Source organism: Physcomitrium patens, chromosome 24 (assembly GCF_059467195.1).
Source record: "Physcomitrium patens ecotype Gransden chromosome 24, ASM5946719v1, whole genome shotgun sequence".
NCBI lineage: Eukaryota > Viridiplantae > Streptophyta > Bryopsida > Funariales > Funariaceae > Physcomitrium > Physcomitrium patens.
The window spans coordinates 7,014,870-7,159,048 of NC_143433.1; the positions used below are offsets into that span (position 1 = coordinate 7,014,870).

General features: G+C 35.2%; 9 protein-coding genes across 33 annotated transcripts; 3 read left to right on the top strand and 6 right to left on the bottom strand.

Annotated features, from left to right (window-relative positions):
• Positions 1–327: 327 nt before the first annotated feature.
• Positions 328–5,037, bottom strand: LOC112276590 (ankyrin repeat protein SKIP35). Of its 3 annotated transcripts, XM_090247056.1 has the most exons (8): positions 4,486–5,037; positions 3,350–4,130; positions 2,839–3,118; positions 2,372–2,542; positions 1,750–2,206; positions 1,460–1,618; positions 1,189–1,344; positions 328–1,038 (listed from the first exon to the last, which is right to left on the bottom strand). In XM_090247056.1, exons 2-8 carry the CDS (start codon positions 3,519–3,521, stop codon positions 535–537), a joined length of 1,899 nt encoding a protein of 632 aa, XP_090103182.1. In that variant the 5' UTR covers positions 3,522–4,130; positions 4,486–5,037; the 3' UTR covers positions 328–534. The 3 variants fall into 3 exon arrangements, with proteins under 3 accessions (XP_090103182.1, XP_024363778.1, XP_024363780.1); XM_024508010.3 differs by having other exon boundaries at positions 3,350–5,036; XM_024508012.3 differs by having other exon boundaries at positions 2,372–2,583; positions 3,350–4,981.
• A 333-nt stretch (positions 5,038–5,370) lies between these two features.
• Positions 5,371–7,298, top strand: LOC112276591 (uncharacterized). The gene is made up of 4 exons (XM_073530920.2): positions 5,371–5,446; positions 6,191–6,246; positions 6,427–6,468; positions 6,757–7,298. The coding sequence occupies exons 1-4, from the start codon at positions 5,431–5,433 to the stop codon at positions 6,838–6,840; spliced, it is 198 nt and encodes a 65-aa protein (XP_073387021.1). The 5' UTR covers positions 5,371–5,430; the 3' UTR covers positions 6,841–7,298.
• Positions 7,299–18,260: 10,962 nt separating this feature from the next.
• Positions 18,261–27,196, top strand: LOC112276456 (protein RRC1). 3 transcript variants are annotated; one of them, XM_024507797.3, is made up of 18 exons: positions 18,261–18,547; positions 19,711–19,803; positions 20,034–20,178; positions 20,393–20,456; positions 20,670–20,739; positions 21,108–21,263; positions 21,598–21,717; positions 21,988–22,153; positions 22,283–22,395; positions 22,557–22,637; positions 22,751–22,972; positions 23,297–23,355; positions 24,212–24,305; positions 24,428–24,565; positions 24,859–25,083; positions 25,285–26,231; positions 26,415–26,635; positions 26,788–27,196. In XM_024507797.3, the coding sequence occupies exons 1-18, from the start codon at positions 18,521–18,523 to the stop codon at positions 27,132–27,134; spliced, it is 3,288 nt and encodes a 1,095-aa protein (XP_024363565.1). In that variant the 5' UTR covers positions 18,261–18,520; the 3' UTR covers positions 27,135–27,196. The 3 variants fall into 3 exon arrangements, with proteins under 3 accessions (XP_024363565.1, XP_024363566.1, XP_024363570.1); XM_024507798.3 differs by having other exon boundaries at positions 21,601–21,717; XM_024507802.3 differs by lacking the exons at positions 18,261–18,547; positions 19,711–19,803; positions 20,034–20,178 and having other exon boundaries at positions 21,593–21,717.
• A 455-nt stretch (positions 27,197–27,651) lies between these two features.
• On the bottom strand, positions 27,652–33,888 carry LOC112276455 (uncharacterized). Of its 11 annotated transcripts, none has more exons than XM_024507795.3 (8): positions 33,087–33,888; positions 32,453–32,823; positions 32,036–32,156; positions 31,727–31,750; positions 31,520–31,570; positions 31,144–31,375; positions 28,788–31,039; positions 27,652–28,658 (listed from the first exon to the last, which is right to left on the bottom strand). In XM_024507795.3, exons 2-8 carry the CDS (start codon positions 32,747–32,749, stop codon positions 27,955–27,957), a joined length of 3,681 nt encoding a protein of 1,226 aa, XP_024363563.1. In that variant the 5' UTR covers positions 32,750–32,823; positions 33,087–33,888; the 3' UTR covers positions 27,652–27,954. The 11 variants fall into 11 exon arrangements, with proteins under 11 accessions (XP_024363563.1, XP_024363562.1, XP_073387088.1 ...); XM_024507794.3 differs by having other exon boundaries at positions 31,727–31,804; XM_073530987.2 differs by having other exon boundaries at positions 31,520–31,804; positions 32,453–32,781.
• A 145-nt stretch (positions 33,889–34,033) lies between these two features.
• Positions 34,034–35,176, bottom strand: LOC112276457 (uncharacterized). Its single transcript, XM_024507803.3, has one exon. It carries the CDS (start codon positions 34,954–34,956, stop codon positions 34,468–34,470), a length of 489 nt encoding a protein of 162 aa, XP_024363571.1. The 5' UTR covers positions 34,957–35,176; the 3' UTR covers positions 34,034–34,467.
• Positions 35,177–36,939: 1,763 nt separating this feature from the next.
• On the bottom strand, positions 36,940–41,879 carry LOC112276458 (DUF21 domain-containing protein At2g14520). Of its 6 annotated transcripts, XM_024507806.3 has the most exons (13): positions 41,739–41,879; positions 41,484–41,582; positions 41,015–41,091; positions 40,574–40,657; positions 40,212–40,325; positions 39,940–40,026; positions 39,679–39,818; positions 39,367–39,454; positions 38,902–38,975; positions 38,546–38,724; positions 37,985–38,274; positions 37,716–37,762; positions 36,940–37,484 (listed from the first exon to the last, which is right to left on the bottom strand). In XM_024507806.3, the coding sequence occupies exons 2-13, from the start codon at positions 41,575–41,577 to the stop codon at positions 37,433–37,435; spliced, it is 1,326 nt and encodes a 441-aa protein (XP_024363574.1). In that variant the 5' UTR covers positions 41,578–41,582; positions 41,739–41,879; the 3' UTR covers positions 36,940–37,432. The 6 variants fall into 6 exon arrangements, with proteins under 6 accessions (XP_024363574.1, XP_073386925.1, XP_024363573.1 ...); XM_073530824.2 differs by having other exon boundaries at positions 36,940–37,502; positions 41,484–41,839; XM_024507805.3 differs by having other exon boundaries at positions 36,940–37,477; positions 41,484–41,838.
• A 13,878-nt stretch (positions 41,880–55,757) lies between these two features.
• On the bottom strand, positions 55,758–60,642 carry LOC112276459 (putative E3 ubiquitin-protein ligase XBOS34). Of its 6 annotated transcripts, none has more exons than XM_090247113.1 (10): positions 60,102–60,642; positions 59,462–59,600; positions 59,152–59,266; positions 58,939–59,019; positions 58,759–58,847; positions 58,462–58,553; positions 58,203–58,281; positions 57,346–57,448; positions 56,881–56,966; positions 55,758–56,799 (listed from the first exon to the last, which is right to left on the bottom strand). In XM_090247113.1, the coding sequence occupies exons 2-10, from the start codon at positions 59,561–59,563 to the stop codon at positions 56,083–56,085; spliced, it is 1,464 nt and encodes a 487-aa protein (XP_090103239.1). In that variant the 5' UTR covers positions 59,564–59,600; positions 60,102–60,642; the 3' UTR covers positions 55,758–56,082. The 6 variants fall into 6 exon arrangements, with proteins under 6 accessions (XP_090103239.1, XP_090103240.1, XP_024363578.1 ...); XM_090247114.1 differs by having other exon boundaries at positions 59,462–59,617; positions 60,102–60,510; XM_024507810.3 differs by having other exon boundaries at positions 58,462–58,634; positions 60,102–60,244.
• A 52,270-nt stretch (positions 60,643–112,912) lies between these two features.
• Positions 112,913–116,243, top strand: LOC112276781 (phytoene synthase 2, chloroplastic). Its single transcript, XM_024508474.3, has 6 exons — positions 112,913–113,648; positions 113,819–113,869; positions 114,210–114,382; positions 114,588–114,823; positions 115,088–115,280; positions 115,774–116,243. Exons 1-6 carry the CDS (start codon positions 113,180–113,182, stop codon positions 115,948–115,950), a joined length of 1,299 nt encoding a protein of 432 aa, XP_024364242.1. The 5' UTR covers positions 112,913–113,179; the 3' UTR covers positions 115,951–116,243.
• Positions 116,244–123,393: 7,150 nt separating this feature from the next.
• LOC112277019 (uncharacterized) lies at positions 123,394–124,876 on the bottom strand. Its single transcript, XM_024508959.3, has one exon. The coding sequence runs from the start codon at positions 124,859–124,861 to the stop codon at positions 123,674–123,676; it is 1,188 nt and encodes a 395-aa protein (XP_024364727.2). The 5' UTR covers positions 124,862–124,876; the 3' UTR covers positions 123,394–123,673.
• Positions 124,877–144,179: the final 19,303 nt, after the last annotated feature.

The following is a 144,179-nucleotide window of genomic DNA, read 5'->3' on the forward strand; positions in this document are numbered from 1 at the left end:
ACGCGCTATCCTTTCCAATGCACGGCAGTTTGACGAACACGTGCAAGACACCAGAGTTAAATCAATTTGAAGCAAATGAAATAAACTCCAATAGAATGCGAGGTGGGTACTCTCCTCATTTTCATCGCTCCAGCTTATTCCATTTCAGCTTTGGTCGTTTAAGGAAACTCAAGCTGCAAGAATATCTTGTGATATAGAATATTCCTTCGCCCAATTGAACATTTCAAAAATCATCATATCTAGTATCTTTACAACGCAACGATGGAACAAAATCAAAGCTTGATCCAGTTAGCAATGAATACAAGGACCATAACCAACATCAGCCTCTAGAGAATAGTAAACTTTACTTGATGAAGATTCCTGAGCCGTGGTGTTTCCTATATTTTCCATGACAATTACAGCTTAAACAACTGCGAGGAGAGTCCAAAGAACAAGTGATGACGATAATACTCCAAGGATCAAACGTGGTTCTAATTACAATAGAGATACCAGGCACAAATACGATAATTGATAATCTACGCTGATAATTCGTCACTAGCTTTCGGAAGTTAGTAAGAACCCAGGCAATCGAGACTCCAGAATTGAGAGAAGCTCGTGCTTACTTAACTTCAGGAACACCTCCTCTGTTGAGCGTAGATTACCTTGATTGAGCCTTAAAGCTGCTTCAACAAGCTGGCCCCTCAGCCACTGCGAGAGAACCACTCCACTTGCAGCAACACACTCTTTGTAAAGGGGAAGATAAGCCACAGTAACTTGCAGTTGCAACGGAAGCTCCTGCAGATGAAGAGGGGAGGAGCCCCTCTTCAGAGCACGCATGACATTGAGATGGTGAGCTTGACCAAGTAGACGGCCCTTCAGGAATGCCTCTTCCGACCATTCCTCCAGTAAAAAGGTTCGTAGTTCCACAGTGATTGCTTCGTCCTCTGATTTTGCAATGCTGTCAGCTATACTATACGTTGCCTCTGAGTTGTTCAAGAAATCAGCTTGCAACAGAAAAGCTATGCCCTTAAGGGATCCACCAGACCGTTCACCTGCTGCCTGCACTCCGAGCAAATGATGCAATTCAAAGTCTAAACAATATAATTCCTGTTATTCAATACCATTGAGCTCCGCTATGAACTTAACTATTCATCATAGAATTAGAATTATATGCGTGAGAACAGGAGTGAAAGAATCTAGAAACAATACCTTAAGAATCTCGGCGCTAAGAGTCTGCAAGACATGATGAGGAACGTGACTCAGGAGAAAAGCGGCAACTTCCAGGCGGCTGCTTGAGGCTGCAGCAGTGAGAGCTAAACACAATTCCATGTCTTTACAACCCTTTTCTACAAACCAACGGACAACCTGTATCACACCCAACCAATTAAATTAAGGTCGATCATGTTTATTGAAACATAAAATAATGCCAAATTTAAAATAGCACAATACACATTGAGTAAGTTATAACTGCTAAACCAACCTCCATGCAACCCCGCTCAGCAGCTCTCATAAGAGGTCCCAAAAAAGAATCTGCTTTGCCATCCTCAACCAGGCACTCCATAGTACCAATTTTACAGTAATGGGAGGCAAATCCCAATGCCAAGTCCACGTCTAAATCCACAAGATTTCTTTGTGCAATCTGCACATACATACAAGAGACCACTTCTATAACAGCTTCAATACTTGTTCCAATCAAATTTTCGTATCCAAGAGACATATATGTACAACTGAAATCGAAAAAGCTAACCATAAGAGTGTATTGATTGATACCTGAAGCAATATTCGTACAAGCTCTGTGCTTCCAAACCTAGCGGCTTCCAAAAAGCATTGGTTCACATTGTCTGCACCACCCTCAACCAAAAGCCCAAGCAACCCTTGCATAGCACTTGCTGCTATACCAGTGGCCCACCCAGGATCAATGGCACTGGAGAATAAAGTGAGAGGAAAGCAAGCTGCATCAAAAGCTTCTGTATAATCTTTTCTCGTCAGCCGAAAACCTGCCAGTTCCAAGAATCTCTTGAAAGCCATAAGCTGAAGACGTGACTCTACAGCTGAGCTGTGTATAATTTCCATGCCCATGTCACCGGGTGAACCAGGCTGTGCTCCTTTTCCACGTGAATGTGATCCAATACATTTCAAAGCCCATTCAGTGAATCTCTGGACTTTAGCTGCAGCTTCCGCCTTCAAAATTTCATCGCCGTTACATTCCTGCAGTCTCTCTCGTAATCTGTAAAACCAACAAAATTAAGCTTCCCTATTCAGCAGATACACCATGATTTACTTCTCCAACTATGGCACTTAGAGGGGATGTTGAGTCGATGAATTCATTGGACATATTTGTACAGATAAAGCTAGGCTCATTGAAAAGGACATACAGAGCTGAAAAGCATACCTTTGAGCCATCACAGTAACAGTGTCTGCCAGGCTCATAGTCCGCGATCGACAAGCTGATACGCATGAAGCTAAAAAGGAAGTACGGAGCGCCGCCCGTGTGAAGTCATGGGCTCCAGCAATACTCAACCTTTCAATCAAACGTGTTGCGGCCGCCAATTCCTGTGGTGTGCTGGAAATAATCCACAAACGGCTCTGCTTACTGTCCTTCATCTGGACCATGCAATCCCTCAATCCTAGTTTGCATCGCAGATTGTGGTTCGCATTACTTACTACAGTCACGTAAGGCAGTGTTTCAACATATTTACAGTTTAGAAACTAAAAAGAAAACTGTAATGGGGACATAAAAGCAAATATAATCTGGTAGACAAATGCATTTAACTAGCACTGCTCTTGAGGTACGGCTTTGCATCACTAAATAATACAAGAAAGCTGCTACTAGCTCGGCTTACACAATGTGAACCTCACCTTAAAAACCAAATGGAGTCCAAGGCTATACATAAGCCATCGTTGAGCCTTTGAGGATCTGCCAGGGGTATGTAACTCTCAGCTAGAGCCCAGTCATGTGCACTTACTGCCATCTGAAAAGATTTCCCCAACTCAATATGGTCTTTCTTTACGGACAAGGCATCGTCTTCTCCAACACCTATCTGGGAGCGATGCACCTTCGCTGTAGTGTCCATCTCACTAGCTTCTGCTGCACAGCCATCATTCCCTTGGAGACACACAGCTGTGCGGCTGCAAACTTCTACACAGACGAATAAACAAAAGTACGAATTAAATCAGACTATTGAATACATCGTATTCAAGACTCCAAGTCGGAACGAGGCACACGCCCAATAATAACTCTAACCTAATTTATGTGAATACTGCACATGATCAATTCTGAGAGAGGGACGAATGTGTACTACGTATCCCTCAAAATTAACTGGTAGCCTACGAACTGTTCAGTTCACTAGCAACCAGGATGTGCACTTACTGGTACTGCATTCCTGGTTGTGGAGATGATTCACATTTTGCCGACCTCCACAAATTCCCAAATCACATTCGAAAGAATGTTGAACCCCCAGCTCCTCACCCTCTTCTGTAGGGGTCACCTCGACGTCCTCCATCTTGTATTCAGCTTCTGCTGATGCGTCACGGCATTTCATGGTGCATTCACAATTACCCCTCTACAAATATTGAAAATGAACTCATAAATTGTGTTCGTAGTACGATGTCTTTAGCGCGTGATGTAGACGTATCGGTGACAATCCTGTTACGAGTAGCCCTCGGAAGGATCGTGAGCTGATGTAGAAGCTATAATCAAACTCCAGCCACATTTTGGGAACAAATCAAATGCTCCTATTTACATCTTTGCTCTCCTTTCCTCAAACCGGAGTTAGCTCAGGCGGTATTTCACCAAATTAATGAGTGGATTCGGTCTAGAATCATGCGACGTGAATATACTACTGCAGAGGTCTAGCGTTGGCACCTTTAGAGCACTGGCTATTTACACAAGCTCAATGTCATAATGCAACTCCTGAAAGCAGTCAAAGTTCCCAAGGCTGGGTAATAAAAGCAATTTACATTGTAGACCGCAAGTCTCTTATGATATTCAGTCAAGGAACGTTAACTGAGAGTTTGGGCTGCAATGAGATCCACTTTGCTGTTCTCGAGCATGAAACATCTTGGTGATTGCCGAGCTTGTTTGAACATGATAAGTTTGCACCTTCATCAGCATGCATAGTGACTTCCTAGATTGTAAAGTCTTAGGGCGGCTGACAAAGAAGACACCAGTCAATTTACGGAAATAAACCTAAGGGCACACATGCGATCCGCAAAGAAATAACCACAAGTATGATCAGGACAACACTCTGGAACCCGCTTGGACCACTGCACTTTCGTGAATTTCCCTGGTCTAAAATGGACATAAGCTTCCTCTGAAAGAAGTTCTGTACAGAAACTAAGAAGGCGGCAATAGCACAGGAAAGAATTCCCAGCACCGATGTTTACAAATAGAAAAGGCATAATCGATTGAAGTAATGAACAAGATTTGCAGACGGGGTCCAAAGTACTGCACAATCACACCCAAAAGAAGTCACCACTGGATCCAAATTGGCCCAGGGATTGCACCAGAATGAGGAACAGGAATGTCGAGCTCCGAATCACCACGTCCAAATTCATTGCATCGCCATAATGATCACCACAACTAGCACATCCGCGACCCAAGTTAGGAAGCAAGCAACAGGGAGGAAACTCCCAACCCTGGAGAAGACTAATGACAAAGAATCGAATGGCAATTGCTCACGCATCTGTTTTCTTACGACCATTTAGAGAAGATAGGGCTGCTGACTTTGCTGTGCTGGCGACCCGAAATCGTCGAAGTCTATATTTTACGATGGGTCGGCAGGTTTAATGTTAGTGAGTGGTAGCCTGACGAGGGTGTGAGCAGGACAGCCTGGAGATGAATTGATGCGAGTGGGAATCCACGCGGTTCCCCTCTCTATCTATCTCTCTCGCTCGCTCTAAAGCTGATTGTTGACTCTAGTTCCCGTAAATCTTCTCCCACAGACACGTAGCTCTCCTCAGTTACAATCTATCTTGCAGCCCTTACAGATGGCTGCGAACACGAGTTTCACATCCAGGCAACCATTGATCCCTAACCAGTTCACTTTCGAAACGTCTGCAACCAGCACGCACACAATGCGCATCCTTTCGTCACTATACCCCCCCCCCCCCCTCATACCCGTCGGTGTGAAACGCATTCCGAACCAACCCAGATTCGATGTCAAAGTAAAAGTCGATCCTGGGACGGCACAACCGTAATTACAACGCTGTTGCAGGACCCGCCCTAAGAATATACAATATAGGGAGTCACAATCTAGGCCCCTAGGGCACTGACAGGCACCGATACGCGTTTCAATCGATGGCTGGAATTCTGTTTTTCCATCCAAGTGGAGAAGTTCCTTCGCACACATATACCTCACATCTGCTGGCCAGTGGTTTGTTGCGGCTCTAACTCTTTCTGTTCGCGTTTGTTGTTGTGGTTGTGCTTCTACGTTTCAGTGTTCATCAGCCATGTCGGGAAGACAAGGTTAGTCATGCATCAACAGGACTGCTTCAACTCTTCTTTGTATGCTTAATGTGGCGAATATTCATGTTGTTATTGTTGTTGTTGCCGGCGGCGGCGGCTGTGATCGTCAGTTTGCCTTAGAAGAAATTGAAAGCAACCCTTGCCGACTAATAGTGACTGTGGCGATAAAACCCTCGGGAATGTTTATGGGTCGTTTGATTAATCTCCAAATTACTTTGAGGTGAAGATCGCGGATCTTCGTTCTGTTTTTTTGTTTGATTGGAAACTTATCGCTAGACCATGTCACTCACGGTACTTGGCGAAACACATTTTTCTTTTTTCTTTTTTCTTTTTTTTCTTTTTTTTGCGTTTTATCCATGTTCTTGTGGAGGTATGCAGTTAATTTTTCGGCTGTGCAAGAATTTTCTGATTTCGTACCCAAATTTGCGGTTATTTCCTTGGGATGTAAGATCGCAATCGCCGCTTCTGAGTCTTGGTGATTCCGGGTTTGTTTTGGTGGAACATTTGTTTTCTTGTGAAAGAGGACCGATATATAGTATCACGAAATATATTCTTCTGTGTTGGAGATTTTGAGACCAAAGTTCCTGGTCTCTGTGTTTGTGGTTGTCGATGTCGGTGACAATTGCTTGGTCTGAGTGTTGCACCAGCTAATGTTATTAGGGCTCACGGGTACATAACCTCTTTGTTTTGATTCTTAGAGCAGACCGCACTTAGGGCTTTTCTAACTTAGCTTTCTTTGTATAGGTGGAAAGCTGAAGCCCTTGAAAGCTCCTAAGGGCAAGGAGAAAGAGTATGATGAGGTAAAACATTCTGACGATTTTAAATGTCCTTTTGAAATCTGGTCACATGGAAACCAGAGTGTAACGTGCTGAGAGGTGATTATGTAACCTTGTAAATTCGGTGCAGTGTTTAGCATTTGAAGGTGAATTTTTCTATAATTCATCAGCATTTGACATGAAGCTGTTATCTTTTTGGTGCAGACGGACCTTGCAAACCTCCAGAAGAAAAAAGACGAAGAGAAGGTGATTAATTGAGTGCCATCTGAGTATGCTCAGTGTAGGCTTGGGTTTGTAGTTTATTTACCACATGAATGTTCGTCTTGAGAGGAGAGTACAGAGCTTGTCTGGAGGGTTTATGCTGTTACTGTTGTGGTCACATTGATTATGTTTAAAACTGTATAGATGCTTTTCTATGTGAATCAAATGTTCGACGAGTGCAGTCTCCCTCAGAGAAGTTTAAAACTTGATGTTGTTATTCTTTGGTTACTGGTTTTCAGTTTACAATCTTCTTATACAAACGTATTTTTACAGGCCTTGAAGGAATTGAAGGCCAAGGCTGCGGGGAAGGGTGCTTTTGGTGGAGCTGGTTTGAAAAAGAGTGGTGGGAAGAAGTAGATGCGTGAACATGGTGCCTTGTAGTTCATTAAGTGATGCTAAACTGCAGCTGAATGAACTGCAAGGGTGAAGGACATCCTCAGTGCACTAATGAGCTTCTGAGTGTCTGGAAGCTGCAGAGTCATGGCAGGAAATTGCTTAGGGTTATATGATCATATGCGCATATTTGTTCTGAATTTGCAATAGACCATAGTTCTTAACAGAAAAAAAAAAAAAGAAGATAGCTTCCATGAATCGTTGCAGCGAGTTCCGTGTGATTTTGTTCCTCCTAACGTGAGGTGATCAATTGTGGACTGCATGTTGTAATTCATGTGCCTAAACTGCACCTCGTTGCCAAAGGTTACAGTGTGTACCTTGCACATGGATGTGGTGTTTATGGACACAGTGAGTTGCAGATGAACCCTGTCTGGACGTCAGATTACGTAATGAAGCGTCTTACTTAGGAGATGTTTTTTTCATACTCTCAAGAGTCTTTGTCATTTTTAGATTCTAAATCCTTACATGCAAAATATTCTTAAAATAGATGGTATTGAGCTTATGCTGCCAGAAACGGACAGGGTCTTGTTGTATTATGTAATGATAAAGCACAATGTCCATGTCTGAAGGGCTGACTTCTACTGTTCAAATATGGAAAAACAAGATGTGAGCAACTTTAGAAAAGATGGATTCCTAGTACAAATTTGAATTATTTTCAGTAGTAGCATAGTTAGCTCATTTCGGTTCAACACAGCAGAATATTTTACACTAAGCAATGTACCAAATTTCGAAGTAATAGGTGTAAGATGGTACTAAAATGTGTACGTCAAGAATCGTTAAATACTTGGTATTCCGTATTCTTCTCTGAACAAATTTCTTGTCATGGACATAAGTACTTGAGTTTATAAGACATACCTCACCACCTTTATTCCTTGATGACTCACAAGATCAAAAAAACTTAAAATATTTTATTTGTGTATTTATTTCTCTTTTCGAATGGTTACTTGGTTTATGTATTAGTTTCTAAAAATCATTCTCCATTCCAAATTCTAAATATTTATTTATTTCTATTTAAAATAAAAAAAACTTTAAGTTCTGTATATGTGAGTGTATGTATATATGTACATATATATATGTATAGAGAGAGAGAGAGAACTCGGTTTAATTGTGAATATTTGCAAAATATGTGATTATCAAAATAAAAATCATAAAAATGTTTTAAATATAACTGAATAAAACGGAAAATTCTGTTTGTGTGCTTTATTTGTGAAAAGAATTTAATTTAGTAAAATATATATTTTATTTGATTATTTCTGATGATTAATTTTTTGAAGTAAAGATACTTATTGGTAGACAAAAAAATGAATGATTGTTAAAATGACTTACCTAAATTTGGACTTACTGAGATTGTGGCCCTAGAAAAGAAACCAACCTCATATTGTATCTATAGTTTGATTTATATCAGTTCATTGTTTGGAAGTATGTCTATCTGCATATATTTAACTGATTGTATAAAATGACCAACATCTATTTTCTTTTTTTCCTTTTTTTCGTTTTTCTGAGAACTATTTTTTAGAGTTTAATAAATTAAAAAATTATTAAAAATCATTCCTGTTTTAAAATTGACTACATTATAAGTCTTGTTTGTTTGTTTTGTTTTTGTTTTTGTTTTTTTTTTGTGTTCTTTTCTTCTTATTATTAGTTTATTATTACCATTAATAAGAGATTTTTTATTCAGGTTAGTATTATCCAAAAAAATCTACTTGAGTTGATGTAATGCACACATCTTACTTCTTGACTCATTTTTTAACTTCATTTTAACATCTACCAAAATGCACAATATAATATTAAAGCTTCTCATGTTTTTAGAAATTTCCGAAATAAACTTAAACATGATTTAAAAAAAACTAAGTTCAAATTTAAAATACTTAGATCCATAATTCTTATAAAAATTTCATAACTTGTAATATGATGATTTTTTTTTTTTTTTTTTTTTTTTTTTTAATATTTCATGACAATTTTTTTGGGTTCATCTAGCTATTGAAAATATATTATTAATAAATTAATATAAGTTGATATCAAGTTGAAAGTACATTTGAGAAAAAAATCATTATTACAATTTAATACTTATAAATATTGTATATCTATATATTTATTTGGTAATATTTTTTCTAAAAGAAAAGGAATTAATTTAATTTTAATTTTTTTAAAGTAGTATTAAAAATAATATATTTAATATCATGTCAAAATTTTATTTTACATTTAAATTTTTTTTGATTTATTATAAATAATCTGTTGTTTTATTAGAGCTTATCTAAATTTCTCAGCATGCATTCATGACAGGCTGTTTTAAAAAGATTTGGTGCAAGGTAAATTAGTATATCAAATGTTTTCATAAAACAACCAATGAAAAAACCTAATTTATTATTGAAACTACTTTCATCTCAAAGAAATATTTTTTTAGCGATAAAATTTGATCTTATATCCAAATATATATATATATATATATATATATATATATATATATATATATATATATATTTGAGTTTTGAATAACATTTTTCAACATATTAAAAGTTAATATTAAGTTACCTTTATCTTTTTGTTCTTGAACCAATGGACAAATGGAACAAGTGAATCAAGCATGAAAGCAATTTTTTCAATGCACTATTAACTATCACTAAGACTGTTGGACAACTCTTTTGCTATTAGCAAATGTTTTATATAACAATAAAATATATTCTTTTATTCTATACACACATATATATATATATATATATATATATATATATATATTTGTTGTTAATTATTGTTATCATCCACACTTATATATTTTTAATTTTTTTAAAGTTAAAAATCAAATGGTAAAGGATTCCATAAGTAAAAGATAGAACTTTATACAACAATAAAGATATGAGTACAAGAGACTCAACAAACAAATAAACAAAAAAAAAAATAAACTATTGTTGATGTTCTTAAAATAAGTACAACCATCACTAAAAGTAGATGATAAGGTATGATTATTCCATCGTGATATGAAGACTAATTAATTTTGTGAAAATTTAGATTAACAAAGACTTGGTATATTACCATCCAAAAATAGATTAATCTATTTTCATATTGCATGTAACTAATATATTTTATAAATATTTACTATGTATTCTATATATTTTTTTTTATCTCATATGCTTCATATATTCCTCCTTTTTTTCTTCATAATATAATTCATTATACTATATTTTATATTTTATTATATATTTGGTTGCACAATATTCTATTATATTTATAATTTTATTTCTTAATATATAAAGGACATACTCATAAACTTGTGTATTGAATATAAAAATAATTTAAAACTAAAACATTTGTTTGTATTTAAACTATTTAATGACAATAATTTTATAAATAAATAGTTAATCATTAATTTTTTTAAAATTAATACTTATATACTGGGGTTTTAATATATATATATATATATATATATATATATATATTGTCTATAATAAAACAAGATGGTGATCATATTGGATGTTGAATGCTTACGAGTACTTTAAGAGTCTATAGTAAATGTCAAGGACAAGAACTCGATAAAAAAACAATTTAGACAAGTGAGCCTTCACTCAAAGAGAGGTAACAAAATATATATAAACAAGTATATATATTGAAAGAGGAACTGGAATGGCTATTGCCAAAAGACAAGAAAACTAGAGACCCTTGAAACTAGACTAGAAGCAAGAAAGGAGTTGACAAGAGTGAAGAAGCCTTCACTCTTGTCTCTATATATATTCTCTAACTAGGAGATACGTGGCGATGTTCTATAGGACCTCCAATATGTGTTGACTTTGTAGGACACATGCCTTGACTTACAAGGCAAGTTTTTCTACGTGTGGGCCACATAGTTAGCTTGATCTTCAAGCTAACAACATGTGTGGCACATGGCCAACTTGTTGACCACGTTTCTAATCCAAAAAGTCAATTAAAGACACCTATGAAGTCAAAGTAGCGTCTAGGAAGTTTCTAGGAAGCTTTCATATTAAATATTATAGAATTAACTTACTTTTACCTACTTTTACTTACTTCTATCTATTTCTATATGTAATTATTATCTTACATGATTATGGCCGTGACATTACCTCCCCTTCTAGGGACGAGTTCCACAAGGAGTGGTCATCATATGTTGAGAAAAACTATGATGCGATGAATTGTATTCGCCACATACTCTGATTTATGTTCTCTTTGAAGATGATTGATAGGGCCTCTCAACCATCGGTAGTGTCCCATACCAGGGCGGGAAGACCATCCAGTTATTTGATCATTGTTGAGGCCTTCGTAACTTCCTTCGAATAGAATATTTGGAACACCATCAGGAGTTGTTCCTACCTCTAGCAAAATCACCAAACATCGGGAGTCCTTTCCCAAATCGTGATACCAAACGCGTTGTATCTCACCATCTATTCGAGGAAGAACATGTATTTCTTGAAGATCTTTATCTCGATTGCGTCGTCTTGAAGGTTGTGACAATCGTAACGTCTCGTCCGACAGGTCAGCAAATGAAGGCTCTTAAGTTGAATCCGCTGGTTGTTGGTTCTCCATCTCTTGAGCGCCACTACTACAACGAAGCTACAAACAAGAATTGAAAGTAGAATGTTATCTTGTCTAGATGTTGTTTCTTTTATAAAGAAGGTTTTCATCTTGATTTTGATGGATGTCGTCGATGAAAAGCCTCCACCGCCTTTGCTGCATTTGTAAGATTCTTTATTGGCTCTCATGTGCATTCACTATTACCATATCCGTGCCAATGGACAAGATATTCCAATTTATTTCTGCGTCGCCTTGAATCTAAGACTTCTTCTATTTCAAAGTCTTCATTATTGTCCACTTTTATAGGAGGAGGTGGAGCTTGTCGTCTTCTTGGTATGTCCACTGTCTTATATGGTTCAAGAAGAGACACGTGGAATACTGGATGGATCTTCATTGACTCCGGTAGATGTAAACGATATGCAATTGGATTGATTTGTGTAGAAATAGAAAATGGTCCCAGCTTTCGATAGTCCAACTTGTCACAAGGACGAGTGGTCTTGATATTGCGATGAAGTAGCCATACTTTATCACCCAAGACGAATGATGGTTGTTCCTTTCGATAGACATCCGCATTGGCCTTTTGTTGTTCTTAAGCCTCTTTTAACTGCGCCTTCATTGTTGCATGTAGCTCTGATAAATGAATTGCCAAATCTTTCGCAGCAAGATTATCAACTTTTGAAAAGTCAAAAGTATCAAGTCGTGGATGATAACCATAATTAGCAAAGAAAGGTGTTTTTTTTGTAGAAGAGTGTATTATGTTATTGTAAGCAAACTCTGCCAATGGCAAAAGAGTTGTCCAATCATCTTGTTGGTAATTAATGGTACATTTTAAATATTGCTCCAAAACTTCATTAACACGCTCCGTTTGTCTATCAGTTTGAGGATGGAATGCCGAAGATAGTTTTATATCCACTTTAAGAATCTTGAAAAGAGTCTGCCAAAATCTTGATATAAATTGAGTTCCTCTATCTGATATAATATCCTTGGGTAATCCATGATAGCGATAGATATTGTTAAGAAAGAGCTTAGCTGTTCCTTCACCTGTGATAGATTTTGTACATGGTACAAAATGTGCCATCTTGATAAAACGATCCACTATCATGAATATAGAGTCATAAGAACCTGAGATTGGAAGATCCGTGATGAAGTCCATAAAAACAGAAGACCATGGTTGTTCTGGAATGGGTAATGGCTGAAGAAGTCCAAAAGGTCGATGACGAGGAGTTTTCGATCTTGAGCAAACATCACATGATTGTACAAAATCTTTAACTGCCTTCCACATTTGAGGCTACCAAAAATCCCTAGATATCAGCTCCAAAGTCTTATTATATCCAAAATGTCCTTCTGTTGGGAAGTCGTGACGAGCTTGAAGAACACATAAACGTGCTTTTCCTTCTGGAACATATAGGCATCCTTCAAAATAGAGTAGGTTGTTCTTGAATTCAAATTTAGATGGATCATGAGATTTAGAAGAATTGTTCTTGATATCATGAACAAGAGGATCTGAAGACATACTTAACTGGACTTGCTTAAGAAAAGTTAAATCAACAGTCAATGTTGATTTTATTGCTCGAAGATAAAATTATACCGGCTTCATGAGAACCGTTCTTTGTTGCTCAAAAGCTGCATCTCTTTCTTTTGGTGCAAGATAAGAACGTCTAAACAAGGCATCGAATAAACCTTGTTGTTTTCCTAGCCGATAAGTGATGATGAAATCGAATCTTGATAAAGACATGCTCCAACGAGCTTGGCGACGATTTAATACACGTGCTGACATAAAATATTCGAGGTTCTTGTGATCCGTATACACGGTGACTGGACTAGAAGCGCCTTCTAGATAATGATGCCATTCTTGAAAAGAATCCACAATTGCAAGAAGTTCTTTGTCGTGGATCTCATAATTGATTTCTGCTGCTGAGAATTTTCTTGAATGAAAGGCTACTGGATGAAGTTTGTCATCGGTTCCCATTTGTGATAAAATCGCACCCAGAGCAAAGTCCAATGCATCTGTTTCCATAAAGAATGCTTTGGAAAAATCAACACGATACAAGATTGGTGCAGAAACAAACGCTGTCTTTAAAGATTCAAAAGCAACTTCCGCTTCTTCATTCCATTGGAGTTTGTCTTTACAAGTCAAACGTGTAAGTGGAGCTGCAACTCGAGAGAAGTCTTTGATGAAGATCTGATAGTAGTTAGCAAATTTCAAAAAACATTGGACATCTCTTACCGTTTTTGGGATCTTCCAGTCTATAATAGTTTGAACTTTTTTAGGGTCCATCATAAGTTCATCATTTGAAATGATGTAACCTAAGAAATCGACTTGAGTAGTGTGGAATACACACTTTTCTATCTTGGCATAGAGTCCTGCATCTCTTAATTTTTGTAACACATGACGAACATGAAGTTCATGTTTTTTTGAATTCTCAGAATAGATCAAGATGTCGTCTAGATAACATACCACAAAATCGTCCAAAAACTCTCGAAAAATATCATTCATTAGATGTTGAAAAGCTGCTCGTGCATTTGTAAGTCCAAAAGGCATGACGTTGTATTCAAAATGTCCATACCTAGTTCGAAACGCAGTCTTCCATTCATCTCCTTCTTTGATGCGTACTAGATTGTATGCTCCCCGAAGATCTATTTTTGTATAGATCTTAGCTTGATTCAGCTGATCAAGAAGTCCGGATATTAAAGGTAGTGGATACTTGTTTTTGATGGTAATCTTGTTGAGTCCTCGATAAATAACACACATCCGCAATGATCCATCTTTTTTCTTCACAAATAGAATTGGAGCTCCTGCCGGAGATTTAGAATGGTGTATGAAATTTTTAGCTAGATTTTCTTCAATATACTCCTTGAGTTCAGCCAACTCATTTTGTGATAAACTATAGATTGGTCTGAATGGCGGTTGTGCTCCTTCTTGAAGGTCAATTGAACAATCATAGGGACGATGTTCCAGGAGTGTATCCACATTCTTTTTTTCAAATACATCTTGAAATTCTTGATATTGGCTTGGAATGCCACTTGAAGTCTTTTCACCAGTAGAAATGGGTGTAGCATAAATAATGTATGGTGATTCTTTTATAGCAGCATGCAAGAAAGCTTTTGTACCTATAAATACGGGTTTAATTGAACTGGACTTATGACTCTTTACTTGCTTAACTACACTGTTAGTTATACTTTTAGAGAAAGTAAGAGTTTGGGAAATCCAATCTATTTGAGGGTTGTATTTTTCTAACCACGATAAACCTAAAATGACTGGATTAGAGGGAGATCTAATGATATTAAATACTACAAAACTATTATGACCATTGATTATTACTTCTATAGGAAGGGTTTCATGAGTAATATCTCCAGAAGACAATGGACGACCATCTATGACTTCTACATGAATAGGTTTAGTTTTCTTTACTAAAGATATGCTATGTCTTTTAGTAAATTCTTCATCTAAAAAACACACTGAGGCTCCTGAATCTAACAAGGCAGAGACTTTGTAATGTTTAGGTCCTAAAATAACATTTAATGTAAAACAAGGAGAGGGCTCTGAGGAGAGAATAAGACCTTTACTAGAAGTTGTGCAAGGTTCAAGTCGCACGGTCCCTATTGTACCTAGACAAACTCGTTTTTCGACATATTATCTTCTTTTACAGCCATACTCCTCATTTTGTGATTGTGTCGTTTCTTTGGACAATGTTGAGCAGTGTGCTTTGGTTCTCCGCAATATAAACATAATCCTTCTTGACGATGGCAAGTCTTTTCTTGCTCAGTAAGAGGTTTGAAACGTATTGCATCAATTTGCATATCCTCTACTTCCGAATGTATGTGTTGAAGAGGTGTTGGTGTTGTCATTGAATTATAGTAACATTGAGGTCCACTTGTACGGTTCTCAGATCGAAATTCAAAAAGGCGATTGTCGCACTTCACAGCAAAGTCAATTACTTGACTCAATGTTTGAGGATCAGGTAAGTTGAGCATTAATTTTTTTACCTCATATTGTAATCCGTAGAAAAATTGGCTAATAAGTGCAGCATCATCCCACTTGATATCAGTTGCAAGTTGTCAAAATTATGAAGCATATAACGTTACTGATCGATTACCTTGTCGTAAAATACGGATCTTATTGGTTGCAACACGAATTACATCATGTTCTCCATATATGGATCGAAACTTCGCCAAAAAAGCCTCTAGATTATCCAATATTGGATCTCGTCGTTCAAGAAAAGATGAAAACCACGATAGTACCGAACCTGAAAGGAGGGTACCAATGAATCTAACTTGTGATCTTAGAGTTGGATAGCTTTGGGGTTGAAGTTCAATCACAAGTTGCACTTAATTGTTAAATCCTCGAAACTTGGATCTGGTGCCATCAAACTTCTCGAGTAGGGCAATTCTTGGTTCTCTAACATTTGAAGGGCGTTCCACTATAGGAGAAAGGACATGGTTTGGTGCAGATGTTGAAGCAGCTCCAACCATTTCTATATCTTCACTTCTTGCCAATCTTGTTGCTCCTTGTAGTGGTAAATTGAGTTGATGCATTGCAAGCATTAACTCCCTCAATTGCTCTTGCATTTGTGCCATTGCACTCTTCATTTCAAAAAGTTCTGCCATGATAACTCTTAGAAGAGAGAAGATGTCTAATATCGCTCAAGACAAATAGAAGAGAGGACTTGCAGACAAAGAAAATACTAAGGACAATATCAATTTAGAAGAGGGTAATCTGCAACTTCTAATACGCTTATATCTTATCAAGAAAAAGGGGTAATCCACTCTTAATCAAGATTAGACAAAGCTCTGATATTGTAGGTGTATTCTTGTCAATCTGTCAAGGACAAGAACTCCATGAAAAAATAATTCAGACAAGTAAGCGTTTACTCAAAGAGAGGTAACAAAATATATATAAACAAGTATATATATTGAAAGAGGAACTGGAATGGCTATTGCCAAAAGACAAGAAAACTAGAGACCCTTGAAACTAGACTAGAAGCAAGAAAGGAGTTGACAAGAGTGAAGAAGCCTTCACTCTTGTCTCTATATATATTCTCTAACTAGGGGCTACGTGGCGACGTTCTATAGGACCTCCAATATGTGTTGACTTTGTAGGGCACATGCCTTGACTTACAAGGCAAGTTTTTCTACGTGTGGGCCACATAGTTAGCTTGATCTTCAAACTAACTACATGTGTGGCACATGGCCAACTTGTTGACCACGTTTCTAATCCAAAAAGTCAATTAAAGACACCTATGAAGTCAAAGCAGCGTCTAGGAAGTTTCTAAGAAGCTTCCATATTAAATATTATAGAATTAACTTATTTTTACCTACTTTTACTTACTTCTACCTATTTCTATATGTAATTATTAGCTTACATGATTATGGCCGTGACAGTAAATCATATATATTTTTATTTATTTATTGGGAAATAATTGTCAATACTTTTAATATGTAATTATATTACTCATTAAATATAACGAAGGTGAATTAATCATAAATAGGATTATTAATACTAAATGTAAAAACTATAGAAATATATGCACTTTTATTATATTTTAAGATTTTTTTTGTCCTAAAGCTTCAATTTTAATAATAAATAGAGTATATGTATTTGATTTTTTTATTTTATAAAAAATACTAAATATAGACTTCTAATTTTTTATTAATTAAAACTTATAAATACATTTATAGCATTGACTTCTTTTCAATTGATTTTTATAATGTTTTACTTGTAAAAGAGTCAAAATATCAACTTTAAAATATTTCTTATTTATTGTCGATTTGTTTTTTTTTGTTTTTTTGTTTTTTTTTAATGTATCTTATATAATTTTTTAGTACTAAGATTAATTTGAAAACAACAAGTTGTCTAATCTCTAAGTTTTTTTTTAATAATATGTAGACATATATATTTTTTTTCAATGGAATGAACATTCAAACATCTATGTGCAATCTTATTATTTTTACTAGTGTAATCACAATGAAATTGAATTACTTCACTAGTATGTGGCTACAATATTAATTAATAAATATCAAATTAACCAAGATATCTTGTCTTTATAATTTTTGAGTGATTAACTTCTTTTTAATAAATCTATGATCTGTATGCATATTAATTTTTGTATGAAAGTTTACATTAATTCATAGCTATAGTAATATAATAACTTGCATGTCATTTAATATAATATAAAACTTTGATTAGAAAACCCTAAATAATCAAATCATATCATATTATCATAAATAAAGAATTAAATTATAAACATTTTAGATCTTCTTTCAAGTTATAATGAATTTAAGGTGTTAATGTTGGTAGTGATGATGTTGCTATGGAGGGATTCAATTTAGAAACAATATATACTACATCCAAGAAATAAAAACTAATACAAGAATAATTAAATAATAAAATAGAATTAAGCCAAAGTAAGAATAAGCAACATACTTGAATTGTTCCAAGAGTAGATAGATTGTGAAAAGTGTACCTAGCAAAAGAACATGTGTTGGGTGTCTAATAAGTTGACAATTTTGATTGTCATTGGATACCAAATTGTTGAATTTGAGCGCAACTTGGTACTTTGGGAAGTAGTCCAATATATTTCGAGGGCAACTCAATAAAAAGGTTACTTGTAATTAAGTTGCCTACAAATTTTAGAGAAGCCATCTAGCTCAATCAACAGATTTCAACGATGGACAAATGAAATAAAAAGGTTAGGAAATGAGTTGGATATTTGTTTAAGATAATTAATAGTTAAAGGGACTTATTGAGAAGAATGGCATACGAATGACCCTGTGAGGAGAAGGGAAAGGGAAAGGGAAGCGGGGAAGTGGAGGGGGACCGGGATCCCACAACGCCAACGCCAACACAGCACAGCAGGGCACAGTGCTGCTGCTGCACCCACACAACAACAACAACATCACCGAGCTAGCGAACGGGCGAGCTCCCTTCGCTTCGTTTCGCCCGCTTGTTCGTGAAATTGCAGCTCTCGGCTCTGCTGCTGCTGCTGCCTGCGTGCCTTCCTGCGGCGCTGAGGAATGGAGAGGACTCGTCTTGTCGTTAGGCCAACTATCCGTCGTCTTCGTCTCCCCGTATAGTTCTCTTGTGGCCGCAGCCCTCTCTGCTTCCAACGCGCCAGTTGCAGCCATGACTTCTCGCGGTGATGCCGAGAATGTAAGTTGGATGGTTTCGGATGAGTGTACTTGAGTTCCGGAGGAGCTGAGATCGGGAGTCGTGATATTTTTTTCATCGCGATTGGTTGAAATTCTGGTAGTTACTGGCGAATTTGATGTAACATGGCGACCTGCGATCTGCGGATTGTTATTGATTGAGTTTTGAGGGTGGTGGGTGAGTGGAGTTTTGGTGACGAGGTGATAAGGGCTCTTTTAGAAACGTAATAGAGATTTTTGAGCGGAATACTGACGTGCGGAGTTTCTTTTATTATTTGCTTCGTGCTAGGGGAGTTTTGTCCGCGGGTCTAGGGTTTGTGGAAAGTGGATGGCGTTGCTTGTGAAAGATTGCGTCGTGTTTGTTTTAGACAATGCTAAATTCTTCAGTTCGACGGTGGTGAGAGTTTTCCTACGAATTACCGTCCCACTTTAATGTTTGTCTCTGCTTTAGGTCAGTCTATGTGTTGTTTTAGGAGAGGTCCGTTAGCCGTGCATCTGGTCCGGTTTTTCCCTAAAGATAAATTTTTCTTTCTTGTAATCGACTTAGCGTGGATACTTGAAGTTTTATTTTAGTCGCATACCTGGAAATCCAACTGACAGAAATTTTCCCTCTTGATTTACTCATCGACCTAGTTTAGATCTTCCCAGCATATTTCTAGGCAACAGATAAATTCAAGACTCAGGGCTATTAGATTAATCCCTGAGCGAAGAGGATAACTAGCGGATTTTGTCTTCTAGTGTGTAGCCGTCCTCTATATTGAGTGTCACTGTTGCTTCCGTAGTTGTGTTGACTTTTCATCAATTATATTTCTTGTCAAGGTGTGGCACTATTTGGCACATTCCTCTTCCCCATGGACTATGCAGTATGCAATTAAAGTGGGACGGTAATTAAATCTGCTATGTAGGTTCGAGGGCATTGGACTCTCTGATTCAATGTGATCAGGTCATGTTGTAGGTAGCAGTCTTCATATTGCGACAGTGAAGTTTGAATTATAAGAAAATTTCGCTCCTTTTCCACGAGTCGGCACGGATGCTTAAAGTGATGATTGCTGCGGTTCTTGCTTGAATCGCAGCTCAGTCGTAAAGAACAAGTCTAAGGTTTATCTTTTTGCAATTCTGATTCCAATGATAGTGACTAACGGTGGGCACTATGTATTTGCTCTCCAGGGTAAGGCTGCAGATAAGATGGCAGCATTTTCAGTGGTTAGGAAGAAGACGCCATTTCAAAAACACAGAGAAGAGGAAGACGCTAAAAAAAGGGTAAAGATTGATGAACGTGTGGATTGAAATACTCTGCCTTTGATAGATTCCTATGCGTGAGCACCTTCAGAGATTTCGAAACTGTGTATTCTATGACAACACATTAGAATACTACCTGACACAGTAATAGGCATCGACTTTGAACTTCCCGAACAATATAACATCAGAAGCTTTTAAAGGTTTACCACGTCTGATTACTTATCAGTTGTTGAAATGGAGATGTCTTTTAGCGAGCTGATGAAGAAGCTGCACGTCTGTATGAAGAGTTCGTGGAGTCGTTTAAAGCAGATGATGCTCCTGGTGGAAAAGCGTTTGTGCGGGGTGGGACTATCAATCCTGATGCCAAACTACCCAGTTCTGAAGTCGCGTCGCCAAGTAAGTTTTCAAGGTTTCATTGACACCTGTGGCTGCAAACCTTGGTTAGCTATGATCAATTGGGTCATTTATCCCTTGAAATTTACTATTTGGAAATTGTGTGTATATTTTGGTATGCAACCTGTGAAACCAAAAAAGGCGTTTTGAGTGGCTTTCCAATAGAATTTCTGATTTCTGGCGGATGCTTGTTCCCTGGTTGCTATTCTTTCTGCAGTGGCGCTCATCAAGCAAGAATATTCAACGCCGACATCTGCAGCTTCGAAGAAGCCTGGCAGCAGGTCTGTGCTCTTTCATTAGCTTTTGGATTGCAAAACATATCTGCCAAGGTCATGGTCAACGATTTTGCATACTATGTTTATGCCTGACAGCATTATAATTTCTGTATATTCAGTTACTCCCTAATTATTGCATGAAATCCCCCAGTTCTCAATTTTCCAGCAGAGTCCCGAAGTATCCCACTAATAACAATGAACTACCTCCTTTTTATCCAGATATGTTCCCTCTTTTATTCCTCCAGGCTTAGCGGCAATGGTGAATAGAGATAAAGACTCCGAGAAAAGGGTATGTAAATGGTCACTCAAGTGATTTGGTTATTTTTGTTCAAGTGGAGCGACATCAATTTCTGCACATTGATTTCAGCAAGTCCGTAGACAATTAAAGTTGCTGGTGATCTTTTCTCTTATAAGTTACTTTTTGTTGTCGTGAATAATCAAAATTTGAGCAGTATTTTGGATGTGGAAGAAATATATTGGATCTTCATTTGGGTGCATTTTATTCTCTATAGTGTTGCGTACCAGATTCGCAGACTTGTCCGTTTTTACGTGCTCACGTAGGTTTAGGGTTGTCGTTGGACAAGCTTGCTTAGGAGGTATGGTTTGGGCCCATAGCAAGTGTTTTGTGTTTGAATCACTTATTGGTTGTTGGATCAGAGGGATGAAGAGCAGCCCAAAGATAGAGATCGAGGTACATCTCGGAATATTCATCATTTCATGGAAGAGCTGAAACGTGAGCAAGAAGCTCGGGATACGAGGACTGCAGAGCGTGAGAATCGCCGAAATGATAGGAGGTCACAGAGTTCTGGAATAGTAATCTCCTTTCTCATGGATCATTTACTTCTCAACGTGTTAGGTTCAGAAACGATGACAGCAATGATCGAGAAAGTGTTTTCGTTCTTATATTTGAAGTCAAGGTGGTATGTATGGTTGATTATTAAGTTCATACAATCAGCCATCTGATTTGCAACTGCTCCCACTTCCCGCTCTTCAGTTGTGTACCACATTGTTCGATAATTGATGTTAACGTTGACCAGAGTCATGCAGGGCACAAGGTGTTGGAAATTGTTTTCTTCAGAAGCGTGTATCTGAACTAATCTTTTGGATTACTCCATTTTTCTCCTATCGTTTTTTTTTGCAAGGACAGCAGGCTGATCAAATGATTATGGGACTAGATGATGCTGGTGACCTCGATGATAAGTTCGGATCTTTTGATGAGGGCGATCCACAAACTACCAATTTATACGTGGGCAATTTGGCGCCGCAGGTCTTCCTGACGATATCTTTTGGAATAATTTCTCTTAATATCATGCTTACTGGATGTGATTGTCAACTGTGCCTCCATTTTAAAATGTCATCTTGAGCAGTTTTTATTATTAATGTCGTTATCTCACGTTAAAGTGAAGTGTAACAATTGTAGATTTATTGTCGTTATGCTCTCCTCTTGTAGCGTGTTGTTTAGTGGTGGTTGGTACAGGGACTAGTATGTGCCTTCAATGACTATATTACTATTCTGAGGGGAGCTAATGTGGTTCAGGTTGATGAAAACTTTCTTCTGAGAACTTTTGGACGATTTGGGCCTATCGCCAGTGTAAAAATCATGTGGCCAAGGACAGATGAAGAGCGCAGGCGGCAGCGAAATTGTGGTTTTGTTGCTTTCATGAATCGCAATGAAGCGCAAGCAGCCAAAGATGAGATGCAAGGTGCTTTTAACTCTTCCGATCAGTGTAATTTTGAAGCGTAGTACAAACTGTACATAGAATCTGAGTGTTTATTACTGCCACATAGACATGAATGCCTTTGTATTGCTAATGTGAAGAACAATGATGCAGGGATAATTGTGTACGATTATGAGCTGAGGATTGGTTGGGGAAAGTCTGTGTCTCTTCCTGCGCAAGCTCTTCCTGCTCCTCCGCCAGGTCAAATGGCTGTTCGAGCTAAGGAGGTATGGCCAAGTAGGAGTCATCGGTATTGATCTGCTTTATTGTATGTATGAGGTGTTGCAATTTTTAAGTACTTGGCCAAGCATGTGATGCTTTAGATACGAGTAAAATGCTTACCTAGGTACCTTTGTTTGGTTGTAATACATGGCTGATCCTTTTACAGGGTGCAACTGCTTCCACAGTTGCCTGGTCAGGACCGGGTGGCCCATCCATTTCATCCGTCTCAGGCCAGAATGCGGAATTGGCGAGTTTTTTTTATCCTCGTTTGTGTTTTTTATTTTATTTTATTTAGGGAGGACTTCACTTCTATATATATATATTCGTTTCTAACATCGCCTGGTTGGATTCTGCTACCAGGTTGTCACACCAAATGTGCCAGATATTCAAGTGGTACCACCAAAGGATCAACATCTTCGTCATGTCATAGATACAACTGCTATGTACGTTCTTGACGATGGTTGTACATTTGAGCAAGCTATCATGGAGAGGGGCAGAGGTAAACCGCTCTTCAGCTTCTTATTCGACCTAACATCAAGTGAACACACTTACTATTTGTGGCGGCTCTATTCTTTTGCACAGGTATCGTCTCTAGTCAAGCTTTTGCAAGTTATAGTAGTGATTTGGAGAGGCTTGTTTTTATGATGTATCAGCAGACTTCTAGTATCAATTTTTCACAACCACCGATCTAATCATTAAAAAAGAGTATCCATTGTTTAGAAGATCACAGTCCCGAAGGATCTTTTGCCCTCTTAGTAATCTCACAGAAATTACAAGGAGTTTTTTGTTAGCTCTCTCGAGCTGCAGACCGTTACTCTAAATATTCCAAAAGAAGAGAGTGATGATGTACACCTAGTGGGGAGTTCTGGATGAACTGATTGACGAGGTTGTAATGGTGCATTGTAGGGAGATACGCTTCAAAGATGGCGGACAGAGCCTTTCATCATGATAACTGGGAGTGGACGGTAAGTACGGATGTATATGCTCATGTCTGCATTCAAATATTAGTGCTGTTGCTGGTTTTGGTCCGATTAGAATTTTACCTCAATTTGACGCATACGGCTCTCGTTATGTAATGGGACGAGACTTGATCTCCCTTCTCAGATGGAGAGATGTGATCATTACTGGTTGATATTTATCTTACAGTGCGCATATTGATAGCTTGTGAGACATTTTCTACCATTCAGATCATTGCTGTTAGGTTGAGAGGCGAAAAACGTTGAGCTGACATGTATTACCCAGTTTCAAACGTCCGGTCTGTAAGCTGATCTAGATTATGCTCATCACTTCCAAGTTTTAGTCAATTTTAGCTTATCCGCACTTGACGGTGCACCTAAAAATCTGCTTAAATCAGTATAAGTCTATGAGAACAACTATATGTTTGCCCATTGACGTATGTCCCTGTGTCAATGGACAATCAGCTCATTTGTTGTGAACTGACTAGAACATACGTCGGCCTTTCGCTTTTCTTGCTGGATATTTTATTGTTGTCATCAGATGGCATTTATCATCTGGAATATACATGAGGAAACTTTTTTGTTTCACGTGCTCGTTATCACATGCAACTGGTAGAAGCCGAAGGTCCTTACTTCGTCCAGAGGACTTTTGTCCTTGTCATCTGTGTGACAGAAGATTTTAAATGGATTAGAAAGTCTTGTTCTGAAAATCCAAACACTTCAGAGGCTTTTTGCTGTGTTCTGAAGAATTGTTTACGGAACCTGTCACTGCTCTTGATAATTGCTCGTTGCGTTCCCTTTTCAAACCTATCTTGTGGCAAAACAATTGTCTTAAAAATGCGGGTTCTTCGCTTGTTTCCTGCAGATGGATGCCTCCAGCTTTGCCAATCCAGGATTATAATAAAAGTCCTAAGCGTGAGAATACTACGGCTACTACCTTTGCTGCTGGAAGGGGTCGAGTAAGTTGCCTTCGGTTTTTAACGCCTTGGAAACTTCAATTCGAGTCGCAACTAACTTTTGTGTCGTTTTGGGGAGAATTCGTCTCACATTTATCTCAACCTTCATGATTCATTTTTTCCAGAGAATAGATCACGAGCGAGCATTAACTGACAGCCAACGTGATGAATTTGAGGATGTGTTGCGAGCATTGACACTAGAAAGAAGTCAAATCCGAGAAGCGATGGGTTTTGCTCTAGACAATGCAGAAGCTGCCGGAGAGGTACGCTACTGGGTTATAGCTAGGACACTGGTATTTTAGTAATCCAGCAATTTAAGTCTATGTTAATGTCGTATTGCTGATGTAAAGGATTTTCGGCACGTCTATTAGATGCTTTGTATTTGGTGTTGTATGCACGCATTTGTAAATCCTATTACCGAGATAGGGAGTTTTCTGACCTATTTGTTTTTACAAATATTATTTTTTAGGCGAAGTGAATATTTTCTCTTATGCCGTCTAGAAACTTGAACATTAACTAAGCTCGAATTTGTTATTTGCTCGTTTACCTGTGACAGGTGGTGGAGGTATTGACTGAGTCATTGACCTTGAAAGAGACTCCTATTCCAAGCAAAGTGGCCCGTCTCATGCTAGTGTCTGATGTTCTGCACAACAGCAGTGCTCCCGTGAAAAATGCATCTGCATATCGTACATTATTTGAGTCCCGACTTCCAGACATTATGGAGAGTTTCAACGATCTCTATCGGAATATCACTGGAAGAATTACTGCAGAGGCTTTGAAGGTAAAAACTGGTGAAAATGAACAAGAGATTTTATTGGACGATCTCTCTAGCTATTCAAGCAGCTTGATGTACTTGTATCATATACTACCTGATTTAATGCACTTCAACTTATCCATGAAACACGATTCACTTAGGTGGTCAACCTCGTTTCGATTCTTGGTTCTTCTAAATTGAGCGTATCGTATGACTTGGATTCGGCAGGAGCGAGTGTTAAAAGTTCTTCAAGTTTGGGCAGACTGGTTCTTGTTTTCAGATTCTTTTGTTACTGGCTTGCGTGCAACATTCCTACGGCCAGGAAACTCAGGGGTTCCCCCCTTCCACACTCTTTGTGGGGACAACCTACCTTCGAAAGAGAATGGTTCTGGATCAGAAATGCGTGATGCAGGTGGATATTTCCCTGAGGGATCTGGTGGAGTAGCAGATCCAGATGCAGCTCTGGCAATGGGAGAGGGTGCTGCAGCGCGTGAGCTTGCGAGTCTACCTCAGGCTGAACTAGAACGGCGATGTAAACACAATGGTCTCTCCATACGTGGGGGCATAGAGGTTATGGTAGCTCGTTTGCTTAGCCTAGAAGAGGCTGAGAAGCAAAAGAATCGGGAGCAAGAAGAAGAGATTAGAGCAGCTCAAGGCTACTTAAAACCAAATACAGCAACAGCTAAGGAAAGTAGTGACAGTGTAGCAAGAGTGCGAGGCGAGGAGGGTAGGGGAGCATGGACCGATCTTGGAAGCAAATGGCGTGAAGTCAGTCGTTTTGAGAAGTTATCACGAAATGCTCATGACAATGCTGATCAAACTGGAAGTACAGGTAATCAGAACCCAGCTGCACATCCTAGGTCACATTCTGAAACAGATGATGTTAGATCAAAGGATTCAAGCAAGCACTCTGGAGCTACTCCGAGTGTAGCGCCGCCTACAATATCGCTCATCCCCATGACTGGTCAGAAGGTTTTTGGGGAGAAGGCTGAACCTGTGCTTCCAGCATCCAAGTGGACTCGGGAGGATGGATGCAGTGACAATGAGGATAAAGATAGTAAGGGCTTGGGGTTAGGTTACTCCTCTGATGGGAGTGAAGACGTATTTAAGACTGATACGAAAGAGGATAAACTGGAGTATGTTGTTGCAGACAGCAGTATGGACGAAGAAAGACGGTGCGTGACGCATGTTAAAGTTTTGTCTGTCTAAAGTGAATATTTCTAACTAGTGGATTACGCGTGGCAGATATCTTGTTTTATGTTGATCTCTTAGTTTTGTTCATCGCAAATGCCATTAGTTATAGAAGATGTTTCAATGGTCAAGAAGTGTCTCCTGAAACTGATTCCAAGTAAATGCAGGCAAAAGCTGCGTAAGCTGGAAGTGGCAATAATTGAATACCGAGAGTCTCTAGAAGAGCGTGGAATCAAGAATCATGTGGAAATCGAGACAAGGGTTGCACTTCAAAGGAAGAAATTAGAAGCAGATTATGGCCTCTTGGATAATAATGCTCTACCTAGTTGGGAAAGAGATAGTAAAGGACTTGATTCAGGGTTAGATCGTGGTTATTCCGGGGCATCAGGTAAGCATTGATCACTTTAGTTCCCTCGCCAGCTGTTTAGAATATTTTTTTCTTAAAATGCTTCTCCCATTAATCATGATATTTAGCTCTATTGGCAGTTTTTATTGGCTGTACAATGTGACCAATGATCTGAATCCTTGCTATGGTTGCAGATAGAGCATCAGGTGACAGAAAGGATAGGCGAGACAATAGACGGGATGACCGAAGAGATTCCAGAGATTCCAGATCTTCGAAGAAACGAACTAGGACCCACAGCCGTAGCCGTAGCAGAAGTTTGCCGAGGGTTAAAGAAAGAGTGCCTAGAGAACGAGAGCGCGATCGGGACCGTGACCGGGATAGTGACAGTGACAGAGGGCGAGATAGAGAGGAAAGAGACAGAGATAGATATAGCAGTAAGGATAGAGAAGATAGAGATAGAAGGAAGGATAGAGACCGTGACAGAAGTGGTAGGGAAAGGGATCGGGTGAATAGAGAGAGAGAAAAGCGACGTCATGCGTAGATTTTGAGTACGGTGGAACCTGTGTACTATTCAGTTGTGGGAAATATAGCTTCTCTTATGCATGCTGTGCAGTCCTGATGTAATTTAGGTTTGTAACAGTCGTAAAAGGTGGCAGTAGCATATGCAATCAACTTTCAGGTCAGTGTCTGATTTTGACATGTTTATGTTTTTAGTGATTCTCTTGAACATAAAAATCAGTGCAGATTGATGTTAATTGTAGGATACACTACGGCGATTGGATTAGGTGTTGGAAGAATGACTTCCAGGCAGTTTTCGAAGGTTTTGGCTGAATCGATCTTATGAGAATGCCAAATGGATTGCGAAGTTGCAATGGGCTAAGCCGTGCTGGCACAAATTAGAACAAGTGGTTGGGGAGGACTCTCTGAGTTTACTTTGGTGATTGCTTGACGAAGCGGTATTGTTTCTTCAAGCTTTAGTTATTGATTCTAAATATGGGCTAAGTGCTTCTGTTGCAGCAACCTAAATTGTACAAATGGGACATCGTGGCAAATCTTGGTTTACTGCGAAAATCCTCTCTTAAAAATTTGAACGCCTTAAGGCCGTTTACAAGTGGAGGGCTTGAATTGTAGGGCAGTCCAAAATTTCTGAAATGACCTCAAGCAGTAGAGATCTAGATCCTCTCTGGCACAATACGATCACTCAATCCCTCCATTGCTCTGCATGAGAACGGCCTGTAAGCCCTTCTAAACGACTCACATTAGGATTCCTTGCAAAAATTGAGATTTTAACAAACGAATAGCTACCTACACAGACTTAACACAGAAGATGGTGGACAAAAAACTCATCACTAATGACACCTCTAAAATACAACTGCTTGTTTTTGTTCAACTTTGTTCCAGTGAGCCCTTTCTTTCGATATACCCACGTCTTCAAGACCGTCTTTTTCTTTCTGGATTATGCTTACACCTTCTTTCTCCAGATTCAGAGTGGTAGCTCCGAAGCTCTTCATCTGCTCTGCAATTCGCTTCACACTTCCCGAGTCTCTCGGACTGTTGGTCCGCGTCGTCACTCCTATCTTGCGACCACCTGTTTTGATCTTAGGCAATCCAAGCCTTTCCTTCTCTAGAGCATCGATGAGCTCCTCCCACCGAGCTCGTAGCTGCTCAGCTTCCATGCTGTCCATCTGCTTCGGCATCACTCGTGAAAGCACCGACGCCAGACTTGAAACTTGATCCACAATAGAAGACTCTGGATTCGAGGGAGGAGGTATCCCTTCATCGCAGTGCAAGTTAGTCATAAAAGCCAAGTTGTACGTGTTTTCTGAGTGTCCCTTGATCGCCAAGCTATGAGCTTCCTCTTGCTCCGCAGACTGCAACAGGGAGTCTTCAAATAGTTTCATCTCTCGAGCCTCCGCTAACGTCGTGGCGCTCGGAAAATTCTGAAACCCCGAGAACTTAACGTCTCTGCGGTTAACTGTATCCCAGCAACAAGTTTCTGGCGGTTCCACTGGCTCCCTGATGACTTGATCTTCATTAGCACCCTCAGTGTTGTGACTAGCACCACCTGCAACCACTTCAAATCCATCAATAAGGTTCTCATGTTTTTCAATTTGATTAAAATTATAGTCGTCAATTGGTTGAAGACAATTCTCAGAATTAGTAACCATCTTGGTTTGATTCTAAACAAATTTACCTCCATTACCATCTGCCCTATTGTGAAGCTCTTTTTCCATTCCATCGTTATCCTTCGACCCCACCAAACAATCCATCCTCCTGTAAGAGTACCCATCTCCGAAAGCCTTGCGTCCATTTAGCTTACAGAGCCGGTTCTTCTTCTTCATTGCCATTACGAGCTCAACACATTTAATATACGTTTTCTTCGCTGGTTGAGATGAAGGTTTTGATAGCCACACTAACGGTGCTTCCGAGAGCTTCAATTCGTTCACTTTACTACGGGCACCACTCGTTAACGCTTGCAAGTTGATAATTGAAGTGTAGTCTTCGTTTTCTGAATTCTTATGCAGCCTCACGGCAGTGTTCTCTACGAACGTCGCGTACTCAGCTTTGTAATCAGCAACCTCACGCTGACATTGCGCATCCACCGTCTCTTCAGAACCTCCTGTTTCCTCCTCCATCAGCTGCCATGGTTGGCTTCCACTGTCTGAGTTCTCATCATCACCTTCTTCAAGCGCAGCACCTGCACTCATGAGATTTGTCTTCAAGTTTAGGTTTAAGTCGAACAACGTCCTTCTACGCAACCGCTTCCCACAATCCTTTCGTGGACTTCGAGTTCCAAACGTCTTTTTCTTCAACCTCAGTATGCGCGGAACGGGCCCTAACCTCGGTGTCTTCCAAAAGTAAGGTTTTCTTCTCAATCCCGCCTTTAGCAAATGATGCGCTGTTCTAGAGTCCAAGCCGCATATTTCCTTGGGAGAATCTGCATCTCTCATGCCACTCGTAGCATGCCTGTTCTCAATGCGACGATCTGGCAGCCTCTTTCCTCTGTTCTCGCACTCCTGTTTGTCATTCCCATCTGTTGAAGTCCATGCAAGCTCCGCAGGAGAATTGCCTTCACCAGGTTGCGCCGATTTGCTTACTGATATGGAAGTCCCCCCATTCGACAGCCAAGTCTCAGCGTGTACTTCTGCGAACCCCACCTGAGAGTTCAACTTAGGTAGAATTCGAGAATCAATTGCCTCAACGAATTCTTCATTCCCACGTAAACCGGCAGTCCCTTGGAACCGGAACTTCTCCCAATCAAACTGTTTGCTTCCGTTTGGGTGCCCTTGCACATTCATTCCTCCAATCCTCAGATTCACTTTCATATCATCCGAATAAGAGCACTCCTCTAAATGAATTCCTGCAGCTCCTCTACCTCGTACACATTTCATGTAAGCCCTCGAAAAGGATCTGGCTTTGTTACTTGCTCCATCTTCACCATCCTCTCTGAAGTTTTGCACACGTCCTTGCACAGAATCTACAGCTTCATTTGCTCCATGTTGATGAACTCCGCAATGCATTGCGCTTCCTCGTGGACCAGTTGTGCTATTCTCGGACGAATGGCCACCAGAGCCATCTCGAGAATGTGGCTGGTTCTTATCAACATTGAAAGTGGCTGTTGATGATGATGCCCCTGAGTCGCTTCCTCTACTTGAAGATTGCGCAGGGGTGGACGAATTAGCTCCCTTGATTCTACCACCTTCAAGCAATCTATCTTCGATCTTGAACCTAGACTCTGCAGCTTGCTTGCGAGTGGTCCTCGAGGACGAAGAAGCTCCAGACCGAGGTTGGGTTGTGCCCTGACATCTAATACTTCGGCTAATGCTTGAAGTGCGAGAACTCGCGCTCTTGGGATCTCTTTGAGTGCGTCGCATATTGACGTCCAAGGGAGGTGCTTGCGGGCGGTTCAGAACAGCAGGCTTGGTGTTGCTGTGAACGGGGCGCCGGGTTCCACATTGGGCCTGCAGATTCGCCAGCTTCTGACTCAGTAGCAAGATTTCGTGACCGATTTTCTCCTCAAGATGCCGTTGCGTATCGACATCCAGATCAGGGGAATAGTCGGTACTACAAGTGTTGCAGTGAGCTGAGAGATACACAGGGTCTGGTATTTTATGAGAGTAGCTTTCTTCAAGCTTTTCGCTAGAGCTTTGTCTTGGCTGGCCCTCACTAATACAATCTGACACCCAGTTTACTCCCATTGCAGGAGTACCTGGAAAAAATCTCCCTTCGTAAACCCACGGAGCTGGACACATCAACACGTCGTCTCTGTTTATGTATTGAGCTCCATATACATGCCCCTCGTCTTGCTCCATTGTGGGGGCATAGATTGATTCGGATGATAGTCCTTCAAAATCAAGTCCTTCACAACAGGCCGGTGGTTCAACTCTGTTCCGTTGGAGGCTCTTTTGGCTAAGTGTCGGATGCTCTGCGTAGTAATGAACAACCCTGATCCAAAACCACACTCAGGATATTGAACCTGAGAAGGAAATTATCATAGCATATTACAAAATTGTTGCAATGAAAGGAGTTTTGGAGAAATAAAAGATAACCTCGGGAAATCTCTTTGGAAGATGCAGGGAGGGGCGAATCTGGTGGCTCCACATCCGTGGCAACCATTCACAGGTCGATAATTCATTGGAAAAACTGCGGGATAGAGCCAGTTGGAATTGGTTGGACGAGAAATAGGGTCTATTTGTACAAACCCACTCCTAGCCTGTGCGTTACTGGAATCCAGCGCACAGCAACTCTTGTCAAGTAGAGGAAGGTTCGCAATAGAGCCACCTGCAGCAAATATTTCCAATTACTTGATTGAGATGTTCAAACACAAAGTACATGAGTGGACATAGTGCGTTACAAGGTACCATGTAAGAGGCATTTAATTGAAGAGAAGAAAAAGAATAGATGCAACTGGTTATCACAAATTACCTGTTTCGTCTCTACAGACAGCTGCACCAGCTCTATCATGTTTCTGCGTTTCTGCGATCTCCTCCATCAAAACCCTCTCATCAGGGGTTTGAAGAGCTTGGTGAAGAATTCTAACAGTCGGTGTGACAGTCATTTTCTGAGAGGAAGACTGTAATTCTAAATGGGTGCAATTCGTATTATGATTAATTTTCTCGTTTGATGTGCAACCTGATATGGTATTGCTCTGCATAGCTGTGAACATCTGCTGATTAGGTTCAGATTCTGTCCCCATTATCTTTGTTCGCCCTGTTAGTCGTCACTAACCAATACTGTCATTACCGGTCAATACCAACGACTTTGCCCAAATTCATAAATTTATAAATTCAAAAACAAAAAAAAAAGAAAAATAAAATTTATATAAATAGTGGAGAGGAATGAGCTCCATTTAACAAAGAAGACCATGAAAAAAGAGGTATGTCCTAAAGCAGAGTATTAGTCACAGGATCGCGGACTTCAAAAGAGAAGGAAGGTTCATACCGCCACAATTGATGGAAAAAGGCACTTCTGAAGTGGTAGCTGGAGATAGACTGGGGATTAGGCCAGACAATCTAACCATAATGTGTTTCACTCCAGGTCTGGCAGAACACACGTCTCCATCCTGATGAAAAAAGAAGATAATTTTAATTTTAAATACAACAAAATCAGCAATTGCACTGATTAGAAGCCATGTGACATCACAGAAATGATACTCTAATGAATGTCAATGATGAACAGTATCTCTATGAATCCTAAGGCCAAAAAAAGTGGTAAATCACCCCTAAGGCGATAAAACAAACGTTTCACACCAGATGCATTGCAAAGTGAAGTCGGTGCCGACAACAACGGAAATAAAAGCACTAGCAAAACAGGAGAAAGCAGAACTCTTAAACTTGACAGGTTGAAGCTGAGAAGTACTAGGGAGCGCTGGGAATCATGAGAGCAATCACTGTAGCATTGCCCAACGACAACATGCTGAGGAGTCCCAAACGAAGTGGGCGCCCCTACGTGCTCTGGGTTGCTGGCAGGCCTCTTTCGATCGGTGAGGCTCGTTTCCATATTACTTTCAGAAGCTCCTTTGGACAGATAACCTCTTGGGGTGGGGATCGTGAAAACTTCATACCTAGGGCCAGAAGACGCCCTAGAAACATTCAAGGTTCCTACCTGTTTGCTTCCTGATTTTCCCTTCCTCTGTCTTGAACGTCGCATTTTCATTCCGGCCGAAGAGATGGGCCTGTGCCGCTTTCCTATTAATTTGCTGCCATCAGACTCCGTCGTCGACTAATTACCTACGAGATAGCCATTCTACATCTGTGCATTAGCTTACACTTCACCAACACAAGTTACAGTTACTGGTTTCAACTCAAGCCATGGGATCCCTTGAAGGATCCATGATGAATTTCTCAAAATACTCAACTACGTGACACTTCTGATAAAGCCTCACAATCGAATATTTTGACCGCCAAACAGTAAGGAATCCTTGGGATACAATCGCAGCAACCATTACTGCCGAAAATCATCATCATGCAGCGACAAAGAGAAATGAATTTACTTGATCATCTTCGCCATGGTGTCGAGTTGCAGATTGCTAAAGATGGTTGGTGTTTCCATTAATACCACAAAGAGTTCACTCCATTATGAAGAGCTTATTCAGCTCTGAATCCACCAACCTACTGAGAGAGTGACAACATTATAACCTGTTCTATGTACAATGGTTATTGATCCTTGTAAGGTTCACCGTTTGAACTAAGTGATATCCAAAATTTGAGGTGGATGCAACCCCAAGGAAATGATTGAGAAAAGCAGAAGAAGACTCCCCTAATAAAACTGCAAGGGAGTCCAGGAGCAGCATGCGTAACAGAGAGTTGTTTCACAATGAAAGGAGAAAGGGAAGGATACGGACGTGACAGCGGTTAGTTGGTAAAACCGTCCATCCTTGTCCTCCAGGCATGCAGGCATGCAGTACATGAAGCTCAAATCAGTGCCGCGGCTATCAATTTCAGGTTTAAATTGCCATGTGACAATATAATCAAAGGAACATCACGTGATCTCAAGACCTGGTTTCAGTTCCCTACTTATGAACCATGTGAGTTAGCAGAATGTGGGATAGAGCCATCCCTTTCCCTGTACAATCACAAGCAACTCACAAGCTTACAGTTAGCTTCGCATGATACCCGCCCTCCCCAAAAGCAACATCACCTCTACAGTTGATCATGAAGTGCCAGACTAACATTAGTCCTTCAAAACAGAGTCTAGGATCTCCTTCAAAGCATCGTAAACTCCTTGCAATATACTTTGTTGCCAAATTCTATATTTCATAGAAATATGAAACTACTGAATGATTGTCGGCATGTGCAGGTTGGTCGCCCTGACTGCTGATTAAGAAGCAGAAGCAGAAGAAGATGCAATCACTTCAAAAGACGACAATGCTTCTACCAAAGTAAACGCACCTCAAGTAACAGATATCTATTGGCCATATGCTTACAAAGAGATGCGTAATACCAATGAAAAACCAAAGAGATTTCATAAAAAGATTTCAGTGCCGCATGTGTACATTTGCTGCCTAGATTTACATCTACTATCCTAGTCTTTGTTGAGGATATACTTTCTATGTGTTCGATTCCGTTCATTAAAAAGCTCTTATATCTTGGCCCCCGTCAGCAATAACACACGATTGAATTCTTCGCTGAGGCTTGAACCAAGGTACCCTTTTGCTACCATTAACTAACATGCAAAAGAAAGGACAGTTGCGAAAACCAATTTAAGCGTCAGCACTAACTGATCGGCTCTATCTCTAAATCTTGTAAAGCCACGAGGCATTGCATAATCTGGGCTTCACAATTTGAGGACACTCATAAGAGTTCTAGGGTTCTGATCTGAGAATAATGTCCGGCCTTAGGGATCCGAGACCTGGATGCAACACGCACAATAACCTAATCGGCCGTTTCTTTCTTCTTAATCTCTCCAGTGGGGTCCAAAGCCTTCAGGGGATTCTCGCCCTTGACGTACCAGCCAATTCCAAACAACGTAACCCCTGCCAGAATCGCAGTTCCCCAGGCATGCGAGTACATCCTCCCATACAATCTCACCGCGTTGTCCCACTGCGCTCGGAGCGTCACGGCGTCGGGGTTCTCTTTGTCGGGGGGGTTCACTGGTGGCAGCTTGTACGCTTTGACGTCTCGCATCTCAGGCGGCGTGTTGGAGGAGCCGGAGGAAGACGAAAACCATCGGAGCGAGGGCCGAGATGCCGAAGCTGGGGCCAGAGTACTACTACCGGAGCAGGATCCGAGGCCGTAGCAGGAGGTGAAGATTGGAAACAGAGAAGCGGCATGAGGCAAGGGAAACGGGTGGGAGTTGGGCAAGAAGGGAAGAATAGAAGTTCGAGAAGATTCAGAGGAAAACGCCATTACAGACCCCAGCATCGCCACCACCTCGCCATCCCAATAAAACTCATGATATAGAGGGAAGGAAGGGCATTGAAGAGAGCTGAAGTATTATGGCAAGGAACAGCAGAAGCAGAGCGGGCATGGGAGCAGGAATGGCGCCATGCTCCCATTGCACTGCTCTGCACCGTCGCTGCACGCAGCCTCGCCTCGTCACCACTCCTCGTTGCTACGCGTCTCTCAAACCTCCCAACTCAATCGTCGGGCTCGAGACATATCAGCCGTCAGATCTCAAGCTTTAATCCTGACCTTTACTTGGATCCTCGGGAACGCGAGGGGGGGGAGCACGGGGGGAACATGTCGGTAACGACACTTGTTTGTTAACTTGAATGAGCACATTGATTTCACAGGATTGCTGGTAACTACACTTGTTTGTTTCTCCTACTAATTATGGAATTTAATATAGAAAAATCTCACAAGCATAATCTTGACATGTTTCCCATCATGTGTTTTGTTACATTGTGAGAAAAGGTTTGAAACGTTAGTCATACAAATTGCGTAGAGTCATTTATTTTTAGCTTTTGGTATTCTAAAGTAAACAGTAATACAATCAAGTACCACAGTGCGGAGGCCGGTATCCGCAAGGCTCGGCGCCACGTGGCAGACCCACAAGGGCTCCGTCTGGGCCCCACGGCGAGGACGGGCCTGGCCTCACCAAGCCGTTTCCACGGCAGGCTGGCGGTCAAACGCCCAAATCCGCCCGGCCCCTCACTCACCCCGGCCTATAGCAGGCCTTGGTGGGGGAGTTTTTTGAGGGCGGGGGAGCGTGCCTGATGGCGCGAGTGTTGGTGCCACCGGTGGCCATGCTCTTAGCCCTCCAACCTGCCCACCCCCCGCCACCCCCTGTTGGTTCTCATACGCTCCCTCCCTCCGTTCTCAGGCGTTCCCAGGAATTGGATCGGCAGTTAAGATTTAATCTGAGCGGCAGCTGAGATCCGACGGACCATGATGGGGCAGCCGATGGATGGAGTTGGGAGGTTTCAGAGGCACGTAGTGACGAGGCTACACGCAGGCAGAGAGGCAGGCAAACCAGCTTGGTCTGGGTCCTGCGTGGCATCCAGCATGGCGTCCCCTGCTATTTCCTACATCTGCCTGTCGCACTCCCATGCCAAGCCATTCTTTCCCACGTGGCACACCCCATGTGACAGTGTATTTCGACGTGGACCATGCTGTGTGCTTGGCTCGGACTCTTGCCTTTCTTACCTTCTAGGGAATGCTTGAAATTTCTTTAATCCTATATTTTTTGAGGTACTTTTATTATTATTATTATTATTATTATTTTATTTTATTATTATTTTTGTAATTCTTTACAACTTTTGACAGTTTGGCTTTTAATGCCGATTTTACATATTCCTCTAGTATTTGCAAAAGTACAGCAAAAAGCCTAGTTTGAATTAAGTCATGTTCTTCACAACTTGTGCATTCAAAATTTTTATGCATGAATTGAAATGAGAAGAAATCTAACTGATGTTGGTAGGTTTTTAGTCAACACATGCATTGAACCAATCCAATCTCATTTACAAAATACATAAAATGTTAAGCATGTCAATTAAATTTGTTCAAAAAGAGAAATAAGTAACTTCAACAAAGTCCAAAATTTTCACAATTGTTTCATGAAAGCAAAGCAGAATTGTAGTTCTGATTTCCACATACTGAAAGCTTTTGCATTGCAGAAACTAGTTCCGAATCATGAAGCCACCTTGTGAAGCACAGATTAATTATTCATTTAAATTAAGACAATGTTTTAAATATTCACTCATGGTGATGGGGTGTTTTTGGGTCATACAAAACTATGGACCATGGTCATTAAGTGTTGTTTGGCCGTGTAGGATGGCGCTTGATAGGTGTGCCAGTGGCCGTGGGGTAGTGTTTTCCCTGAGAGATTGTGTGTGGATGTGAGATAGTCATTGAATGAGAGAGGCCTCTGAACGTCGTAAACAACGTTTAGTAGATGCAGACACATTTTCGGGGGAGTTAATGAAGAGGGTCTAGATTATGAGATAGAGCTCGTCAAGTTCATAAACACAAAATCTTGTAAAGTAGACACTAAAACGTTATCTTCTCAACCAGTGCCCTTTAATACTCTCAGCAGACAGTCCTGGTGGCTGTATACGGCTCCGAGACTGCTCATTCTCAAGGTATTGGAAGGCGTAGAAGGTTTGTTATATATCATCGATGTCAAAAGGAGTCAACACTGTCTAATTCTGCTAGTCAGCACACCAAATTTGTATATTGTCATGTCCACTTTCATCGTCTAGAGAGATTCTATAGATTGAAATTCGCTGATGTGTCCCTCGCATTTTCTGGTAAACAATCAGCAAACATTCCTAAAAAGTAACTCTCATCCATTACCAGCAGACTGTTTTCAAAAACAGTAGTCCTCTCACAAAGCTTGATTTTGCTTCGTTGAAAGTCGGTTCAGGATGTGATATCAGTTGCAATTGGGAATTTAGGATCATTGTAACAGGGCGTCTTTTCCCTCTGGTGGCAACAGGTTCACCTTAATCCTGAATATTCATAAATTACTAAAACCATTGATAATGATAAGTAACATGCTTTAATGAAACTAAGCAAGAGTAGATTCACTAATAGAATCAATAATTTGCTTGCTTCAAGGCATCGTCACGAAAGACTTTCATAGAACATGGGAGATTGAAATGCAAGATAATCTCTGGACGTTGAACGTGAGGTCCCACATAATATCAATCCTAACACTGCGGTGATGGAGATAAATTTACCTGGCATGAACATCGATATACTCGTCCGTCTCGTCTAGAATTTCTTCCTGCCACAAAGCAGACGAGGCAAACTTGCTGAGGAAGAAAAATATTAATAGAGAAATCCAGGAAGAGGTTTAGGGAGCTGTTCCAGCAATGACTGTTTTTAAAGTCATCGATATGTTATGTCGTCAAAAATTGTGTGCACAATGTGAGCTATCATCGACAATCCTTCCACAATCAACTGCTACAAGAGACTGACTTTGCAGGGTGAAATAGATTGGTCCGACCTGAAGAAGCTCCTCGATGACATCTTCCATGGTGATGAGACCAGTCACCTCTTCATCAGAGGAGAAGCTGTGGATGGCCGCTGTCTTTTCGATGTCCAACACATTGTCGGGTGATCGTTCCCACTTCTTGCTCCGCTGATACTGCAGCTCATCCATACCTTGAAGTGATTTTGCACGAGCAGCGGTTACAACTGTTCCCCCTTGATTCTCTCCATATTTGAACTCGCCACTGTTACTTGTTCTGTACCCTTCAGGCATGTCGAGTGCCAAATATTTGTATGCTGGTAGCGCTGTGTTAAACCAGCGAAAAAAATTCAATTTTTTTTGAGACGAATTACTAAAGTAGTATCTTTGAAATGAGCAGAAATTGTTTACTGCAGGTATTAAAATGAGGACAAACTAAACTGTTCATTCATGAGCAAGACAACCTCTGAAGTGGTTGTAGTTCCAGATTTACTTCTGAATCATATGAATCAGCTTCTACACCCATCCTTGACTATCCAGAGAGTATGATGCTGAGGCGTGGATGTTTGTGATGCAAAGATGATTCTAGCTTCTTACCCTTGGAGTTCTGTTGCTGAGGAGAGCTTGGAGTTTTGACCTTCTTACGATCCAGTTTCAATTCGCATTCATTTTTCAGATACTTCGACTTTTCCTTGTACTTCACAACAACGGCCATGTGGCTGTGACCCTTCTGGAATTCATTCAGGATGTCATACAGAGGCATTTCTTCACCTACCCTGTTCACCAGATTTTACCCTCAATTTGAGAATTTCGATTACCCAACACAAGCTTATTCGTCAACAGCACACAAAGACAACTAATCAACATTTAGTGGAGATTAGGAGTGCCGAGGTTACAAAAGGAACCAATAGTGACCGTAGTTATAAGAGCGGATGCTTTACTCATCAAATTACCGAGGCAATTTTCGAATCGTGCAATTTTTTACGGACGTCTCGTCTTGCGGTCTGATAGCCAGCAGATTCTTTACCTGAGAAGAGACATGAGGACTCTGCTGTCAGCCTCACGTACCTTCAAACTGTAGTTCAGCCCTTCTGCAGTTGAGCGAACAAAATGTATGCTGTCAAAATCTGGGAAATAACTCTACATGTTCTGTGTTTGGTGAAAGCATTTAAAATTCCGGACTAATACGAAAGCCAAAGACCAGATAATGGTAGCATCAAACGTAACCATACACGCTTAAGAACGTTTCAAAAGTCCATTTTTGTGCTACGAAATGATACCATGCTTTACTTACGGTCGGTACATTGGCTTACTAGAATTTGTGAATAGTCAGATAGAACGCCCTTATATTCAACACAATAGAATATAATTTGTGTGTGCCATGGAACATAATTAGAATCTGGAGAAACAAATCATACCAGAACAAGACCAATGATATGATTAGGTTTTCCAGAGTACACAGGTATTCGACTGTGTCCTCTTGCCATAATTAGGTTCATATTTTCTCTGAAACATGGAGAAAAACACCTGTCAGTCTCCAACAGCAATGCGATATACCAGAGAAAGACGCAATGGAGTGTTTTTAATGGAAATCTTGGTGTTTTTCACGCTTTGCGTTCTCAGGTGTGCAGCTATGAGACAACGAATTATCAGGGGACTTCCGGTGTCGTCGTCTGGCCCCAATTAAGCAACAAATACGACATTGAGCCAAGGTACAATCATCAACTCACAGATCAAGCTTTGCATTCACATCCAAAGAAAATACTGAGCTGATTGGTGTCATCGCTTGAACTGCAGTCTTTGCAGACATTTCAAGAGCTCCAGCGATTATTGTTGTCTCGTCATGCGTCAACTCTCCACCTTTACCAGCCTGTCATGATGAAAATCATGCAGTGTCAAATGGCTGGTTAATTTTGTAACATGATGGATACACATACCTACCGACGACAAGGACTGTGCACATGATCAATACTCTCCCAAATTTTGCAGACCTCATTTCCATGAAATGCAACATAAGTTTTGAGCTCAGCACGCCGGAATAGAGCCGTTTCTCCGGGACCTAGAATCTTATCCAAGAGCTGCACCAGTAGCATTAGAGATCCCATAATGCAACATCAGAAAGCGAGCCAAAACCTTGTACCTAAAATATAACTGAATTGTGAATTGACTACAGGTTTAAAGTCTTGTGAAAAATATCCAGTCGCACAATTTTTTTTTATCAATAAATAACTATCTGACGTCCAAGAAATCATACTAGCCATACCTTACTAATGGGATAAGTGATTGGGAAGAAAAGAGCTACAAGCACCCGGACTACAGGTGCCATAGCTGCGCCTATTGCCAGCCCATGTTGCGAACATACTGCCTGAGGAATTATCTGTAACATAAAGTCATCAAAGATGTCCCTTGAAAACCACGAGGCATGAATTAACCGGGTGTATTATGCTAACATTATAGCTGGTGTATACCAAGCTCTCCTCACACCACCATCGCATATACATGCACTCACTCGTACTCGAAGAGAAGTCGAAAAGCATGATAAAAAACCGCCTTCTCGCACCTTACATGAAAAGTAAAAATATTAATAGGTGTATTTGCAGGGAAAAGATTGCGTGTCAGCTTTACCTCTCCGAACATCAAGATCAAAGTCACGGAAATGAGAATCGCACCCCACGCTGAAACCAAGGAGTCCAGAAAAATGGGTAGTGCCTACACACAACAATGCCAAGGACATATGAGATTTGCATGATATCTTATACGAACAGATGGAGCGAGCTTTGCTCAGATCTTCAGACTCGAACACATCAATTCCGGAATTTGAGTTGCAAGGTTTTGGATTATTAAAGGTCACGCATCTAATTATATGCTAAACAACAAAATTCAACAAGAAAGCTGCCCTTGGACCAGTACATCACAATTAGATACATAGGAATATGCTTCAGAAGGCTCGTCACTCTGAAGTTTGAGTGAAGATCAAAATATAAACCTCTTGATGTAAATCTGCCATGACATCTCGAAGGTTAGTATGAATGGTCAAAACAATGTGTGCTCAAAAGAAATTTTAACCTCCATTGCCATTGCGTTGCCTACAAGTAGAGTGCAGAGCAGCAAGTGCTGGTTCTTCACCACAGGGAGTATCTTTTCTGCACACAAGAAAGTCAAAAAATCCTATATAGAATAGCACGTTATCTGTCTGCTATCTATGCAATTAACCTTGACCTTATGGGGTTTTGGGTAAGCACTCACGATTATCAATTCCCAGACTTTAGTATCTGCCGAGTTGTTTCTCATTTTGCCAACTCATATATACTACAACGACGATGCTCCGTGTTCATGAACGTAAAGTATAGTCTAGGGTTGGGACTCATGAATGATGCAAATTAAAATTCCATCAGAATCTCTGAGACCCCGAGAAAATTCGACCAATTCATTCATACTTGTATTTTTTTTCTTTCTTCCAAAAAGACGACAGATCAATCCACCAAAACCTGGAAATTTTTTCAGAACTTGGAACTACTTAAGAGCGACCTCAAACCTGCATGAATCTTGTCTGTAGGACTCCCAGACTTGATGAGCACTTCGAGGTCCATAATGCCCAAGGACATGAGTCCCAATGTGAGGCCCGACATCAATCCTGCGAAGATGACCAACAAGAAGCACACAATTATGTACCCCCAGAAGCCTGTCCCGCAGCACGAAACCTCCTGCACCATATTATGACGCTATCAGCAAACATTACAACGTCGAAAAGACTTCATCGTCATCGGCTAACAAAACAAAAGAGTCGGACATGATAAACAGAGACTGCGCGCTCCCTTCTCCCTCCCCTTTTCCCCTCATGGCGCCTCATGCCCTGACCCCGTTGTTGGTTTGTTTCCATGCTCGTCTCCCTCCTCCCACGCTCTTACCCGCTTCATGCTCTCTCTGTGTGTGTATACGAGATGAATTTATGTAGTTGTCACTGAAAGTGTGACTCAAATGAAGCATTTGAGCCACAGAATATTTTTCAAATACAAATATAATATAAATAGAAAGAAATAAAATACACATTAGAGCTTTCAGCTATAAAGTAAAAGTAAAGTAGTAAAGTAGGATATAAAGTAAAGTAGTAAAGTAGGATAGATAAACTCATGCCATTGTCACTAACAATATGCAAAAAAAGTAATTAATTTTGTTCAAAGAACTACTTGTGAAAATATAAAAAAACCATTAAATTACATTATCCATGTTGGATGTTGTGTGTTGCATGTTAATAAAGGTCAAACATGAATCTGGCAAAATTCCATCGCCCCTTACAATTCATGCCTCATCTTACTAGTGTTTGATTGTTCAATTTTTTTTATTATGCCTATCGCCCTTCCTCTCTCACAGCTCATGCTTTGCATTCAATCATGAATTCACCTTTAATTGCATTGAATTACAAAAAAAAAAAAAAAAAAATGAGCCCTATGAACTCCATGTGTCATTGGTTGCTATGATAATATAATGTTGTTATAACTCCATTGCAAGATGAATCCGTATCATTGTCATGGAACTAGGTCAATGTGATTCAACAATAAGGTTACATCAATATAGGATGCAAAGTCTGTAGCAACAAAGATGATATAGCAAGAAATATTGATTCTCTATCTTCATTATAAATCGATCGAAGATGCAATACACAATTTGCTTGAGCTTGAAAAATAATCCTTTTTGAATAAATTAGAATAAAATTGTATTCTTATTATGTAATATGCCTATCGCATCTCCTTTCTCACAACTTGCGGCTTGCATTCAATCACACTTTCACCTTCAATTGCATTCACTTGCAAGGAAAAAAAATAAGCCCTGTGAACTCTATGTGTTGTTGATTGCTATGATAATATAATGTTATTGATAATAATTAATGTTCTTAATACAATATTCTTCATTACAATATTATTGACAATAACATAGACAAAGTTTTACCTCATTTAAAGCATTGTTAAAAGTGTGATGAAATGAATTGGTAATAGACAATTCAATCTACCATGTTTATATCAGAATTTGATTTGAACCAGAATGGTTGCAAAATGAAATTTTCCATGACTTGAGATAGTATTTCTAGCCCTGTCACATGAGGAAATGCATGATTAATAGTTGCAACAAACAACCTCCACACTCATGTCAAATATCCACCTGACTCCAAATGTTGTTTATTAGCACTTTTTTTTTTTTTTTTTTTTTTTTTTTTTTTTACCTTGCATCCAAATATAACATCAAAAATAAGTAATCATCTAGCATAATTAACCAATTTCTAACTCCATTGAGCTAGAAATAATGCAACACACAATAGCCTAAGCATTGGGCCATGCCTTATTGCCATTTATTTTCTCATTGACAAAGCCACAGATCAAGGTTAAACATGCACTTGGAAAAATTCTATTGCCCTTTACAGTTTGCACCTTATCTTGTTGGTATTTGATTGCCCACTTTTCTCTGAATTATTGAATTTCACTTTTAGTTGCATTCAATCATAGAAAAAAAATATAGCTTCAATTACATTTTTAATTGCATTCAATCATAAAATTAGAGAAAAAAAATAAGTTCTATGAACTTCCTATGCCTGCTTCTTTCTAAATTATTGAACTTCACCTTCAATCACACTTAGTTATAGGAAAAAAAATGAGGTTTCAATTGCATTTTGAGTTGCATTCAATCATAGAATTACAAAAAAAAAATAGAAATAAAAAAAATAAAAAAAATGATCCATGTGTATTAAAGTAAAAGTAAAATAAGTTACTTTATAGAAGATATTAACTTAAGTAAGTTGCTAGTGGTCAAAGGTTTGACTCTTGGTATATGGTAAGGACATCCAATGGATATAGGATGAAGTCATGGACCAAGAATCAAAGTCAAAAAGATAAAGTATTAATAAGGGAATATCCAAAGATTAGATATGAGTCATTAGTGTGTTATAGGATACCCTCGAGCCTTGTGAGATGCCAAAAGGATCCTAAGATCATGTGTGTAAAAATCACAGAGTAGAAAATGTCTTGTAGGGCAGCAACCACTATCTATAAGTAATGGATATTGGAAGTGAGATATATCTTATTCCATACTCTCTTTGTATGCAACCTTGCTGATGTCACGGACACAAAATATAGACTTGAAATCTAACAAGAAGTTCAAGAAGAAGTGGCAGAACTAGATTAAACAGATGAGTACAAGAACAACACCAAAAAGGTGAGCTAGAACTCCAAGAGATGTGTTGTCGAGACTGAAGAACTCTTCAGCCTCGATCCCTATATATACTCCTACTTAGGAAGCTTCTCAAGCTACTTCTATTAACTAAGAAGCTTCTAGAAGGTTCCAGAGGCTTCCTTTCTAGAAGCTTCTAGAAACTTCTCGAGCTACTTTTATTAACTAGGAAGCTTCTAGAAAGTTCCAGGGGATTCCTTTCTAGAAGCTTCTAGAAACTTCTCTTCTAGAAGGTTCCAGAGACTTCCTTTCTAGAAGCTTCTAGAAACTTCTCTCTAAAAGGTTCCAGAGGCTTCTCTTCTAGAAGGTTCCAGAGGCTTGTTTTCTAGAAGGTTCTAGAAACCTCTCTCTAGAAAGTTCTAAGGAACATGTCCCTAACATCATCCCCTCCTTTAGCTTCGAGGTCTCTGAGAAGCAATGTTGTTGATAAATACCAACGCAAGAAAATGAAGATCTGTCGCATAACTTCTGCTATGAACTCCAACTGTTGTTCACGAGGCAAGTGGTTCATCGGCCCTTGAAGCCAACGGTAGTGGCCCACGCCTCCGACTTTTGACCAAGCATGAACTTCCGTATCCTCATTGTGAAATTGTCCTACAAACACGCCTTCTGGTTGACCATCGTAAGCAGGCTCAATCTCAAATACGATCACCAGTGATCGGTTACTCGGTATCCTCCGTCGTCGTCGTGGTACATGTAGTTCTTCATCTCGGGGTCGCCTTCGTGAGCTACTCGGTTGCGATACTCTGACTGGCATAGTATCTATCTCTTGGCTATCCATATCAAAAGACCAAACTACGATCTATCTTGGAGAAAATAACTACATCAACTATGAATTTTGCTAGTGCTCTCCCCTTTTCTTATATTGTTGGGAGAACAAGCTTCAGAAAGAAGCTATCATCGAATTGATTTAGGTTTATCGGGATGTCGTTGATGAAACTCCTGTACCTTTTGTGGCGCATTCGCAAGATTTTCAGCTGGCTCCCACGTTCGCTCATTAATGTCATAGCCGCACCAATGAACAAGTTATTCTAACTTTTCCCACCTTCGCCGTGAATCCAATACCTTTTCAATCTCGTATTCTTCGTGGTTCTCGATTTCAATACTAGGTGGCGGACATTGCACTCTTCCAGGAAAAGATGACTCTCGATAAGGTTCCAACAGAGAAACATGAAAGACTGGATGTACCTTCATAGAAGCCGGTAACTCCAGCCGGTATGCCACTGGATTAATTTGCTTCTGGATGATAAATGGTCCCAATCTTCGATAGTCCAACTTATCACATGGTCGCTTGGTCTTGATATTTCGTCGAAGAAGCCAGGCTTTGTCTCCAACTTTAAAAGTAGGTGCTGGATTCCGAAATCTATCTGCAGACATCTTATAGGATTCTTGAGCGGATTGTAATTGAAGCTTCAATATAGTTTGAAGCTCTGATAGTTGCTTCGCAAATCCTTCAGCTGCTGGATTGAAATTTGTTGACGGACTCAATAAATCAAGCTTCGGATGATACCCATAGTTGAAAAAGAATGGTGTTTGTTGAATCGACGCATGGAGGGTGTTGTTATATGCAAACTCGGCTAGTGATAGATATGCAGTCCAATCGTCTTGCTGATAGTTGATGCTGCATCGTAAGTACTGCTCCAAGACTTGGTTCACCCGTTCCGTTTGGCCATCAGTTTGAGGATGAAAAGCTGAAGAAAGCTTGATATCCACTTTCAATATCTTAAAGAGAGATCTCCAAAACTTTGACACGAATTGGGTACCTCGATCTGATATGATATCATCTGGTAGTCCATGATATCGATACACATTATCGAGAAAGAGTCTTGCTGTGACTTCACTAGACGATGTCTTCTTACAAGGAACAAAGTGTGCCATCTTCGTAAGCCGATCTACTACGACAAAGATGCTGTCAAATGAGTTTGATGATGGCAAGTCCGTGATGAAGTCCATAGAAATTGAAGACCATGGTCGACGTGGAATTGGCAATGGCTGTAGAAGTCCAAAAGGGCGATGCCGAGGATTCTTAGATCTTGAACAGATGTCACAAGAGAGGACAAAATCTTTCACATCCTTCCACATTTGGGGCCACCAAAAATCTCGAGAAATAAGCTCCAAGGTCTTATTGAATCCAAAATGTCCCGCAGCTGAAAAATCATGGCGAGATTGAAGAACTCGGAGTCGTGCTAGTTCTTTTGGAATGTACAATCGCTCTTCAAAGTATAAAAGATCTCCCTCCACCTTGAACTTGTCGTCATTGGTATGTTGCTTGATATCAATGGCTACTGAATCTTTAATGGTCATAGCATGTACCTGGTTTAGGAAGTCAGCATCAAATGATACAATAGTAGCACAAAGTTGAAATCTCTCTGGCTTCAATAACGTTGTACATTGTTGATCAAACGCTACTTCTCCAGCTTTTGGTGCAAGATACGATCTCCTTGATAAAGCATCGGATAGTCCTTGCTGCCTTCCAGGTCGATAAGTGATAACAAAATCGAATCTAGATAGCGACATATTCCACCGAGCTTGACGCCAATTTAAAACTCGAGCCGTCATGAAATACTCCAAATTCTTGTGATCCGTATATACGGTTACTGGATGTGCAGCTCCTTCAAGAAAGTGACGCCATTCTTCGAAAGAATCCACTATAGCAAGAAGTTCCTTATCGTGGATCTCATAATTGATTTCAGCAGCAGAGAACTTCCGAGAATAGAATGCAACTGGATGGAGCTTCTTATCTTCACTCATTTGTGAAAGTTTAGCTCCCAAAGCAAAATCTGAAGCATCAGTTTCTAAATAGAAGGCCTTTGTAAAGTCTGGATGTACCAAAATTGGAGCTGTAGTAAATGCTGTCTTCAAATCTTGAAACGCCTTCTCCGCCAAAGGTCCCCATTCCAACTTATCTTTGCATGTTAATCGAGTAAGAGGAGCAGCAACTTGAGAATAATTCTTAATGAAGATCCGATAGAAGTTAGCAAAACCAAGAAAGCATTGTACGTCTCTAACCGTCTTCGGAACCTCCCAAGACATGATTGCTTCTACTTTCTTGGGGTCGATCTTCAAACCTTCTGTAGTCGCAATGAACTCCAAAAATTCCATCTCCGTTTGGTGAAATAAACACTTTTCTAATTTGGCATATAGTCCTCGCTTGCGTAGTTTCTCCAAGACCAAACGAACATGCTCCTCATGCTCTTCCTCGTTTTTAGAGAATATTAGAATATCGTCCAAGTAGATGACAACAAAATCGTCGAGGTGTTCTCGAAAGATGTCATTCATCATATGTTCGAAAACCGTTGGAGCATTGGTAAGACCAAAAGGCATGACATTATATTCAAAATGACCATACCTTGTACGGAATGCTGTCTTCCACTCATCTCCTTCCTTGATTCGTACGAGATTATAAGCTCCCCTTAGATCAATTTTTGTAAAGATCTTCGCACGTCCAAGTTGTTCTAAGAGACTAGAAATCAATGGTAATGGGTAACGATTTTTCTTTGTTACCTTGTTGAGGCCTCGATAGTCCACACACATCCGTAATGATCCATCTTTCTTCTTCACAAATAAGATGGGTGCTCCAGCTGATGATTTTGAATGACGAATGAAGTTCTTGGCTAGATTCTCGTCGATGTAGTTTTGTAACTCTGCCAACTCCGTTTGCGATAGATTGTAGATTGGGCCAAAAGATGGTTGTGCTCTTTCTTACAAGTCTATGGCACAATCATATGGTTGGTGTTCCGGTAGTATGTCGGCGTTCTTCTTTTGAAACACGTCTTCAAAATCTTTATATCGCTCCGGTATACTTACTGTTGAGATCTTCTTCTCGGTAGTTGGAGCCGCATAAATGACAAATGAAGTGCCTTCCTTAGATGATCTTATAAACGCTCTTGCTCCAATGAATAAGGATTTCTTTTTTCGAAGTTTTTTACTAGGTTTTTTCTTGGGTGGTTTTGTGGGAAAAGTCATCTTCCGCAACCTCCAATCTATCAATGGATTATGTTTTTCCAACCAAGAAAGACCAAGAATAATAGGATTTGATGGGGTTCTAATAATATTAAAAATAATATGACTAATATGGTCTTTAAACGTTACTTCTATAGGTTTTGATTCATGGGTGATGCTACCAGACAATAAAGGTCGTCCATCTATGACCTCAACATGAACAGGTTTTGATTTTTGTACTAAAGGGATCTTATGACGCTTTGCAAATTCTTCGTCTAAAAAACAAGCAGATGCTCCTGAGTCTAGTAGTGCTAAGGTTCTCAGTTTTTGAGGGCTGATAAATAGAGGGATTGTAAAACAAAGGGCAGGTTGGGTAGAAAGAAAGGAACCTGATTGTTGTTGGGATATTTCATTGTCCAACCGCACGGTTCCTACTGTGGCTGGGCATCCTCGTTTTCCTGAACAAATACTCCCCTAGTCTTGATTATGCCTCGATTTTGCTTTTTGGGGCAGTTTCCGACTTTGTCGCCTTCTCCACCGCAATACAAGCATAAATTTTCCTCCATACGTCGCTTTTTTTCTTCTATAGTAAGAGATTTGATACGTACCGCATCAATTTGCATGTCTTCTACCTCTGAATGCGAATTTACACTACTTGTCGACATAGTTGGAGCATGGCGAATTATCTGTTGTCTTGAGCGTTGGTCTTGGCGACGTTGGAATAGGCGATTATCGCACTTCACGGCTTGGCTAATGGCTTCATTGAGCGTTCGTGGATCAAGAAGAGTTAACAGCAAATCCTTCACATCATCTCTTAAACCCCAATAGAATTGACTCATCAACGCTTCTTCATCCCAATTGATGTCGCATACTAATTGCCTGAAATCCGAAGCATAGATTGATGTAGAACGCATCCCCTGTCGTAGCGACCGGATCTTTGTTGTAGCCCATCGAACCTTATCGTGTTCACCAAATGCTTCCGCAAATGCTTCCAAAAAGGTTTCGAAGTTGTTTAATATGGATGATCGTTTCTCAAACAAAAGAGCAAACCATAATAGAGCTTGACCCGTAAGTAAGGTTCCAACAAGCCCAACACGTGACTCCTCCGTTGGATATCGTTCGTGCTGTAAAACTGTTAACAACCTGATTTGATTGACGAATCCTCGAAACTTGGAACGTGTTCCATCAAACTTATCTGAAAGGCTAACTCGAGGCTCCTTATGTTGTAGAACTAGTGGTTCTTGTCGAACCTGAGGTAAAGTTGTTTCTCCAAGTGTCGAAATTTGAGGCTGGTGTAGTTTAGATTGTGCTATCCCAGATACTCCATCATTATGAAGCCTTGCCACGACTCCTTCAATCTCTGCAGTTCTTTGTGATAACGTAGCGAGGGCATTCATAATAGCATCTAACTTAGACTCCGAACTTTCTGTCATACTAATGTCTTGACCTCCGGCCATTCTAAAACAAGGACAAAAATGACCCTATAAGAGGCAATATTGGTTTATAGGAGGGTAATCCACAACCTATAAAACGCCTTAAGAATTTCAAGAAGAGGGGTAATCCACTCTCTCTAAGAAGAATAAGACTCCAATATTGTAACAGAAGAAGTATCAGTTTAGAGGAGGGTAATCTGCAACCTCTAAAAAATGCTAGTATACCTTCAAGTAGAGGGGTAATCCACACTCTACTAAGAAAGAACTAGCTCTGATATCTCAAGTTAGTATAGTCTTGACAAACTGTCACGGACACAAAATATAGACTTGAAATCTAACAAGAAGTTCAAGAAGAAGTGACAGAACTAGATTAAACAGATGAGTACAAGAACAACACCAAAAAGGTGAGCTAGAACTCCAAGAGATGTGTTGTCGAGACTGAAGAACTCTTCAGCCTCGATCCCTATATATACTCCTACTTAGGAAGCTTCTCGAGCTACTTCTATTAACTAGGAAGCTTCTAGAAGGTTCCAGAGGCTTCTTTTCTAGAAGCTTTTAGAAACTTCTCGAGCTACTTTTATTAACTAGGAAGCTTCTAGAAAGTTCCAGGGGATTCCTTTCTAGAAGCTTCTAGAAACTTCTCTTCTAGAAGGTTCCAGAGGCTTGTTTTCTAGAAGGTTCTAGAAACCTCTTTCTAGAAAGTTCTAAGGAATATGTCCCTAACAGCTGATGCTAAGTGTCGTGTCTTCAAAGTGCTTGTTCTTCAATAGGTTAGAGGCCCATTCACCTTTACTTGTGAGTTTTGAAGTACTTTGAAGTCTTTCTTGTTGTGAAGAATAGATCTTATGGTTGTTACTGAAGTTTGAGTTTGTTCTCTTCTAACCCTTCTTATGCATCTAGTTGTTGATATAGTTTTTGCTTTTACTTGTTGTTAAGTGCATTGATAGTCTTGGTTGTTGTTAGACTCCATATAATGATGTTTTAGAACTTTAATATTATATTTCTTTGCTGAGTTTCATCATTGGTGCTCTAACTTTGTGCTTTCATATACTTAACTTCATAAGAGATTCTCCTATTTGTTATAAGAAGTGTTTTGTGTGATTAGAAGTATTTTGTGAAAGAGGGGTGATTGAAGAGTGGAAAAGCTTATGCAAGAGGTTTAGATAGAGTATAAGACTTATGAGAAGTCTTGTATGTGAAGTTGAAAGTGATACAAGAGTGAAATCACTTGTGTAATTATAAAGAGGGCATTCTAGGTTTCTAAGGCAGCAACACCTTCTTGTTGATTTTGAAAGTTCTATCTTCTCTTTTCTTGATTTTCTTTCTTACATCCATTCCTAAGACATGGCTTCAAGTGAAGGTGAGAGCTTAAGAGTGATTGAAAAGTTTAGAGGTGACAACTTTTACCATTGGAAGAAGAAAATGGAGCTTTTGTTGGCTTCATTGGATCTTTGGGACATTGTTGATGAAAGTGAAGACCCTCCAAGTAACAATGCTGATATCAAGGTGAAGAAGGAGTACAAACGTCGTGAAAGAAAGACTTTTGGGATGATTGCAACAAACCTTGATGATGCCAACTTTTCACATGTTATAGCTTGCAATGGACCAGCGGAAGCATGGAAGACTCTTTGCAATATCTATGAGAGTAGAAACCTTGCCAACATCCATTGGAATTGGCTCCATTGTGGTAGAGATTGTTGTGAAGGACCAAATCAAGAAGATCATATTGAAGGAAGTCCTACATGTGCCAAAAATAAAGAACAACCTCCTTTTCATGAACAAACTTATATCACATGGTTGTAAGGTTCAATTTGATATGAATGGATGTTTTTTCAAGATATTGGATGGCCAACATGTTGCCAAAGGCCTTAGAGATGGAAATCTCTACTTCATCAATTGCAAGAAGGTAAATGGAGTTGAAGTGGCGGCATTTGCTGATTTTCCACAAAATCAAGACAACTTCGGAATTTGGCATCAACGACTTGGTCATTTGAATGCCAAATGCATGAAGGAGCTTCAATCCATGGTAAGTGGCTTGGATCTTAGTCAATTCAGCCATAATGCCATGACACTTGCTTGTGAAGGATGTATACAAGGCAAACAACAAAAGGCTTCATTTCCAAGTGGAGTTACAATACGTGCAACTAAATTGTTGGAGATTATGCAGTGTGATGTTTGTGGACCAATGAAGACACCATCAATTGGAGGAGCAAGGTACTTTGTCACATTCATAGATGACTTTTCAAGAAAGGTGTGGATTTATATGATTAAAGCTAAAAGTGAATATTTTTCAAGGTTTAAGGAGTTTAAGGCTCTCATAGAGAAATAATGTGAATGCAAGATCAAAGTGTTGAGAACAGACAATGGAGGAGAATACATGTCAAAGCATTTTGATGAATTCATAAAGATTCAAGGTATTGTAAGACAAATCTCTACTTCTTACACTCTACAACAAAATAGAGTTGCTGAAAGAGTAAATCAGACCATTGTGGAGATGGCAAGGAATATGTTTCATACACAAAACCTTGGGCATGAGTATTAGGCGGAAGCTATGATAAATGCGGTGTACATAAGAAATAGGTGCCCTACAAGTGCACTTGCATCAATGACTTCATAAGAAGCTTGGAGTAGGAAGAAACCTTATATTTCACACATGAGGATTTTTGGATGTATTGCTTATGCAAAGGTATCAGATTGTATGAGGTCCAAACTTGATACAAAAGATATAAAATGTGTATTTGTTGGATATTGTAAAGGTATCAAAGCATATAGGCTAATGTATTTAGAAACCAAGAAGATCATCAAAAGTCGTGATGTAGAGTTTTTGGAGCATAAGAGTGTTTTTGAACACTTGGAAGAGTGTTCAAGTGAGAGTAAAGGGATGTTTGTGGATACATCTTCAAGTTCAACAAAGAAAGAAGAAAAAAAAGATGATGATGACAATGAGGATGGAGGAAATAGAAGTCAAAATCAAGTGCCAAAGAAGGTAAATCATAGTGTGCCTTCAATTGCTAGAACCAACAATGAAGACAATGACAATATTGAAGGTGATGATGATAATGAAGAATATCAACTTTTGAGTGAGAAAAGACAAGCATTGAGGAAGAAGAAGGATGGAATGCAAGAAGAAGGGTCTTCTTCAAATGAAAAGAGATATCTTTTGAGAGAAAGAAAACCACATGGTGAATGGTGGAAGGACCACATCTTTTCTTAAGTAAGTGAAGAACATGCCAATGTTGCACTTCTTGCTGATCTATTGAATTTATGTGATGTAATGAAGTCCACGGATGCTTTGAAGTGGGAGAATGCTATGGAAGAAGAGTATAAATCACTCATGGACAATAGAATATGGAAATTGCCTCAACTTCCATCAAATCAAGCTTCAATTGGTTGTAAGTGGGTGTTTAGAACAAAGAGGGATGCAATGGGTAATGTTGTGAAGTATAAGGCAAGATTGGTTGCGAAAGGCTACTCACAAGTTGTTGGTGTGGATTTCAATGAGACATTTGCTTCAATGGCCAAATTCACCACCATTAGAACCATTGTGGCAATTGTAGCAGCAATGGACTTGGAGATGCATTAAATAGATGTGAAGATGGCTTTTTTGAATGGAAGTTTGAAAGAAGACATCTATATAGAGAAACTTCAAGGATTTATTGAAGAAGGCAAACAATACCTTGTTTGTAAGTTGAAAAAAATCCTTGTATATGCTAAAGCAATCACCAAGGGCATGGTACCAATGCATTGATACATTCTTTGTGAGTAAAGGATTTGTAAGGAGTGAGGCTGATCATTCTTTATATGTGATGCAATCAAATAGGTTCATATTGATTGTCATCCTCTATGTTGATGATTTGATCATCTTAACCAATACATTGAAGATGATGGATTGGTTGAAGGCAAAGTTAGAAAAGGAGTATGAAATGAGTGATTTGAGAGAGCTTCACTATTGTTTAGGAGTGGAGTTTGTGAGAGATCGAACTAAGAAGATTATTACATTGAGCCAAAAGAAGTACATTGAAGAAGTATTGAAACGGTTCAACATGGAGGAGTGTAAGCCTATTGGAATATCATTGGAGGCAAACTTGAAGTTGATGAAGCTCACGAATGAAGAGTTTGCTGAAGTTGAAGGTCAAATGCAAGGTGTTCCATACAAGATAGCAGTGGACTCACTTATGTATGCAATGGTTGGCATAAAGGTGGATCTTCCATATGCGGTGAGTGTTGTGAGTCAACACATGTCAAAGGTAGGACCAATCCATTGGGAAACCATCAAAAAGATCATGAGATACTTAAAAGACACTTTAAACTTCAAATTATGCTTTGGATGTAATAACATTAGCTTGCATGGTTATTATGATGCGGATTGGGCTGGAGATGCAAATGATAGAAGGTGAACAATGGGGTATGTATTCTTTGTTGGAGTGGGAGCAATTTCATGGAATTGCAAGAGACAACCAACAATTGCAAGGTCAACAATGGAGGCGGAGTACATGGCAACAAGCCATGGTACAATGGAGGCAATATGGTTGAGAAAATTTTTAGAGGACATTGGAGATGTACAAATGGAAGCAACTCCAATGGAGTGTGACAATTAAGGATGTCTTGCATTTATAAAGAATCCAAAGCATCATTCAAGAATCAAGCACATTGACATTCAACATCACTTTATAAGAGAGAAGATTGAAATGAGAGTGATTGATATGAAGTATTGTACAATGAAGGAAATGCTTGCTGATTTGTTGACAGAGGCATTAGTAAAAGATAGACACCACATGTTGACAAAGGCATTAGGATTAAAAGCCATTTTATCAATAGCAAAGTAGGAGTATTAAAGTAAAAGTAGAATAAGTTACCTTATAAAGGATATTAACTTAGATAAGTTGCTAGTGGTCAAAGGTTTGACTCTTGGTATATGGTAAGGGCATCCAATGGATATAGGACGAAGTCATAAACCAAGAGTTAAAGTCAAAAGGATAAAGTATTAATAAGGAAATATCCAAAGAGTAGATATGAATCATTAGTGTATGTCATAGGATACCCTCGAGCCTCGTGAGATGCCAAAAGGATCCTATGACCACGTGTATAAAAGTCAAAGAGTAAAAAATGTCTTTTAGGATAGCAACCACTACCTACAAGTAATGGGTATTGGAAGTGAGAGATATCTTATTCCATACTCTCTTTGTGTGCAACCTTGCTGATGCTAAGTGTTGTGTCTTCAAAGTACTTGTTCTTCAATACTGTGAACTCTTTATGAACTTCCAGTGAACTGTGCTTGAGTGCATTTAGTCACAAAATTGCAAAAAAAAAATGAACCATTTGAACTCTATGTGAACTTTGCTTGAATTTTGGTCAAGCTTTTACTTCTTTTCAAACTCTACACAATGTTAAGTTTTTTGATGAAAACCAAAAGGGGTGCATGTGGTGAATGAGAGTCTCCACTTCTCTCCTTAAGCAATCTTAATATAAAAATATATAATTAAATATTAATGATAATTCTTTTTACAATATGACAATTCTTTTGAACTAGTGAATGTTTCATGAATTTATGGGTTTGAAAATTCCCAACTTAGCAAACAAAAAGTACCATTAAACTTCATATACCTTCATGCATTCACAAATTCTATTTTATTATTAAATTTACCTTATTTAGAATTAATTTAAATTGACTAATTAACCATTCATTGAGAAAAAAGCTTATATTGGTCCTTAAATCACTCACTGCCTTTCTGCCCAATGGCAAGTAATAAACAGTGATTTAAACATCGGAATATAATGTCAAGTTCAAAATGAGTTAGTCTTAATTCAATGTATGCAATTTTTTATTTTTATTTTTATTTTTTTTTAATTTCAGAGCTCTTTTTGAAATGCGTGACTACATTACTGGAATCTGGTGAAGGTGGCCATTTTCATTGCTACATCTTCAAAGGAATAAAACCCTATGATTCTGATAACATCTATAGGTTAAGACATAAACCGCGTGAATAGGAACATTTATCTAGTTACTACATTGAAATCAACTCGTCTATTATACGCTGGAAATTCGCTTTCGCTTTGAATTAACCATGGACAATAGGTCAATTCAGTCTGAAGGTTACACGTCTTCACAGGGTGTGATGTGTAAATGAAACAGAGTGTAACTTTTTTAAGTAAACTTTATCATGATACAGATGGGTACATTGATACTTGGGACTCATACACGAGTGATCATGCAATAGGGAGAAATCGGATGTAATTTAATCAGAACTCTGCATGCGGTATTTCATACAGAAAAAATGACGGCTGATTTTTGCAGCTAAGACTACGAGTCATGTCTCTGATTTCGGACTTGAATACAAACTGCATCCACAATTTCTAAAATGTACACCCTTCGCCCAAGGCACAAAGCTTTTGCACCAAAAATGGGCTTAAGAATCAAAACCTTAATAGTGTGAGAAACATGACTGCTAACAAAATTGAGACCTTCCAAGCCGTCTGTTCCCTCGACCTGTATCTTCCTTCAACCCCATGTGCAACGACTACCCATCAAAACTGATAATACTAAACAGCATAAACCTTAATAATTTGATCAATTGCAGACCGACACACAGGACAACCCCAGTTCGTGGCCTTAATCTTCAACAAACACTCCATACACCCTGCTAAATGACCACATGGGATACATACACCTTGGGCTGAGGCGTCCCAGCAGACGACACAACGATTTTCTTTTTCCTTCTTCCCCTTTTCGCCTGCTTTAGATGTTGATGCAGAAGCTTCCTCGGAAGGTGCATCAACAGGATTTTGCAAATTTGCAGGAGGTATATCAATAAATGGATAATGGATAGGAAGTGGAGGAGCAGAAGGAGAGAAGATGGTTGAGCTTGATGGTGCTTCAGAAACTCCAGAAAGGTCAGCTCGCTCCTTCGACAATTCCGACACCCGACCAGGTCTAGCCTCATTGGCAGAGCCCCATCCACCATATTGAGAATGGTCAGTGTTGCCATCAGTTAAATCGTCTGGATTTATAAGATGACCCACTGGGATCTCTTTTTTCGTTGCAGTGTGTAGGGAGGCATTGATAGCCAACTTCAAAGTAGCTTTCTCTGATACTTCTGAGCGGTTCTTCAGATTTTGAGAAGCAGAGCCACACTTTGTTGCTCGAGAGGCACATGCTGACTGTTGTGCTTGGGGTTGAGCTGTAGGTCGATTGAGTCCTGTCAAGCCTCGTAGAGCAGATTGGGGGGCCCTCCGATGTCTAGTTGATGGAGGTGCAGCCTACACAAGCCAAATAGAACATTAGAAATTTACAAGGTTTCCAATAGAATTAAAAAATACATAAGTCGTGCAACTCCATACCTGAGAAACTCCCTTGCATGCCTTGAGGAATTGCTTAAATTGGGCCTTGTCACCTTCTGATTCTGCTAAGAACTTGTACTTTGTTTCTGTGGAAATTAACAAAGAACAGATGCTTACTACTTCGAATAAGGTATGAGTATCCCTCTCGATTTCCACGTGAGAAATACCATAATCAAAAGCTCGTCAGAGCCTTCAATTGCAAGTGAAAAAGACAGGCCGCATTCTTACGTTTCTGTAGGCACAAAAGCGGTACTAAGGAGTATTTTAAGAAAATCTAATTAAAGTTGCAGTTTAACGTAAAAAATTATTATGCTTGTCTTCAACAAACCAAATTATTTTAAGTAGGCAGCAGGATTGAAGCCTAAAAGTGTTCAACTTGAAGCGTTGCAAATCCAGAATAGCTTTTAACTCAGAATTTAGTTCAGCAACTAAATTCAAAGATTAATCAATGCGAAGAAAACTTACTTGTATTTTTATCCATGATAATTACAACTGGGTCTACTGAACTTAAATCAGGCTCTTCTATTTCAGCCTTCGATAAAGAAATGACACTATGTGGTAAGGAAACCTGCACAGAAACAAATAAATGGGGTCCATGATAATTCCAACAGCCTTTTTTACAGCTCATTTTTATTTTACATTCTCATACACCTCCGGTATTTCCCTACTTATTGTATTCCAACGAGTGATGCCCAGAGAATGAACACAATTTCTCTTCACGATCCTAAACAGTTCACTAACATTATAGAACCTCGCTGCATGACTCGAAGGAGACAAATTCCCTCCATTCCAAAGGCTCACCTATCATCAAAAAATTGTTAGAGACCGATACCAACGCCATTCCTGTTCAAACTCTGGAAGGAGATGGAGGAATGACGGGACTACTTGTGAGCATGTTCAATGCTCGTAATTCATTTTTCTTATTGCAGGGGCATAGCCATTGCATAACTTGATGTTCATCCTTACAAAGTTACTCCACATGAAATACAGAACAGTATGACATGGCGAAACTCATATTGGTGATTAAGTCGAGACTGCTCGAACTGTAGAATTAAGCAAGGACGTGCAACAAAAAAGTGAGGATGTAACGTGCTGATTCTTGAATACAATGAGGGTGCCATTATCACTAATCTGCTACAAATCACCTTCAAGAATATTTAAAGCACCATCTGAGAATCTCAAGGAACATAAGAAGTAAAACTATGCTTATGTTCATGGCCAATTTTCTTCATCAGTTTCTAAATTTAAGCTAGGCACGATCGCCTATACCACTAGGAATCATAATCGCTTGTCGAAGAGAATTTGTAGCGTTGCAAACTCACCTTTTGTGACTGGTAAATAACAAGTTCAAACTTCAGAGTTCGTCTGGGATCGATCTCGGTTGGCAAAACTACAGCCCAACTATCAAATCACAAGAGCTTGTCAATTCGAATAATCTTCGGCACTGTTACGTCTACCCAAACTCCAGCTAGTCGCTGGACACTTATAACAGAAGATAAATGTAAACAGGAGAAAGATTTGGATGCAAATCAGACTTCCTTCAGACACAAGATAAAGAAGTGAAATAAATAGTGCTCTTACATTTTCTTGGTCAACCACTGAGGCGCGATGGCTTCCAAAAACCCAGGACCAGACAACTCCCGAACTACTCCACTAAAGGTACAAATTCGTTCCTGCCAATTCCATCCCCCTCTCTCAATCTCTGAACTGCGCACATGGTTACGAGCTTCGATATGTTTTGCAATTCCCACCAACTGCTAAAATCATTCAATATGTTAATAGCTGATTTACTCTGGGGCTTGAATCACAATCTATATCCAAAAAAGTTACTATCATGTATGATCCCACAATCGAGCAAGAAATGTGATAAAAAAATACCTCGATCATGCGTACAACGGTCACGTGACCTCGATTGCGAGCCATATCTAATGGCGTAAGAGAGTCATCATTAACAGCCAACGGATCAGCTGCATCAAAATAACACTTTGAATGAGAGTATAAAATTAAACGGCTCAATATCTTGTAAAAGTGGTGTAATGATAGGATCTACAAACTCACCGCCACGGGACAAAAGAAGCAACACGGTCTTATCAAGACCACGCTTTGCTGCATGATGAAGAGGGTACCCTCCATAGGTCCCTGCATTGCAAAGATACCCAACCTCAATTCAAACTGTGAATTCTACTCTATATGGATACTATTGGAAAATGCTGTGCCTCGGTTAAGAACAGCCAGAAAGAAGCCACATTCTTCCAGGGACGAGGAACTTACCATGCCGATAGTATTTTATGTTGGCTCCAAGATTGAGAAGCAACAAGACCATCTCAAACAAGCTACAGCGAGTGCAAGCTAGAATTAGCGGTGTACGTCCTTCTTTGTCAACCCACTGCATGTCAGGCAGCACAACGACATCACATACCCCCTTGCGTATCTTCGCAAATAAACCACGTAAGATGTATGATATTCCTCCACCCAGAAGTAACAACCAGTTCTGAAATTCTGCAACAGCATGTGGAACTCTAATATCACTTTCATTCTACAAATAATCATACTGTATCACTCACAACCCTCCAAAACTGACCTCCAAGGACGCACCCTCGCGGCGAAGGGACTTCACAGCGTTGTGGTTTGAACACAGAACGGCATGATAAAACTGCTCGTCCTTGCTCGTCCCATTGCCCATCTAAACACGTTACCGCGGATAACTCAAGACGGAGCCTCTGAAAATCGACGAGGTCTGAACTTAATAAACCAAACACTTTGGTAACTCAGAAATCCTCAAGTACAAACAAAAAAGTGTTTACAATATATGATTGCTGTAGAAAGGGACCCTCATCATAAAATGTTTATTACAATGATACAAGAGATCGTAAACCTAAAAATAGTAATGTTGCAGTATAACCATCCTGTCAACTTCCAGACGCCAGACCAAAGTTACATCTCTGCTGCGTGTAATTAATCGGATGCATGTATAACAACAACTCAATCACGAACTCCTTAGTCGCATCTAAGTAATTCCTGAAATCTCAATGAGTTCATTTTTTTCATAGTTGACAGGCTAAACGTGGTTGCGCCATTATAAGGATTTGTAACAGCTCCTCCAGCAACAATCTCTGTGCTTCAAAGAACACAGCTCAAAGATGATCCAACTGTAGTGGAAAAAAAAAAGAAAAAAAAGAGTAAAAAACAAACACTCACACAAACAATAAACTAAACCCTACCTGATGATGAACTCACTCCACTTCTACGCCCCAATCGCTACCACAACCTTCCTCCAAAGTCATGATACCCCAGACATTTCTCCCTGATGCCCTGTCTTCTCATCTTCCACAGCCCCCGCGAGAATTTGAAAATAAAACTTCAATTCCTCCGGATCCGACCTCTCACCATAATCCAACACCGTCAACTGTCCGAGGGCCAGCACATGGCCACACTTGGATGGAATGGAGCGACAAGCGCGAATACGATGAAACTTGATAAGTCGAGAAGCGCCAACGTTCATGTGACGAGACGCGAGAGAGCACTCACAAGCGGATTGGGTGCGGAAGAGGAGGGGGAGAGAGGCGAGAGACGTGGGAATGATGAGTCCGAAGCGTGCAGAGGGGAAGGTGGCGAGGCAGGTTGATGATTGATTGGCATTGTGGCACAACATTGCACGGCTAATGCCATCGCCATTGCCATGACCACGACCACGACGACGACGACGAAGACTGCTGCTGTCTGCTGCTCCTCCTTGCTGAAGACGAAGAAGAGAGTGGCGACACCACTGGAATCGACGCCCCTAGCCTTCGCCTTGCATATCTACTTGCCAGCGGCTGTCGGTGACCGTGGCGTGCCAGCTGACATGCCTGCCTCATCTGCGCGAACCCAGTCGGTTATTGGAATACCGTTGTGGTCACCTAACCCCTGGTTCCGTTGGTAACTTAACACCCCACTCTCAAGGGGGTTAGTAGGGTAGGGATGGGTGGGTTGGGTCGAGTTCCGGTTACAGCTCACTGGCGTGTCAGGTTGCAGAGGTGGCAGAAATCCCAGTTTACAGCGTCTACATTTTCTGTACTCTCTCGGTAAAAACCTCCAAAGTGGTCGTTTCAACATCATTCTAGCTTGCTGCTTGAATATGGTACATGTTATTTTAAAATTGAAATGTTGACCATGGTTTAAAACTTTACTGATTGCAATTTATGGTTTCAATTAAATCAAATCCTTGAGTTCTATTTTGTTATTAATCATGAATTTCATAAACTTCTCTACACATGTGAACGTGTATGCAGAGAGAATTCGAAACCTTTGAAGAATTTTAAAAGATAATTATTCTTCTCAAAAACACAACTTCTTAGGGCCAATTTAAACTTAGGAGATAAGGTGAGAGGCCACAACCTTAAAATGTTTTGATTGGTTGAAATTGAGAACCCTCATTGACTTAGAAATTTGTGGTTTTTAGAAAATTTTGAGAAGACTTGTTTAAAAATGCTTTAAATTACTAATAGTCAAAATAATAAAAATCAAGTTATTTGTACTTCTCATGATTGTTAGAATGAAGATGTGAATTGACATATTTTAACTTATAATAAAAGAATGATATGGTTCATTTTATATCATCTTCTTACTTTATGATATATTCAAATGTTGAGGCATGTAAAAGAGTTTTTTTTTTTTTTTTTTTTTTTTTTCCCCTAAAGAAGAGACCTTGTCAAGGCTTTTAAATCATAACTTTTCAAAGTGAACTTCTAGGTATAAAGAACCTATGAGTTTTGAAAAGATGGCCATAAAAAAAGTATTGTTTATTAATTGAAATTATTTTATTAATTCTTTATTGACAAAAATATTTGCTATAAAACTAAATAATAATTCACAATCCCCATAAGTTCTTTTAAGAAGCACTTTACACCTAAAAGCCCATTTTGAAAGGCTATGACTTATAAGCCTTCTTAAGATTCTTTCTTTTGTAAAATCATATCTTTTTTTAAATGCCCTTGCCTTTGGATATAGTATAAAGTTAGAAGATATCATGAAATGGACCAAATGTCATGGACATATATATTTATTTTGATATTTATCTATATGATTAAATAGAAGTAGATAAAAGTAGATTTATTTTATAATATTTTTTAGAAGAGCTTCTTAGAAGCTTCATAGATGTTGCTTTGACTTTACATGTATTTTTAGTTGATAGATAGATTAGAAACTTGGTCAACAAGTTAACTACATGTTAGTAACTTGCGAATCAAGCTAATTATGTGGCACTTATATAAAAAACTTACCTTACAAAGTCAACACATTTTGGAGATCCTATAAAATAATGGTATATAGTTTTTAATTATAAGTATACACGGAAGAAAGAGTGAAGCATTCTTTACTGTTGTCAATACCTTTTAGCCATTAGTCTTATTTTCAAGACTTTCTAATATTCTTGTCTTTGGAAATAGCCATCTTAATTTAATATTATATCATCTTTGAATGATTATCTAGTCTTTTTGACTGATATAAGAGTAGCTTAATCTTTTAATTCTTCAAGATTTATATCTTTGATAGTTTGACAAGAATGTTAATTCATTGTTCTTGTCTTATTTAAGAAGTGAGTAAATTATCTCATTTTTATTATTATATTTTGAAGGTTATAGATCATCTACCTTGTAATAGAGTATAGATAAGATATTTGTATTATTGACACATAGAGATAGATAGTTAGAACCATATTTGAGAAATTATCAAAATTTCTAGAATTGGGATTAGGTTATATCAAGGATATGAATCTTGAAGAAAGTAAATCCTCAATACACTCTTGTGTCATTGAAAAGAACTAGAAAGTCACTCAAAAGATAATTTAATATTAATTAAAATAGTTATTACCAAAAATAAGAAAATTAGAAAGTCTTAAAATAAGACTAAAGACTAGAACAATATTGACAAGAGTGAAGAAGGCTTCACTCTTGCCTCCATTTATACTCTTAACTAGGAGCTATGTGGTGATGTCCTAGAAGACCTCCAAAATGTGTTGACTTTGTAAGCCACATGTCTTAACTTGCAAGGTAAGTTATTTATATATGCACCACATAATTAACTTGTTCTACAAGCTACTACATGGAATTAACTTATTCCATAAGCTACCAATACATAATTAACTTGTTGGCCAAGTTTCTATCCTATAAATACATCTAAAGTCAAAACCGCGTCTATAAAGCTCCTAGGAAGCTTTTTTAGAAGACTTTATGAAATTAATCTATATTTACCTAGTTCTATCTAATCATATAAGTAACTATTAGAATAAATCTATATGTTCGTGATATTACCCTCCTTTCTAGAGATGAGTTCCACGAGGAGCGGTCTTCACATGTTGACAAAGTTCAAGATGCGATGTATTATATTTGTCACATATTCCAATCTTTGCTCTCTTTGAAAATGGTTGATAGGCCCTCTCAATCATCGATAGTGTCCCATACCAGGATAAGAAGATCACCTTATGATTTGGTCGTTGTTGAAGGCTTCATAACTTCCTTCAAATAAAATATTTGAAACATCATCAGAAGTTGTTCTTACCTCTAATAAAATCACCAAACATCAGAAGTTTCTTCCAAGGTTGTGATACAAAACATGTTGTATCTCACCATTGATTTAAAGGACATATCGTTCTTGAAGATCTTCATCTCGATTTATTATCTTGAAGGTTGTAACAATCACAATGTCTCATCTAATAAATCTATAAATGAAAGGTTTTGAGCTGAATCTGCTGGTTGTTGGTTCTCCATCTCCTTAACATCACAAATATATAAAAACTACAAAGAAAGATAGAAGGTAGAGTGTTATCTTGCTTTATTCTTTTTTCTTTTATAGCAAAGATTTGTAATTATTTATCTTGGTTTTGATGGATTTTGTTAATGAAAGATTTTAACTTTCTTTGCTACATTTGTAAGATTCTTTGATAGCTTCCTTATGCATTCACTAATATCATATCTATGCCAATAAACAAGATATTTCAATCTATTTTGGTGCTACCTTGAATCTAAGATTTCTTCTACCTTGAACTCTTGATTATTATCTACTTCTACAGGTGGAGGTAGCATTTATCTTCTTCTCAAGATATTCACTATCTTATGGCTGAAGAAGAGATACGTAAAATATAAGGTAGGTCTTCATAAATTCTAGTAGATGTAATCGATAAGCAACAAGATTGATTTGTTCACAAATAAAAAAAGGTCTTAGCCTACAATAGTCCAACTTATTACAAGGATGAATAGACTTGATATTACTATGAAGTACCCATATCTTCTCAGTTACATTGAATTATGGTTGTTCCTTGCAATAAGTATCCACATTCTTCTTTTGCTATTCTTGAGCTTCTTTTAATTGTATTTTTATTGTTACATATAACTCTAAAAATTGATTTATTAAATCTTTTGCCATAGGATTATCAACTTTTGAAAAGTCAATTATGAATTTAGAGTCATATGAACTTGAGACTAGAAGATCTATGATAAAATCTATTGAAATGGAAGACCATGGTTGTTTTGGAATTGATAATGATTAAAAAAGTCCATAAATTTGATAGCGAGGAGTTTTGGAACTTGAGCAAGTATCGCATGATTGTACCAAGTCTTTGACTACTTTTTTTATTTGAGGCCACCAAAAATCTCTACATATTAGCTCTAAAGTCTTGTTGTATTTAAAATGTTTGGCTGTTAGAAAATTATGACAAGCTTGAAAGACGTGTAATCATGCCTTGTGTTTTGAAATATATAGGCAATCTTCAAAATATAGTAGGTTGTTCTTGAACTCAAACTTTGAAGTGTCATAGGACTTAGAGGAAGTATTCTTAATATCATGAATAAGAGGATCAGAGAACATACTTGATTGAATTTGCTTGACAAAGGTTGAATTAATAATTAGTGTTAATTTTATTGATTAAAAATGAAAATGATGAGGCTTCAAGAGAATCGTTCTTTATTGATCAAAAGATACATCTCTTTCTTTTGGTGCAAGATAAGAACGTCTAAAAAAGACATATGATAGACTTATTATTTTTCAGATTGATAAGTGATCTTGAAATTGAATCTGCATAAAAACATGCTCTAGCGGTGTCGTATTACGTGCTTTCTTGCTCGAGAACGCGCCGGGCGTCTGGCTGTAGAAGGTAGTATGGAGATCCGCCGATAGTCAAGCAGTCTATCAATTTTTACTTCTGGAATATAAACGACTGCAAAAATACACCGTAAATCTTTACTGATGTCCTTCGACTGCTTGTCGAAGTCCTTTTTTTGCCCCAGCCGGTAGGTCTCTAGACGTTACAAAGAACCCCGAACAACCCAAACTGTTAATCTTCAATACCCCTTTGTACTTACGATCTTGTATCTACTGACTGTCCTGTTAGATTAATCCAATAAATTTCATTCACTCCGCATACTCAATCCTATAGACACCCCTTTAATCCTTCAATCACAGACGTAACTCGATTTTACAAAACAGTCAAGAGTATTCAAACCCACTTCATTTAAAAATCCCGATTCACCATTACAACACTGACTTCAGCAGCGATTGCCTCAGTCGTCCCAAAACTCTACGAAGAAGAAAAATCCAAATTCTATGTCTTTCCTTCCCCGACCCGAAGCATGAAGCTCCTCTCTCTAATTCCCTTGATCTTCCAAAAACCTCCAATGAAAACCAAACTAGTAACCTTGCAAAAGCTTGAAAACTCGCTCCCTCCGATTCTCCCGAAAAAAAACCTTCCCCCCTCAAAACTATATCCCCCCCTAACCTCATCCTCTGAATTTCTTCAATCTTCCGTCTTAGATCCGGAATTGGCTCCCACCTCAAGCTTGGATCCGAAATTGGCTCTCGCCGTCAAGCTTTCTCCTCCGTTTTTACCTTTAAGAAATCCATTTACTGAAAACAACGTTCCCTGAAACGGCACAGAGAACAGGACAGCCTGAAACAGAATCGAACCCCATAATCGGGACCACATTGAGTCGCCCGACCAATTCAGGTCCTATATTGGGAAAGATGCCCATAGTAACCTGGATGTTTCCGTAATTGGGTCAAATTGGTCCTCGCGTCAGATTGGCTAAGACCCGTAGTAAGACCTGGATTTTCCGTAATTAGACTGCATTGGGTTGACTGGCCAATTCAGGTCTCATATTATATAAGAGGACCCGGATTGGATTCTCGAAATTGGATTCAATTGGCTCTTCGAACCCGTCATGTGAATTGGTCCTTCTCTTCCTGCTGACTCCCGTTATTGGAATCGAACGGAGCATTTCAGTATGTCCCGACTGACTGTAACTGAGTGACTGAACCTGACCACTCAGTATTTGTACTGGAGTTGGTCGATGCTCCCAATATTCGAGGTAACTGAATATTAATAAAATTCCCCTTTCTTTTTATTTTCACTGTATACTCGTGTTACAACACGACATCCACCCCCTCTGAACCTGTGCATCCTCCGGTATGCACCAATTTACCCAATTGCTGTTTGATTCAGAATATATCCCCTACGTCTTTGTCCAGTTCGTCTTTGTCACCTTCATTATCCATATCACTTTCATCTTCTTGCTGCGGAATCTCTGTACCTTCATTAAGGTCTTCCATATTCATCTCTGCGTGTCTTCGTTTAAATATTTTTACTCGCTTCCCTGCAATTGGTATTTTCAATTTTGTACCATCTAACTCCCGTAATGAGTAAGTCGCATTATCATGAACAGTTGTTATAACATATGGTCCAAATCAACATTTTGAAAATTTACGCAAAGTACTATGTTGATTATCCAGACTATTGTCATAAACAAGTACCCAGTCACCTTCCTCGATTGCTTTTGGTCTCAATCGATGTTGCTTATCAAATCACGCCTTGTTTTGTAACCTTGCTCTTTTTAACCTTTCCAATGCTATCTGGACATCTTCCGTTCTTTGCTCCAATTGTCGAATCCTAATAGCCAGAAGTTCTTCTCTTGTCAATCCATCTTCCCATGGTAGCATACTCCAAGTAAGTACCTTTTCTTCAATCGGCATAATTGGTTTTTGACCTGTCATAAGTTCTACTGGCATATATCCTGTCACCGAACTATGTGTTGTTCGATCAGTCCATAATGCAAATGACAATAGCCGTGGCCACTCTTTAACCTTCCCATTACAAGCTTTAACCAATGCTTTCACAATCGACGGGTGACCGCGTTCGCTTTTCGCATTCCCTTCCGGATTATAAGCAGTAGTCAGTGATAGTTTAACTCCACATTTTTCAAAGAACTTACGAGCTTCTTGTGCATTTAATTCTCCACGATCTGCAGTGATTTTTCCTACGCACCCGTAACGGCAAATGACATCTTCAAGCAAAAACCTACAAATCCCCTCTGTAGATTTTGTCCTCAATGCTCTTCCTTCTACTAGATTTGATAAATCTTCACGAGCTAAAACCAAATATCTCATCTGCCATAACCCAACCGGCATAATAACCAAATCAACAACCCATTTAAAATGAATAGCCAGAGGATACGTAGGATGAAGACCATCTCGATGTCGGATATTAGAATACAATTGATACATTTCACATGACTCTACAAATGAGAGCACATCTCGATACATATTTTTCCACCAATATCGTTCCTTGAGTTTAGCAAAAGTAGCCCAGATTCCTCTATGCCCTGCCCATAAACTATCATGAAACTCCTTTAATAATTTTAGTTTTTCTTCCCTTTTGCCTATCACTCGTTGTGGCATCCCAATTCCTTTCTTCGGTCTCTTCCATAAGAATCCATCTCGAAGTAAAAATCCATATGCTTTTTTTCTTATTTGTTTGAATTTTTCTGTAGACCAATTCCCCTGCTTAGACAAGGTATTCAAATAATGACCAATATCCAATAATTCTCCTTCATAAGATTCTTCAAGAAATAGCTTGTCTTCTCTGTTGAGATTTGATATTGAATAGAATTTCAATCCGACATCATCAATGTCTTCAACCATTTCGTCCTCCCTCTCGTATCTTGCTCAAGATACCATGTCTGCTACTAAATTGTCCTTTCCAGTGATATGCTTAAATTCTAGATTTAGTGACTTAATATAAGCAATCCATCTCAACATTGCAATATCTGGCGTTAAACAGTTAATAATCATTCCAAGCAATGGCAAGCAATCTGTTTCAATTACTACTATTGCCCCAATCAAATAGTCCTTTTCAGCTTCCATAGCCGAAACGACTCCCCAAAGTTCTCTTTTGACTTGCGAATATGCACGCTGACGAATACTTAAAACTTTAGCCCCAAATCGAACTACAAATCTACTCCCATTCGAATCATCTTGACCCACCGCCCATCCAACGGCAATTGGACTAGCGTCTACAGTAAGAATCACTGGTCTATTGCACTTATAATCAACCTTCCTCAATATTGGAGGTGACATCAATAATTTCTTCAATCTTTGCATTGCCTCAATATGCCTTTCTTTCCATTCAAATCGGTAACCCTTGCGTAACAGTTCATATAATGGATCTGCTATGTGAGCAAAATGAGGGATCCAGATTCGATAAAATACACATGCACCTAAAAACCTGCGAACCTCTGTTAAAGAATCACAATCCTCTTTCATCCTTCCAATTGCATCAACTTTAGTCGGATCTGGTTTTCTTCTGTAAGATCCGCATAAATGTCCAACAATTACAACCTCTCGCACTCCAAATACGGACTTCATACCCGATAATGTAAGATGAACTTCTCCAAGCCGAGTTAAAATCTTTTCACAATCTTGTATATGATCAACAACATATCTGCGACACCCCCTCGTATCTAAAGTTTCATCCTTGTCTCCTTCTCTGCACCCTTTTATAGGAACATCATCCAGAAAAGACATAGTCTTTTCCGGAATAAAATCTCTCAATACCTTATTCATCCTGTTCATCATATGCGCAATTGAGTTGGTCGCGCCTTGAGGAAGAGTGCACATTCTAACTAATCCAAGCGGTGTCCTCATCGTTGTCATATCTCTACTTCCTTCAGCAAGTTGAAATTGATCATAAGCTGAATACAAATCACCCATTGAATAGATCGCCCTTCCAGCAAACGCCTCAGCAAATTCATCCACAATAGGTCCAATTCCTGCATTCCTGACAGTTACAGCATTCACCGGCTGCATATCTTGAATAAACCGTAGTGACCCATTCTTCTTAGGTACCGTAAACCATCGACTAGAATACGACGCAAATGAAGGTTCTAATATTTTCATCTTTATCTTTTCTTTCAATATTTCGATCAATTTAGGTAAATGTGCCCTCGGTACTGGAATCGGTCTTAGATTCCAAAGTATATGCGGTACAGTGAAGATAACAAAAGGTGTTATAATATTTGGATCCACACACCCAATTTCATGAGATTCGAAGGCAAACGATCTACCTTGTTTAGCCAACATCTTTTTGAAGCAAGTAATTTCCTCCGGCAATAAAGAACCATCAGAACTAATCTTCAATTCTTCAAAAGTCTCTTCAGTAAACTGATGTCCAATACTCATTGGATCTCTTAAACTTGCTTCTTTTGATGCTTCTCCCATTTGTTCTTTAGAATCCTCTGGTAATGGTCCGGCAATAGGCTTTACCTTCTTATCTGCCGTTTTATATCTCGTCTCTACTGTGACTTCTGGTGCTTGAAAAGATTCAAGCATGGTATAAACCTCTCTCGAATGAATCTCAACAATCTTATCATTATCCCCTAACCCAATAGATGTAATCAATTCCAATGAATCTTCCAGCCCATTTTCTTCATAAACACCCAAAATCCTCTCATCATCTTGTAATGTACCTATCTTGCGTAACTATCCTTCAATATCATATAATCTTTTTCTTTCTTTTCTTTTAAAATCATCAACTTTCTTATACATAATATTTCCATTCTCCAATATACCAATAAAACTCGCATCAAAGGCACCTTCATCTCGCGAGAGTACCTCCTCTTTTGTACCTCCATAATCTCGCTTTACAGTGGTACCTTCCCAAAATCCTTAAATCCTTCAACAATCTTTGGCAATGGTTTCTCCCTCAACCTATCTCGATTCCGTTCATGGTTAGGAGGTACTGTTAGAAATTGTACAGCTTTCCTCCCATCTTCGCTCCGTACCCTTACATAAGCAGAACCATCGTCAAGTACCTTTGTTTCCATCCGTGTTGCCGTGATATAAGGTTGTCCTAAAATCAACGGATAAGACGTTGTATCTTGAACGAAGAAATGTTGCTCCATCGCAACATCCCCAATCCGAATTTTGACATCTGGACAAGCTCCATATAATTCGCCTCGTGTGTTATTAGCTGCTCGTATTGCCCATCCATGTTCCATATCAATTGGCCATTTTTGCTTCTTATAAAGATCTTTAGACATGAGATTTATTTCAGAACCATGGTCCACCAAGGCAACTATTGGTTCTTCTATATCTCCTACCTTCACCAATATCTCAGTAGTTGCCCTTATCCAATGCTTTCAAGTATAATGGCTCAAAGTTTCCATTTCCTTGTCACTAGAATCTTCGAAATGTACTCGCTGATTATACCCATTCTTTTCATTTGTTGGTTGCTTGTAACCAATATCAACCTCTTCTTCATCTCTACATATTCTTGCATCAATAGCATGACTCATTCCAGTTTCGCTCATTAATTACCTCTTTCGCTTAATGCTGTCAATGATAACATCATGAAACTCCTTCTTTGCAATTCCCAAGACTTCTTTCAATGTGAATTCCACCTTAGCGTTTAATATACGTTCTTCCAACACCCCTTTCAAATTTGTTGCCGCTTCAATATCAGAAAGTAGCTTATAAGCAATTGATTTGCCCTTATCTTTTGTCTCCGTTGTTTTTTCTCCCAATGATGCTGAGGTATCCTTTACAAGCAATTCTTGTGAAGCTGCCTCCCGAGCCTTGTCTCCTCGAGTTTGCCTCTTAGAAGAATTTCCTTCTCTAGTATCATCAAAATTTCCTCGTCTTTTTTCTTCCATCAAAGCTTCATGTTGGCTCTTAGCAATATATGCATGAACTGAAAGAGACTCAACAGGATCCTCCCAACCTATTCTTCCTCGTATTGTAGCTGCAGTTCTCAATAACGCTTCTCGAGGTAATTTCCCTTCTTGCATTGTAGAAACGGCAGAAGCCCAAAACTCACTAGTTTCCGTACTTCCACCAATTTCATCATCTACTCTAGCACCATAACTTGCACTTTCTCGTACTACAGTTTCATGCTCTTTTAAGTAATCTTGAACCAATGCTCTCATTCCTCCCTTGCCAAAATTGGTTTGAAGAAGATCCTCCCTATCTTTCAATGCTATCTTTCCATCTTTCCAACAAATAATTCCCTGCCGTATCATATTATTAAATTCATTGCAATCTTTTCTAGTGTGTGAAGCATCATCACACCAAATACATCTTTGTACATATCCTTATTTTGAAACATTCTTCGAATTGTTTATAGAAGTATTCTCTTCAAGTCTTGCCAATTTGATTTGAAGATCTCGCATTCCTCATATAATTTCTTCCATACCCATATCTGCTTTCTTTGACAAGGATGTTGAAGGTTGAACTGTAGGCATTGTCGGTGGTGTTGTACGTACTGGAGCTTTGGGTGCTTGTACTGTTTTCGGAATATTGCTCCTATCCTTCCTCCTTTCTTTTTTTGTAAGCAACCCCACCGCATCTTCAACGTTCTTCCACTTCGTTGTCAATCCTTCATCTTCTTCTTTGTCTTCAAGAAGGGGTTCTAATTTCTCTTGCAATTCTCCATCAGCAGCTTGAAGAAATAGATCAACTTTGTTCGGCTCCAATGTCAATTTTTCTACCTTCGATAATTGAGAGTACTGCCTCTCAAATTCCCTTAGTAGCTCTGTTGCTTGCAAATTCTTATTGGGCCGTTCAATCCATCCCAGAAACAGCTTCTTAGTAACGCGATCAGCATCTTCCAAGAAATATTCGTCTTTCAATGCATGTGAAAAATCCTCCCATGAATTCCCACAACGATCCGTAATCGATGTAATGTGGTCCCTTATCTCCGGTATCGTGGCAAGTCTAAATAGTGCAACCATTTTCTTCTCAGAAACTCGATTTAATTCCATTTCACGAACATAACATCTTAAATACCTTGAAATATTCCTCCCATCAAATTGATCAATTTTATTGACCACTGCTTGCAATGCTTTGGTTGCCAAAGCTTCCTTTCGATCATTGCTTTGCTGTTGCTGCATTGACAATGAGAAGGCTTGAAACAAACTAGCAATAGACGGATCCATGTGCATACCTTGTCCTTTAGAAGACTCCCCACCAGAAACTTCTCCCAAAAATCCTTCAAAATTTTTATTTTCGTTTTCCATAAAAATAAAGATAAAATCAATCGAAATCCAATACCTTCTACCTCAAGCTTTCACGTCGGGTTCACCACTTATGTCGTATTACGTGCTTTCCTGCTCGAGAACGCGCTGGGCGTCTGGCTGTAGAAGGTAGTATGGAGATCCGCCAATAGTCAAGCAGTCTATCAGTTTTTACTGCTGGAATATAAACGACTGCAAGAATACACCGTAAATCTTTACTGATGCCCTTCGACTGCTTGTCGAAGTCCTTTTTTAATCCCAGCCGGTAGGTCTCTAGACATTACAAAGAACCCCGAACAACCCAAACTGTTAATCTTCAATACCCCTTTGTACTTACGATCTTGTATCCACTGACTGTCCTGTTAGATTAATCCAATAAATTTCATTCACTCCGCATACTCAATCCTATAGACACCCCTTTAATCCTTCAATCACAGACGTAACTCGATTTTACAAAACAGTCAAGAGTATTCAAACCCACTTCATTTAAAAATCCCGATTCACCATTACAACACTGACTTCAGCAACGATTGCCTCAGTCTTCCCAAAACTCTACGAAGAAGAAAAATCCAAATTCTATGTCTTTCCTTCCCCGACCCGAAGCATGAAGCTCCTCTCTCTAATTCCCTTGATCTTCCAAAAACCTCCAATGAAAACCAAACTAGTAACCTTGCAAAAGCTTGAAAACTCGCTCCCTCCGATTCTCCCGAAAAAAAACCTTCCCCCCTCAAAACTATATCCCCCCCCTAACCTTATCCTCTGAATTTCTTCAATCTTCCGTCTTAGATCCGGAATTGGCTCCCACTTCAAGCTTGGATCCGAAATTGGCTCACGCCGTCAAGCTTTCTCCTCCTTTTTTACCTTTAAGAAATCCATTTACCGAAAACAACATTCCCTGAAACAGCACAGAGAACAGGACAGCCTGAAACAGAATCGAACCCCGTAATCGGGACCACATTGAGTCGCCCGACCAATTTAGGTCCTATATTGGGAAAGATGCCCGTAGTAACCTGGATGTTCCCGTAATTGGGTCAAATTGGTCCTCGCGTCAGATTGGCTAAGACCCGTAGTAAGACCTGGATTTCTCGTAATTACACTGCATTGGGTTGACCGGCCAATTCAGGTCTCATATTGGATAAGAGGACCCGAATTGGATTATCGAAATTGGATCCAATTGGCTCCTCGAACCCGTCGTGTGAATTGGTCCTTCTCTTCCTGCTGACTCCCGTTATTGGAATCGAACGGAGCATTTCAGTATGCCCCGGCTGACTGTAACGGAGTGACTGAACCTGACCACTCAGTATTTGTACTGGAGTTGGTCGATGCTCCCAATATTCGAGGTAACTGAATATTAATAAAATTCCCCTTTCTTTTTATTTTCACTGTATACTCGTGTTACAACACGACAGCGGGCTTTACAATGATTCTAAACATGTGTTGACATGAAGTACTCAAGGTTCTTATGATCTATATATATAATGACTAGGCTTGATGCACCTTCTAGATAGTGATGTCATTCTTGAAATGAATCCACAATTGTAAGGAGTTCTTTGTTATAGATCTCATAATTAATCTCGACTGCTAAAAAATTTTTGAAATGAAAATCTACTGAGTCAAGTTTGTCATCTGTTCTTATTTGTGACAACACGACATCTACAGCAAAGTATAATCCGTTTGTTTCCAAAAAAAATATCTTAGAAAAATTAATGCAATATATGATTGTTGCAGAAGTAAACTCCTTCTTTAAAGCATCAAATGATGTTTTTTCTTTTTTTATTCCACTCAAATTTGTCTTTATAAGTCAAACGTCTAAGTAAAGCTGTAACTTGAAAAAATTTCTTGATGAAGATTTGGTAGTTATTAGCAAAGCCAAAAAAATATTGCACATTACATATTATTCTGAAATCTTTCAATCTATGATAGTTTGGACCTTCTTGGGATCCATCACAAGGCCTTTGTTAGAAATGATGTATCCTAAAAAGTCAACTTGAGTAGTGTAGAATACACACTTTTCCAAACTTGGTATATAATCCTATATCTTTGAGTTTTTGTAATATGCAACAAATATGAAGTTCATATTCTTCTGTATTCTTAGACTAGATTAGAATGTTATTTAAATAATAAATGATAAAATCATCTAAAAATCCATGAAAAATAACATTTATTAGATGTTGAAAAGCAACTGGTGTATTTGTGAGTCCAAAAGGCATAATATTATATTCAAAATATCCATACCTAATTCAAAAAGCAGTCTTCTATTCATCTCTTTCTTTGATACGAACTAAGTTATATGCTTCTTGTAGATCTATTTTGGAATAAATATTTACTTGATTGAATTGGTTAAGAAGTCTTAAAATCTAAGGCAAAGGATATTTATTTTTGATGGTGATCTTATTGAGTTCTTAATAATCCATATATATTTGCAGAGATCTGTCTTTCTTCTTAACAAATAAGATAGGAGCCTCAGCTAGAGATTTAGAATAAAGTATGAAGTTCTTTGTGAAGTTCTCATCAATATACTCTTTTAATACAGCCAATTCATTTTATGATAAGCTATAGATTGGTCCAAATGATGGTTGAGTTCTTTCTTGTAGATCAATTGAACGATTATAAGATCAGTGCTCTAGAAGAATATTTGTATTTTTCTTTTCAAAAATATCTTGGAATTCTTCATATTGGCTAAGAATACTACTTGATATTTTTCCATCATTAAAAATGGATGTAGCATATATAGCAAAAGATGATATTTCTTTTGCAACATGCATGAAAGCTCTCACACCTACAAATAAAGGTTTGTATATACTAGACTTATGTACTTCTACTTCACTAACCTAATCTTAAATTATACTACAAAAAAAATTAAGGTTACAAGAATTCCAATCTATTTGAAGGTTATATTTTTCTAGCTATGATAATTCTAAAATAACCAAATTGGAAGGAGATCTTATGACATTAAATACTACTATGTTGTTATGATCTTTAATTACTATATCTAAAAGAATAGTCTCATGGATATCATTTCTAGAAGACAACAAAGGACCATCTATGACTTCTACATGTATAGATTTAATTTTTTTGACTAAAGGTATTTTTTGATTTTTGACATAATCTTTGTCTATAAAATAGGTTGTGGCTCCTGAATCTAATAAAGTAAAGACTTTGTGATTTTAAGGTCCTAAATACACATCTATTGTAAAACAAGGTGAGGGATCTAAGGAGAAAATAAGACCTTTACTAGGTATTGCACATGATTCCAATTACACGATCCCTATTCTAGTTGGAGAAACTCATTTTTTGACACATTAACTTCTTTGATAATTGTGCTCTTTATTTTGTAATTGTGTTGCTCTTTTGGACAATATTGAGTAGTATGCTTAGCTTTTCTACAATATAAATACAAATCCTCTTAGCCATGTCAAGTCTTTTCATGCTCTATGAGAGGTTTAAAACATATTGTAATAATTTGCATTATTTTTGACTTTGATGAATACATTTCAAAAAACTTGGAAGCTGCAACCATTACTTGACTTATTCTTCTGTAGTCAAGTCTTTATTCTTGATACCTTTCAAATAATCAATTGTTGCATGCAATGGCTTGAGCAATAAATTCTTCAAAAGATTTTACTTTCGACATTATTAATAATTAATCTTTAATGCTATCTTTTAACCCATATCAAAGTTAATTGATAAGTATTTTTTTATTCTAGTCCATGTTGCAAGCAAGGTTTTGGAATTTAGTAGCATATGTGGTAATTGATCTTGATTTTTATTGTAAAGATAAGAGTTTGGTCTCTACTACTTATTTTTTATCACTTTTTCCAAATATAAATACTTGTAAGAATGAATTTAAATCATAAAGAAGTTGTGAATCTTTTTCTATCAAAGGTACAAATCAAAAAAGAGTACTTTCAGATAGAATTGCACCTATGAAGCTTACTTGAGTAAATCCATCTACATATTGGAAAGGGTGTAATCTTAAGTACAACTTAACTTGTTGTGAAAATCCTCAAAATATTGATCTTGTTCCATCAAACTTCTCAGGCATATTAATTCTTATCTTGAGCTTGTAGAAACAAGATCCCTTGAATTTAGTTGTGAAGCTGATCAACTAGTTTTCCTCAATTGCACAACTTTTTGATGTAGACTCTGAACTTCTTCCATAAGTATAGAAGTAGTACTCCTATAATTGACATTAGTGATGCATAAAATTTCCGCCTTAAGAGTGTTGACAAGCTTGTGAAGATCTGCAATAGTTGCAAAACTATTCTCACTTCTGCTAGGAGTAGCATCCATAATCTTTCCTTCCTTAAACAACTCAAATAAATCTAAAAAGTTAAATTAAAGGAAAGTAATCTGTAACCTTTAATAAAAATTTCTACAAAGAGGAGTAATCTACTCTCTTTAAAGAAAAGATTAGTCTTAAAAAATAAGATTTTTTGTTTAAAGGTAGGTAGGCTGTAAACTTCAAAAGACAACAATAGAAGTGAGATAATCTACTTACTTCTAAAATAAGACAAAATAATATGTTAGCACTCTTATCAAATTATCAAAGATATGAATCTTGAAGAAAGAAAATCCTCAATACACTCTTGTGTCATTGAAAGGAACTAGAAAGTCACTCAAAAATGATATTATATAAAATTAGAATGGCTATTGCCAAAAATAAAAAGATTAAAAAGTCTTAAAATAAGACTAAGGACTAGAAAGGCATTGACAAGAATAAAGAAGGCTTCACTCTTGCCTCCATGTATACTCTTAATTAGGAGTTAAGGGATGATGTCCTATATGACCTTTAAAAGATGTTGACTTTATTAGCCACATGTCTTAACTTGCAAGACAAGTTATCTATATATGCACCACATTGTTAGTTTTTTCCACAAGCTATTACACGAAGTTAACTTGTTCTACAAACTATGAATACATGGTTAAATTTTTGCCCAAGTTTCTATTCTATAAATATATCTAAAGTCAAAACTATTATCATACTTTAAATGCTTATAATATGTAAAAATTAGTTAGAACATATAATATGTTCATAAGTCTTGGTGTATGTTAAAATGGTTAATAGATTAATTTAAAAAAAGTAGATTTAAGTAATTTTATTTTGAATTTTATCTTTTTTGATTATAGTATTTAAAAAAATTATAGGACCTAAATATTTAGTATGAAACCTTGAGAAGAGATTAGAGCCTAAAAATAAAAATCTTAACTAATAGGAGGCTTATTGGAAGGGATGAAAGTAAGGCATAGTTGGATGAAGGCAAGGAATAGAGATCTTCATTCCTATTGGTCGAAGGCCATGTCCAATGGGCTTCAAGAAGGCTGCCGAAGGCCTTATTAGGAATTAGGGTTTCTCTTTTGAATTCATTCAAGCTTTGGAGGCTAGGGTCAAAAATTTCAGAGTTTTGGGTGTAATTTGGATGAAGAGTTTTTGTGATTTTGAGTTTTTGTGAAGGAGATATAGGTGTTCAAAATTAAGGTGTCAAATTTGTACCTACAATCACTCTTTGAAGCATAACATATGCATACACAAAGCAATGAAAAATCAGCGACTAGAATTCGAGAAAACACTTTCTTGGCTATATTTTACATATATTGTTTGATAAATTCCAAGTCTAGATAAAGGAGTTATAGGGCATTGAAGACAGCACATGTAATTCAAAGGCAGTAAGTGAGTCATTTTGTTGATAGTAATGGTTGGAGCCATATCTTGAGTTTTTGGACGAATTTTTAGCTCAAAATTTCTATAAGTGTGAGTTATTAAGTTAAAAATCTATAGATTAAAGTTTCATGGTATTTAAATATTTATTTTGTGAGATATGAAGAAAATAGCATGTAGGTATATGTAAGCTAGGGTTTAAAGCTACTATTAGGATTTTTGTGATATCTCAAGATTTGTAATGAATTTACAATTGAATTTTTTTGTGGTAGTTTTTGAAAGTAGATCAGTACTTCATGTAAAATTTTAGATTTTTTGGATAGTCCAATCGTGAGTTATGAGCTATTGAAGTTTAAAAAATATTTCTCACAAGGATATATAAGGTTTTAGGATACTTTATCATACATTTGGATGTTTTTTTGGTACTTGGGATTATGTATTGATGTAATTGCTCAAAAAAGAAAAATATTATATATATAAACTTAGTATTTTTATATCTTAGATTTGATTGAGTATTTAGTGGTGGCCAAAAGCCTAATGCTTTCTTGAGGCAAATTCTCTCTACCTTGACACCGTCTATATGAAGCTTCTAAGAAGCTTAATTAGAAGACTTTATGAAATTAGTGTATATTTAACTACTTCTATCTAATCATATAAGTAACTATTAGAATAAATATATATATCCACGACTGATTAATAGACGAGGTAGGATTCGACCATGGAACATTCTAGAAAGAATTTAGGACGGTTATCTAGGTAGGGCCAACGATAGAATCTTCTAAAAGAAATTTTAGGTGGTTATTAAAGTGAGGTCCATCATCTAAGAATATTCTAGAAAGTCCAAAGTAGTAGAATAAAATATAAATAGGACTAGGTAGAGAATTTTTCGGACATTTGGTTAGATATAGCTTCAGATCCTTTCTCTTAGTACAATTGGATTTTGTATCTTCTAGTTTTTTTTTGTTCTAATTTCAATTATTCAATTTTGTTTGTTATATATCATTTTGTTTAATTCTATTCAATTTTATTTTGATCCAATTTGTCCTATCTTGAGAAAAGATTTTATATTACTGTGGATTAGAAGGATCTTCAATACTTGATATAGACTGGTCTTATTTTATTAGTATTAGAACAAGTATCAGACTATTCTTTGGTAGTATGTCAATAGTCATCATCTACTTCAAGGTTAGTTATTGTAGTCACATTAGATATTGTGTCGAGGCTATGACATGCTACTCTTAAAAAGTCAATCGAGAAATGAGAAGATATTACAATAGTAGAGTCCACTAAAAAAATTATAGCATGAAAGATATGGAAAAGCAATCCCAGATAGAGGCTCAAATACAACACCTCTTAGACCAGATAACTACCATGCAAGGACAAATAGAAGCCTTGAGGATAAGAGAGTCAACATCTACAAGGCTGAAATTGAGTATGTCTAGTACATAGTCTGGGACTTCAAGACAAGAAGATGTATATCAATAGCTCTTCAACGTGCGGTAATACATCCAATTATTTGAAGCAAATATCAGTGAAGAAATTATGTATGCAACCAGCTATTTTAGAGATGCTATAGCCATTTGGTGGTAATATCAAGTTCAAAGATATAGAATTTAAGGTGGATTTTGTGATTGAAAGGAGTTTGAAACTGAGTTTAAGAATCAATTTTAGTCCATCAATGCAAAGAAGATATCATACAATCAATTGACAAATCTCACACAATCTAGGTCAATGTAAGATTATATCTTCCAATTAAAGTTCTTATGTGTCCAAATTGTCAATGTTTTAAAAGCAAAGATAATAGATCAATTCCTACATGGTTTGAAATCTAGGGTCCAAGAAAAGGTGGAACTAAGGGATCCACAAACATTTAAAGAGACAATTTGAATTACAGAGAGGGTCGATACTATAGATTTCAAAAATTGTAATGCACAACTTGTAGTACAAAGTCCTACGCTATTATCTAATATTATTGCATAACAACCAATGCCAATAGAGATTGATGTTCTATAAGGATCATTGACACCAGAAAGACAATAAACATTAGTGCAAAAAAGATTATATTTTTATTGTCGGGAGCCAGGCCATCAAATTGGAGGTTGTTCAAAAATTCAAGCACCATCAAAATAAGATGGATTCATAGTCTTGAAATTCATGAAGTTGATAATGAGACAAAGCAAGGAAATAAGGCTCTTCAATATACGCATGGAGGGCCAATATTGGAGATAGCTACTATCTCTCAAAGATAAATGGCATGGCCTTATATAACCATAAAAAGAATTGATTGATATATGTAACAAGATTACTAAGACGACAATCATATTGAGTGCTTATAAATTGTGGCTCTATAAAAAATTTCATCTCAATTAAAATTTCCGATCAATTTAGAATTAAAACTAAGAAAATCAAGGAAGAAAGTATATACCTTACAAATAACCAAGAGAATGTATTGAAAGAGACATGTGAAAAAAAAACCTTGAGGTTGATTGACACATACGTCTTAAAAGAAAGGTTCTAGGTGACAAAGCTAAGATATGATGTTATCTTTAAATGCCATGGCTAGAGATGGAAAATAAGCAAGTTGATTGGATAGCAAGGAAAATCTCCTTTAAAGATAGTAGATACAAGGTAACTCTTTGCACCTCCGCATCAAGTAAAGTGGAAAGACAATCTGCAATCAAAGACTTATTTATAGGAACAACCTTTATAAAGAAAAAAATGTAGTATAAGCAACCAATATATATGGTGGTTCCAAATCTTATATCAATAGTAGAAAAGATAGTTGGAAGAATAAAACGAGCAGATCAACTTATATAGGAATATTAGGATGTCTTTCTAAATGACCTATGTAGTTGCATATTTTTTAATTGAAGTGCTTCTTTTCAAATAGAATTATTGCCTAGAGCCAAACCAGCAAATTCATCAATTCATTGTCTAGCAATAAAAGAATAAGAAAGGCTATAGAAGGTATTAAATGAACTCTTAGAAAAAGACCTAATTTGAAAAAATACATTACTAGGTCATTGTTATACAACTGAAGAAGACTTGAAAAGATTCTAAGAAGATTTTTATAGATCCTAAAATATTCCATAAGGTTTGAACAGACTCTAAGAAGATTCCAGAAGTTTTTAGAAGATTTTAGTAGATTCTAAGAAAATTTTAGAAGATCATAGGAGATCTTAGAAGATTTTAGGAGATTTTAGATGATTTAAGAAGTTGTCAAAGAAGGACCTTAGGCTTTCTTTATTTCCAAGCCTCATAGAAACTTCTCAAGAAATTTCTTAGGATCTAATATATATAAGAATCAAGGCTAAGGAGATCCTCAATCTTGACAACTTACTTCTTCTGGTCTAGCAAAGACCTTGTTGCCTTGTATCCAATTATTGTTCTAATATTGAACTAACTCTTTTTCTTGGTCTTGAATCTTTGTCTTATATATGGTCTCTAATAGTTTGTCAAGACTACCATAAAATAATATTAGAAGCTTGGTCTTTCTTGACAGAGAATGAATCATCCCTCTTCTTGAAAATACTATAGTATTCTAGAGGTTGCGAATTATCCTCCCCTAGATTAATAATATTTTTTTCTAAATATTCTTTTGATTTTTTTCTTTATACTATAAATCAGTTTTTTTTTTTTTTTTTTTTTTTTTTTATAAAGCCTGTATTTCTTTGATTTTCTATGGCAAAAGGTCGTAAAGTTCATATAACAAACTTTAAAGAGATCAAATTAAATTCTATTATTAATGTTCTTAAAGCATTGACAATTAAGACAAAGACTTTGTCGAACTAAAATGAATAATTATATATGGTCATGCATAATAGTCAAGGAGATGGAGTGCCTCAACCACTACATCAAATGGCAATAGAGGTTCCAAATTTGCAAATGACTATGTCTACTTCAAATATGGGAGGTGCATCTACTCAAAGCAATGATTTGACAACAATAACACCAAAAGAACCAAGGATTAGCCTTCCAAAAAAGTTCAATGGCACTCACTCAAAATTTCATGGCTTTGTAAACTAAGTACAACTAATCACCTTCCTTCAAACTTAATAATATTCCACTGAAGCATCTCGTGTTGGTTTGATTAGAACCTTGCTCTTATGTCAAGCTTTATCTTAATTTGCTCCATTATTTGAAAAGAATTCTTGTATATTACACAATTTTGAAGCATTTTTGTCAATATTTGGAAAAGTATTTGATGAACATGATGAGGTTCATTCTTTAACAACTAAAATTCAAAGTCTTTGATAAGGAACGCATTTTGCATCAAAGTATGCCTCAAATTTCTAACAATTAGCATGTGATATAAATGAAGAAAAGATGCATTGATGAGCTAATTTCATTGGAAATTAAAAGATGATATTAAAGACTTATAATTATCTATAGAAGATCTTTAAACACTCAGTGAAGTTATTAGTCAAGTTGTGAAGTGTAATAACCATTGATTTCAACAACGACAAGATAAATATTCTTCAATTATGCTACATGTATATACCAATTATTTTGCAGCTTCTTAACCATCAAATTCTAATGAACATTTTAAAGTAGAAGATTTGTAGATTGATGCAGTTCACTTCAAACCTCTTTTTGAGCAAATAAAAAAAAATCAAAGAGAATTTAGTCTATATTTATATTATAGAAAATCTGGCCACAAGGTCAATAATTGTTCAAAGAAATGCCAATGTACATATCAAATAAAGAGTGTAGTCACATCATCAAAATCTTTGTAGGAAAACAAGGTCGTCCAACCATAATAGGAATTGTGCAACTAGATTCTTTACTATCACAAATCAAAAAGATCTTGTACTCTCTACTAGCCCTTCTCATTATTGTACTATATCTATATGGTTAGGAGTTACAAAACTAGAGTGTCATGCATTACTTGACTTGGAAGCCTCTGCATGTTTTATTGATGAAGAATTTTTTAAATCTCAAAAAATTTGTAAGGTCAAAAAATCCAAAGCCATACATATAGAAATAATAGATGGTCGACCTTTATTCTCTGGAGATGTCACTCATGAAACAATTTCATTAGAAATTATCTTTGACAACTATAGTAGCCAAATAGTATTCAATGTCATTAAATCACTATAAAGTCCAATCATTTTAGGACTCTCATGGTTTGAACAATATAATCCATGGATAGATTGGGTATTCCAAAAGTTAGAATTTTGTTTAGTAGATCATAGAACCTTTAGATCTATGAAAAGCTTCTAATACCCGATATGCCAAAACTTAAACAATATTTATTTATTGAAACTAGAGCATTTGTGAGGGCAACCAAACAAGGCACTATGTTTGTTGTCTATGCAAATCAACAATCAAAACTTGTGGTTGCTACAATAACAATTCTACAAGCATATAAGGATTTTGTAGTTGTATTTGAAAAGAAAAATATGAACATCTTGTCAAAGTATCATCCTTACAATTGTACGATTGACCTTCAAAAAGATGCTCAATCATCTTTTAGACCTATCTACAATTTATCCCATAATGAGCTTGCAACTTTAAAAGAGTATATTAAGAAAAATCTGGCTGAGAATTTTATTTGACATTCCAAGTTGTCAGCTAGTGCTTTAATATTATTTGTAAAGAAGAAAGATGGATCTTTATGAATGTGTGTTGATTATCATGGTCTTAATAAAATCACAATAAAGAATTAATATCCATTATCATTGATATTGAGATTTTTTGATCAACTTAGTCAAGGAAAGATCTTTACGAAAATTGATCTACAAAGTGCATATAATTTGGTACGCATTAACGAGGGAGATTAATGAAAGATAGCATTTTGCACTAGGTATGGAAATTTTGAATACAATATCATGCCTTTTGGACTTACTAATAGACCAGTCATATTCCAACACTTAATGAATGATATATTTTGGGAGCATCTTGACAACTTTATTCTGATCTATTTGGATGATATTTGAATCTTTTTCAAGAATCCAAAAGATAGTAAAAAATATATCCGCCTCATGTTGGAAAAGCTACAAAAAGCTTGGCTATATGCAAAACTACACGTGTATATTTTATGCACTTCAAGTTAAATTTGTTGGATATATTATTTTCAATAAAGGCCTTTTTATGGATATAAAGAAGATACAAGCAATCGTCGATTGAGCAAAGTTAAAAACTATACATGATGTCCAATGCTTTCTTAAATTTGTAAAATTCTACAAAAATTTTATTAGAAATTACTCCAAAGTTGCTACTCTACTTATGCGGTTGACATGCAAGGACAAGCTAAACTAGAATCTTAAAGCAAAGAAAGCTTTTCAAAGCTTAAAATATGTTTTCAAAAAAACTCTAATTTTGATACATCTAGATTTCAATAAGCCCTATTTTATGGAGATTGATGCCTCAGACTTTGCATTACAAGCACTTTTGTTGTAATATGGAAAAGATAGCAAATTTCATCCGACTACATTCTATTTTAGAAAATTTTCAATGACAAAAATCAACTACAAAATCTACAATAAAGAGTTGCTTGCTATTATAGATTCTTTTTAATAATAGTGCCACTTTTTTGAAGGCATCTCTCATCAGTTGACTGTATTTATAGATCACAAGAATCTTGAATACTTCATGTCAGTCTAAGTCTTAAATCATTTCTAAGCATATTAGAATATATCTTTATCATGATTTGACTTTTGCATCATGTATCGATCTAAGATTAAATAAGGGTTACGCAATCCATTATCAAGACATTCCTACCTTGAACCAAAAAATAAACGAGGCATCATATGATCAACAATGGACAACCTTATTAAAGCTTTAGCAATTTTATCTTCGAGAAAAAAATGTATCAATACCTATAGATTAATCATTTCATGATTAGGTTTGTAAAGCCTCAAATAAGGACCTTCTTGTTCTTATTATCAATTATTGTTGGAGTAGAAAGAGCTTGCTTCAAGAAAGCACTGGGCTTCTGGCTACTACTAATTGCTCAATCAAGTCTAAGATATAAAAATACCAAGTTTATATATATGATATTTTTCTTTTTTGGGCAATTACATCAATACATAAGCCCAAGTACCAAGAAAACATCCAAATGTATGATAAAGTATTCTAAAACCTTATATATCCTTGTGAGAAATATTTTTTAAATTTCAATAGCTCATAACTCACGATTGGACCATCCAAAAAACCTAAAATTTTACATGAAGTACTGATCTACTTTCAAAAACTACCACAAAAAAATTCAATTGCAAATTCATTACAAAACTTGAGATATCACAAAAATCCTAATAGTAGCTTTAAACCCTAGCTTACATATACCTACATGCTATTTTCTTCATATCTCACAAAATAAGTATTTAAATACCATGAAACTTTAATCTATAGATTTTTAACTTAATAACTCACACTTATAGAAATTTTGAGCTAAAAATTCGTCCAAAAACTCAAGATATGGCTCCAACCATTACTATCAACAAAATGACTCACTTACTGCCTTTGAATTACATGTGTTGTCTTCAATGCCCTATAACTCCTTTATCTAGACTTGGAATTTATCAAACAATATATGTAAAATATAGCCAAGAAAGTGTTTTCTCGAATTCTAGTCGCTGATTTTTCATTTCTTTGTGTATGCATATGTTATGCTTCAAAGAGTGATTGTAGGTACAAATTTGATACCTTAACTTTGAACACCTATATCTCCTTCACAAAAACTCAAAATCACAAAAACTCTTCATCCAAATTACACCCAAAACTCTGAAATTTTTGACCCTAGCCTCCAAAGCTCGAATGAATTCATAAAAAAAACCCTAATTCCTAATAAGGCCTTGTGTAGCCTCCTTGAAGCCTATTGGACATGGCCTTCGACCAATAGAAATGGAGATCTCTATTCCTTGCCTTCATCCAACCATGCCTTGCTTTCATCCCTTCTAATAAGCCTCCTAATAGTTCAGAATTTCATCTTTAGACTCCAACCTTCTCTCAAGTTTTATACTAATTATCTAAAACCTACATAATATGAACACTATAATTAAAATAGATAAATTTATTTACATCAGCCACAATTTGTATCAATGTTTTGAAAGACATTCTTCAAGATTTTTAAAGTTGACATCAAGCTTTCATCTACCTTCTACCCTCAAACTAATGGCCAAATAGAGTGGATCAATAAAATTTTTGAATAATATTTGAGATGTACCATCAACTATCAACAAGACGATTGGACTTCCTACTTGTTGTTGATAGAGTTTGTATATAGAAACACAATCCATACATCTATGCAATGAATGCTATTCTATTCAAACTATGGTCATCATCCAAAGTTGGATATGATAGAGCCTTCAAAGTCAAAAATCCAACAACAAAGGAATTTGCTATGAAGATGGCCAAACTTCAAGCAACCATGATAACTCACCTAAAAAGACCTCAACAATGTTATAAGCTAGTTGTAGATGAATTGTGGAAGGAACATCCTCAATTCCAAGTTAGTGACAAAATATGGCTTCTTTGGTACAATATAAAAATCAACAAGAATGTGATAAGTTGGACTATTGAAGGTTGGAACCATTTGTAATTGACAAATAAATTAATAATGTAACTTATTTCTTAGAATCACCTTCATTCACTCTTCTATGTTTTACTTTTGAAAAGGTATAAAGAATTGAATATAACAAATCAAAGACAATTACCACCTCCTATAGTTGAAATCAATGATCATGCTGAATTTGAGGTAGAAGAGGTATTAAATTTAAGGATAAGAGATAGACAGCTTAAATATCTAGTCCATTGAAGCAGATATGATATCAACAATTGCACATGGGAACTAGTTGGCAACCTTATAAATGTACAAATGAAGATTCAAAAGTTCTATTAACGACATCCATCTAAATCAAAAGTAGAAAAATGAAGAACAATAGCTTGGTAAGATGGCATCATCATGAAGATTTTTAGTTTTTGGCCTCACAAAGAAGGGGAGGAGGCAACCATTGAAGATGCAATTTTTTCAAATGTTTAGAACAATATAAGTTAGTAGTTCAAGTTCACGACCATAGCATATTTATATTATTTTATTCTTAATTATTTTATGTGATATGGATAGTCTAGAAATAGACACTATATTGGTTATACCATCTCAACCAAGTAGCTCGCGGAGATGATCTTGAAATAAAGAATTGCCTAAATGACAAAGATGTTGAAAGATATTTAGTAATAGGTCATTGATAATTGTGTTTGAGATAGAAGATACCTATGAAAGACATCCAAAAGAATGCTTGTAAGTATCACGGACACAAAAATACAGGCTCCAGATCTAACAAGAAGTTCAAGAAGAATTGGTAAGAACTAGATTAATCAGATGAATACAAGAACAACGCCAGAGAAGTGAGCTAGAGCTCCAAGAGATGTGTTGTCGAGACTGAAGAACTCTTCAGCCTCAATTCAAATATATACTCCTATTTAAGAAGCTTCTCAAGCAACTTCTATCAACTAGAAAGCTTTTCAAGCGACTTCCACCAACTAGGAAGCTTTTCAAGCAACTTCCACCAACTAAGAAGCTTCTCAAGCAACTTCTACTAACTAGGAAGCTTCTCAAGTAACTTCTACTAACTAGAAAGCTTCTCAAGCAACTTCCACTGACTAGAAAGCTTTTCAAGCAACTTCCACTAACTAGGAAGCTTCTAAAAGGTTCCAGAGACTTGCTTCTAGAAGGTTCTAGAAACTTGTCTCTAGAAGGTTGTAAGGACTATGTTCCTAATATCACCCCCTCCTTTAGCTTCAAGGTCTCTGAGAAGCAATATTATTATTAATCAGTACCAATGCAAGAAAATGAAGATCTGTCACATAACATCTGCTATGAACTCCAACTGTTATTCACGAGGCAAGTAGTTCATCGGTCCTTGAAGCCAACAGTAGAGGCCCACGCCTTCGACTTCTGACCAAGCATGAATTTTTGTGTCTTCATTGTGAAATTGTCTTGCAAACACGCCTTCTAGCTGACCATCGTAAGCAGGCTCGAATTCAAATACAATCACCAGTGATCGGTTACTCGATATCCTCTGTCGTCATCGTAGTATAGGCGGTTTTTCATCTTGGGGTCGCCTTCATGAGCTACTCGATTGAGATAATCTGACTGGCATAGTATCTATCTTTTGGCTATCCATATTAGAAGGCTATTGAAAAAATTCTACTTTATCAACTACGAATTTTGGTGGTGCTCTCTCCCTTTCTTATATTCTTGGATGAGCAAGCTTCAGAAGGAAGCTATCATCGAACCGGCTTAGATTTATGATGATGTTGTTGATGAAATTCTTGTATCTTTTATAGTGCATTGGCAAGATTTTCAGCTGGTTTCCACGTTTGTTCATTAATATCGTAGCTGCACCAATGAACAAGATACTCCAACTTGCCTCACCTTTGCCGTGAATCCAATACCTTTTTGACCTCGTATTTCTCATGGTTCTCGATCTCAGTACTAGGTGGCGGACATTGCACTCTTCCAGGAAAGGATGACTCTCGATGAGGCTCCAATAGAGAAACATGAAAGACTGGATGTACCTTCATAGAAGCCGGTAATTCTAGATGGTATGCCACTGGATTGATTTGCTTCTGGATGATAAATGGTCCCAATCTTCAATAGTCCAACTTATCATATGATCGCTTGGTCTTCATATTTTGTCGAAGAAGCCATACTTTATCTCCAATTTTGAAAGTAGGTGTTTGATTCCGAAATCTATCTGTAGACGCCTTGTAGGATTCTTGAGCGGATTGTAATTGAAGCTTCAATGTAGTTTGAAGCTCAAATAGTTACTTCGCAAATCCTTTAGCTGCTAGATTGTTATTTGTTGACAGACTCAATAAATCAAGCTTCGGATGATACCCATAGTTGGAAAAGAATGGTGTGTATTGAGTCGACGCATGGAGGGTGTTGTTATATGCAAACTCGACTAGCGACAGATATGTGGTCCAATCGTCTTGCAGATAATTGATGCTCCATCGTAAGTATTGTTCCAAGACTTAGTTCACCCGTTCCGTTTGGCCATTAGTTTGAGGATGAACAGCCGAAGAAAGCTTGATATCCATCTTCAGTATCTCAAAAAGAGATCTCCAAAACTTTGATATTAACTAGGTTCCTCGATCTGATACGATATCATCTGGTAGTCTATGATATCGATACACATTATCGAGAAAGAGCCTTGCTATGACTTCACTAGATGATTGCGTCGTCTTGAAGATTGTGACAATCGTAATGTCTGGTCCGGCAGGTCACCAAACGAAGGTTCTTGAGTTGAATCCCTGGTTGTTGGCTCTCCATCTAATTAGCGTCACAAATACAAAGAAGTTACAAACAAGGATAGGAAATTGAATGATATCTTGCCTCAATCTTGTCTCTTTTATAAGAGAGATTTTTATCTTCGTTTCGATGGATGTCGTTGATGAAAAACTTTGACTTTAGCTGATGCGTTTGCTAGATTCCTGGATGGCTCCCATGTGCGTTCACTAATATCATATCCGCGCCAATGAACAAGATATTCCAGCTTATTTCGGCGCTGCCTTGAGTCTAATATCTCTTCCACCTCAAATTCTTCATTATTATCTACTTCTATAGGAGGCGGTGGCATTTGTCTTCTTCCTTGTATATCCACTGTCTTATATGGTTCAAGAAGAGACACGTGGAATACAGGATGGATCTTCATTGACTCCAGTAGATGTAACCGATATGCAACTGAGTTGATCTGTTCAGAAACAGAAAAGGGGCCAAGCCTACGATAGTCCAACTTGTCACAAGATCGAGTAGTCTTGATAGTGTGACGAAGTAGCCATACCTTATCACCCACGTTGAGTTGTGGTTGCTCCTTACGATATAGATCTGCGTTTATCTTTTGTCGTTCTTGAGCTTCCTTCAATTGTGTCTTCATTATTGCATGTAACTCTGACAATTGATTTGTCATATCTTCTACTGCAGGATCATCAACTTTTGAAAAATCAAAAGTATCAAGTCGTGGATGATAGCCATAATTGGCAAAGAAAGGTGTTTGTTGCGTGGAAAAATGTACCGTATTATTATAAGCAAACTCTGCCAATGGCAGAAGGGTTATCCAATCATCTTGTTGGTAGTTGATAGTACACCTTAAATACTGCTCCAAGACTTGGTTTATACGCTCTGTTTGTCGATCAGTTTGAGGATGGAAAGCTGAAGATAGATTTATGTCCACTTTTAAAATCTTGAAAAGGGTCCTCCAGAATCTTGACACAAATTGAGTTCCCCTATCCGATATGATATCTTTAGGTAATCCATGATAGCGATAGATAATATCAATGAAAAGCTTAGCTGTTTCTTCACCTGTGATAGATTTTGTACATGGCACAAAGTGTGCCATCTTGGTGAAACGATCTACTATCACAAATATAGAATCATAAGATCTTGAGCTTGGAAGATCTGTGATGAAATCCATAGAAACAGAAGACCATGGTTGTTCTGGTATATGTAATGGCTGAAGAAGTCCGTAAGGTCGATGACGAGGAATTTTTGATCTTGAACAAATATCACATGATTGTACAAAGTCTTTGACTGACTTCCACATTTGTGGCCACCAAAAATCTCTTGATATGAGTTCCAAAGTCTTATTATATCCAAAGTGCCCTACTGCTGGAAAGTCATGACGTGCTTGAAGAGCACGTAAACGTGCTTCTCCTTCTTGAACATATAGGCATCCTTCAAAATATAATAGATTATTCTTGAACTCGAACTTAGAAGGATCATGAGACTTGGAAGAATTATTCTCGATATCATAAACAAGAGGGTCTGAGGACATACTGGACTGGATTTGCTTGAGAAAAGTTGAATCAACAGTCAATGTTGATTTCATTGCTCGGAGATGAAATTGCTCCGGTTTCAAGAAGACCGTTCTTTGTTGCTCAAAAGCTGCATCTCCTTCTTTTGGTGCAAAATAAGAACGTCTAGATAGGGCATCAAACAAACCTTGTTGTTTTCCTGGCCGATAAGTGATAATGAACTCAAATCTTGACAAAGACATACTCCAACGAGCTTGACGACGATTCAACATGCATGCTGACATGAAATACTCGAGGTTCTTGTGATCTGTATACACAGTGACTGGACTAGAAGTGCCTTCTAGATAATGACGCCATTCTTGAAAAGAATCCACGATCGCAAGAAGTTCTTTATCATGGATCTCATAATTGATCTCGGTTACTGAGAATTTTCTTGAATGAAAAGCTATCGGATGAAGTTTGTCATCTGTTCCCATTTGTGATAAAACTGCACCCAAGGCAAAATCTGATGCATCTGTTACCATAAAAAATGCCTTGAAAAAGTCAACACGATATAAGACTGATGCAGAGACAAACGATGTCTTCAAGGCTTCAAATGCTGCTTCCGCTTCTTGATTCCATTGAAATTTATCTTTACTAGTCAAGCGTGTAAGTGGAGCTGCAACTCGTGAGAAATCTTTGATGAAGATCCGATAGTAATTGGCAAATCCCAAGAAACATTGGACATCTCTTACTGTCCTTAGAATCTTCCAATCCATGATTGTTTGGACTTTCTTAGAATCCATTATGAGACCATCATTTGAAATGATGTATCCTAAAAAGTCAACTTGAGTAGTGTGAAATACACACTTTTTCATCTTGGCGTACAATCCTGCATCTCTAAGTTTTTGTAATACTTGACGAACATGTATTTCATGTTCTTCGACATTCTTAGAATAGATCAAGATATCGTCTAGATAGCAGACGACAAAATTGTCTAAGAATTCACAAAATACGTGATTCATCAATGCTTCTTTGTCCCAATTGATGTCGCATGTTAGTTGCCTGAAATCCAATGCATAGACTGATGTAGAGCGCATCTCTTGTTGTAGTGACCGGATCTTTGTTGTAGTCCATCGAACCTTCTTGTGTTCACCAAATGCTTTCGCAAACGCCTCCAAGAAGGTTTCAAAGTTGTTTAGTATGGATGATTGTTTCTCAAACAAAGGAGCAAACCATGATAGAGCTTGCCCTATAAGTAAGGTTCCAACAAGCCCAACGTGTGACTCCTCCGTTGGATAGCATTCGGGCTGTAAAACTATTATCAACCTGATTTGATTGATAAATCCTCGAAACTTAGAACACGTACCATCGAACTTATCTGGAAGGCTAACTCGGGACTTTTTATGTTGTAGAACTAACGGTGCTTGTCAAACCTGAGGAAAAGTTGCTTCTCTAAGTGTAGAAGTTTGAGGCTGGTGCAACCTAGATTGTACCATCCCAGATACTCCATCATTATGAAGCCTTGCCACGATTCCTTCAATTTCTGCAGTTCTTTGCGATAACGTATTGAGGGTATTCATGATAGCATCCAACTTGGACTCCGAACTTTCTGTCATACTAATGTCTTGGCCTCCAGCCATTCTAAGAGAAGGACAGAAATGACTCTACAAGAAGACAATATTGGTTTAGAAGAGGGTACTCTGCAACCTCTAAAACGCCTTAAGAGTTTCAAGAAAAGGGGTAATCCACTCTCTCCAAGAAGAATAAGACTCCAATATTGTAACAAAAGAAGTATCAGTTTAAAGGAGGGTAATCCGCAACCTCTAAAATGCTAGTACACCTTCAAGTAGAGGGATAATCCACACTCTAATGAGGAAGAAACTAGCTTTGATATCTGAGGTGAGTTCAGTCTTGAAAAACTATCACGGACACAGAAATACAGGCTCGAGATCTAACAAGTAGTTCAAGAAGAACTGGCAAGAACTAGATTAATCAGATGAATACAAGAACAACACCAGAGAGGTGAGCTAGAGCTGCAAGAGATGTGTTGTCGAGACTGAAGAACTCTTTAGCCTCGATTTCAATATATACTCCTATTTAGGAAGCTTCTCAAGCAACTTCTACCAACTAGAAAGCTTCTCAAGTGACTTCCACTAACTAAGAAGCTTCTCAAGCAACTTCCACCAACTAAGAAGCTTCTCAAGCAACTTCTACTAACTAGGAAGCTTCTCAAGTAACTTTTACTAACTAGAAAGCTTCTCAAGCAACTTCCACCAACTAGGAAGCTTTTCAAGCAACTTCCACCAATTAGGAAGCTTTTCAAGCAACTTCCACCAACTAAAAAGCTTCTAGAAGGTTCTAGAGACTTGCTTCTAGAAGGTTGTAGAAACTTGTCTCTAGAAGGTTCTAAAGACTATGTCCCTAATAGTAAGACAATTCTATAATGAAGATACTAAAGTTCATGCTTGGTTATAAGTAAAAGGCTTTGGACATTATTGATGGCTACAGGTGCTTATGAATTATTTATCTTATAAAATAAAAGTGGAATATATATCAGAGACTATGTGATAGATTTTCAACTTCTTGTGCATATACTGACTTATAACAACATTGCTTCTTGGAGACATCAAAGCTAGAGCTTGTGGTCTAGCAAGGACCTTCTTGTCTTGTATCCAGTTATTATTCTAATGTTGAGTTAACTCCATTTCTTGATCTTAAATTCTTATCTTGTATATGGTCCTTAATAATCTAGACCTTCTTTGGATCCATTATTAGCCCTTCATTGGAAATGATTTATCTTAGGAAGTTAATTTGAATAGTGTAGAATACATATTTTTTCAACTTAGCATATAATGCTACATCTCAAGATTTTTGTATGATACGATGAACATGGACTTCATGCTCTTTTATTTCTTTAGAGTAGATTAAATTATTATATAAATAAAAAATGACAAAATCATCAAAAAACTCACAAAAGACATCATTCATTAGATGTTGAAAAGTAGCTTATGCATTCATGAATCCAAAAGGTATGACATTAATTTCAAAATTTCCATACCTTATTTAAAATCTAATTTTTTATTCATCTCTTTTTTTAATATGTACCAGATTATATGCTCTTTGTTGATCAATTTTTGTATAGATCTTTGCTTGATTCAATTGATCAAAAAGTCTTGAAATCAAAGATAGAGATCATATTCTTGATGGTGATCTTGTTGAATCTTTGATAGTCCATATACATCTATAGAGATCCATTATTTTTGTTTACTAATAAGATAGGAGCCCAACTGGAGATTTAGAATGACTTATAAAATTCTTAGCCAAGTTTTGATTAATATACTTTTTAAGTGCAAAGAATATCATTACTGAGTTTTGTGATAGGCTATAGTTTGGTCCAAATGGTAGTTGAGCTCTTTCGTGAATTTCAATGGAATAATCATAAAGATAATGGTCTAGAAGAGTATTTACATTCTTCTTTTCGAAAACATCTTAGAAAACTTGATATTGGCTAAGAATACCACTTGACATGTTTTTGCCATCAGAAATGGATGTGGCATATAAAGCAAAAGATGATCATTTTTTTGCAGTGTATTTAAAATTTTTTATACCTATTAAGAAAGAATTAAATGTATTAGATTTATGTATTTTTATTTGACTAATGGAATTTTGGATTAAACTATTAGAAAAACTTAGGTTATGAAAAATAAAATCTACCTAAGGATTATTATTTTTTAACCAAAATAATCCTAAAATAATTGAATTGGATAGAGATCTATTACATTAAATATTATTGTGCTATTATGATCTTTAATTGATACATTTAAAAGAATAGTCTCTTGGAAACATTTCCAAAAGATAGCAAACAACCATCTATGACTTCTACATGTATAGGTTTAGTTTTTTTGACTAATGATATTTCTTATTTTTTGACAAAATTTCTATCTTTAAAAGAAATTGAGACTCTTGAATCTAATAAAGCTAAGACTTTGTGATTCTTTGGTCTTAAATAAACTTCTATTATAAAATAAGGTGAAGCATTTAAGGAAAGAATAGGACCTTTACTAGGAATTATATAAGATTTCAGCTGCAAATTTTTTATTATAGTGTCAAAGATAAGAACAATAAAAAAAAATAAGTAAGTCTTTTTTCAAAGAAAGATGAAAAAATAGAAATAACTCAATATGTATATTAAAAAAGAAACTAGAATGGCTATTGCCAAAAGACAAGAAAACTAAAAACCCTTCAAATTAAATTAGAAGCAAGAAAGGAATTAATAAGAATGAAGAGGACTTCACTCTTGTCTCTATATATACTATCTAACTAGAGGCTATGTGGCAATGTTCTATAGGACCTTCAATATGTGTTGACTTTGTAGGAGACATGCATTGACTTATAAGGTAAGTTTTTCTACGTGTGGGTGATATAGTTAGCTTGGTCTTCAAGCTAACAACATGTGTGGTACATGGCCAACTTGTTGACCATGTTTCTAATCGAAAAAATCAATTAAAGACACCTATAAAGTCAAAATAAAGTCTATCAAGCTTCTAAGAAGCTTTCATAGCAAATATTATAGAATTAATTTATTTTTATCTACTTTTACTTACTTCTATCTATTTATACATATAATTATTGGCTTACATATATATGTCCATGACATTACCTTCCTTTCTAAAGATGAGTTCCATGAAGAGCTGTCATCATATGTTGAGAAAATCTATAATGCGATGAATTGTATTTGTCACATACTCTGATCTTTATTCTCTTCGAAGATAATTGATAAGACCTCTCAATCATTGATAGTGTCTCATACCAAGGTAAAAAGACCACCTAATTATATGATCATTGTTGAAGCCTGCATAATAGTATGTAAAAATTAGTTAGAACATATAATATGTTCATAAGCCTTACTGTATGTTAGAATGGTTAAATAGATTAATTTAAAAAGAGCGGATTTAAAAAAATTTATTTTGAGTTTATCTTTTTACTTATAGCATTTCAAAAAAAAATATTATAAAATCTAAATATTTAGTATAGAGCCTTCAGAGGAGATTAGAGCCTAAAGAAGAAATTCTTAACTAATAGGAGGCTTATTTGGAGGATGAAAGTAAGGCATGGTTGGATGAAGGTAAAGAATGGAAAATCTCATTCTTATTGGTCGAAGGCCATACCCAATGGACTTCAAGGAGGCTGCCGAAGGCTTTATTAGGGACTAGGATTTCTCTTTTGAATTCATTCGAGCTTTCGTAGCTAGGGTCAGCAAGTTCAAGATTTTGGATATAATTTGGATGAAGAGTTTGTGTGCTTTTGAGTTCTTTTGTGAAAGAAATATAGGTATTCAAAGTTAAGATATCAAATCTGTATCTATTGTTACTCTTTGAAGCATAACATATGCATATGGAGAGTAATGAAAGATTGGCAACTAGAGTTGGAGAGGAAACTTTCTTGGCTATATATTACATATACTGTTTGATGAATTCTAAGTCTAGATGAAGGAATTATAGGGAAGACAATACATGTAATTCAAAGGCAGTAAGTGAGTCATTTTGTTGATAATAATAGTTGAAGCCATATCTTGAGTTTTTGGACGAATTTTTAGTTCAAAATTTCTATAAGTGTGAGTTATTGAGTTAAAAAGCTACAGATCAAAGTTTCATGGTATTTAAATACTTATTTTGTGAGATATGAAGAAAATAGTATGTGGATGTATGTAAGCTAAGATTTAAAGCTAATGTTAGGATTTTGGTGATATCTCAAGATCCATAATGAATTTGCAGTTGAATTTTTTGTATTAGTTTTTGAAAGTTTATTAGTACTTTGTATAAAATTTTAGATTTTTTGGATGGTCTGATCGTGAGATATGAGTTGTTGAAGTTTCAAAAATATTTCTCATAAAGTTATATAAGGTTTTAAGATACTTTATCATATATTTGGATATTTTTTTGGTACTTGGATTTATGTTTTGATATAATTGCCCAAAAAGAAGAAATATCATATATATAAACTTGGTTTTTTTATATCTTAGACTTGATTGAGCATTTAGTGGTAATTAAAAGCCTAGCGTTTTGTTGAAGAAAAACCTCTCTACCTTGATATTACCTTTGCTGCTTTTGCAAGATTTTTTATTCGCTTCTATATGCATTCACTAATATCATATCCGTGCCAATGGACAAGATATTCCAATTTATTTTGATGCCGCTATTAGGGTAGAGAGAGTTTCCTTCAACAAAGCGCTACGCTTTTAGCTGCCACTAAATGCTCAATTAGGTCTAAGATATAAAAATACCTAGTTTATATATATATTATATTCTTTTTTAGAGAAATTAAATCAAAACACAAGCCCAAGTACCAAAAAAACACCTAAATGTATGATAAAGTATCCTAAAACCTTATACATCCTTGTGAGATTTTTTTTTAAACTTCAATAGCTCATAACTCACAATTGGACCATCCAAAAAACCTAAAATTTTATATGAAGTACTGATCTACTTTCAAAAACTTTCACAAAAAAATTCAACTGTAAATTCATTACAAATCTTGAGATATCACAAAAATCCTAATAGTAGCTTTAAACCCTAGCTTACATATACCTACGTGCTATTTTCTTCATATCTTACAAAATGAGTATTCAAATACCATGAAATTTTGATCTATATCTTTTTAACTTAGTAACACACACTTTTAGAAATTTTGAAGTAAAAATTCGTCCAAAACTTCAAGATATGGCTCCAACCATTATTATCAACAAAATGACTCACTTACTGCCTTTGAATTACTTGTGCTATCTTCAATGTCCTATAATTCCTTCATCTAGATTTAGAATTCATCAAACAATATATGTAAAGTGTAGCCAAGAAAGTTTCCTCTCCAACTCTAGTTGCCAATCTTTCATTGCTCTCTGTACGCATATGTTATGCTTCAAAGAATGACAATAGGTACAAATTTGATACCTTAACTTTGAACACCTATATCTCCTTCACAAAAAACTCAAAAGCACACAAACTCTTCATCCAAATTATATCCAAAATCTTGAACTTGCTGACCCTAGCCTCGAAAGCTCGAATGAATTCGAAAGAGAAATCCTAGTCCCTAATAAAGCCTTTGGCGGCCTCCTTAAAGCCCATTGGATATGGCCTTTGACCAATAGGAATGAAGTTTTTCATTCTTTGCCTTCATCTAACCATGCCTTACTTTCATCCTCCAAATAAGCCTCCTATTAGTTAAGAATTTCTTCTTTAGGCTCTATACTAAATATTTAGGTTCTATAATTATTTTTAAAATGTTATAATTAAAAAAGATAAAATTTAAAATAAAGTTTCTTAAATCCTTTCTCTTTAAATTAATCTATTAACCATTCTAACATACATCTAGATTTATTAATATATAATATATTTTAACTAATTTTTATATATTGTAAGCTTTTAGAATATAACACCGCCTTTAATCCTAAGACTTCTTCCACTTCAAACTCTTCATTATTGTCCACTTTTATAGGAGGAGGTGGAGCTTGTTTTCTTCTTTGTATGTCTATTGTCTTGTATGGTTCAAGAATAGAGACATGGAATATTAGATGGATTTTTATCGACTATGGTAAATATAAATGATATGTAACTGGATTGATTTATATAAAAATAGAAAATGGTCCAAGCCTTCGATTATCCAACTTGTCACAAGGATGAGTGGTCTTGATATTACAACAAAGTAATCATACCTTATCACTCATGTGGAATGGTGGTTGTTTCTTTTGATAGACATCTGCATTGACCTTTTGTTGTTCTTGAGCTTATTTTAACTGTACCTTCATCGTAATATGTAACTCTGATAAATGAATTGCCAAATCTTTTCTCTCAAATATATCTTGAAAATCTTAATATTAGCTTAGAATGCCACTTGAAGTCTTTCTACCAGTAGAAATAGGTGTGGCATAAATGACACAAGGTGATCCTTTTTTTGCAGCATATAAGAAAGCTCTTGCACCTACAAATATAGTTTTAATTGTACTAGACTTATGATTTTTTATTTGATTAACTATGCTCTTAGTTATACTTTCAGAAAAGTTAAGACTACAAGAAGTCCAATCTATTTTAGGATTATATTTTTCTAGCTCTAATAAACCTAAAATGATTGGATTAGAGGGATATTTAATGATATTAAATATTACAAAGCTACTATGACCATTAATTGCTACTTCTATAAGAAGAATTTCATGAATAACATCTCTTGAAGACAACGGACAACCATCTATGAGTTCTATATGAACAGATTTAGTTTTCTTTACTAAAAATATGCTATGTCTTTTAGCAAATTCTTCATCTAAGAAATATGCTGAGACTCCTGAATCTAATAAGGCAAAGGCTTTGTGATGTTTAGGTCCTAAAATAACATTTATTATAAAATATGGAGAGGGATCTGAGGAGAAAATAAGACCTTCATTAGGTGTTGTATAAGATTCTAGCCGCACAGTCCCTATTGTAGCTGGACAAATTTGTTTTCCGACATGGTATCTTCTTTGATCGATGTTGTAGAGAAAAAGAGAGTTTGCCTTGAGAAAGCGCTTGGTTTTTGGCTGATACTAAATTCTCAATTAATCATAAGATGAAAAATACTCCAAAATTATTTATAATTTTGTTTTTACTCCTTTCCATGATATTAAACATAGTAGTAATAAACATCAAATGCCAAGCCTCTAGTAATAGTAAAAGTTGTAGCAATAAATAATAATTACTAGACCTCCAGTAATAGTAAAATTTGTAACAATAAATAATAATTATCGGACCTCCAGTTATAATAAAAGTTATAGTAGTAAATAATAATTACCAGACCTTCAGTAATAATAAAAGTTGTAGTAGTAAATAATAATTATCGGACCTCCAGTAATAGTAAAAGTTGTAGCAATAAATAATAATTACCAGACCTCTAATAATAGTAAAATTAATCAATAATTTCCAAATCGTAATTTCCAAAACCCTTTTTATGGTAGTAAAATCCTTATAATACCAAAATTCTTTCAATACCGAATCCCTTTGATGCATTGAACTTTAAAATTTGATAATTCTCAATCCAACCGTTAGATTGAGTTCAAATTATTTGAAAAGTAAGGCAGTACCTTTAACTCTTTTATATCCAAATTTCAACCCTTGATTCTTTACAAAACTCTAGTTAACACAATTTTAGTAGCACGGCCTTTACATATTGACTTACAAACACCTATATACTGATTTTGCGATTTCTTACAAATCCAACACTCAAATGACATAAATTTCTTTTTTGTGTAGCTTCTTAATATTATAATTATACCTTTGGTAAGTTTGAGCCAAAATTCATTCAAAATGCTCAAAAAAAATGGCTCAAAACATAACCATCAACAATTCGGTTCACTTACTTCCTTAATTTACAAGCTCTGACTTCGACTAGCCATTTCTTCCTCACTTCAGATTTGATTTCATCAATTCTTGCACAATAGTTGAAGTCCTTCAAGTCAACTTTCCAACTCCACCTTCCGATTGTTAAATTCCTTTCTACAACTCTTTTTATGCTTGAAAGAGTGATAGTAGATATGAATTTCACATCTAGACTTTAAACAGCCATAACTCTCTCATTGCGGACTCAAAGTTAATAACCCTTTCACAAAAATTGTAGTCCTTCAAACCAGCTTTCCAACGACACCTTTTGTTTTCCAAAAAACCTTCTACAACTTTCTGTATGCTTAAAAGAGTGACAGTCGGTAAACAATTCACACCCTAACTTCAAACAACCTTAACTTCATACAAAACTCAAATAACAAAATTTATACACAAAAGTTATAGCCCAAAACACAAGCTTTCTGAATCTCTCCTCTAAATCCTCGAAATCCCTCGAAGAAGTGGCCTCTCTTTCGGTTTTCTCTCGGACAGCCACTTGAAGCTCATTGGTCATGTCCTATAGCCAATGAGAGTGAAGATCCTCTTATCCTTGCTTTATCTATCCACGTAGATGGCCTAAGGCCACAATACTATAATATCAATATGCATATTTTTTTACATCTTCCATATTAAATATCCTAATACTTCTACTTTTACTTATAAAACTTACACAAGTTATTTAAGATTTCTATAAATTATGAAATTTTATACAAAATAATTTATTATTTTTTAAGGTCATTATTAAATAACATCAATATAATAACTATTATTTTTACACTATGAATAAATTACAACACGACACCATACTCCTCATTTTATAGTTGCATCACTTCTTTGGGCAATATTGAGCAGTGTGCTTAGATTCTCCACAATATAAGCACAATCCTTCCTATCGACGATGAGTCTTTTCTTGCTTAGTAAGAGGTTTGAAATCTACCGCATCAATTAGCATATCCTCTACTTCTGAATGTATGTGTTGAAGAGATGTTGGTGTTTCCATTGAATTATAGTAATATTGAGGTCCACTTGTACGGTTTTCAAATTAGAATTCAAAAAGACAATTGTCGCACTTCACAGCAAAGTCAATTGCTTGACTCAATGTTTGAGGATCAGGTAAGTTGATTATTAATTTTTTTATCTCATATTATAATCCGTAGAAAAATTAGCTAACAAGTGCAGCATCATCCCACTTGATATCAATTGCAAGTTGTCAAAACTGTGAAGCGTACTACGTTACAGATCGATTGCCTTGTCACAAAATATGGATTTTGTTGGTTGAAAAATAAATTACATCATGTTTTCTATACATGGATTAAAACTCCGCCAAAAAAGCCTCTAGATTATCTAATATTGGATCTTGTTATTCAAGAAAAGATGAAAACCATGATAATGTTGAACCTAGAAGAAGCGTATCAATGAATCTAACTTGAGAACTTAGAGTTGGATAGCTTTGGGATTGAAGTTCAATCACAAGTTTTACTTGATTGATAAATCATTCAAATTTTGATCTGATGCCATCAAACTTCTCCAGTAGGGTAATTTTAGGTTCTCTAACACTGGAAGGACATTCTTCCATAGGAAAAGAGACATGATTTGGTGCACATATTGAAGCAGTTCCAATCATTTCTATATTTTTACTTTCTGCTAATCTTATTGCTCTTTGTGGTGGTAAATTGAGTTGATGCATTGCAAGCATTAACTCCCTCAATTATTCTTGCATTTATGCCATTGCACTCTTCATTTCAGCAAGTTCTGTCATGATAACACATAGAAAAAAAAAGATGTCTAATATCGCTCAAGACAAATAGAATAGAAGACTTGAAAACAAAGAAAAGACTAAGGACAATATTAGTTTAGAAGAGGATAATCCACAACTTCTAATACGCTTATGTCTTATCAAGATAAAGGGATAATCTACTCTTAATGAAGATTAGATAAAGCTCTAATATTATAAGTGTACTCTTGTTAATCTTTCAAAGATAAGAACTTGATAAAAAAAAATAAACAAGTCATAATTTTTTTAAAGAAAGATGAAAAAATAGAAATAACTCAATATGTATATTAAAAAAGAAATTAGAATGGCTATTGCCAAAAGACAAGAAAACTAGAGACCCTTCAAACTAGACTAGAAGCAAGAAAGGAGTTGAAAAGAATGAAGAGGACTTCATTCTTGTCTCTATATATACTATCTAACTAGACGCTATGTGGCAATGTTCTATAGGACCTTCAATATGTGTTGACTTTGTAGGATACATGCCTTGACTTATAAGGCAAGTTTTTCTATGTGTGTGCCACATAGTTAGCTTGGTCTTCAAGCTAATAATATGTGTGGTACATGGCCTACTTGTTGACCATGTTTCTAATCCAAAAAGTCAATTAAAGCCACCTATAAAGTCAAAGCAAAGTCTATCAAGCTTCTAAAAAGCTTTCATAGCAAATATTATAGAATTAACTTATTTTTATCTACTTTTATTTATTTCTACCTATTTATATATATAATTACTAGCTTACATGCATATGTCTGTGACATATAGCTAGAGAAATTAGTTTTTTGACACCTCATCTTCTTTGGCAACCATGATTCTTATTTTGTGATTACATTATTTTTTTAGACAATATTGAATAATATATTTAGCTTTTTTATAACATAAGCGTAAGCCTTTTTGATATCGTCAAGTCTTTTCTTGCTATGTAAAATGTTTAAAACGTTCTTTATCAATTTATATTAGTTTTGGCCTCGATGAACAAGTTTCCAAAAAAATAGGAGCTTTTGTCATTATTTGATTTTTTCTTGTTCAACCAAATCTTTATTTTAGTCGTCATTTAAAAAAATTAATTGTCCGATGGAATAGCTTAAGCAATAAATTATTCCAAAGATTTTGCCTTTGACATTGTTAGTAACAAATCTTTGATATTATCCTTTAATCCATATCAATCATTAACTGATAAGGGCTTTGTCATTTCAGTCCACATTGCAAACCTGGTTTTGGAATTCGGAAGCACATATGGTAGCTAATTGTGATCTTTACCATAAAGATAAGAGCTTGGTCTCTGCTACTCTTTTTTGATCACTTTTTCCAAATGTGGTTGTAAGCACTTTTAGGAATGATTTCAAATCATAAAAGAATTATAAATCTTTTTCTATTTAAGGTGCAAATCAAGAGAGAGCACTTCTTGATAGAAGTGTACCTATAAATATGATTAGAGCAAATCCATCATGGTATTTGAAAGAATCAAAATTTTGATCTTGTTTCATCAAACTTCTCAGGCATACTAATCTTTATGTCTATCATACTTGTAGAAGAAAAACTTCTTGGATTTGGTTGTGAGGTCAATCTACTTGCTTCCTTCAACTGCATAACTTCTTGCTACAAACTCTGAACTTCTTCCATAGACATAGGCATAATATTTATATGATTATCATTAGAAATATGTAAAATTTTTACTCTTAAATTATTAATAAGGTCATGAAGATGTGCACTACTTGCAAATCTATTCTCACTTCTACAAAGAATAGCATCCATAATCTTTCCTTCTATAAACAACTCAAACAAATTCAAAAAGTTAAATTAGAGGAAGATAATCCACAACCTCTAATACCAAATGAAAATTTCTACAAAGAAAAATAATCTACTTTCTTTAAAAAAAAGATCAATATTAAAAAAATAATATTTTTTGTTTAAAAGATAATAGTCCTCAACCTTGAAAATACAATAATAGAAATATAATAATCCACTCATTTTTATAAAAAGATTGAAATAATAAGTTAGCACTCTTATCAAACTATCAAGAACATGAATCTTGAAAATAAAAACCCTCAATATACTCTTATATCATTGAAAAGAACTAAAAAATTACTCAAAGATGATATATTATTGAACTAGAATGGCTATTGCTAAAAATAAGAAGACTAGAAAGTCTAAAAATAAGATTTAGGACTAGAAAGGTATTATTAAGAATAAAGAAGGCTTTATTCTTGCCTCCATATATACTCTTAACTAGGAATTATATGGCCATGTCCTATAGGACTTCTAAAACATATTGACTTTGCAAGACATGTATCTTAACTTACAAGGTAAGTTTTTTATATATGTGCCATATAGTTAGCTTATTTCATAAGCTATCAACACGTGGTTAATTTTTTGACTAAATTTCTAACCTATCAATCAATTATGAAGACATGTAAAGTCAAAGCAATGTCTATAAAGCTTCTAAGAAGCTTTTCTAGAAGGTATTATGAATTAACATATTTTTATTTAGTTTTAGCTACTTCTATTTAATTGTATAGGTATTTATTAGAGTATCCATGCATATCCATAACAAAATATTCTTTTAAATATAATAATTAAATTTCATAACATTATAGTAATATGTAATGTAATAAGATCTCCATTTAATTTTATTATTTTAGCATTATCTTTATTAAAAAAATATAATCTCAAAAAAATTAGATTTCTTGAAATTTTAACTTTTTTTGTAGTTTGATCTAAAATTCTATTAATCAAATAGAAATATATAAACCTAAATTTGGTCTAAAAGAATATATCAAAGAAAACTTTGCTGAAAACTTCATATGCTGTTTGAAATCTCCAATAAGAGCTCTTATCTTATTTGTAAAGAAATAGATGGATCTCTGTGGATATGTATAGACTATTAGAGAATTAATCAAACCACTATGAAGAATAGATTTTTCTATCCGACCTTTGAATTATGCTTTAAAATATAAATTAATTTTTATTTTTTATTTCATCATAATTGAATAAGTTAGATTATGATTTATATAAGAAAAATCTAATTTTATAGATTTTTGATGGTTGTAACCTTGAATGATACAAATCCTAGCCTAATTCTTTGAATTGGATTAATTAAGACTAAAGTAATAAGATTTATAAAATTAGAATAATAATTTAATTAGTTTTAATAATTTAGAGGTTATTAATCATTGTTGTAAGAGTTGATTGAGAACCTATGAATTCACCTACAATCATCTCATATGATTTAGAGAGAATTAGAATTATAATTTTTTAAAAGATTTTAGTAAAAATTAGCAATAGCAGTTTCAAAATTTTCCTCCAAATTTAAAAAATCTAAGCAGTAAAGAGGCTTTTCCAATTAATGAAAGCCTTTCAAATGCAATGGCGGCATTGGATTCATTCCATTTAGTGAAGAGAAGAAGATCAGTACCTTCTCTACCAAAATACAATTAGAGCTATGAAGATGTCATTTTTGAAGGAGTTTTCATTAATTGTTAAAATCTTTAGAAGTAAATATCTTTATAAAAATTACATATGATCATAGATAAGGGCATATGGATAATCAATTTTTGCATAAAAAGGTGATTTGAACACAATGGTGAACTTAAATTTACCAAAAAGTGATTTTTTGACCACTTACAATAGCCATGAGTACTGATAATGAAATTAATTTTTGGATGAATGAAGGCCATAGATTTAGATTAGAAATCTTAAAAAACAAGGGTAGAGATGTGGCCACCTTTTATGAGCCTCTACTCACTTATATAAGAGGGTTTGGTTGCTCAAGCTCTTGGTCTCTCTTTTTTTTGGTAAAGAGCAAAGTTATGCCAAATTTTTGCCTCAAGCTCCAACTTTAATCTTATTTGGATTCTAGATCTCATTAAGTACCTTACAAATGTGTAGAGGCATTGAATTTGTGTGTAGGTGGTGCTTGTTGTGGTTTAGAAGGAACTCCATTGGAATTAGTGGTTCCTAAACACTTAAATAGTCAAAGGAGCTTGAAGGGCTTTGGATTTTTCTCAATCAATTTGTGGTTTTTATGATTTTGAAAGTGAATTTTTTTAAGCACGTACCCCTTATTTTCAGCTTTCCAATGAGCTAAGGTTTACTTAATTTGGAGTTATAATGAAGTTATGATGAAGTGGTGAGTGTGAAGGAATTGGTTGCCTTTGTTGTTTGAATTACTCAATTTTGAAATGGTGATCTTAAGTACCTTATAATTTGATTATTTTTAAATTTTTAAAAAATATATTTATAAGCTTTTAAAGAAATTGATTTTATAGAAATTGAAGAAAATTTGAATTTTTGGTGAATTTCCAAGTGAATGGGGGTAGGTTTCTGTGGTAATTCTAATAACTCAATTTTGAAGGGGCATTTTTCATGGCTCAAATATCAGATTTCTATGAAGGTTTTTGGAGCAAGAACATCTTTAAAATGAATTTTCAATTAAAGAAGAATCATTAGGTTTGAAGCCAATGTGAATTTTTGGCAATTTTTGGAGTAGAAAGAGGTTTGCTATCTTCAAGTGGAGTATGGTTGAGGTTGGTTCTTTCTATCTTTACTTTTTTTTTTCTTTTTTTTCTTTTTTTTTCTACTCTTTACCTTCCAACTATTAGCTTAACTTTGACTTTCAACTTTCAACTTTTAAATTATTTTAATTTTTTCTTATTTTTATTTTTATTTCTATTTTATTTTTATTTTACTTCTATTTTTATTTATTTATTTATTTTCTACATATATAATAATTTTATGTACTAAAATAAATCAATAAATTATTATTATTTTAATATATATATATATATATATATTTAAAAAAATTATAAATAAATAATAATAATGAATTATTAATCAACATTAATAACCATTGCTTATAAGGTAATAAATTAAATTAAATTAAAAATATTTATATTTAAATTAATTTAAAAATTACATAATTAGAAATTATATTCTTCATTTTTTCATTGCATTGTATTTTTGGACAATGTTGAACAATGTACTTGGATTCTCTACAATATAGGTACAAACCTTCTTGACAATGATAAGACTTTTCTTATTTAATAAGAGATTTAAAACATATTATGTCAATTTGCTCATACTCTAGCCTAGACAAGTAAGCTTTTAAAAACTTAAAAAGTATTGTCATGGCTTGACTTATATCTCTTCAACCAAATCTTTATTCTTAGCATCTTTTAAAGAGTCAATTTTTATATGCAATTGCTTAAGCAATAAATTTCTCTAATAATTTTTTTTTTAATATTCTTAATAATAAATCTTTGTTATTATCTTTCAACTCATATCAAAATTGATTGATAAGAACTTAGTCATTTCAATTCACATTGTAAAGAAGATTTTAGAATTCATCAACATATGAAGTAAATAAATGTGATCTTACTTGTAGAGATATGAGCTTGGTTTCTACTATTCTTTCTTAGTTACTTTCTTCAAATAAAGCTATAAATACTTCGAAGAATGAATTCAAATCACACAGTAATTATGAAACTTTTTCTATCAAAAAAGAGAAATCAAAAAAGAGCACTCTCAGAGATAGGTGCTCCTATAAATCCAACTTGAATAAATCTATTAGCATATTGAAAAAGATGTAATCTTAGATAGAACTTAATTTGTTGTAAAAACCTTTGAACTTTGATCTTATTCCATCAAACTTATTTGGTATATTTATTCTTGTTTTTTTTATACTTCTATTAGTAAGACTTGTCCAATTCAATTGTGAATTTGATCTATTTGCTTTTCTTAATTGTACAATTTTTTGGCACAAATTTTGAACTTTATTATTGATTTCTTTTATGGACAAAAGAATAGAACCTCTATGATTCACTCTAGAAGTATGTGAGTTTTCTACTCTAAAAATATTAATAAGCTATGAAGATCTGCAATAGTTACAAATCTATTTCCACTTCTGCTAAAAATTATTGAAAAAAAGAAGTCTAAAAGCTACAAATACTTAGCATCAATAAGGTTTGCACAAAAAAAAAAGTGTGGAGTAAGATAATTCATACTTCCAATACCTTTTACTTATAGGTAGTGGTTGCTAACCAACAAGGTAACTTCCATTCCTTTGGTATTACATCCATTTCTACTTCATCCAACTAAATCCTATGTACCACCATAGTAACTTCATTCAACTCTTTGCTACCTTTTGACTATTAGTAACATACTATGCTTAATCTCGATGTGGTTGTAACTAAGCAAGTGCTTACTGATCTTCAACACTCCTACTTTGCTAATTTTCAAAAGACTTTCAATCCTAATCTCTGTATTAACTCCTGATGTCTACCCTTCACTAATGCCTTTGTAAGCTTATGAACAAGCATGTCAATTGTAGCACAATACTTCATATCTATTATTCTATCTTCAATCTTCTCTCATATGAAATGATATTGAATATCAATGTACTTGGTTCTTGAATGTTGTTTTGGATTCTTGGCAAATGCAAGACATACTTGATTGTCACATATAATTAGAATTGCTTTTAATTCCACTAGTCGAATTTTTTCTAGGAATTATTTTATCTAACATGCCTCCATTGTATAATGACTTGTTGCCATGTATTCTACCTCCCTTGTTGAACTTACAATAGTAGGTTGTCTCACAATTCCATGAAATAGCTCCCACTCCAATGAAGCAGACAAATATTGTTGTAGATCTTCTATCATTTCTATCTCCTTTTAGTCCTAAATACCTACTTATAACCAAAACTAGATCGATTTGCTGGAAGGGATGCCTATAAGAGATTGATAGTCTTCTTCTATAGCCTTCTCCTACTTGATTGCATCTTCAGACTTCAATGCATCACACAAAGATAATAGATCAACAAGAAGAGCAAGATTTTCATGTTCTTCACTTACTTGAGGAAAGATGTGATCCTTTTGTCATTCACCACATTGCCTTCTTTCTTTCAAAAGATATCTCCTTTCATTTGTTGAAGAAGATTCACCTTATTGCACTCTATATTCTTTTCCAACCTTCTTCTCTCTTAAACCTTGTCGTTATTCACTCAATAGTTGGTACTCCTCATCATCATCATCATCATCATCATCATCATAATCTTCAATATCTTTATGTCCTTCATTGTTGTTCCTAGCAATAATAGGAGCTTTCATCTTTTCAACCTTCTTTGGCTTTTCATCTTCATCATCTTCATTGTCTTCATCTTCTTTTTTCTTTGCTGAATTCAAAGATGTGTCTACAAACACACCATTACTTCCACTTGGACACATCTCCAAGTACTCACAAGCACTCTTAAACTCCAAAAACTCAACATCATAACTTTTGATGATCTTTTTGGTTTCCAAGCATATTAGCCTACATGCCTTAGTACCTTCACAATAACCAAAAAATACACACTTTGTACCTTTTGCATCAAGTTTGGACCTCATATAATCTGGTGTTTTTGCATATGCAATGCAATCAAAGGTCCTCATATGAGAAATGCAAGGTTGCCTCCCACTCCAAGCTTCTTGTGGTGTCATTGATGCAAGAGCAATTATTAGACACCTATTTCTTATATACATTGCATTCACCATAGCTTCCCCCTAAGACTTAGAACCAAGGTTTTGAGCATGAAGCATACTTCTTGCCATCTCTACAATGGTTTAATTTGTCTTTTCAGCAACACCATTTTGTTGTAGAGTGTATGGAGTTGTGGTTTGTCTAGAAATTTCTTCATTCTTCAAATAAACATCAAATTGCTTAGATATATACTCACTTCCATTATTTGTACACAACACCTTGATCTTGCATTCACTTTATTTTTCAACAAGTGCTTTAAAGTCCTTAAATCTCCAAAAGCATTCACTCTTGGCTTTAAGAATGTAGATCCAAATCTTTCTTGAATAATCATCAATGAAAGTAAGAAAATACCTTGATTCTCCAATACTTGTATTCTTCATAGGTCCACATACATCAGAATGGACAATTTCTAGTAATTTGGTAGTACATATTGTTAAGCTACTTGAAAATGAGGCCTTTTGTTGTTTGCCTTGTATGCATCCTTCACATGCAAGTTATTTTGCATTTTGGCTTATATTGCCAAGATCTAAGCCACTTACTATAGACTTGAGTTCTCTCATGCTCTTTACACTTAAATGGCAAAGGCGACAATGCCATATGTTCAATTTATCTTGGTTTGATGTAAACTCAGCAATTGCAGCTACTTCCACTTCTTTCACCTTCTAATAAATGAGGTAGTACAAATTTCCCTCTCTAAAGCCTTCAAAGACCTTGTCTCCACTTAATGTTCTTACAAAATATCCATTCATGTCAAATTGAACTTTAAAATCTTCCATCACAAGTTCACTCATTGAAAGTAGGTTTTACTTCATGTTAGGCACATGAAGGACGTTTTTGAATCTGATCCTATTGGTTTGTCCATTCACAACCACCTCTACCATAATAGAGCCAATTCCAATGGCTTCACATATACCACTATCCTCCATTACCACATCGGATGCTAGAATAGTCTCATAAGTGTCAAATGAATGCTTATAAGGTGTCATATGCTTAGAACAACTTGAATCTACAATCCATCTTGATATGGCAGCCATAGACATCCCATTTGTTGCTGTGAATGCATAATCATGTTCTCTAAATTCATCTTGCATACTATTTATATTCTCCTTTTCCATCTTTTTGCCTTTGTAGCAATTTCAAGAAAAATGGCCTACTTTGCTACAAATGAAGTAAGATTTGATATTACCTTGTTGATTTGAATAGCTATCCTTGCCTTGATATGAGTAAAGTGCTGAATCTTTATTTTGGGATTCTTTTTCTTTCTTCTTGATTATTTCATAGACAAGTCTTGCTGTCATATAGTCCATTATAAGCTCTTTTAGTTTAATGGACTCCAATGCCACAGTGAGGTAGTTGTAGGATTCGGGAAGGCTCATTAGTAAGGTCATGTTAATATCACTTTCTTCTAAAGGCTACTCAACAATTGCTAAATGGTTTGCAAGAGCCTTTACCTTACTGACATGAGCCATGAGGTCTTGACCTTCTTCCATCTTACAAGTGAAGAAATTCCTCATTGTATAGATGATGTTGGATAAGTTCTTATACTCATAGATGTTAGAAAGAGTCTTCTATGCTTTCGTTGGTCCTTTGCAAGAGATAATGTGGGAGAAGTTGGCTTCATCTACATTTGTTGCAATCAATCCAATAGCCTTCTTTTCACGATGTTTGAACTCCTTCTTCTTATTCATATCAGCATTTATGCTTAGAGCCTCTTTACTTTCATCTACAATATCCCAAAGATCCAAAGATGCCAACAAAAGCTCCATTTTTATCTTCCAATGGTAGAAATTCTCACCTTTGAACTTCTCAATTCCTCTTAATCCTTCACCTTCACTTGAAGCCATGTTATAGGGAGAGATATATCAAAAAAGATTGTAAGAAGAAGTCCTAATGCTCTCAAAATCAGCAAGATAGTATTATTGCCTTAGAATCACAGAATCCTTCTTTGTGAACAAATTAATGTTCTTACTTTCAGAAACACTCTCAACTTCACTTCTAAGGCTTTGCACAAGTCTAATGACCTATCTTAATGTCTCAAATCTGAATTGCCACTCAAATATCACTCTTATGTTCACAAATCATCTCTATACACCATAAAAGGCCTTTTAAGCATAATTAGCATCTTTAAAACATGAAACTATAAAGTTAGACCACCAAGGATCTATGTCAACAATAGCACAATGTAAGTATTCTATAACTTTGATTTAAGGAGAAAAACCAAATACCAACACCAAAATGCTCTTAACCACAAGTAAGAGCAAATCAAGATCTAGATTTATATATAAGTAAAGATAAAATAAATAGTTATTTAAGATAATTTAATAAAAAATTACTATATTAGAAAAAATAAAATTTTAAGAGCTAAAATTTATTCATATTAATAGATTTATTTAAAAAATAAATCTTATATTTATATATAATTATAAAGATTTATATATATATATATATATATATATATATATAAATCTTAGTGATTTGAATTATTTAAGATAGTTTAATTATAAATCAAATTTTAAAATATTTAACTCCAATATATTTTTGGACAAATGCCTAGAATAAATTTCTGTAAATTTTGGAAATTACAGATTATATATTATACATCTTCATGTTAATTTTTAAATTAACTATTATTATCCATATAAAATCTCAGAGTAATTTTATGTTTGAGTTAATTGCTCTAAAATACAATTGCATAATTATTTAAAACTATAAGTATCTAAACAAAAATAAAAATAATAATAAAACATATTGTGTATGTAATAGCAGATTAGTTCTTATATATATATATATATATATATATATATTAATAAATAAATGACCTTCTTCAATTTTTATTATAAAAGATATATTTTTTTAATTTTTAAATTTAGCAATTATTTAGTGTGCTAAAATAATTGTGCCTAAATCTATGTTTTTGTATTAAAAAAAATCTACTATCAAAGTAAAAAGTTATAACGTTGAAGGAATAAGACAGTATTTTCTTTTTATAATTAATTTATTTTTAATGGTAAATTATATAATTTTTTTCTTCTATTAAATATAATTTTAGTGATTCTATGTTATATTTAAAATCCAAAATATATGTTTTTCTTTCTATGAGATTTTCATTTAATTTTAACATATATTTTAAAGAGAAATTAACTTTCTACAAGGTAATTTAAATCTCAGATTTAAACAAGAACAAGTGGAAATTACTATTGGATTGGATTAAATATGCGTGGTCGATGTCTGAAATCAGGGTGGCTCTCCGAACCCCAGTTGGCTGTGGGAATGGGGGGGGGGGGGTTTATGCCATCCACCCAGAGCCACCATCATCATCCCTTTCTCCTTCCCGTTGTAGATGGGTGATGCCTCTATCCCTCTCTACCTGTCTCGCTTTCTCTCTCTTTCTCGCTGCTCCAGAGTATTCGCGGAGCCAGCCCCACCCCACCAACGAGTCGTGGTGTTTTCCCTTGCAACTTCACGACGCAATTCGTCGTCCAGGATAGGGGTACGGATGTCTGTGGATGAACTGAAAAAACCCAATTGGAAGAGCCTAGGATATTCTTATCTGGTTGAGTGTCCTTCCTTGCGGAGGGTGGCGCTCCATCCCTTCCTTCACCTTCTGATTGTTGCTGTTGGTTGGCATTTCTGATTGCCTCCGTGTTGGAGGTCCTGTCTGAATGCGGATATCCCGTATTCTTTCTTACAATCTGCTGGGATGGTGTGTTTGAGTTATGGAATTCTAGATTAGACTTGATCCTGGAAGACTTTAGGAGGATTTGACCAGTCCAGGCACTTGAGGGTGATTGGCTTTTGAGATTAATTGCGGTGTTGGTGCAGAAAAAACTCTGCGAGGTTGGAGTTTGAGGCAGGGCATTTTGGGTGTTGGAGCTTCGGTGGTAGGACATTGTGCTGGTTGCAATGCAGGCTCTGGGAGTCAGAGCTGCGAGCAGCAGAGGGGGGCTTGCGTGGGGGGACAGTGTTCTAGGTGGAGGCACGGAGTTTCGCAGCTCTGGAGATGGCAATGGTGCTCTGCTTGCGGGAAAGTTGCGTAAGAAGGTTAGAAATGCGACGTGCGTCACTAGCTACAGTGCTCCTCGGGCTGTATTGAAGGAGGCAGGTGTATTGACGAGGGAACGGGATAGCTTCCGAACGCAATCCAGTGTAACCACGGAGCCACCAGGGAGGAATTTTCTTTCCGCTGAGCAGAAGGTTTTCGAGGTTGTGCAGAAGCAGGCTGCCATGGTTGACGAGCAGCAGAGACGAAGTGGTATTTTGTTGCAAGACGTTCGGCCTGACCTGAATGCTGGCACTGCTGCGGAGTTGTTAGACGAGGCATACGTTCGCTGCGGCGAGGTGTGTGCTGAGTATGCGAAGACCTTCTACTTGGGTAAGCTTTCCTCGGCTTCGATCTCTTTAGTGTCTTCTGTAGCCCCCCCCCCCCCCCCCCCCCCCCCCCACCAGTGTTGGAATGACAAACAGAAATTCAATGCTGATGATGCTTTCAAATGAACCTGGGTGTTGTTACTAAGATATGTTAACATTTGGTCTTCTTTGCAGGAACAAAGCTCATGACTCCGGAGAGGCAACGTGCCATATGGGCTATATATGGTAAGACATTTTAGGTGTGCCGACTTCCTGGCTGTACATATTATCCTCTTTTTTCATTCCTTTGCTCTTGTGTTCACAGAAAGTTGAGTCGTAGTCGACGGACATCTGGCCAGAGAAATCAACAGACCATCAGGACATAGTTAGTTCAATTCAAGCTCTGCAACTGGACTTTCCTCGTTTCCTCACTCATCTCCTTTTCCGTCTTTAAAAAAAAAAGCTGGGTTTCAGAACAGCATCCCAGGCACTTGTCACTTGCCTCAAATGTAGAACCTTAAATGAGTAAGAATCCGAAAAGGTCGAATATGCTCCCCTGGGTTAAACCTCTACTTGCTCAATGCAGTATGGTGCAGGAGGACGGATGAACTTGTGGATGGCCCTAATGCATCTCGCATCACCCCCACTGCCCTTGACCGCTGGGAAGATAGGTTGGAGGATATTTTTCGGGGTCAGCCTTACGATATGCTGGATGCCGCACTTGCTGACACGGTTACGAAGTTTCCTGTTGATATACAGGTGCGTTACATCCCTCATTACCTTGTAACAATTCCCAAGGTCGATTGCCCAGGCTGTCGAACATTTGGGCAATGGTACTATTTTCTTAAAACAGGTGGTACCTACGTGAACAGGATTATGTCGCATAACACTCGTACTTTGAATTTTCTACTTTCTTTTCTGGATATCATCAGCTGACTCAATTTCATATGCTTCTATTATGTAGCCCTTCCGAGATATGATTGATGGGATGAGGATGGATTTGGTGAAATCGCGGTATGCCAACTTTGACGAACTCTACCTTTACTGTTATAACGTGGCCGGCACTGTGGGTCTGATGAGTGTACCTGTTATGGGCATCGCGCCCGAATCTAAAGCCACAACTGAGAGTATTTATAGTAATGCTTTGGCGTTGGGTATCGCCAACCAGCTCACTAACATCCTGAGGGATGTTGGAGAAGAGTAAGTGTACCTCCTGACCAGTCCGTCGGTGTTTGTGATACTTTTAAGTCAGCAGATCGGATGATTGGAAGTATGCAGTTGTAGTGGAATGGGGAATTCCGAAATTGATTGATTATGGAAAGGACGCTAGCTCCTAATTTCCTTGAACTCGACGAGTTTGTGGTGTTTCAAGATTGGTCAATTTCCTGCCTGGACGAGCTTCATAGCTTGGCCATGTACATTTGCAGGATGAGGCTCATAGTGAAACTTTCTTTTTGTTTGTAGTGCACGCCGTGGCAGAGTATACCTCCCACAGGATGAACTGGCACGTTTCGGTCTGTCGGATGCAGACATTTTTGTCGGAAAAGTTACTGATAAATGGAGGGCATTCATGAAAGACCAAATTAAAAGAGCTAGAGTGTTCTTTGTGGAGGCTGAGAAAGGTGTACGTGAGCTGGACAAAGACAGTCGCTGGCCTGTAAGTAAAACGTCCTTTTAAGATGATATTTATCCCTCGAACCCTAGATCTTCAGGTGAGGGCTGCAGAGTCCCAGTCCATGGTTCTACATAGCTCTCGTTGCATGTGGTTCACTCTAGTCAATCAGTCTATAGTAGCGAAGATGTCTTTTAAACAGGAAACCTATGTATACATCCTCACAATCCATTTGTGTACTTGATCTTTCTATGTTGCTCATCCGTTTTAGGATTTAAATTGAAGGATTGTAAGCTAACTTCCCACTGGGTATGGTTAGCACCGAACCACATTCCCTCTCTCGCGCTCTCTCTCTCTCTTTCTCTCGTCACACACACACACACACACATATATATATATATATATATATATATATATATTTTCACACAGGTCACACACACACACATATATATATATATATATATATATATATATTCACACAGGGTACAACCTCCATTACAAGCCATTTACGTAGTCTCGCTGTTTTTGGTGTCAACAGGTGTGGTCCGCCCTCATTCTTTACCAGCAAATTCTGGACGCCATTGAAGCCAACGATTACGATAACTTCACAAAAAGAGCTTACGTAGGAAAGTGGAAAAAGCTGGCTTCTCTACCTATCGCTTATGGCAGAGCGTTGGTTCCACCTCCAGATGCACTTCCCAGGTTAGCACGTTAAGTTCTAACTTCTGATGTACCATGGGTATCGCTGGTCAACGAATTCCACCAGAATCTGTTTCGCTGTCACAGGGAATCCTGAAAGAGCTGCATTTGCATCCCTGTCTTTTGACGAAACTCCTAGAGCCGGAAGAGGCAAAAATTGTAGATGTAGTGGAGTTGACAAGTCTTTTGTACCGTCCGTACTTCTGTACTTGGAACCATTTATGTGAGCCGGTTGTTTATATAGCTGTGTATAGCTGAGCAGTCTTTGCTATCTACTAAATAAAATTCTTCCTTCTCTTCTTGGAAAAACTACACTTCACGAATTAAGATATCTAGTCGTCAGATAACGCTTCCGTGAAGCATGGTGTGCAAGTATACTAGAACTATTATGGGTAAGACTTGGACTATTTATGCAAGATTATCACCGAATACCTCAAGTGTGTGGCACTTCAAGCTCCTACCAACTGTACTTTGATATGTATATGAACATTTTTGGCAACTTTATTATGCGTAATAGTGCCTGCACTAGATAAGCCATCAGCCCCTCTATGAGAGCCTATGCTATGCACCATTCCCTCCCATGTACCGCTACCCTCAATCGCAAATGTGTACCCTAAAGAAATGGGTGTATTTCTGATACCTTAATCATTGAGGGTCAAGGTTCACCTTGTAGATTGGCTGTTACAAACATGCCGCACATAGCACATCTGTCAACAACTCGTTTTCATTGTTCACCACTTTCTGATACTTTTAGACTTTCTTCTTTTGTCTTTTAAATGTCATACACTAAAATACTATCTTCTAAATGATCTAAAGTAAAAAAATGTTGTGGATTCATATATAGATAAATATATATATATATATAAATATACGAATATATTTTTTTTTTTCACACTTGTGGAAAGAGGATAAGGGCAGATTGTGGACAGTGGAGCATGTATGGAATCCTATACATAAAAAATAATGTTTTCTAGTATATAGAATTAAATATAATAAGTATGTAAATATTATTTTTTATTTAATGCATCTTATATAAGTTAATTTTATTTAAATCCTTCTTCAAGCAATAACACCATAGATAATGAACTATCTATAATGTTGTTTTTTGTTTTTTGTTTTTTTAAGAGGAAAGCATGCATTTTTTTTTTTCTTGTTTAAGAAGATAATTTTTAACTCATGCTCTCAACCATTCTTAATCCTTATCTCTATCCAATGATTTAGTTGGTTAAAACTATTTTATACTATACTGATTGAATCCATACAATTGTCATGGAATTAGTTCAATTAGAGATAAAAACAACCAGAGGGTATATCCTTCTAGTACAATACCCTGCATGCACTAAGAATACATATTTAACAATCTTGGGGACAAATTATTTTAGTAAGATTTTTAAAGCTTTGTAACTAAAAAAGCTTAATATATAAAATATAAGAGCCATAAAATCATCAATTTTTAACTTAAGTAAGCTCAAGTGAATACAAACTTTCTCAGAAGACTTACTTTTATTATTAAGCTAGAAAATAATATAATATATAAAAATAATATGAAATATTATAAAAATTTGGATTGTAATTATAAATAAAAATAAAATAATAAAATAATAAAATAATAAAATACTTATTTAATTTATTTAAGTTTATTATTTAGGTTTTGTAATTAAAGATAGAAGTTGTTGGATTTATTAGTAAAGGGTTTAGACGAGCTTTGGTATCAAAAGTATAATATTTTGACTCCTAAGCCATCCCATGTTGGAGGATGAGGTGAGTGATAGAGGACTTTATTTCCATTGGTTGAAAATTATTTTCAATGGACTTCAAGATGTTGACTAGGACCACATTAGAATTTGGAACCACTTTAGGGTGATCCATTTGAGACAAGATAGATCATTCTAGGTAAGACAATCTATTCAAAGTTTGGAGATTGGATTCATAAAGCTTGTGTTTTGGACTAGAAGTTGGATATAAAAAATATATGATTTGGGGTTTTGATGAGAGAGATATGGTTATTTGAAATTAGGATGTGAATTTGGCACCTACTGTTACTCTTTTAAGCATATTGAGAGTTGTAAGAAAGAATTTAAGAATTAAAAATTTAAATTTTAAAGCTAACTTAAAAAGATATATTTTATGCAAAGAAAATAATATATTCCAATCTAGATTAAAGGAGAAAGAACTATTGGAAGTTAGTACTTTAAAACTAGAATTTGTAAGTGAGTTTTTTTTAATGGAGGTTTTGGTTTGGACCATATCTTAAGTTTTTGGATGAATTTTCAGCTCAAAATTTCTATAAGTATAGATGACTATATTAAAAAGTTTTATATATAAAATTTATATTATTTAAATATTTTATTTTTGAGATATGATGGAATTAGTGTATGAATGTTTAGAAATTAATATGTTTAATACCTGCTAGAAATTAGGCAATATCTAAAGACCTATGATGAATTTATGGTTGATTTTTTTGTATAGAAGTAGTCAAGAATATAAGTTAACTTTTAGAGAATTTTGAATCTAATTAAATAATTAGATTAGATGTTATTGAGTGATACATATACAAAAAGGATCTCTATAGTAATACAAGTGATTTTAGGATATCTAGTCACATTTTGGGTACTCTTGTGCATCTGACTAGTGTATTTGATGTAAATGTCTTCTTAAAGATAAGCTATAAATAATATTTTTATTTTATAAAATTGTAACTTGTTTAAGTGTTTAGTAGAAATTAAAAGCCCAATGCTAGCTTGAGGCAAATTCTTTCTACTACAACACTCTTCAAACCATGTCTAAGATGGTGAATCTTTAGTTTTGAAGTAAGCATCGCTTCTAGTGATTTTGATCTCATTTTTTCCAAATCTTTTAAAATCTCCCTATTTTTATTGATTTCTATCATTTTTTCTATTTGCAAACTTTCTATTTACATAATATTACATTTATCAATATATTTTCCACCTCACATGTACCCAATATACATACATTACTGCTCAACATATTCATGCTTTCTTTTCCTTCTATATACGCCCTCCAATTTGCATGCCTATCTATTGTAGCTTTCATTTTGTACCTTATCATTCTACTTCTTACTTTTTCTTCTCTAATAATGTTGTTGTCATATGGCATGATTTTTTGTTTGAGAACACACTAGTTATCTAATTATAGAGAATTTAGCTTTAATTTATTGAACAAGCTTCAATAAATAATGTAGTCTTATTATAGAAGCCAAATAAATATAATAATATCAAAAAATATTCTATCAATAAACTTCATTTATATTTGAGAAGCTTTATACATAAGGCTTTCTAAAGCATCTAGAAATGTCCTAACATCCTTTACTATACCAAATCATAACTAAATCATTTGCTAATAAGCTTGATTTTTAAGAAGCTCAAAGAAAATCCATAATTTCTTTACAAAAATCTACCTTTATACCATAATTTTGCTATAGCTCCACATCTCTATTTTTAACATGTATATAAAGTCTTGGCTCCTAAAAACCCCTTTACTTTGTATGAAATATCCAAATTATAGCAAAACCCTTTTAAAATATTTTTCTGTCACAAAAGATTTTTTTTCCTTAAATTTTAGAAATTTATATCTCTTAATCCAACCATGCAATTTTTTTCAAATTTCTAGATAATTTAGATTGTATCCTTAAGTTTTACCACAAAAAAAATAAATCTTAAATTTACTACAAATCGTTTGGTATCTTACAAATCCCAACAAAAGCTCTAAATCCTAATTTATATCCATTTGATTTCTATTTTCTTTATATTTCAAAAATCCAAACTTCAAATGCCACAAAAATTATGTATAAATTTTATTAACATGATAATATATATTTTTGGATATTTTTAGCTAAAATCTTATCAAATTGCTCAAGACATAACTCAAAACACAACTACTAGTAATTTGGGCCACTAACTACCCTTAGATTGCAAGCATTGACTTCAATTTCCTATATCTCCTTTATTCTAGCTATTAATTCACTCAAAAGTATATAAAAAATATAGCTAAAAATATTTTCTTTCCAATCCTAATTATTGATTCTTCATTACTTCTTATTTGCATGTATTATGTCTAAAAGAGTGATAGCATATACAAATCCAATAACTTAACTTTGAACGCCTTTATCCCTTTCATAAAAATTCTAAATCACACAAAATTTACACCAAAACAATAGTTACAAACCTAAAATTTCTAATCCTAATCTCTTCAGTGTTAATGGCCTCAAAAGAATAACCCTAATTCCTAATAAGGCATTAGACAGCCTCCTTGAAGCCCATTGAGCATGAATTTTGGCCAATAAGAATGGAGTATTTCATCATCCATCTCCATTCATCCATACAATTGATTTAACTATTCTTTTTACACTAAAATCCTTCTCTAATCTTTTTTCTAATAAAGTTTGTATAATATGTGCCCTAAACACCAAATAAAAGAAACAAAATAAGATTTCAAGAATCACCAATGTCTAATAAAGATGGCTCTAAATATATAAAAACTATTATTAATATAAAATTAACTTTAATAATAGCCTTTTTAAACTAACTATTTCAAAGTAGTAATCTAATCATATTTTGTAATCAACTAAAATCTAATAATATGGCTTTCACTACATTGTATAGTAAATTATATATTAGATATATATGTGCATTATTTTTACATGATAGCCGAACCACAATATGACACCATTTCTACTTCTATCTTTTGTTTTGTGATCTAAATAGTGTTTGCTTTGGCATGTAATATTGTTTCTTTTGTACCATATATGTCTTCATATTTAGCTACCACCTACCACTACTTAATCCATTCACTACCGATTACTTCAAATAATAACTCAACATTCAAACTCATAGCTTAATTACTCACCTTCTATCTATCTTCTCTCTATTTCTTTTTTTTTTTTTTTCTTTTTTTTTTTTTAGAATTATGGCCCAATTTCTATAGAATTGAATGCCTTATTTAAAAAATAAACATAATTGATACTTTGTCAAGTTTAAGTGAGCATCTACATAGGAGATACAACAAGAAGAAATCCATCAATTGTAGTAGCGGAAGACCACATAACACCAACATTAATAGTACCTTAGTATAGATTGAGTTATATCTTTTAATTTTGTTAAACACTCTTATCAATTTAAAGTCTATAAATTGGTCAAGAAAATTGACTGACTATTCATATTTAAAGTATATTGGATAGCCAATACAAATCCTCAATTTTTTGTTTAATTTAGAATCTAATGCAATATTGAATGTAAGGCCATTTTGAGCTTAAAAGTAAGACCTGCAATCTACAAGCCCAAATTCAAAGTTTGCATTGTCCATCTTTGAGATAAATCAAAGAAGAAGTTGTCAATTTCATGCATGGAATATAATATTGCCTCCAACAATGCAAAGCATATATCATTATTAAGCTCTAGATCTATTGTACATATATTTATGGAAGCGTATTTTATACACAATCATACAAAATTATTTATTAGATCTCAAATTGAATATGAAAGTTTATAAAAAGCAAAAATACACATTTAAAGCATAATTTTGTATTTTAGATTATAAAATCAAGCCTTATAATATCAACAAAATCTTGTTCCATATAAGAACTAATCTTAGTGTCTACTATACTAAGGTGTATATTATTTGACATAATAGGAATTTTCAAAAATGTGCAACATCATAAAAACTCAAGATTTTTTTTTTTTTTTTTTTTTTAATTTTGATTATCCATAAGTTAACTAATTATTCTAAGCTACACAAATTCTAACACCAAAATAGAATAAGTTCAAATTTTGAAACAAATCTACTTTATTGTAATATATTTTATTATTGTAGTTTAATCAAAAAATAACAAAGAATTATGCAAAGAGAAGTAAATTGTACAACAATTCTAATACTTCTTTTGTGATCATTAAATTTCCAAAACACTAATCTCTCTCTATGGATCTTTATGCTTACCATTGTAGAACCTGAGATGAACATATAAAAGCGTAGAGGGATGCATTAGTCATTTGTAAAGCATCAAAAATGTCCTCCTTGGTGGATACTATACTATAACTCACAATGTTGATGTCCATGACTTGAAATTGATGGAAAATAGAAAAACCCAATGGATACCATGTCTTATTTATATAAGATATATTGAACTTGTTTAGTTTTGAAAGTAGGTACAAACTCCGTAACAATGTCAAATGATCTCAAATACAAAGAAAACTTTTGATGAAAACAATATAAATTCCACAACAATGTCAAATGATTTCAAGTACAAAGATCATTTTTTGAGGTAGAAGTGAATCATATGTATTGTAAAGGCCCTATAAATCTTTAAACTTTTTCTTCACTTTTAATGTAAACAATAAAAAATGTAGCCAATTAGAGATGGTTTTTATCTCCTCTAGTTTATTATGTGTGGTTATCTCTTCTTGAGCTGTCTTATATAAGATATATTTTTTTCTAAGTAATTAAAAGAAATAGAATTTGTTCATTTTTCTTTAAAAAAAAACAATGTAACAATATTTATAATTATATAATAAAGGATAAAAATATTTAAGTACATGGAATTTTATGGATTTAGGAAAAAATTTCTTTGTTGTCTTGAATTTAAGTAAGAACGATTATGACCATAAAAAGTAGATGAACCAATTACATACTTTTTTTGATTTCTTGTTAGAAATTCTTAAATTTTTTTTATTCCTTTCAATGATGTTTTTTTTTTTTTTTTTTTTTTTTTTTTTCATGCAGTTTCCATACAAAAGGTTGTGCCTCTTTGCTTCAACTTAGACTCCAGACTACATTTTAACGGGTTTGAAAGTTAAGGGTGGCAGCTAGAATTCCAAAGTGTGGTATGGTGTGGCTTTTATATCAATAAATTTTGTAAAACTTCAACTGAAAATATTTTTCACTCCAACCAACGATTCTTTCTAGCTCAAGTTGAATCTGAACCTTTACCATCTGTTGGAATCAGGTCGATGATAATGTCCTAGTCAGAAGTCTTCTGAAAGTGCATTCTTAGAGATCATTGACCTTGCTATCTTTCCATTTTTCACGTTGTTAGTGATTTTCAGTTCAATAATTGCGTCGGTGCGAGACAACCGCTCAATTGAGTAGACTGTAGATAAAAAACTGAAGACTCCGCTCTTCACCTTCGTCATCATCCTCAAATATCATGGGAGGTAACGGAGGGTGGGAGGTCCGACAATCACGCAAACAACATTCTATCAAATCTGCACTAGGTCTCAGCTTGGGCACGGTACTGCATGTGCTTCTCAGAAGCTATGATCATTCTTCCAGAAACAGATGAAGAAAGGTCATTTTATGACAATGAATAAGACTAGTCCAATTCCTGTGCATCCAAACCAAAGCTTCATGCCGATTACTCGCAATTTAAAATGCTATCTGATCTCATGCTAAACTTGGTTTCCTGTAAATCAATGCAGGGCTGCGAAAAGACATGGATAAGAAGGAATTGAATTTAGCAACGCTTTGAAGATATTGAAATATATTACCAAAAAATGAAGAATTTGAGAGACGAATGTTAGTAATAGACCAAAGTCACATTCTGCTTACTCCGAGGGCCAGAGAGCACATGAGTATCCTGGAGGTCACATACATGTGAGGATGACAGGAGTTACTGGGTCTAAAAAATCAGCACTGAAGCCCGACTGTACTTTCACCTAATTGCAGTAAGCATTTAAACCCTAACTCTTAAACACATACGCTTCAGGCTCTACAACCCCTTCATTGGCCTACTCAATGGAACCTTCCTCTTCCTCTCCCTCAACATCCCCAGCAACGATTTCATGTGACCCAGATGTGCCATACTGTTGCTCTAAGTACTTCACCGACGACTCAGTTAGAATCAATTTGTCGGCCCTCAAGACGTCGTAAAGGTTCAGATTCCGGGGTGAGATAAGCTTGAAAGTATTTACATTCCTGCTAGACAACACGAGCGATTCTGAAGGATTCATCGAAAACAAAAGGGAATTCTCCCCTTGCTTGACGCCCCATCTCTTCAAAGCAGACATAAAATCTTTCGTCTTAGGCGTAGAGAATTTTTCCTCAAAATCCTCCACGACAACAGTGTTCGCGCCAGCACTTTGCAGAGCAGTGCTAATGGCTAATCTCTTCTCCTTCTTGTTGATCTTAATAGACCAATCCTTGGGCTTAGGGCCGAACACTACACCACCACCAGGACGAAGAGGCGTCCTAATAGACCCCTGGCGAGCCCTTCCGGTACCCTTCTGTTTGTAAGGCTTCCTTCCTCCTCCTCGCACCTCACTCCTCGTTAAGGTCGAAGCTGTTCCCCTCCTCCTGTTCTGCATTTCACAAATCACACCCCTGTGCACAACGGCCTTGGCCGTCTCAGGCCGCGCCGTTCGCAGGTCCATCTCCACCTCTCCGGCTGCCTCGCCCTCGAATGTCAACTTAGGGAGCGCCACCGCCATGGCCACGACCTTCCCGACTTTAGCAGTCGACTGGCATTGCAAGGATTTCTTCACGCTCACCCGCTTCAGAGAAGGCACCATCTTCAACCCGGTGAACGATACATTGGTGAGATTCTGGGACAGAGGCGCAGCAAAGGAAGAGGACGAAGAAGTGAGGGACAACCCCATGCACGCGGCGGTCGACGCCATCGCTGTACACACACACACAAATTCACCGGCCAAATTGTAGTCGCAAGCTGCATCGACTGGCTGGGACGAGGGGAGAAGTGGAAGAGGAGGAAGACGACGGAGGGAGGGAGGAAGAGGACGGATAGAGGGAGTGGACGGAGAGAGGAAGAGGACGGAGAGAGGGAGGAAGAGGACGGATAGAGGGAGTGGACGGAGAGAGGGAGGAAGAGGACGGATAGAGGGAGTGGACGGAGAGAGGGAGGAAGAGGACGGATAGAGGGAGTGGATGGAGAGAGTCGACGGAGGAGGGGACGTGAACATCGTCAACTCTGATACAGCTGGATAAGGCCCCCCCCCCGTCCTCTCCCTCGGGTTCGGGCCGAAGCTGCAACTCAGCCTTGGATCCCCTTCAGAAGAGATTTCCACATGAGATGTCCCATTTCTATCAGAGCTTTCCACCACATGGCTCATGCCAAAACCTGATTTACGAGGGGGCATGAATTCTAATATTATTTTTTCTTCTAATTTATTAATAAATAAAAATATTGTGAATAATTATTAGATTAATACATTAAATGTATACAGGATTATACAGCATTAATTATAAAATATTTGAAGAGTTTATAATTATAATGTGAATGTTCACATAAATTTAACGACTATTTACATTTTACATATAGAAGGCATTATGATACTTCTAAAAATTTTATAATCAAGTAAATACTAGATTTTTTTTCTTTGTTACTTCTAACAAAAGTTAAAAAAAGCATCATGTATGTGAATAAAATTATAACCATCAAGTATTACAAACACATCTTTTTTAAAAAATAAAAAGTACCAAAAATAAACATAAAAATAGTAACACAAAATAAATCTTCCAAAAAAATTGCATGAGTTTTTTAGGTAGAAGAAACTGTTTCAAAATAAAACGTGGCTTCTTTAGAAAAAAAAATAAAAAAAATATATATGATTTGATATGTGTTACCAGATATTAAAATCTGAAAGTTAAATATCATCAAAAAAATGAAATAAAATAGTGCTAAAATTTATTCAGTAAGGTACAAATTGATAATTAATCCAATTGCTTCATTTATTACTGTGTCATGCTTTAATAAAAACTAATCTTAATAATAAAAATACATTTCAAACCATTCCAAGTTACAATTTTTTTATCTTTCAAACTTTAATGTGATTTCATTTTAGTTGAATTCTAATCTGCCCAATTTAGGTTACAATTCTATTAATATTGTCATATACAAAAAAATCAACATCTTACTAATATTCTTAATATACTAGCACCTTTGTGCTATTATGAAAGAAAGATCTTGTGTTTGAAACATCTTCATGGCATCCTCACCTTCAAAGCTGCTATGAGATACTAATGTAGGAATCTATCCACATATTTTTATAGCAATTGGAAAAAAAATATTTTTCAAAATATTATATTATTTTCTAAATATATTTCTTTTTTACACAATATCAAATATAATATTTATTTTATTTTAAATATATACAAAAGTTTTTCTAATAACACAAAGTTTATATAGCTTTTTATTAGTTTTTAGAATCCAAAGATTCAGGTTGATATATCTCTTACAACTACATAATTTTTTTTTTAAAAAAATGAGGTAATTTGTACTTAGGGCACAAGATGGAAGGCTACAATATTTAAATTTTTTATTTAGTTGAAATTGAAACCTCTCCTTGACATGGCTAAATACTTGAAAAAATAAATATAAGCATTCTAATAAAAAAAATAAGATGGAATATATTTTTCTTATATGCCATGAATAATGTTATCTCTCATCAAATTTATTAGATTCATCTCAAAGATGTGGGTTTTTAAAAAAAATTAACTAAGCATGTTAGTAAAATATTTAAAATAATAATAATAATAATAATAATAAAAATCTATTGAAGAAAAGAAGTCTAAAAGCTACAAATACTTAGAATCAACAAAGTTTGCACATAAAGAAAAGTGTGGAATAAGATAACTCTTACTTCCAACACCCTTTATTTATAGGTGGTGGTTGCTAATCAACGAGGCAACTTCTATCCTTTTGACATTACATCTATTTCTACTTCATCTAATTAAATCCTAGATTCTTTCTTAACCTAGTCATCTCTAATAAATCCTAGCTACTACTGTAATAACTTCTTTTAAGTCTTTTCTGTCTTTTGACTATTAGTAATATATTATGCTTAATCTCTATATAGTTGTAACTAAGTAAATAATTCTGCTGATTTTCAACACTTCCACTTTCATAATTTTGAAAAGGCTTTCAATCCTAATTTCTACATCAACTCGTGATGTCTATCTCTTACTAAAACCTTTGTAAACACATCAGCAAGCATGTCATTTGTAGCACAATACTCATACCTATTATTCCATCTTCAATCTTCTTTCATATGAAATAATGTTGAACATCAATGTGCTTGGTCTTTGAATGATATTTTGAATTCTTAAAAAATACAAGACATATTTGATTGTCACACATAATTAGAGTAGCTTCTAATTACACTAGTCCAATGTCTTCTAAAAATTGCCTTATCTAATGTGCCTCTATTGTACAATGACTTGCTACCATGTACTCTGCCTCTATTATTAATCTTGTATTGGTAGGTTGTCTCTTACAATTCCATAAAATAGCTCCCACTTTAATGAAGAAGATATATCTTATTGTGGAGCTTCTATCATTTGCATCTTCTTTTAGTACTAAATACCTACTTACAACCAACACTAGATCAATTTGTTGGAAGGGATGCCAATTTTCATGTACCATTATCTATAAGAGATTGGTACTCTTCTTCCATAGCCTTCTCTTACTTGATTGTTTCTTGGAACTTGAATGCATCAAAAAAAGATAACAAATGAGTAAGAAGAGCAACATTCTTCACTTACTTGAGGAAAGATGTGATCCATCTACCATTCACCACATTGCCTTCTTTCTTTCAAAGGATATTTCCTTTCATTTATAGAAGAAGATTCACCTTGTTGTACCCAATGTTCTTTTCCAACCTTCTTCTCTTTTAAACATTTTTGTTTCTCAATTAATGGTTGGTACTCCTTCTCATCATCATCATCATCATCATAATCTTCAATATCTTCATTTCTTTCATTGTTGTTCTTAGCAATTGTAGGAGCCTTCATCTTTTTAACCATCTTTGGCTTTTCATCTTCATCATCTTCATTATCTTTATTTTCTTGTTTCTTTGTTGAATTCAAAAATGTGTCTACAGACACACCATTACTTCCACTTGGACACATCTTCAAGTGCTCACAAGTACTCTTGTGTTTTAAAAACTCAACATCATGACTTTTGATGATCTTTTTGGTTTTCAAGCACATTAGCCTACATGCCTTAGTACCTTCACAATAATCAAGAAACACACACTTTGTATCTTTTACATTAAGTTTGGACCTCATATAATTTGGTGTTTTTACATATGCAATGCAACTAAAGGTTTTCATATGGGAAATCTAAGGTTGTCTCTCATTCCAAGCTTCTTGTAGTGTCATTGATACAAGAACAATTGTTGGACACCTATTTCTTATATACATTGCATTCACTACAGCTTCTATCTAAAATTTATAACCAAGATTTTGAGCATGAAGCATGCTCATTGCCACTTCTACAATGGTTTGATTTGTCCTTTCAGCAACACCATTTTGTTGTAGAATGTATCAAGTTATGGTTTGTTTAGCAATTCCTTCATTCTTCAAATAAACATCAAATTGCTTAGACATATACTCACTTCCATTATTTGTACACAATACCTTGATCTTGCATTCACTTTATTTTTCAACAAGTGCTTTAAAGTCCTTAAATCTCCAAAAGCATTCATTCTTGGCTTTAAGAATGTAGATCCAAATCTTTCTTGAATAATCATCAATGAAAGTAAGAAAATACCTTGATCCTCCAATACTTGTGTTCTTCATAGGTCCACATACATTAAAATGGATAATTTCTAGTAATTTCGTAGTACATATTGCTAAACTACTTAGAAATGAGGCTCTTTGTTGTTTGCCTTGTATGCATCCTTCACATACAAGTTATTTTGTATTTTGGCTTATATTGCCAAGATCTAAGCCATTTACTATAGACTTGAGTTCTCTCATGCTCTTTACATTTAAATGGCCAAGACGATAATGCCATATATTCAATTTGTCTTGGTTTGATGTAAACTCAGTAATTGCAGCTACTTCTACTCCATTCACCTTCTTACAAATGACATAGTACAAATTTCCCTCTCTAAAGCCTTTGAAGACCTTGTCTCCACTTAATATTCTTACAAAATATCCATTAATTTCAAATTGAGCTTTAAAATCTTCCATTATAAGTTCACTCACTGAAAGTAGGTTTTACTTCATGTTAGGCACATGAAGGACGTTTTTGAATCTGATCCTATTGGTTTGTCCATTCACAACCACTTCTACTATAATAGAGCCAATTCCAATGGCTTTATATGTATCACTATCCGGCAACACCACGTTTGATGTTGGAATAGCCTCATAAGTGTGAAATGAATACTTATAAGGTGTCATATGCTTGGAACAACCTGAATCTACAATCCATCTTGACGTAGTAGCCATAGAGGTCCCATTTATTGCTGTGAATGCATAATCTTGTCTTCCAAACTCATCTTGCACACTATTTGTATTCTTCTTATCCATCTTTTTACCTTTGTAGCAACTTCGAGAAAAATGGCCTACTTTGCCACAAATGAAGCAAGATTTGATATTACTTCATTGATTTGTATAACTGCCTTTGCCTTAACGTGAGTAGAATGCTGAATCTTCACTTTGGAGCTCATTTTCTTTCTTCTTAGTTACTTCATAGGCAAGTCATGTCGTGACATAGTCTATTATAAGCTCTTTTAGCTTGATGGACTCTAATGCCACAATAAAGTAGTTGTAGGATTCGGGAAGGCTTATTAGTAAGGTCATGACAATATCACTTTCTTCTAAAGGCTTGTTAACAATTGCTAGTTGATTTGCAAGAGCCTTTATCTTATTGACATGAGCCATGAGGTCTTCACCTTCTTTCATCTTACAAGTGAAGAAATTCCTCATTGTATAGATGATATTGAATAAGTTCTTACACTCATAGATGTTGGAAAGAGTCTTCCATGCTTTCATTGGTCCTTTGCAAGAGATAATGTGGGAGAAGTTGGCTTCATCTACATTCGTTGCAATCAATCCAATAGCCTTCTTTTCACGATGTTTGAACTCCTTCTTCTTATTCATATCAGCATTTATGCTTAGAGCCTCTTTACTTTCATCTATAATATCCCAAAGATCCAAAGATGCCAACAAAAGCTCCATTTTTATCTTCCAATGGTAGAAATTCTCACCTTTGAACTTCTCAATTCCTCTTAATCCTTCACTTTCACTTGAAGCCATGTTATAGGGAGAGATATATTAAAAAAAATTGAAACAAGAAGTCCTAATGCTCTCAAAATTAGCAAGAAAGTATTGTTGCCTTAGAATCAGAGAATCCATTTTTATGAACAAACTAGTGTTTTTACTTTCAAAAACACTCTCAACTTTGCTTCTAAGGCTTTGCACAAGTCTAATGACCTATCTTAATATCTCAAATCTGAATTGCCACTCAAATATCATTCTTATATTCACAAATCATCTCTATACACCATAAAAGGCTTTTTAAGTATAATCAATATTTTTAGAATATGAAACTACAAAATTAAACCAATAAAGATCTAACTTAGCAATAGCACAATGCAAGTATTCTATAACTTTGCTTTAAGGTGAAATACCAAATACCAACACCAAAATGCTCTTAACCACAAGTAAAAGTAAATCAAGATCTAGATCTAGATCTGAATCTGAAAGTTAGGTACTTCTAAACCCTAACATCAGCAACAACAACTTATTCTACTCTACACATCAATAACTACTTCAAAGAACTTCAAAACACTCAAGAAAATGTGAGTGAGTCCATAACCTATTGAAGAAAAGAAGTCTAAAAGCTACAAACACTTAGCATCAACAAGATTTGTATACAAAGAAAAGTGTGGAGTAAGATAACTCTTACTTCCAACATCCTTCACTTATAGGTGGTGGTTTGCTAACCAACGAGGCAACTTCCATCTTTTTGATATTACATCCATTTCTACTTCATCCAACTAAATCTTAGGTTCTTTTTTAACTTAGCCGCCATTAACAAATCCTAACTGCCACCATAGTAACTTCTTTTAACTCTTTGATGCCTTTTAACTATTAGTAATATACTATATTTAATCTCTATGTGGTTATAATTAAGCAAGTACTTATACTCATCTTCAACAAAATCAAGTTATTTATACTTTTGAGAATTATCAAAATAAAGATATAAATTGATATTTTTTAATTTGGTACCATAGATATGAATCTTAAAGAATTAAAAGATCAAGATATTCTAGTGTCACTCAAAAAGACTAAATAATCATTTAAAGATGATGTAATATTAAATTAAAATGGCTATTGCCAAAGACAAGAATATTAAAAAGTCTTGAAAATAATACTAAAGACTAGAAAGGCACAGAGAAGAGTAAAGAAGGCTTCATTCTTTCTTCCATATATACTCTTAATTAGAAGCTACATGACAATGTCTTAAAGGACTTCTAAAATGTATTGACTTTGTAAGACATGTATCTTAACTTGTAAGGCAAGTTTTTTATATGTGTATCACATAGTTACCTTGTTTAACGAGCTATCAATATGTCATAAAGTTATTGATCAAATTTCTAACCTATCAATCAACTATAAATATATGTAAAGTCAAAGGATCATCTATGAAGCTTTTGTAAAGCCATTCTAGAAAATATTATTAAATAAATCTAATTTTATATACTTCTACTTAATCATATAGATAAATATTAGAAAAAAATATATATATATGTTTAGCACATTATTCTCCCTTTAAGGTACAAGTTCTACAAAGAGGGGTCATCATATGTTGAAATAATCAAAGATGCGGTGAATTATATTTCCAACATATTTTGATCCATATTCTCTTTGAAGATGGTTGATAGGTCCTTTCAATGATTGATAATGTCTTATTCCAGGGCGGGAATACCACCTTATTATTTGATCATTATTGAGGCCTTTAAAACTTTTTTTAAATAAAATATTTAGAATACTATAAAGAGTTATTTTTACGTCTAATAAAATCACCAAATATTAGGAGTCTCTTTCAAGGTTGTAATACCAAATATGTTGTATCTTGCCATTTATTTGAAAAAAGACATGTTATTCTTGAAGATCTTCATTTCGATTGCATCATATTGAAGGTTGTGATAATTGTAATATCTTAACTAGTAAGTTAGTAAGTAAAAGCTTTTGAGTTGAATGTGCTAGTTGTTGATTCTCTATCTTTTCAATATTACAAACATACAAAAAGTACAAACAAGATTGGAAGATAGGATGATATCTTCTTTGGATCTTATTTTTGCACCTTCATTGTTGTATGTAGCTCTAATAAACAATTTGTCAAATTTTCCATCGCAAGATTATTAGTTTTTGAAAAGTTAAAAGTATTAAGTTATAGATGATAATTATAATTGACAAAGAAAGATGTTGGTTGAATAAAAGAATATATCAAATTATTATATGCAAACTCGATCAATAACAAAAGAATTATCTAATCATTTTGATGATAGTTGATGGTACACATCAAATACTACTCTAGAACTTCATGCATTCATTCCATTTGTCTATTAGTTTAAAGATGAAAAGCCAAAGAGAGCTTTATATTTATCTTTAAAATCTTGAAAAGAATTCTCTAAAATCTAAATATAAATTGAGTGTCCATATTCAATATAATATCCTTAGATAATCCATGATAGCAATAGATATTATCTAGAAAAAGCTTAGTTATTTTTTTTACTTATAATAGATTTTGTATATTATACAAAATATGCCATCTTGATAAAATGATCTACTACCATAAGTATAAAATCATACAAACTTAAGAAAAGAAGGTTTGTGATAAAAATCCATAAAAATAGAAGACCATAGTTGTTTCGAAATAGGTAATGGCTAAAGTAGTTTATAAGGTTGATGATGAGGGATTTTGGATCTTAAATAAATATAACATGATTGTACAAAGTCTTTAATTGCCTTTGTATTTGAGACCATTAGAAATTTCTAGATATTAGTTCCAAAGTCTTGTTGTATCTAAAATATTTAGTTGTTAGGAAATCATGATGAGCTTGAAGAACTTGTAATTATGCTTTACCTTCAAGAATATATAATTATTCTTTAAAATAGAATAGATTATTCTTGAACTTGAATTTGAAATTATCACGATACTTATAAAAGTTATTCTTTATATCATGAATATGAGGACCAAAGGACATACTTAATTAAGTTTGCTTGACAAAGGTTGAATCAACAATCAATGTTGATTTTATTGCTCAAAGATGAAAATGCTTTAGCTTCAAAAGAATCAATGTTTGTTAATCAAAAGTTACATCTCATTCCTTTGGTATAAAATAAAAACGTGTAAATAGGATATTTGACAAATCTTATTATTTTTAGGTCAATATATATCACAAACATATATATTTACTTACATGATTAAATAAAAATAAATAAAAATAGATTTATTTCATAATATTTTATAAAAAACCTTTTTAAAAGCTTCATAGATACTACTTTGACTTTATATGTATTTGTAGTTGATTAATAGATTAGAAACTTACTTAAAAAGTTAATCATGCATTGATAGCTTATGAAATAAATTAACTATGTGGTATATATATAAAAAACTTGCCTTGCAAGTTAAGATACATGTCTTACAAAGTCAACATGTTTTGGAGGTCCTATAACATATCACCACATAGCTCCTAATTATGAGTATATATGGAGGCAAGTTTAAAGCTTTATTCACTCTTATTAATGCTTTTTTAGTCTTTAGTCTTGTTTCAAGATTTTTCTAATCTTTTTGTATTTGATAATAGTCATTCTAATTAAATACTATATTATTTTTGAGTGATTTTTTAGTCTTTTTGAGTGATTTTTTAGTCGTTTTAAGTAGCGTAAGAGTGAATTGATATTTTAGTTCTTTGAAATTTATGTCCCTAATAATTTGAAAAGATTCCTAAATTATTATTCTTGTCTTGTTTTAGAAAAGCAAGGATTACCTCACTTCTATTGTTTTATTTTCAAGGTTGCAAATTATCCACCTTTAGTTTTTTTAAACATTGTTTTTTTTTCTTAAAGAGAGTGGATTATCCTACTTTATAGAAATTTTCATTCAATATTAGTGGTTGTAGTTTATCCTATTCTAATTTGACTTGTGGATTTATTAAGTTATTTGAAATGAAAGGAAAAATCATAGATATAATACTTAGTAGAAGTAAAAATAGATTTATAATTATTACAAATCTTCACAAACTTGTCAATATTTTTAGAGTGAATATTTCATATATTACTGGTACCAACTATAGAAATACTAATCCTACATATATAAAAGAAGTTCAAAATGTACATCAAGAAGTTTTGCAATTGAAAGAATCAAGTAGATTAATCAAACAACCAAATCCAAAAAGTTTCACTTCTATAAATATGATTTGTATACCTGATAAGTTTAATGGAATAAGATCAAAATTTTGAGGATTTTTACAATAAGTCAAGCTCTATTTAAGATTGCATCCTTTCTAATATCTTGATGGATTTTCTTAGATTGAGTTTATAGACAAACCTTTATTTAGAAGTGATCTTTCTTAGTTTGTATTATTAATAAAAAAAGATTCACGACTCCTTTATGATTTGAATTCATTCTTAAAAGCATTTATGGCTACATTTAGAAATAGCAATTAAGAAAGAATAATAGAAATCAAGCTCTTATTTTTATGACAAGGATTACAATCAGCTATTATATATACTACTAAATTTCAAAACCTTGCTTGCAACATAGATTGGAATGACAAAGCCCTTATCAATCAATTTTGACATGGATTGAAGGATAATGTCAAAGATTTTTTATTAATAATATTAAAAGTAAAATCTTTGGAATAATTTATTATTTAAGTAATTAAATATAATAATCAATTATTTAAAATATATTAAAAATAGAGATTTTTTTAGAAAAGAACAAGCCAAGTAACGATGGAAGCTTCTAAGTTTTTAAAAACTTATTCACCAAAGCTAAAACTAATATAAATTAATATAGTACATTTTAAATCTCTCATTGAGTAAGAAAAGATTCAATGTTGTTGACAGAATTTGTACTTATATTGTGGAGAAGCTAAGCATACTACTCACTATTATCTAAAGAAGTAATGCAATCACAAAATGATGAGTATAATTGCCAATAAAGACAATGTGTCAAAAAATGAGTTTTTCTAGCTATAATAAAAAATATGTATTTGGAATCATGTACAATACCTAGTGAAGGTCCTATTCTCTCTTAAGATCCTTCACCTTGTTTTATAATAGATATATATTTAGGATCTAAAAATTACAAAGTCTTTATATTATTAGATTTGAGAACCTCAATTTATTTTATAGATAAAGACTTTATTTCATGGATATATATATATATATATATATATATATATATATATATTTACTTTAGTAAATACCTATGTGATTAGATAGAAGTAGGTAAAAATAAATAAAAATAGATTAATTTTATAATATCCTCTAGAGAAGCTTCTTAAAAACTTTGTCAATGACATGAAGTAGAAGAAGATGCATAAATCTAAGAAATCTATGTCAAAAGAAAAGTGACAAAATAATAATAAAGTAGTATGTATATTAAAAAGAAATTAAAATGGCTATTGCCAAAAGACAAGAAAACTAGAGATTCTTAAATCTAGACTAAAAGCAAGAATAGAATTGATAAGAACAAAGAGGGTTTTACTCTTGTTTCTATAAATACTATCTAATTAGGAGCTATATGGTGATGTTCTATAGGACCTCTAATATGTATTGACTTTGTGGGATACATGCTTTACCTTACAAGATAAGTTTTTTATGTGTAGGCGACATAATTAGCTTGTTCTTCAAACTACTAATATGTGTGGTACATGGCCAACTTGTTGACCATGTTTCTAATCTTAAAGTCAATTATAAATACCTATAAAGTCAAAGCAATGTATATGAAGCTTTTAAAAAGCTTTTATAGAAGATATTATAGAATTAATCTACTCTTATCTACTTTTTTCTAATCATATAGGTAATTATTGGTTTACATGTATATGTCCATGATATTATCCTCCCTTTTAGAGACGAGTTCTACAAGGAGTGGTTATTATATATTGAAGAAATCTAAGATGTAAAAAATTATATTTGCTACATACTCTGATCTTTTTTCTCTTTGAAGATGGTTGATAGGATCTCTCAACCATTGATAGTGTCTTATACCAAAGTGAGAAGACCACCTAGTTATTTGATTGTTGTTGAGGCTTTTATAACTTCCTTTAAATAAAAAATTTGAAATATCATCCAGAGTTGTTCATACTTCTAGTAAAATCACCCAACATTGGAAGTTCCTTCTAAGGTCATGATACCAAACCCATTGTTGGGATAGACAAAGTTTCTTTCAAGAAAACACTAGCTCTTAGTTGTTACTAATTGCTCAATCAAGTCTTGAGATAAAAAAAATTAAGTTTATGTATGTATATATATGTCTTTTTTAGGAGCAATTATACTAAATATATAAGTCTTAAGTTACCAAAAATATCCAAAATAGAATGAAAAAACTCTAAATCCTTATATGTCCTTATGGATTATTATTCTTAAACTTCAATAACTCATATCTCCTAGTCAGATTGTTCAAACACATTCAAATTTTATTTAAAATATTGATATACTTCTAAACACTACCACAATAAATTTCAACCACAAATTCATTGCAAATCTTAAGATATAGCCAAAATACTAATAGTAGCTTTAAATACTAGTTTTTACACATCCACATATAATTTTCTTCATGTCTCACAAATTAAGCACTCAAATACCACAAAATTTATATATATAGCTTCTTAATACATTAATCTATTTTTTCCAAAAGATTTGAGATAAAAATTCATTTGAAAACTCAAAATATAATTCCAACCATTACTATGAATATAATCATCTATTTATTATCTTTGATTTAAATGCATTGACTTCAATTTTTTACAACTTTTTTATTTAGACTCCAAAAATAAAAATCCTTTAGTAAAAGATATAAGTTAAAAAATTTCTATTTCAACCACATCTTTTGATTTCCAAAAACTATCATAAAACTCCTTGTATGCTCAAAAGAGAAATAATATATCTTAAAATAACACCTTAACTTCAAATGTCAATCATTTTTTCATGCTAATTTCAAACTTATTAATTTTTTCATCTAAATTATAGTCCAAATCTTAAACCTTACAACTTTAGCTTTACATTCTCAAATGTCCTTCTTATGTTGCCAAAAATTCTTCTTATGGTAGCAAACTACCTCCTAAAAGTCTATTGGGCATGGCCTTCGACCAATAGGATTGAAGATCTTCACCCTCTGCCTTCATCCATCCATACTTTATTTTCATCCTTCTACACAAGCTTCCTACTAGTTTAGATTTTCATCTTTAGGCTTTAATCTCCTCTCAAGGCTTCATATTAAATATTTAGGTCCTATAATTTTTTAAATGCTATAATCAAAATAGATAAAATTCAAAATAAAATTTCTTATATCCACTCTCTTTATGTTAATCTATTAACCATTCTAACACACACCAAGACTTATGAACATATTATATGTTATAATTAATTTTTACATATTATAAGCAATTACAATATGATATCAATCCCCTCCAAACTTGCACATTATCCGACATGTTTCAATCTTATCATTTCTATTCTCTTCATCTCCATCTCTTTCTGCATCATCTTCTTGGATAGATATAATGATTCAAAATTTAAAAGATTACTTGAAATAAATTTTCCATCTCTTTTTTTAAATGCCTTGATCTACTTTCTAGTTATAGGTATCTTCAACATTGCACCATCAAACTCATGAAATATATATGTTTCATTGTGTTCTATTATTGTAACTACATATGACTCAAACTATCTTCAAGAAAATTTCTTCTATATATTATATTGGTAGTCAAAAGTACCATTAGAAACCTCTATTTATATATCTTCTATATTATTTGAAACTCTCAATATTTATTTTTGGCTGATATCAATAGATCATTTTTTCTTGTCAAAAAGTCTCTTCGACATGATTTTTTCATCAGAGTCATGATTTACTAAAGCTAAAATTATATCTTTAAGCTTTTTAAGCTTGGCCTTTTTTTAAAATAGATAAAAATACTCCACCTTCTCTTCTTTGTAACACTCAAAGTTATAGTTATCAGTATAAATAAGTATCTTTGTCTCCTTTTCAACTATCTTTTCATTTGATATTTCTTCAACCATCCATTCTTGAGTTTGGTTGGTTTAGGTTTTTTTTTTTTATCATTATTAAGCCTTGCACTCCTCCATTCTCAAATTCATCTTGATTTTAGATACATGTTGTATCCATAATAACATGTATATTACTTATATTCATTCCATCAAATATTTGCAAAACTTTATCCTCTATTTTTTCATTCAAAAACTCTTCTATTTCTTCAATATCTTCTTCTTAAACCTCATTAGAGTCAATTTTTTATCCTTCTTTATGACCATTATTAATCATAGGATCACATATGAGAATAAATACTTGGCCATTTTTTTTTTCTTCTTCTTCTTTTATTATATGAATATCCAATGCCTCCACCATAATAGCTTCAATTTTGGATTTCTATGTGTTATTCTTCTCCTTCTCTTTCTCTTTCTTCCACCACTCCTTTGATAATAATATATTTCCAAGATGAATAGAAGAAGGCACCTTCTCTAGTTTTTTCTTTTTATAAGTTTCTTTTTTTAGAAACCTCCTCTTGCTTGCATGCTAAACATCATCTTCACGAATAGCTCTACTTCTTTTTTCTTCAACCATAGCATCATGAAAATCATCATCATATTTGTTTCTACATAAAAATGCTTTAATGCTAATAGCATCAACTAGTTCATTCCATCCAATTATCTTCTTGATAGCTTCAGCTTCTCTAATCATGGCTTTTGTATTTAGTGAAAAATTAGTCTTAACTATTTTTTATTCAACCGTAATAGAATAAGATTCAATTTTATTATTGTCCACTTCTATATGAAGAGGTGGACCTTGTCTTCTTCTTGGTATGTTCATATTCTTGTATGATTCAAGAAGAGACATGTAGAAGATATGATGGATCTTCAATGACTCCAAAAGATGTAATTAATAAGCAATTGGATTGATTTATCCACAAATAGAAAAAGGTCCAAGCTGACAATAGTCCAACTTATCACAAGGACGAATAGTCTTGATATTATGACAAAGTAATCATACCTTATCACCTACATTGAATTGTGGTTGTTCCTTTCAATAGTCATCCACTGTCATATTATGTATTGTCTTGCTTTGAAATGCACTGGGCACCTAGCTGTAGAAGGTGAGGTTGTGTTTCTTAAACTTCCAAGAAATCCTAATAGATTTCATCCATATGAAAAGAATATAATCCAAATTCCAATTCAAAAGTGCTAAAAAATATACTTTTTAGTAGCCTCAATTACACATAAACCTCAATTATCTTCTTACTTTCATATTTAAGCAATTTAAATTTTACTTATAAGCCCCAACCCTAATTAGTGAGCTTTGTTAAGCTATAACTTCTAATTTGATGGTTTAATTGATGTGAAATTTTGCATGCAATTGTCAATGTAAGTCTTCTATATGCTTAAGAAATTTCAACCCAATCTAACATATAGATTGTAAGAAAATCTTCAAAAAATGTATCGATGTCTCTCGGCCGCCAACTTGAAAGGTGAAGCAAAAGTTCCAATAGAAATTTCTCCTTCTCCAATTTTTAACCTCAATTCAAAATTGGTATGCAGCTTGATCTTCAAGTCCTTCAATACCATGCCAAATTTCATTTTGATCCAATCAATAGATCTCTAGATATCATAGAAATCCTACCTAACTTCAAACTCCCAACTTTTGATATGTTCTTGTACCAAAACTTAGATATCTTTCAATTGCACTATTGGATTATCACAAAATTTCACATACATTTAGAAAACCTAATTAACCAAGTACCACCAAAATTTGAACTATAGATGTGACACCAATTTTATGAACTAGCCAAGAGTGCTAGGCCTAATTTCATTGCGTAAATCCAAAGTTGCCAATACAAAATTTGGCTTTCAATAACAATTGCTAAGTCTATCCAAATCCTATCAAAACCAACCTTATTTTTTTAAAATAAGCTTGAATCTAATTCTCAAGCATTAATCTCCAATCTTTGAATGAATTCTTATTTTTTCCTAGACAGTCATTTTAGTGGCCAAAGATCTGATTTAGACCTTGTTTCACAAATGGTCGATCCCCGGATATCAATCTAACCTATTTTAAGGATTTTTAGCCCAATCCTGCCCTTAATTTAAACTTAGTATCAATTATATTAATTATTTACCTCTTTATCTAGTTTTAATAATTTATGGTCTTTCTAAAGTAATAAAAGAGTTTCTACAACTAGAAGGTAAAATTACTAAATAACCTTCAACGTACTAACTATTAAGATAAAAAAATAATCTAAGAAGCTTTTATAAAAGCCATATTTAGATATCTTGAATTATTATTTAAGCAAGATAATTAGATATTAATTAGAAATTTAATTTTGATTATAATTTCACTATATAGTTGAATTACATCTGACACCACATTGATCTTTTGTAGTTCTTGAGCTTCTTTTAATTACTCCTTCATTATTGCATGTAGCTCAGCTAAACGTTTCGCTAAACCTTCCACTACATGTTTATCAATTTTTGAAAAGTCAAAAGTATTAAGTTGAAGACGGTAACCATAATTGATAAAAAAAAATGTTTGTTGCACAAAAGAATACATCATATTATTATAAGCAAAATTTACCAATGGCAAGAAGGTTTTTCAATTTTTTTTTTGATAATTGATGGTATACCTTAAGTATTATCTTAAAACTTGGTTTATATACTCTGTTTGTTAATCAATTTGAGGATGGAAGGCCAAAAAAACCTTTATGTCCACTTTTAAAAACTTAAAAGAATTCTCAAAAATCTTGATACAAATTGAAGTTTATCATCTATTTTCATTTGTAATATTACAATATCTAAAATAAAGTCTAATGTATATATTTTTATAAAAAATATCTTAGAAAAGTCAACGCGATATAAGATTAGTGCAAAAACAAAGGCTATCTTTAAAGCTTGAAATACTACTTTTGCTTCTTGATTCTATTAAAGTTCGGATTTACAAGTCAAACGTGTAAGTGGATGTGCAACTTGAGAGAAGTCCTTGATAAAGATCCGATAGTAGTTGAAAAATTTTCAAAAATATTGGATATTTTAGATGGTATTTAGAATATTCTAATCTATATTTATTTGAACTTTCTTAAGATCCATTATAAATCTATCATTTGAAATGATGTAACTTAGTAAGTCAACTTAAGTAGTATAGAATATTCACTTTTCTATCTTGGTATAGAGTCCTCTATCTTTTAATTTTTGTAACACACAACAAATATGAAGTTTATATTCTTCTATTTTCTTAGAATAGATCAAGATGTCGTCTAGATAACAAACAACAAAATTATCCAAAAATTCTTAAAAAACATCATTCATAAGATGTTGAAAAGCTATTGGTGCATTTGTAAGTCAAAAAGACATGACATTACATTCAAAATATCTATATTTGATTCAAAATACAGTCTTCTATTTATCTCCTTCTTTGATGTGTATCAGATTGTATGCTCATCGTAGATCTATTTTTGTATAGATATTAGCTTGATTCAATTGATCAAGAAGTCTAAATATTAAAGACAGTAGATATTTGTTCTTGATGGTGATCATATTGAGTTGTCAATAATGAATACACATCTACAATGATCAATTTTTTTCTTTACATATATAATTGGAGCTCCTATTAGAGATTTGGAATGGCATATGAAGTTCTTGGATAGATTCTCTTCAATATACTCTTTGAGTTCAATCAATTCATTATATGATAAATTGTAGATTGGTTCAAATAGCAGTTGTGCTCCCTCTTATAGGTCAATTGAGTAGTCATAGAGATGATGTTTTAGAAGAGTATCTACATTTTTTTTTTTATCAAATACATCTTAAAATTCTTGATATTAGCTTGGAATGCCACTTGAAGTCTTTGTACCTACAAATATATGTTTAGTTGTAATAGACTTATGATTTTTTACTTGATTAACTACACTCTTAGTTATACTTTTAGAAAAATTGAGAATATGAGAAATCTAATATTTTCAAGGATTATATTTTTTTAACCATGATAAATCTAAAATGATTAGATTAGAAAGAGATCTAATGTTATTAAATACCACAAAGCTATTATAACCATTAGTTATTACTTTTATAGAAAGGATTTTGGAGATAGAAGACAACGGACGACCACCTATGATTTCTACATGAACAAGTTTAATTTTCCTTACTAAAGATATGCAAAGTCTTTTAACAAATTCTTCATCTAAGAAAAATGCTAAGGCTCCTAAATCTAATAAGATACAGGCTTTGTAATATTTAGGTCCTAAAATAATATTTAAATATAAAACAAAGAAAAGGTTTTGAAGAGAGAAAAGAATCTTTATTAAATATTATATAAGATTCTACTTAGATGGTTCTTATTGTAGTTAAAAAAATTGATTTTTTGATATATTGTCTTTTTTGACATTTGTACTCTTCATTTTATAATTGTGTCGCTTCTTTGGATAATGTTGAGCAGTGTGCTTAGATTCTCTATAATATAAGTACAAATCTTTCTAACAATGATGAGTCTTTTCTTGCTCAATAAGAAGTTTGAAATATATTATATCAATTTGCATATTATCTACTTTCAAATGTATGTATTAAAGAGGTGTTAGTATTGCCATTGATTTATAGTAACGTTAAGGCCTACTTGTTTGACTTTCAGATTGAAATTTAAAAAGTCAATTGTCACACTTCACAAGAAAGTCAATTGCTTGATTCAATGTTTGAAGATCAAATAAGTTGAATATCAATTTCTTTACTTTATATTGTAATCTATAAAGAAATTAGCTAACAAATGCAGTATCATTCTACTTAATATTTGTTACAAGTTGTCAAAATTATAAAGCATATAATGTTATGGATTAATTGCTTTTTTGTAAAATATGGATCTTGTTGGTTGCAATATATTTTCTATACATGGATTGAAATTGTGCTAAAAAAAACCTCCAAATTTTTTAATGTTGGATCTTGTCATTCAAAAAAAAGTAAAAACCACAATAATATTGAACCTGAAAGAAGTATACTAATAAATATAACTTGTCATTCTAGAGTTGGATAGTTTTGGAGTTGAACTTCAATCTCAAGTTGTACTTGATTGATAAATCCTCAAAACTTAGATCTTGTTCTATCAAACTTTGCGAACAAGATAACTCTTGATTTTCTAGTATCAAAAGGATGTTCCACCATAGAAGAAAGAAAATGATTGGATGCAAATGTTGAAGTAGCTCCAATCATATCTATATATTTACTTTGTACGATTCTTGTTGCTCCTTATGGTGGTAAATTGAGTTGATAAATTATAAGCATTAACTTCCTAAATTGTTCTTACATTTGTGCCATTGTATTCTTCATTTCAAGAAATTGTGCCATCATAATATTTAGAAAATAAATATCTAATATTACTAAAGATAAGCAAAAGAAGGAACTTAAGAACAACAAAGATATTAAAAATAATATTAGTTTAGAAGAGGGTAATCCACAACTTCTAATATACTTATGTCTTATCAAGAGAAAAGAATAATCCACTTTTAATCAAGAAAACATAAAGCTCTAATATTGTAAGTATACTCTTGTCAATCTGTCAAGGACATAAAGTGGAAAAAGATGCATAAATCTAAGAAATATATATAAAAAAAAATAAAAAAATAGCAATAAAGTAGTATGTATATTAAAAAGAAATTAGAATGGCTATTGTCAAAAGATAAGGAAACTAGAGACTCTTAAATCTAACCTAGAAGGAAGAAATGAGTTGAGAAGAATAAAGAAAGCTTCATTCTTGCCTCTTTATATATTATCTAATTAGCAGCTACATCGTAATGTTCTATAGGACCTCTAATATGAGTTGACTTTGCAGGACACATGCCTTAGCTTATAAGATAAATTTTCTTTATTTGGGCCACATAGTTAGCTTGTTCTTCAAGCTACTAAGATGTGTGGCACATGGCCAACTTATTGATCACGTTTTTAAACTAAGAAGTCAATTATAGATACTTATAAAGTCAAAGTAATATCTATGAAGCTTTTAGAAAGCTTCTATATATAGTAATTATGGAATTAATCTATATGTACTAACTTTTATCTAATCATATAAGTAATTATTGGTTTACATATGTATGACCATGACAAGCTTCATAGATGCTGTTTTGACTTTACATATGTTTGTAGTTGATTGATAGGTTAGAAACTTTGTCAACAAATTAATCACGTATTGATAATTTAAAAAATAAGCCAAATATGTAACATATATATAGAAAACTTGTCTTGCAAGTTAAGATATATATCTTGCAA

Coding starts and splice junctions, on each gene's coding strand:
- LOC112276590 (XM_090247056.1), bottom strand. CDS start 3,521: ATGAAATGCCGTGACGCATCAGCAGAAGCTGAATACAAGATGGAGGAC. Junction 3,119..3,349: donor CAACCAGGAATGCAGTACCA/GTAAGTGCACAT, acceptor TCGTCTGTGTAG/AAGTTTGCAGCCGCACAGCT. Junction 1,039..1,188: donor TTAGCGCCGAGATTCTTAAG/GTATTGTTTCTA, acceptor CTCGGAGTGCAG/GCAGCAGGTGAACGGTCTGG.
- LOC112276591 (XM_073530920.2), top strand. Junction 6,247..6,426: donor AGGAGAAAGAGTATGATGAG/GTAAAACATTCT, acceptor TTTTTGGTGCAG/ACGGACCTTGCAAACCTCCA. Junction 6,469..6,756: donor AGAAAAAAGACGAAGAGAAG/GTGATTAATTGA, acceptor GTATTTTTACAG/GCCTTGAAGGAATTGAAGGC.
- LOC112276456 (XM_024507797.3), top strand. CDS start 18,521: ATGACTTCTCGCGGTGATGCCGAGAAT. Junction 21,718..21,987: donor TGGGCAATTTGGCGCCGCAG/GTCTTCCTGACG, acceptor AATGTGGTTCAG/GTTGATGAAAACTTTCTTCT. Junction 24,566..24,858: donor ATGCAGAAGCTGCCGGAGAG/GTACGCTACTGG, acceptor TACCTGTGACAG/GTGGTGGAGGTATTGACTGA.
- LOC112276455 (XM_073530987.2), bottom strand. CDS start 32,749: ATGAAAATGCGACGTTCAAGACAGAGGAAGGGAAAATCAGGAAGCAAA. Junction 31,805..32,035: donor TTTTTCCATCAATTGTGGCG/GTATGAACCTTC, acceptor GACGACTAACAG/GGCGAACAAAGATAATGGGG. Junction 31,040..31,143: donor TTCCAAAGAGATTTCCCGAG/GTTATCTTTTAT, acceptor GTTTTGGATCAG/GGTTGTTCATTACTACGCAG.
- LOC112276457 (XM_024507803.3), bottom strand. CDS start 34,956: ATGCTGGGGTCTGTAATGGCGTTTTCCTCTGAATCTTCTCGAACTTCT.
- LOC112276458 (XM_024507804.3), bottom strand. CDS start 41,661: ATGGTGCAGGAGGTTTCGTGCTGCGGGACAGGCTTCTGGGGGTACATA. Junction 40,326..40,573: donor TGATCTTGATGTTCGGAGAG/GTAAAGCTGACA, acceptor TTTATGTTACAG/ATAATTCCTCAGGCAGTATG. Junction 38,275..38,545: donor TCAGCAACAGAACTCCAAGG/GTAAGAAGCTAG, acceptor GGTTTAACACAG/CGCTACCAGCATACAAATAT.
- LOC112276459 (XM_024507810.3), bottom strand. CDS start 59,563: ATGGGCAATGGGACGAGCAAGGACGAGCAGTTTTATCATGCCGTTCTG. Junction 58,282..58,461: donor CAGTGGTTGACCAAGAAAAT/GTAAGAGCACTA, acceptor GTGATTTGATAG/TTGGGCTGTAGTTTTGCCAA. Junction 56,967..57,345: donor TATCATGGATAAAAATACAA/GTAAGTTTTCTT, acceptor TAATTTCCACAG/AAACAAAGTACAAGTTCTTA.
- LOC112276781 (XM_024508474.3), top strand. CDS start 113,180: ATGCAGGCTCTGGGAGTCAGAGCTGCGAGCAGCAGAGGGGGGCTTGCG. Junction 113,649..113,818: donor TGCGAAGACCTTCTACTTGG/GTAAGCTTTCCT, acceptor TCTTCTTTGCAG/GAACAAAGCTCATGACTCCG. Junction 113,870..114,209: donor TGCCATATGGGCTATATATG/GTAAGACATTTT, acceptor TGCTCAATGCAG/TATGGTGCAGGAGGACGGAT.
- LOC112277019 (XM_024508959.3), bottom strand. CDS start 124,861: ATGTTCACGTCCCCTCCTCCGTCGACTCTCTCCATCCACTCCCTCTAT.